General features: G+C 42.5%; 2 protein-coding genes across 5 annotated transcripts; one reads left to right on the forward strand and one right to left on the reverse strand.

Moving 5' to 3' along the window:
- The first annotated feature begins 1,305 nt into the window (after window positions 1-1,305).
- Window positions 1,306-72,459, forward strand: LOC146074626 (chloride anion exchanger-like). Its single transcript, XM_083182950.1, has 20 exons — window positions 1,306-1,436; window positions 18,453-18,592; window positions 19,594-19,704; window positions 28,867-29,003; window positions 29,086-29,250; window positions 32,208-32,360; window positions 35,228-35,310; window positions 38,525-38,672; window positions 43,341-43,454; window positions 47,806-47,883; window positions 49,544-49,639; window positions 50,147-50,253; window positions 51,271-51,340; window positions 53,099-53,191; window positions 53,276-53,371; window positions 55,324-55,560; window positions 64,631-64,685; window positions 65,904-66,049; window positions 67,929-67,997; window positions 69,150-72,459. Exons 1-20 carry the CDS (start codon window positions 1,306-1,308, stop codon window positions 69,171-69,173), a joined length of 2,253 nt encoding a protein of 750 aa, XP_083039076.1. The 3' UTR covers window positions 69,174-72,459.
- A 10,793-nt stretch (window positions 72,460-83,252) lies between these two features.
- Window positions 83,253-101,746, reverse strand: CBLL1 (Cbl proto-oncogene like 1). 4 transcript variants are annotated; one of them, XM_083182957.1, is made up of 7 exons: window positions 101,617-101,746; window positions 92,724-92,891; window positions 90,128-90,225; window positions 88,390-88,473; window positions 86,975-87,048; window positions 86,500-86,541; window positions 83,253-84,687 (listed from the first exon to the last, which is right to left on the reverse strand). In XM_083182957.1, exons 1-7 carry the CDS (start codon window positions 101,627-101,629, stop codon window positions 83,655-83,657), a joined length of 1,512 nt encoding a protein of 503 aa, XP_083039083.1. In that variant the 5' UTR covers window positions 101,630-101,746; the 3' UTR covers window positions 83,253-83,654. The 4 variants fall into 4 exon arrangements, with proteins under 4 accessions (XP_083039083.1, XP_083039082.1, XP_083039081.1 ...); XM_083182956.1 differs by having other exon boundaries at window positions 90,128-90,228; XM_083182955.1 differs by having other exon boundaries at window positions 101,608-101,746.
- Between the last annotated feature and the right edge of the window lie 30,063 nt (window positions 101,747-131,809).

The raw sequence follows: 131,809 nt of genomic DNA on the forward strand, positions 1-131,809 counted from the left end.
GCTAAAATCCCGACAGACGGGCAGCGGCTATTCTCCCTCATGGGGGTCCACGACCCCCATAGAGGGAGAATAGAATAGGTGGAGAGTGCAGCGAGCCCACAAGGGGCTTTGTTGTGCTTGCCTTGCTGTCTGAGTCCCGGCAGTTGGTAATTCGATGTTGTGCTAATGACTGTCGGAATCCCGACTATCGGTGTGTTACACCACACCTGCTAAGAAGATCATGGTATATGTATATCATACTCTTGAAACCTCTGTAGATAGTAGATGGTGAAGGAAAGAAAATGTTTGTACTATTTTATACCCTGCTCTAAAGTGTTCTCATCAGACCATTTAGATAAAGCTAGATGCTTGCACCACATGGTAAAAATTGCAACCAACTGATCTTTAACTATTTATCTACTGTATTTTGCATTGAATTTTACTGAATGTACAAACATCTTGGTTCTGGAGTAAGTCCTTATGTCCATGGTTGCCCTTTGTGGATGTTTTTCCTCTGAAAATGTAGCCAGAAGTCACCTTATTCTCCGTTGCTCAGTACATAATTAAGTTGGACTGTACCCGTTACTTAAACTCCTGCCAATACCCCCAATAATTATCCATACATCTAAGTCATTGAGGACTCATATTGCTTCCATACTAGCAACTACTATGGGTCAATCTAACTGTTTAGCATGTCTGACTATTGTGATGTTTACTTAGAATTATTATTATTATTATTATTATTATTATTATTATTATTATTATTCCCAGAAATGTATTTCTGTTTGGCAAATTATGCCCTCCTACAGTTTTTGGATATCTTTGATAGATTACAAAGTTTCTGTCATATTACCCATACTTTACATGAGCTACAGATTCCAACTCCTGCTGTATAATATGTCTGATAGATTATTTCAGTTAAGTATGTAAGTCTACTTTATGAACCAAAAGAGATGTACCAAATCTCTACGGCAGTGCACCAGGGACTATATTTACAGTATATCCCTGTAACATAAAATGCTGCAGTCTGCCAGGGTTGCGATACTGCTATCCCATATGTGTGCCTGTGCGTGAAGAAGATTCCTGGGGAAACAGATTGGGTTAGACCTAGAAACCATCACTTCTAACTATTTCAGTTTCCAATGGCACTACACCAAAAAAAGGGGATCAGTGTGATATAGAAAAGCTAATAAGTACAGATAATAGTTCTAAAATGAAATAAAGCAGCTTTAATATTTATGTTGTTTCCTCCCATGTTTAGGCTGGATTTCTTGCATCTTTTTGTTGGACACCATTTCCAGACTACTTACTATATAACTGGGAGAAATGTATGAGACAGTGGGCAACCAGTATGTGGTCTCCAGACCTATATACTCAGAAAACCTTTTCTCTGCAGAGAATGAGATAGTGGAAAGACATCACAAAACATTTTTGGATCATCTACGTTTATTTTTTGGGTAAGTTTTTATACAAAGAAAAAAGACTGCTCTGATCAATATAACCAGCAAATGTCAAACCAGCATATCATAAAATAGAATGAAAAGTGGTTTCATTTGCTTTTAAATGTCCATACAATAGATCCTCAATAAATTAACATGTACATACAATGCTCTTATTTAGTATGCATTGCAGTGGTTACCAAAATTTAACCAGGTGCAGGATGAAGGCCTGACAGTCGGGATCCTGACTGTCATTATACCAACATCGCAATCCCGACTGTTCAAATGCCCAACATTCGGAATCACGATCTATGGGCTATTCTCCCTCGTCCGCGTCCTCCATAGAGGGAGAATAGTACCAGTGGCAAGAGCAGCGAGCCATCGAGCCCACAAGGGGCCTCTTTGCACTCGCCCCGCAGTTGGATTCCGATGTTGGTATACTGTCCGTCAGAATCCCAACTGTCAACCATCATACCACACCTGCATTAGCAACAGAGCATACTTACCAACTTTACAGGTCCTCACAACAGGGTGGCGTGGCTCAGGGATATGGGGTGGTCTGAGGGAGTGGAAACTGAATTGCAGCATCACAGCCCTGGCCCCTGCTATACAGAGCCAGCAATACTGACATTGTAGTTCTTGTGTAGTTTCACGGCGCCAGCATGGCGACGTGGTACTTCCGGGTTGGGTACGCTCGCCAAACTATCTAAAATAAAGTAACTTAACTCCATGCCAAGGTGGATAGTTCATACCCCCACTATCCACGTTGGCATGGAGTTGATTTTAGATAGCGTGGCGAGCGTAGCGAGCCACCGAGCCCGCAGCGTGGGCGAGCGAAGTGTGAAACTACACAAGTACCCATTTTTTTGTTAGATTTACGTCTTTGTCAATGGGAGTGTTAATTGGTTAAGCATCTAACATTCCATAATTTATGAGTAATTTGCAAAGGTTGCAAAGGAGGTTTGCAGATCAATACATGTGATCACTTTCTTTAGATCTTGGTTGTTTCTCAGGTCTAGCAAGTAATGTGCAGGACCTAAGACTTTCATCTTGAACTTTAGTCCTAACAGCAGCTTGACATCTGTGATGTTCTGCTCGTGCCTTACATACAGTAGTAACATACTGTATACAATGAAAATAGTCTCTTCTATGTATTTGGGGTAGAGATAATTATTAGATTTTAAACAAAGTCAATTCCACAGCATCTAGTTTGATGTACCAATAACAACATAAACAACAGCTGTTTTAGACCATTTCAATCTTTGTTTAAGAAACAGACTTCTCAGGGGCAAACGCAGGATTTTCAGAAGGGGGTTTCCAGAGCGGTGGAGCAAAGTACGTAGATGACACTTAGGTGACCCAGTATATACCGGTCAGTTAAAGTATTATAGATAGACCAAATGTATATAAATAATAATAATAATAAATATATATATATATATATATATATACATACAATGGCATCAACAGCAGTGTAGACCCCCGGGCATAGCAATGTATTGGGGCCCCTACCGATCCTCCAGCGGTAGGGGTGGGGAAAGCTTTGATGTCCCGCAGGTGGTAGGGGGTATTATATCAACCGCTCAGCATGTAGGGCCACATGGTGGGAGATGGGGTGGGAGAAGGGGGCATTGGGCTGAATGAAGGGGCCCTGATACATAACTTCCAGGGTGATAGAGGATGTGTAATATGCAGAGGAGGGGTGTATAGTGGAGTGGGCTTATTATTCATCATTTTCTGGTGGGAGGACAGCTTGCTTGACTTCAGATATCTCCAGTTCCAGAAATAGATTTCGTAGATTTTAATGGATTTAAAAACTAGAGAATCCCACCTACCAAATGGTATTGGGGACTAGGGGATCAGTGTTCCGGAGGCAGAGCAATCTGCCAATGAGAATATAAAACTACATACCAGGTGTGTGGAGCTGGAGCAGTAACCAGCTGCTTGAAGGCTGAAGACAAGCTTCTAGTGTCCATCAAAGGGGGAGAGTCCCAGCTTTTGGAATATACCCTCAGAAAAACTCTGTCAGACAGAATCTGAAATATCTGACTGGGAAAAGCAATTAACAGGCTTGGATGGGGACCACTCATTTAAAGTCAGATATCTCTGGTTCCCAGTGGCCGATTTTTAAAATTCTTGTACCCATGGAAAGAGGGGAACCTCAGCTTTCAGCCTTTCGCCCTTAGACTCCTGGGGGGTTTCTGGGTTCTCAGAAACCCCCCCTGCGTGTGCTACTGCTTCTCTCTCTTGGAACATGTTTTCATAGTAATTCTTTGGCGGTTCCATGTATATTGCTTTTGTTAATTATCCATTTAACACAGCTGAGTAAAAGTCTAATTGGCATAACAACATGTTGTACAAAACAGATATAGCAATGGCCAAATGCAGTATCCCGTACCTTGCTCCAGGAGAGTTAATCCGTTGTCAACACCAGATTGTTATGTATAGCCTTCTAGTGTCTACAGAAGATCCACTTGCTCTTGAATGTTTTGCAGTGACTTGGTCTCTCCAATACTGTATAGTCTGTGTATTGTGAATGCTTGTCTATAGCTGATTTCCACTCACAGCAGTCATTTCTTGACTTTGCCTTTTTATATTCTGGAGTTCACAGTATGTGATATTTACAAGCTCCTCATAATATCGTTTGGGTGGTTTTACAGTATTTATCTTGCTGAAGTTCTTTTCTGCTGGCATATCAAGTGGCAGATATGTGTTCTGCAAATCCAATTCCAGCTTTGTTTTAAGTGATGATAGTTCTTGAAATAAAATATATCTTGGTATTATAAGGTTTTTCTTTTTTAGTGTATATCCTTTACTATCTTGAAAATATCTAAGCATATTCTATGTTACAAAATTGCTATCCAGCTGATGTCTCTCAATGAACCCAAAGACTGAGATGATTGACTTTTGCTTTTCTTCCTGACCATCCCTCTATCTTTTACAGCAAATGTGAGGGTGTGATTGTTTTCATATACCCCTGTAGATACAGCTCTTGCCCAAAAGCACTTGTCCAGGCTGGCAACTTTCAGTATAGCTCAAGCTTTTATCAGTATGGTATGATTTGCATTCTGCTCTGGTGTGTATGCTATGGCCAGTTGAGGCTCAATGATATGCTTATTTTAATAATATCTTTGTTTAGATATTCTGCTCCACTGTAAGAGCTCAAGATCTGTAGTTTGTGACCAGTTTGATCCCTTGTAGTCTGCAACTTTGCTCATATTTACAATCTTTTCATTGATTAAATAAATGTTTGCAGCTTTAAGTCTATGAATTGCCAATGGTTATATAATGAAACAAATGAATTCTTAATTCAATCAGATCCTAAAATACACATTAAATACAAACTACCTAAGGTTCACAAAATCGTAAACAACCGCAGGGAATACAGATCATCCCAGCTATGAAAAACTGTTTATTTGGCTCAACAACTGTCAGAGTAGGGAAGATAATGATTATATTATAAGCATACAAGTGATAGTGGAGACCAAACGAGCTGATGAGTTCACCATGGGGGGGGTGAGCAAAGGGACAAGAGCAGGGACCAAAGATAGATACTTGGCACACAACAGCAGGTAAAGTAGGAGTGGAGGTAGAAGTGGAATTAGCAGTAGAGACAGAAGGAATGGTTGGCAGGGAAAGAGGTGGACAAAGATAAGTCTTATTTAAACATGTTAAAAGCAGCAGATAAATCCAAAATAAAGAATTGATTATTGGATTTGGCAGTGAGAATGGTATTTATGATTTTAGCAAGAATGGTTTCTGTGTAGTGGAAGGAAAGTAAACCTTTTTGGAGAGGGTCAAAGTTTTAAGAGAAAAGGTGAGATGAAGATAGACAATACTCTCAAGGAGCATGGGAATGAAAGGGAGGAGCTCGTTCTTATCTGGCAATCCTCTTCTGACATCCATAATTGAACTAAACTCTCCCTACCTTCAGCATTAAATATAAGATGTTGCAAGGAGGTAGAGCCATGATGAAGCAAGCTGGCAATGGCCCACTGTGTCCATTCCAGATTGGCTGACCAGCCACAAGTCCCGCTATCATTGGTTGGGCAAGAATATCTGTATATGCAAGCCCACCAATGATGGATGTAGATGTGGATTTGACACCACCAGATCCCACATTAACCTACTCAGAGACTATGGGTGAGATTTAATAGGATGAGAGATTCAGAAAGTTAGAGATTTGGTAAGAAATCTCAAGTTTTTCTAAAGCGGCAATCATTTACACTACAAAATCAACTGGTTTTGCACTGTAAATGATTGCCGCTTTAAAAAAAATTCTTACCAAATCTCTCACTTTCTGAATCTCTCATCCTATTAAATCTTACCCAATGACTCTGTAAACCACAATGGCCTACGCTCCAGGAAAATGCAAAGCTCAAGAAATAATGATTTGAAAACACAGCAAACTCTTTCTAGGCTATAGTTTTCTCATCAAGATCTTCAAATATTTCCTCAGAAGTCTCTGTCTTTTTAAAACTGCCATCTAAACATCACAGAAAGTATAAATGTTTCATTGCATTTACAACCTTTCTAAATATGCTTTTATTACAATATCTTTACAGTAGTCTCTTCCATTATAGTACTTATCAAGAAGTCAGGCCATTAGCCTGGACAGATCTATTTATACAATATGTAACTCCTGAGCCTTACTGTTTGCTCCACATCAAGAATGCTCATTTACGGTGAATGCATTAGATTCTATTGTGTGTGATATTCTGTCTCAGATAACAGGTGTTACTGTTCATCTAAAACATTCTTATTATCTGAAGAAAAAAAAAGCCATTGGAAATTGAAAGAAATTCTAATGTTATTAATAAAGATTTAAGGCATCATTTTGGCTTTAAAAGGAAGGTGCCAAACTTTGTAAAGAGCAAATCTCCTGGACCACATGCTGAGAATCTAGAATTCTTGAAGAATGCAAAAATAATTATCACCAGATGAATGGTTTTCTGTACTTTAAAGAAAAACCTTATTTGAATTCCACTCTTCCACCACACTACTACTACTACTACTACTACTACTACTACTGCTACTGCTACTGCTACTACTACTACTGCGTCTGTTGTAGCTGGTGGCACTCCATTAAATTGCATATTCTTGTTATTTGACAAATGTATGTCAACTTTTCTACAACATGTCTGGTCAGGGCTCATGCTTATCAACAAGGGACATTCAACAACACCTTTGTCATAATTTTGACAAACTATTTGGTCCCCCCTACCTCCTGTGTAGATCATCTTTTCAAGTGGCTTTTCTGTGATTGTAATGCATGTAATCATTTTGGATCAAGTACAGTTAGGGTGACCAACTCATCCCTTTAATCCGGGACACATTTTAATTACACAGGTTCTGTGGCAGTTTAAAACCAGGTGAAATGGAGTCTTGAGGTGTGGCAGTTTAAAACCAGGTGAAAGCCAGCCACAGAACCTGTGTAATTAATATGTGTCCCGGATTAAAGGGATGAGTTGGTCACCCTAAGTACAGTATACTTCCAAATTAATACTTTTGGTGATTATGAGCACATTGAATCTATTTTCAGGTTGTCTACACTCGGTCAATTCCTAGCCTGCTTTGGGGGATCAATTACTGTTGAATTCTTTATCTGCCATCCCATATAATTGGTCAGAGTGGACTCACTAAGATTGAACATTTTCCTACAACTCTTAAAACTGCAAGTGACTTGGTCTTTTGTCCTAAATACATAAATTAGGAGGTCTCAATTCATATCCACAGTCTGACTACAATTCTGTTCCAAGCTACTTATCAAGTTTCAACCATTGGTAAACTTAAACCCTCAATTAGTATTGCCAGCCATACACTAGACCAGTAAGACAATACCAATGGGCGCTTATTGTGTATATAATGAATCAATTGGAACAAATAAAAGACAGCTGAGCACCAGCTGATTGCCTAAGGTTATCATCTAGGGGCCCCTGGATTCCAGCCTATGGAGTAAAATCCATATCCAGCGGAACTGCATTCAGTGATTAGACCAATTGGTCTGCAGTAATTCCAGGGTTTATAGCCCATTTAAGCTATAAATCTTTTTAGCACAATTGTTTTATACTGTAGGTAGCTTATTTCAACTTTGAATAATTGTTGTTTTTGTGTATTGTTATGTGATTTGTTTTAATAAAACTGTCTTTAAATTGTTCCAATTGATTCATTATATATACACCAAGCGCCCAATGGTATTGTCTTTTTAGCTCTATTAATTAGAGGTTGGCACCCCTCTACCGTATAGGCTGCTGGTTTATATTACACACAGCATTTACCTATAGCACCTTAGACATTTTTGCTACTTAATACACTAGATCAGTGTTGGCTAACCTTGACACTCCAGCTGTTGTTAAACTACACATCCCTGCTACAGTTTTACTATTTAGCCATGCTAAAACTGATGCAGGGCATGCTGGTATGTGTAGTTCAACAACAGCTGTGTGTCAAGGTTAGCTAACACTGCACTAGACCAACTTTCATCCAACTAGTTGGTTGGATGGTATAAAAATCTGGTACTGGGTGGGACCAAATGTAATGTAAAATTCAGTAATTTGCTCTCAAAATCTGGAAACTGGCAAAAACTGCATTTAGACAAGGTACTGTAGTTGAATCTGTTTGATTAAAACAAATTTAGGTACTCTTTACCTAGCACGGCACCCATCGCGGGCATTGAATGCACTAAAAAATCGGGTGCGACGCGACCGACGCGATGCCCGCGATTTCCCATAGGGAACAATGTTAAATGTCTCAATTGACCCGATTTTTCTGTTCAATGCCTCAATTGACCCGATTTTTCCATAGGAAACAATGTTAAATGGCCCACAGAGGCCAAATAGGCACCCTAAAGTGTGAAATGGCCCCACAATTGTTAACGCCACCCCATGAGAACCTGTGGTCTAGTGCAGTGGTTCCCAACCTTTTTTCTCTCCCGTACCCCTTGATTAGGCTTTTCATTGATGAGTACCCCTCCTCTCAATTTAAAATATAGACAGTACTTACGAGTGGAGTGGAAGTGAGTGTTATGCGCAGGGTTTCCAATCCTCCCGGAATGGCCGGGAGGAGCCCGAAAATCGGGTCCCCCTCCCGGCCCCCAGGAAAGGTGGGCAACCCTCCCGGATTCCGGCGGACCCCTTCCACCCCTCATGTAACTGGTTGCAAAAGCTTTAAATTGCCGCTATTCGCAGATTTTCTGCGGAAGGGGACAGGGCTAAATAGGCAAATTGCGCGTATTTAGCCCCGCCCCCTCATCGGAGACCCGCATATTGCAGGAGACTGTAAAAGTCGGCAACCCTGGTTATGCGTATCCTTATGCATGTCCTTATATTAAGGAGTAGCGGAGGAGTAGTGTGTGGTCAGGAATCGTTCCCTTCCGTGTCTGGCAGCTGGCTGTGTACTGTCTCTAGGGTCCCCACTAACACCTGTAGGATTAATGACGCTGCTTCTTCCACCCGTGTCAGTGCAGGGCAGATGATCGCTGATGTCTGAGGGCAGCATGTATAACTCCCATTGGATTGCTGGTCGGGCAAAAGCACAAGGAGACACTGATGATGCTGAAAACAGCATCGTAAGTTACACAATATGATTCTTCTTCATGGCAACAGGGCCGGCGCCACCACTAGGCAGCTCTAGGCATTTGCCTAGGGCGCCGGCACCTGGAGGGCGGCAGTTCGCCCCTCACCCCCAGCGAACTGTGTAAAAAAATTGCTGCCCCGGCGTCCCTGCAGTGCTGGGGCGGTCAGGGGTGTCCGTGCCGTAGGGGTACCTGCGGCGCCGTCATGTGTATAAAGCTGGCTGCGGCCGGCGGGGTCCCTGTAGTGAATAGCAAATAACTAGCGCTATGCGCGCGGCGGCGCGGGAAGCGCTAGTTATTTGCTATTCACTAAAGGGACCCCGCCGGCCGCAGCCAGCTTTATACACATGACGGCGCCGCAGGTACCCCTACGGCACGGACACCCCTGACCACCCCAGCACTGCAGGGACGCCGGGGCAGCAAATTTTTTACACAGGTACCACCCCCCCCCCTCCCTCCCCCCGGCACCGGGGCGCCCCCACCCTGACTCGCATGGGGCGCTCCGGTGCCTTGCACCGGCCCTGCATGGCAATGGGTCTTCTTCCTCCATCGAAATACTTTTTCATCTTCCGCCATTGCCAGTATTATTTTCAAGTACCCCCAACTGGTCTGCAGAGTACCCCCAGGGGTACTAGTACCCCAGGTTGGGAACCACTGGTTTAGTGTATGGCCAGCATTAGACTGAACGTCTGCATCAGGATTTGTTGCAGTATATAAATTGAAATAGTAACTTTGTTCTAGATGAATAGCTCATTAATAAAGCTGTACATAGCTCAGATAGTTCAGCCCAGAATAGTCCTTTCCTCATTATTTATGCATTTACATAACTCCCAACATTACCCTCTCCACGAGGGACAAAATGCTCTGTTTCTGGCTTTCCTCTTAATTTATGATTGCCATCACCTGTGGTGACATGCCTTTCTTGTCCATTAACCTGTTTAAAACAGGTGATGGCAATCATTAATTAAGAGGAAAGTCCAGAAACAGAGCATTGTGTCCCTCCTGGAGAGGGTCATGTTGGGAGGTATGCCTTTATTTGTTCATCCTGAAAAGATTCATAATACCTCAATTAATAGCCCATGCTGGCTATTTCTAAATTTCTTACATTGCTCTGACAATTTCCCATTCACCTCCAACTACAAGATCTATGGGATGTACTTTTATAAGAGTATAGCTGCTCTTTGCCATCAATCTGGTTATCCAGTAAGGGTAGATGCCAAAGTCTGTTATCTTTTTAATTATTTCAGCCAAGTTAGGGCAAAAATTTATGTCAATTCCAAATAATTACTGAACACAATCCCTTCATTTTTTCATACGCCAACTATATGTGCTTCCTTGAAATGTCATTTTTAATATAGTATAGTCCCCAATCCTATTATACCATCCCATTATTCCATTCCCTACAGAATCCTCTTCAGACTCCTCACCCCCACATACAAGGCCCTTTCTAACTCCACTGCTACCAACTTCTCCAACCTCATTTCCCTACACAATCCCTCCCGCCCTCTCCAGTCAGTCAATGACCCTCACCTCTCCGCTACCCTGGTCACTGCATACAATGCCTGTATCCAAGATTTTACCCGCACTTCCCCCCATTCACCGGAATGACTCTCTCTGACTTTGCAATGCTTCAAATGTTCACTGAAAACCCACCGGTTATTCAAAGTGTACCCTCCTGCATAACCTAGTACCATGGCTGCTCTCCCTACCTGCTGCCTCATGTCCTGATCATCACTTCTAGCCTTCAGGCCTACTTGCCTGCACCTCATGTCACCTGTCTGTCTACCCCTCCCTCTAGACCAGGGCTGGGCAACACCGACCCTCCAGATGTTGATGAACTACACATCCCAGCATGCCCTGCATCAGTTTCAGCATGGCCACATTGCAAAACTAATGCAAAGCATCCTGGGATGTGTAGTTCATTAACATCTGGAGGGCCGGTGTTGCCCAGCCCTGCTCTAGACTGTAAGCTCCTTGGCCCTTTTCCCTCCTATTTTTGCATCCCTCTTCTTGCATTACAATTACAGCTCTCTTAGTTACCTACCATCTATACCTGCATCCCTTCTCACTTGTGTTCATTAATCTCTACCAATGAAGACCTGCCCCTTGTAACATGCAGACTAGTCATCTTCTTCCCTACATCTCAGCTGTATTGTGTACTATGCATTGTGCTTTTAATTGTTACTTGTGCTCAGTTTTAGTTCTTCAGTTATGTTTAGTTCTGTATACCCTGTCTTGTTCTAATATGTGCATTATGTACGGTGCTGGAAACCTTTATGGTGCTGGATGCCTTTAAATATTTTTTTTAAATAATAATAATCATTTGTGCAGCTAGGTGCCCCGGTGCCCAAAGCAAGGGCATGTTTCGCCCGCCCCCCCCCCCCTCCCTCAATTTGTAGTAGGCGGGGCTCTTGCGCAGCAAAAGGGCAGCGCACCCTAACACTATACCACACACCGTAATGCCCGTTGCACAGTTTAGCAAACTACTGATTACACATATAGCCACAGACATTTGAGTGAGGGTTGAGAGAAAGAGAGGTGGCAGGCCAGAGAGAGTAAGGAGAGAGGAGGGGGCGGGTGGGGGGGAACAGCAGGGGAGAGAGAGGGTGCCTGGGTGGGTGCAAGAACAGGAGAGAGAAAAGAGGATGGAAAGAGAGCGAAAAAGAGGAAAGATGGTGTGGGGGAGAGGTGAGAGAGGGGTGAGGTGACGGCGCAAGAGGGGGGGTGTGATACAGGGTGAGGTGCCAGGGGGCGAATAAGTAAGGTGATGGAAGAAGAGGTGAAAGGGGGTTAGGTGAAAGGGGATGAGGCAACAGGGGAGTGATATAGAGGGTGAGGTGTTTGGATGGGCAAAGGGGTGAGGTGACTGGGGGGGGTGAGGGAACCAAGGGTTTCATGAGAGGAGGTGAGACAACAGGCGGCGATAGAGAGGGTGAGGTGGTGGAGGAGCGGTGATAAGGGGCAAGAGGGAGTGAGATCATTGGGATGAAATGACAGGGGAACACAGTGGCGTAACTAAAACTTTTGCGCCCCCCCGCCGGGACAATTTCACCGCCCCCCCCCCCCCCCCCCCCCCGGGACAATTTTGCAGCTGCCCCCCCCCCGTTAAAGGACCCCCCCGGGAGCTGGCAGGGGGGTCCGTGCGGCGCGGAGGTACCTGTATAAAAGGAGAGCCTGGAGGTCCCTGCGCCGCCTAGTATGATGCTGCCGGGGTCCCTGCGCCTGCGGCGCTGAGTATGATGCTGCCGGGGTCCCTGCAGTGAAGTGGAAATAACGCGCTATCTCCAGCGGAGATAGCGCGTTATTTCCACTTCACTGCAGGGACCCCGGCAGCATCATACTCAGCGCCGCAGGCGCAGGGACCTCCAGGCTCTCCCTTAAACAGGTACCTCCGCGCCGCACAGACCCCCCTGCCAGCTCCCGCTGCACCCACATGCAGTGGGGAGCTGGCGGAGATCCACCAGCGCCCGCAGCCCCCCGGCGCCTCCCCGCCACCGCGGGGGCTGCGGCCTAATTGTTACGCCACTGGGGGAACAGTGTATGGGAGGGTAGGTGAGGCAAGTCTTCTCACCAGCATCTGTGGGTCTCCTGGTCCTCAGCACCAGCCACTGCTCAGCTACTGGTCCGTCCACTGGCTGCTGCTTGCCTCATTATCCCATGCTCCCCAGTGCCAGCCCGCCGCTTGACTGGGGGGGGGGATCCGCTGCTCTGTTTAGGAGGGGGGTTGGGGGGCAGGCAGCACTGCCCGCACTGTGGATGTTCTGCGGCTGCACTCTTAGCAGAGCTGCCCATGCTGCGGCTTCACTGAGTAGAGTCGGGCAGTGAATCCGATGCACTCCTAGGAGGAGGGGCAAACGCAGGATGTTCACTGGGGGGGGGGGTGTTTGTACATGCACATAACTATATATATACACAAATACCCACACACAAACACATACCATAGATACACATAACCTGTACACACGCACACACATAGCATACACACATTATGTACACATCCATACATACCATTCATACACACACACACACACACATCATGTACATACACATACATAACCCACATACACACACAGCATACACACAATGTACACACACATATACGATACATACCTACACACATCATGTACACATACCATCCATTATTTGCACACGCATACCATACCATACATACATACATACACACACACACACACACACATCATGTACACATACATACCATACATACACACATATACCCTCCAACTGTACCGATTTTGCCGGTACAGTACCATTTTTTAACAGTCTGTACCGGCAAAATCATTTTGTACCGAATGTACCGTTTTTTTTTTCAAGTGTCCTCTGCTTTGTGCGGTGCCCGGCTCTCCCCTCCCGTTCCCAAGTGTTCTATGTGTTTTTTTTCAAGTGTCTTCTGCTCTTTGCGGTGCTCGGCTCTCCCCTCCCGTTCCCAAGTGTCCCTTGCGGCGCCGGAGGGCATTGCATGACGTCATGACGTCACTGCCGCACCAGCGCCGTACCCTGCGCACAGTCTGTGAGCTCAGGGGACGGAGAGACAACTGTACTGCCCTGCCTCACTGTTGGCTCGAAAGATCATGTGAGGCAGAGGCAGACTGGCAGGTGCGCGGCGGCCGCCAGCCGGGGCACACATGAGGGGGGATCTGAGGAGTCTGACCCTGGTGACCCGGAGCTCAGCCCAGCTGCCTAACATGTTCAAGCTGCAGCGCACCAACGCCTCCTGAGAGAGATCATCCTCTCCGTGAGTCACTGTCACAAAATCTCATTCCAGTGAGCGTGGTGGGGGTGGGGTATAGCCTGGACATTGTGACTGTGTCTGACTGGTGGATTAGTTTTATAAGTGGGCTGCTGGCATATTAAATCAGTATATTTAATATATTATTTAAAAAATAAGTATATTAAACATATTGATTTAATATGCCAGCAGCTCACCAGCTTCATCAGGTGCTCAGCCAGGGGGCAGGGTCACTGCCATATGCCCCCCAGGGTCACTATGTTATTTCACACTGTCTCTGGCCACAAGAATAATGTGGGGAAAAAACTGCCCATGACACATTTGGAAAGGGGGCGTGACCACGCCCACTTTGCACGTGGCCATGCCCACTTTGCACGTGACCACGCCCCCTTCCTAAGTGTGTACCGATTTCTGCCCCTCAAATGTTGGAGGGTATGGTTACACAGGTAGGAGATGGGCAGGGGAATGTGAAGTAAATGTATAGAGGTACATAGATATGTAAATAGGTGCAGAACCTCTGGATTCAGTAGGGATTCAATAAGTAGAGTTCAGTAGGGATGCATAAGTCACTGATTTATACTCCATAACTAGATAAATATGAGGTAAATAGATAATCTGTACTGTGTATGGGGGTGTATGTGTATATATAATATGTATATATAAAATATATTATTAAATGCACATATAATAATATATTAGCATACCCTCCAACTGTACCGTTTTAGCCAGTACAGTATCGTTTTTTAACGGAATGTACCGGCTAAAAATCAAATGTACCGATGTACCGATTTTCTTTGTCGGTAGAGGCTCCTATGACCCCGCAGGCGATGGCTGCAGGCTGTGATGGATCATGGACGCATATACGCAGGTTCAGTGGGGATAATTGTGTCCCAGTGTGGCTTGTGCGGCGTCCCGGCAGCCAGCGCTCAAGCGCCGTCTGACGTCAGCACGCTTCCTGGGAACCTTTCCCACACGCTGCCTGCGCACCCACCACTGGTAATCTGACTGGCGTCACGGCCGCGGGACTTGGATGAGGGTGCAGTACAATTTTAAAAGTAATGTTCATCCTCAGGACGAGGCGTGGCCACGGATATATGAGGTGTTGCCACACCCCCTCTACATAGTGACACGCCCCTATATTTGTGACCACGCCCCCTGTACCGATTTCCATCTATAAAATGTTGGAGGGTATGCACACACAAACATCATGTACACACACATACCATACATACACACACACACACATCATGTACACACACATACCATACATACACATGCACAATATGTAAACATAGCATACATCCTCCACCCTCAAACAAACATCATGTTTGGGGGGCTCAGGAAACCATCCTGGCCTTGGTTAGATAATTTCACTCACAGCAGCTGCTGGTCCCCTCTCCGGGCTTGCTTGCTCTCTCATACAGCCACGGAGACGGAGGAGAACTGCTTGCCTGGGAGGAACTGTAGCAGGCTGCCTCTGTACACAGCGCCCCCTACCTCCAGCCAGCCCAGCAGCACCCTGTCAATGTCACTCATTGCAAGTAACACAACCGAACAGCCTGCACGGGGCTGTATTCAAAAGAAACTGCAACGATTGATTGGCGGGCAGGGGGGAATTCTAAATTCTCGGACACCCCCTCTGCTTGCGCGAGTGAGGAGGGGGGCAATGTGGCTTCACTGAAGGGTCGGACAGCGCTGCCGCTGCACTCCTAGGACAGGGGGGTGTCGGTCAGCGCTGCCCGCGCTGTGGCTTCAGTGAGTGGGGTCGGGCAGCGCAGGAGGTGGGGAGGGGAGGGAGCAGGGAGCGGGCTGCACGGCTCCGGCGCCATTTGATGTATCTGCGCCCAGAGCCCGTGCTCCACCGGCTCCGCCCTCTCTACGCCTCTGATAATAATAATGATAATAATAATGGTTGCCACCATTCTGGATTCACATTTATGTTGGGGTCATCTGTATATTTGAACCATTGCCATGGGAACAGTTATAAATATTCCTTTTGGGATTTTTCCTGTGGACCGAAATGCCACTGCAAAGCTATTTACAGCCTATGCTTGTGTTATCTGCAGGGCTGGTGCAAGTGCTATCAGCGCCCCAAGTGGGGCGGGAGGGGCGCACCCCGCCGCACACCTACTCCACGTGAGGGGGCGGATGCGCCCCGCCGCTCACCCGCAGCCTCCACCAGGGAGAAGTGTGGCCACTCGATCACCCGCTCCACGGGGGTGGGGGGTGATGCTGCCGCCAACCTGCTCCAGGGGAGGATATAGCCATGGGCTCCACGGGGGGGGGGGGGGCTGTCTGGCCTCCCCAACAGTCTCCCGCTCCATGGGAGGGGGGGTGGATGCGGCCACGGGCGCCGCTCACCCACTCCAAAGGGGGAGATGGGGGTTGGGGATATGTGCGGGCGCTGCTTACCTGGCTCCAGGGGGGTGCAAAGTTGCTCCAAGCTGTCGCCCTCCAGCTGGTTATCTTTCACCCTCTTCATGCTCCAGCAGTTCCTGTTTGGTTGTCCACTTTGAACTTTTCTCATTCATCAGCAAGTCTGGTCCAGTGCATCTGGCTATTTGCTGGTTCAGATCATTTTTCCTTGTCCTTTAACAAGTCAGGTCCAGTCTGTTTATTTGCCGGTTCAGTTCTCAGGATTCTTAGGTCCAGCAAATCTGGTCCAGTCTGACTGGTTCTTTGTCACTCCAATTCTTCTTTGCTGCATCCCCGGTCGGCCTAGTAAGCCCGGCTAGTCAGTGTGCATTTTTCAGCCTCATTGGAACCAGTATTAGAGGACCCAGGCTGGGGGCCATGACCTGCATGTGGGTAGTCCCTGGTAAAGACACCCAGCGTGTTAGATTCAAAATCCTTTTCCTGAGTTTCAACTACTGACACTAGTGTCCATTCACTCCCAGTTAACTACAAACACTACATTAAGCCAACCCTCATCCATGTCTCTCATACCCCTTTCACAGTTGCAAAAATATCCAGGGTTTTTGCACATGAACGCGCATCAACCCGGGATTTAGCTCAGTGTGAAAGGGTCTTGAAAGAAAATCCCGGGATGAACATCCCGGGATTTCTACCCAGGTCCTGACCTGGGTAGATTCCAGAATCGACCCGGGATGCGGTCAGTGTGAATGGTCCTGTACCCGGGATTTAAAAAAGCTGCTGATTGGAGCTTCCTTGGGCTCACAAATGCTGATATCATCTTTCTGAGCCCTGGCGTCCATTTCTAATGACATGCATATGTATTTGCAGGGATTTCCCAGGATCAGTGTGAATGGGGCTGTCCCGGGTCGATCCCAGGTCTGAGTGCAGTGAGAAAGGGTACATTCCCAGGTAGAGTCCCGGGAAGCATCCGGGAACACATTCCCGGGTATGACCCGGCTCATATCCACGAAAACCCTGATCTGTGACATCACCAAAAGTTTAATATAAAAAAAATGTGATTAAATGTTCATGATTCCCAGGAATTATCCCTAAATTTCAGATTCTAGCTATGATTTCTAGAATATACTCAATAATGATCACTACAATCGAATCAGTTGCTATGGACGTCTTTAAATTTCCTTCTTAAATTCTTTAGTACATTCAATTATTTTGCACCTTAATCTCATGAAATATTGAGCAATTGTTCACTTTATCATACAGTATACTGTAGTTTTATCTTTTAGACTTTTGCATAAAGTTACTATTTATTCAGATGTTGAACATGCTAAAAAGAATACATTACCATGTGCAACAAAAATGTCATGGTAGGGGCCACAAAGATTCACCTGTCCAATGCAGCACATTGCTTAGGTGCTCATTGTGATAATTGGGAAGTACCCAAATACTAACACACAATCATTCCTAAAAGGTACAACTGTACATGTCTGTATCCATTTCATTATTTTCACTCTTTTGAATATAATGCAACCTTAAACCAACATTTTACACTGCATTTGCTACACAATTAGTCCAGTGATTATATATTAACAGCTTTGAACTGTACATAGATCGAGGAGTGCATTTCCTGCGTGACTATGATTATTGATTATTTTCCCATACAGTGACGTCTACAATGTAATGTAATAGATATTGTTCCAACTATCTTTGTAGATAATGTTATCCTTAGTGAAACTAAAGGATGACATTCGCCCAATGGAATAGTACAATGGCCCTTATTCTGGTTCACTTGCAAAGACAAATTCCTTCTCAAATGGACAAAACCATATACACTGCAGGGGGAGCAGATGTGACTTGTGCAGATATAATTAGATTTGGGTGGGGTTTTTTCTTCAATGTGATATCTATATTGCAGTTTAAAATTAAACCAGCCTGTATTTACCCTGCACAGAAACAAAATAAGTCACCCAAATCTAACTCTCTCTGCAGTGCACATGGTTCTGTCCATTTTAAAAGGAATTTGCCTTTGCAAATGAACCAGAATAAGGGCCAATATGCATTTGAAGAGTTTTATATGTTTTAATAACTGTACAATGCAACGAAGATTAAGCCTGTGCCTGCAATACTGCAAAAAATCTATACTTTAAGCCTCACAATACTAGTTCTCAATTATTTTCCTCTGTTAGATAGCATTTTGCATTATGGAGAAGGAAAATATTCCTCTTTGTGCAGGAGGTGAGAGAAAGTGATTTATTCGTCTACTTTCATTAGCTGCTATGGTCATTAATAATGGTATCTGCCATATTATAAACTGAAAACTGTCAAATACTATAAATTGCAGGTGCTCCGGAGAGAAGGCCAAAAGAATAGCCTACACGTTCTTCCCCATTGCTTCATGGCTGCCTATGTACCGATTTAAGGAATGGATTTTAAGTGATATTGTGTCTGGGGTCAGCACCGGTTTGATAGCAGTACTACAAGGTAAATATTTGTTGCATGCTAATCTGTACTTAGGGCCTGATTTAGTTTTGTTAGCATACCAAAAAAAAGCAAATACAATAACGGTGCAGAACCATGCCGCACTGCAGATGGGGCAGATGTAACAAATGCAGCTTGATTTGGATTTGGGTGCTTATCTGCTTTGCTACCAAACCTTATTTATGGAATTAAATAGGAACTAGGCCCCTATAATAATTGCTAATCATTCTGATTAGGAATATCATACTTTGATCAAATTTAACAGAGCAAATAATATTAGATTTTATTTTTCCATTGATTCAAAAGTAATGTTTTAAGCGTGAGCTTTGGCGCTTCCATGGGGGTTCAGTTGACTTGGGGCCTAATTCAGACTGGATTGCAAAGACATTTTTTCTGTAATGGACAAATTCATGTTGCAACCTCTGTTGTGTCTTCCTGACAATAGTGTCAATGTTGGACCCTAATTTAAGATCTTGTGAAATTTTAGACCCCAAAAAGTGAAGAGTCCACTATAGACATTACTTTGTGAGCAATCCCAAGTAGAGACAAATCCACTGAATGTCTCCTAAATCCACCACCATCTCCACCATTTTAAGTGGGTTTAACTCCAAGTTGTTACTACTGCACCACAGGGCAAACTGATCCTACAGATGTTTTAGCCATTTAAGTGACAGTGGGGCAAATGTATTAAGCCTGGTAAAGTATTAAAGCGGGGATAAAGTGGAAGGTGATAAGGCACCAGCCAATCAACTCCTAATTGTCATTTTTCAAACACAGCTGATTGGCTGGTGCATTATCACCTTCCACTTTATCATCGCTTTATCACTTTACCAGGCTTAATACATTTGCCTAATTATTTTAGTTTATCATTTATTCAGAACAGTCCATACAATAGTATCCAACTAGTTTCTAGGACAAAACCACCAGGTTCCTCTTACTTTAGACATTTTAGTAAAAGCATCCTCTAAGTGTAATATTTCTTACAGTGTTTTATCATTTCCCAGGTCTAGCGTTTGCCCTCCTTGTGAATGTTTCCCCAGACTATGGACTATACGCAGCATTTTTTCCAGTCATCATCTACTTCTTTTTTGGTACATCTAAGCATATATCAGTTGGTAAGTGCTATTATGTATAGAAATACTTCAGGATTCATTATTTTCTATGTAATGTATTTAAAATTGTAACAGAGGAAATTCCTTTAATGTAACAACCCTACCAAAAATAGGACAACATATAACTAGACAAATATTCCAAAATGTGTTAAATTGAATATGGAAACATTACTGTGAGCATAGGTGTGCGCAGCCCATTTTCTTAGGAGGTGCACCATTGGAGGGGCGTGTCCATCACCGCCTACTGGGCGTGTCCATCACCGCCTATTTGGCATAAATGAAAACTAAATAGAAGGTGACTTATTTATGTATATGCACTCTAGAATGAATCATTCTCCCCTACACATATCAGAAACAGGTACAGTGCGCGCTGCAGGCACGCTGCAAAAATATAAACTGTAATATCCATTACGCATAATGCCACACACTGTAATGGCAATTACACATAATGCCCATCACACATAATACTACACACAGTAATGCCCATCACACAATGCCACACACACACAGTAATGCCCTTTACACATTATGCCAGGGCTTGACAAATTTTTGTAAATTAGGGACAGTGCGCAACGAAGGCATGCCACCAATAATGTACACTGTAATGCCTATTACTCGTCACACAGCCATTACATAGTATACCATATGCTCTAATGCCCAAACACGTTATACCACACACAGTAATGCCCATTGCACATTGCGCCTCACATTGTGATGCCCATTACACCTCACACCATAATGCCAATGACATATTAGGGTACATACTGTAATGCCAATTCCTACTATGGCCCACACTGTAATGCCAATTACCTATTACGCCACACACCGTAATGCCAATTACATATTACGCCCCACACTGAATTGCCTATTACACATTATGCCACACACCAAAATACCCATTACACATTATACCACACGTATATGGTGTATACATTACATATTATACCACACACCATATTGGTCATTACACATTATGTCACACACCATAATGACCATTACATATTATGTTATATAAGTGTGCTTACCTACTTGCTCATTGTTAGGAGTTACATGTTTGATGCCAGGGTTTACATGCTCCTTGCGAGGCGGTTACATACTCCCTTGACACAGGGGGGGGGGGGAGTGTTGCGTGCACATTGCCACAGGTATTACATGCTTGTTGCCCAGGGGGATTACATGCATGTTGCCCACATATAATGCCCCCCTTAATTCTATATACATAATGCCCCCCATAGTGTTGCATTCATAATGCCAACCATAGTGTCACACGCATAATGCCCCTTGTAGAACCACACATATAGTGCTGACCCTTTAGTGCCACACACAATTGCCCAATAGTGCCACATACATACTGCCCCCCATAGTGCCACACACATAATGCCCCTGTAGTGCCACATGCATAATTCCCCTGTAGTGCCACACAGATAATGCTGACCCTTTAGTGCCACACACAGTTCCCCAATAGTGGCACATACATACTGCCCCCCATAGTGCCAAACACATAATGCCTCCATAGTGCCACACACATAATGCCCCTGTAGTGCCACATGCATAATGCCCCTGTAGTGCCACACAGATAATGCTGACCCTTTAGTGCCACACAAAGTTCCCCTGTAGTGGCACACACATAATGCCCCGTATTGCCACACATATAATGCCCCATATTCACACATATAATGGCCCCATAAAGCTATCACAGGAGCTGCCTGGAACTTACCGAGGGAGGGGAGATCTAGCTTCCACTGCCGCAGGGTGTGGGGAACAAGCTACAGCTGCCCAGTGTCTGTCCTGCTGCCCAGTGTCTGTCCTGCTGCCTATAACAGCTGAATGATCAGCATGGCTGGACCCCCCCACCCAGTGGCTGCATAGAGGAGCAGCCACCAAGGAAACAAATTAACACCCCCTCAGTGAGAAGGTGGCTACCGCTGACGGTCGGTGGGGGGGGGAGCTGCCATTGCCGGGCAGGGGAGAGAAAGAGGCGCCGGGCTGGCAGAGCTCCCGCTGATGGAGGGTGGGGGGAAGCTGCCATTGCCGGGTGGCGGGGGGGATGTAGGTGCTGGGCGGAGGAGGGACGACGGAGCTAACGTTGCCAGGTAGAGGGGGAAGGCGCTCATGCTGCTGGTCAGAGGAGGGACATTTGCAGCTGCCGGGCAGAGGGGGTGGCAGGCAGGATCCGGCCAGCGCTCAAGGGAAGGAGGCGGAGGTGGCGTCATTAGGAGGTGCCTGTGCACCTCCGGCCCCCCCTGTGCGCACACCTATGACTGTGAGTAACATTAACAGCATCTAATACAGGGGCAGATTTATTAAGCTCGGTGAAGTGATAAAGGGGGAAATTTACTAAAGGAAATTTGTAAAAAAAAATAGGTGTATTTGTATCCAGAAATACACTTATTTTTGACATTTACTATCCCGATAATACGGCAATTCGTATTCATAATGATGTGCTATGAATACAAATACGAATTGCCGTATTTTCGGGATAGTAAATGTCAAAAATAAGTGTATTTCTGGATACAAATACACCTATTTTTTACAAATTTCCTTTAGTAAATTTCCCCCAAAGTGTCTGGTTTTCATCACCGGCCAGTCAGCTCCTAACTGTGAAGTTACAGGCTTGGCTTGAAAAATGACAGGTAGAAGTTGATTGGCCGGTGATAAAAACCAGACACTGTATCACTTCACCAAGCCTAATAAATCTACCCCATAGTACCTATCATTGATATTTGGAAACAGAAATGGCGATAGTTAATGATACAAGGAAAATAAATAGTCCCAAGGCGCAAAGCCTGAATCCTGCTGCCTCACGTAGGAAAAAGAGGATCACCGTAGTCCTCCAGTAAGGGATATGTGGCAAAGCGAATACCGATTGTGAGAAGGGCGCTGGATTCCTGTTCTTCCACTCAGAGTACCCTCAGAATTAGTCCGTGAGAATAATAAAAGCAAAAAGACGTATATTATAAAATGGTCAAGTTTGCTATGTACATATAATGTGATGGTGGGAAAGCATATATAGTGAATGGATTCCCAGGTGATTCATTCGTACCGTTACACACTCGAAAGTGATACGTGTACCGACATATAAGGGTTTCTTTTAGTTGGGTCACCTCCGTGTATAAGTGCCGGAAAATCAATCAGAGATGTGTACCGTACTCACATGTACACACTTGGTTATCCTCTTATAAAGGTATCTTTATGGTCCAATATGCAAGGGCCAAACACTGAATGGTATTTCCTCCAATCCACCCTGGTGTACAAGAAAAGAGGGGAATAAGGATTGATCTCAATATGAGTGTTTATTTAGGGATAAGTGCACATTAAAAAACAGCCTGTATCATAGTGTTGGCCACCCACCGCTGACCAGGCAGTCCAAGGATACAGGTAGATAATGGCACAATCCCTCTCCACCAACGCGTTTCGACAGTCTAGCTGTCTTTTTCAAGGTAGGAGAGAGACTGTGACCAGTGCAGGTATTTACACCTGTGGCTAATGAACCTGGTTTCCTCCCCCAAACACCCGCCGCCGGGTGTTTGTAAGCTCCTGATGAGAATGGGAGGGGAGCAGCAAATGACCCGCATGTGGAACGCATGCTTCACTTCCGCTACTCGATCGCTCCCACTGCCCAGATTGGATAGAGCGGGGAGGAAGTGAATATGGAGCCCACAGCAAGTGCTGTATCTAATAGGCAAGACGGGCGGGTGGGCATGCGTCATTTCCGCTGCTCGGTCATACCCACTGCCCGGATTTAATAGAGCGGAGAGGAAGTAAATATAAAGCGCACAGCAAGTGCTGTATTTAATAGGCAGGACCGGCGGGCATTTTTTCAATGGGAAGCTAATCTGTGCTGCACCAATAACCCGCATTTCCTGCTGGTGGAACGCATATTAATGCGTCCAATCCAATTAATGTGCAAAAGAGCAGAATTATTGCACATAATAATACTATTATAAATAAGTGAAACTTTAGATAATATAAAAAGCCACATATAGATACCTGAACTGTTACAAAAATACATAAAATACATATGATTAAAAATACATAGATACAAATGTATTAAAAATGTATTAAAAATGGATTAAAATGTACTATAAAAACCACTTCAACTCAAAATTCAGAATTCAAACCATGAGGGGACAGGGTGTTAAGATTGTATATCCATCTCATCTCTTTTTGTGCAATCTTTAGTATTATGTCTCCAATTATCTTTGATCAGCTCAAGGCCCTAAAAATCTACAATTCCATTGGGTGAGCCCTGATGGTGTGTTTTAAAGTGCATAGAAAAGGGGTGATCAACAAACTGTCTTTTAATATTGCGTATGTGTTCAGCCCAACGTATTTTGAGGGTTCTGGTTGTCTTTCCTACGTATCATTTTTGGCATGAACACTTAATGACATATACAGCATATTTTGAATTGCACGTCATAGATTGTTGGATTTTAAAATTCTGATTGTTTAAAAAAGATCCGTAGTTTTTTTGTCAGTGGTACTGCACGACTTGCACATGTGACAGTCCCCACATCTGTAAAAGCCTTTGCTTCTAACTGAACCTCCTATTGCTTTACTGGTGAAAGCACTTGATACCACTCTGTCTTTTATGGTGGGTGCTCTACTGTATATAAAACGAGGTTTGTCTGATAAAAAAGTGTTTAAATCCGGATCTTTTAATAGAAGATTCCAATTTTTTTGGAAGACTCGTTCTATATATTTATGATGGCTGGAATATTGTAAAATGATGGGGACACTAGAATTTGAGGTAGTAGGTTCATTTGGTCCCTTCGGGGCTAGTAGAATGTCCCTTGGAAGTTGTTCTACTTCGTCTAAAGCATCCTCAAATATTCTTTTATTGTAACCTTTACTTAAGAACTTTCTCTTCATAGTGAGACTGCTATTTTCATAAGTGTCTTTTTTAGAGCAGTTTCATTTTAAACAAACAAATTGACTCTTTGGTACACCCGTCAACCACCGTTTAAGGTGATTGCTACTAGGGTCAATATATGTATTAGAGTCCGACGGTTTGATATAAACAGAAGTTTCAAGTTGATTGTCTTCCACATAAATATTTAAATCTAAAAAATTTATGGTGGTTTTACTGATATTAAAAGTCAATTTAATATTCAATGTGTTGGAGTTTAAAAAAGTACAAAAAAGTATTTAAAATCGACTCATCCCCATTCCAAATAAAAAGGACGTCGTCGATATACCTCCACCATTTGACCAGGTTTGCCCCCCATTCATGGCCCTGCCATACCATGAGATCCTCCCAGCGTGCCATGAAGGTATTGGCATAACTGGGGGCAAACCAGGTCCCCATTGCAGTTCCAATTTCTTGATTGTAAAAAGACCCATCAAAATTAAAATAATTATTGTGCAAGATAAAATTAATGCCTTCCAAAATAAAATTTTGGAGGTTGGAATCCATATTTGTGGTGGCAAGGGTATTCTTTACAGCCTCAATACCATCATTGTGATCAATAATGGTATACAATGAGGTAACATCTGCAGTTACCAAAAAACAGTTGTTATCCCATTCGACTTCCTTGATTTTATTCAGGATGTCTTTGGTGTCCTGTAAGTAGGATGTATTATTAATGACCAATGGTTGTAGGTGATGGTCAATAAAATGTGACAGGTTTGACGTTATGGAATTTGTGCCTGCAATTATAGGGCGTCCTGGGGGATTAATGAGGCTTTTATGGATTTTGGGTAATAGGTAAACCACTGGAATTGAAAAGTCCACTTTAATCAAGAATTCTGCAACATCTTTAGTTAAAGTGCCTAATTCTACATATTTGTCAATAAGCAGCTTAAAATTCTTAAAAACTTTCTGGGAAAGGTCCATTTTTAATACATTTGTATCTATGTATTTTATGTATGTTTTGTAACAGTTCAGGTATCTATATGTGGCTTTTTATATTATCTAAAGTTTCACTTATTTATAATAGTATTATTATGTGCAATAATTCTGCTCTTTTGCACATTAATTGGATTGGACGCATTAATATGCGTTCCACCAGCAGGAAATGTGGGTTATTGGTGCAGCACAGATTAGCTTCCCATTGAAAAAATGCCCGCCAGCCTTGCCTATTAAATACAGCACTTGCTGTGCGCTTTATATTTACTTCCTCCCCGCTCTATTAAATCCGGGCAGTGGGTATGACCGAGCAGCGGAAATTACGCATGCCCACCCGCCCGTCTTGCCTATTAGACACAGCACTTGCTGTGGGCTCCATATTCACTTCCTCCCCGCTCTATCCAATCCGGGCAGTGGGAGCGATCGAGTAGCGGAAGTGACGCATGCGTTCCACATGCGGGTCACTTGCCGCTCCCCTCCCATTCTCATCAGGAGCTTACAAACACCCGGCGGCAGAAGTGACGCATGCGTTTCACATGCGTGTCACCGGCCGCTTCCGGGATCGGAGAAGTACATTAACTAAGTACTCTCCGTTTTATTGCTCTGTACCCCTGTCTTAACACAGAAGTGGGGTAAGCTCACTGCATACTACATCCCTATTAGATAGCAATTACCGCTCACTTCCGGTTCCGTCCCCTCCCTGTTTGGGGGAGGAAACCAGGTTCATTAGCCACAGGTATAAATACCTGCACTGGTCACAGTCTCTCTCCTACCTTGAAAAAGACAGCTAGACTGTCGAAACGCGTTGGTGGATAGGGATTGTGCCACTATCAACCTGTATCCTTGGACTGCCTGGTCAGCGGTGGGTGGCCATACACCGCTCCCTCAGGTACAGTTCCTTTGCTTTTTCCAACACTATGATACAGGCTGTTTTTAATGTGCACTTATCCCTAAATAAACACTCATACTGAGATCAATCCTTATTCCCCTCTTTTCTTGTACACCGGGGTGGATTGGAGGAAATACCATTCAGTGTTTGGCCCTTGCATATTGGACCATAAAGATACCTTTATAAGAGGATAACCAAGTGCGTACATGTGAGTACGGTACGCATCTCTGATTGATTTTCCGGCACATATACACGGAGGTGACCCAACTAAAAGAAACCCTTATATATGGGTACACGTATCACTTTCGAGTGAGTAACGGTACGAATGAATCACCTGGGAATCCATTCACTATATATGCTTTCCCACCATCACATTATATGTACATAGCAAACTTGACTGTTTTATAATATATGTCTTTTTGCTTTTATTATTCCCACGGACTAATTCTGAGGGTACTCTGAGTGGAAGAACAGGAATCCAGCGCCCTTCTCACAATCGGTTTTCGCTTTGCCAGAAATGGCGATAGTGTTAGTTGCACCTACTGTAGATAACTGCTCCTGCACAGATTAAAAAAACATATACTTGCCTAGTGTCAAAGTTAGATAGTGGATATCTGGCCACCCAGTGGGCCAGATGCACTAAGCTTCAAAAGTGATAAAATGGAGAGTGATAAACAGCCATCCAATCAGCTCCTGACTGCCATGTCACAGACTGTGTTTGAAAAATGTCAGGCAGGAGATCATTTGTTGGTTGTTTATCCCTCTGCATTTTATCACTTTTGAAGCTTAGTGCATCTGGCCTAGTATCTGCCGCCAAATATGATATCTTGGACTCCAGCGGCGCTGTCTACTCCTGTTGGATTAAGCCAGCAGGTCCCTCTGCACATGAGCCAACGCCTGAGGTCCCAGGAAGCTGCAGGGAGGTCATGGGGCAGAGCTATCACTGGGTGCGGACAAGAGCTAAGCTTCCCTGCTGACTATGCACTGATGTTTAGAATATGCCACCATGGGATGGCGAACCTTAACTCCATGGAGCAGCGGAAAGCTGAGCTGTACATTCCTTTATGAATCGCACTCACCATGCAATCAGACACTGGGGGCCCGCTGAAGAATCAGTAACTTCTCTTCGGTAACCTGCTATGTAAATAATACAATTCATAGAAAAGACTTGTTTTTTGCAAAATATGGCTTTTCTCTGCTTCATGAATAGACCCCCAGAATTAGCAGAACAAATTTAATCCATGGTGGCTTATAGTTCCACATTGTCATTCTCTGATGAGCGGTGCAGTCAGAAACTGCATGTTCATTAGCGTAAGCACAGCAACTGCTGCTGCCTGTATGCCATGCTTCTTTAATGTCGCTGCTGTATGTGAGTGTGCCTGGAGCAGTGCTGAACTGCTGACAGCTGAGCTCAGTGTCAAGTTAGCAAGGCTGGCCAGCACCATCCCAGCACATGGCACACACTGGAGGTCATTCTGCTTGACCAACAAAGCTGTGAAATATGCAGCTTTGAGGGTCATCTAATAAACTACATCCACCCACACGAACACCCCCCCCCCCCTCCGCACACCTAAGTTATGGAGAGGGGGTCCATTTGTTTAGGGGGGTTCCCACTTTCCCAGGACCCCTGCCCACCTGCCCATGCTGACTGGTAAGGGGGAAAATGCTTTAGCCAGGGGGACTTGTATAAAAAGTCTCACACTGCTAGCTGGTTGGCCACGGTTTTGGGAACCAGGACCGGCACTTGAGCCTGGTGCTGGTTTTATAAAATCCAGGGGAATCCTATTTGTTTTGCTCCGTGATTTTATGAAACCAGAACCGGTTCTTTGAGCCGGGGGCTGGTCATGCTCAGGAGGGGGACCCCATGCCATTTTTTCCCCAATTTTAATAATTTATCCAATTTTTTGGACAGAACCATGCACAGAACACACTGGTCTGTGCATGGTTCGGTCAAATTCGCCCATCACAACCTGGCCTGTTTGTGTGGCGATTTTTAGTAAGGTTTCCCGAATTTGCATCCCATTAAATTTGTGATTTTGACAAAACGTGCAAATTCAACCGTTTTTTGACATAATATCGCACAAATCTAAAAATTGGACTCTATTAAATGTCACCCGCTGTGTTTGAAAAATGTCAGGCAGGAGCTTGGTCTCGGTCAAGATCAGGATGGAAGTTTGAGGACAATAAGGGGGAGATTTACTAAGATGTGTATTCTACTTCACATGTGATTTTGCTATGGGCAACCAATCACATCCTGTCTACTATCTTCCAGAGGGTGCTAAATAAATAAGAAGTAGATTCTGATTGGTTGCCCATAGAAACATCACATGTGAAGTAGAATACACATCTTAGTAAATTTCCCCCTAAATTTGGTCTAATTTGGTATTTCACATTCTTGTACTTTAACTATCCAAACTTTATGTTTTAGGTCCATTTCCTGTGTTGAGTTTAATGGTTGGCACAGTTGTGCTGCGTTTGGTTCCTGATAATAATCTAGATCCTGACTTGCTTCAGAAAAGAGTTGTTGTGGCAGCTTCTGTGACAGTGCTTGCTGGAATCTTCCAGGTCAGTGGTGCTGTGACACCTCAATCCACCACTTCTCACCAAAGATATTGACTAAAACTAATGGCTTTACGTTTTCTTTCAGTTGGCTCTAGGACTCTTGCAAATTGGATTTATAGTCATCTATTTGTCTGATTCACTGATAAGTGGTTTTACAACTGCTGCTGCTATTCACGTTTTAATATCACAACTAAAGTTTATATTGGGGTTATCCATTTTCCCATACAGTGGACCTTTGGCTCTGTTTTATGTAAGTATGTTTATGCCTTTACAGTGTTTTTGTGCAGACTGAGGTGCTAATGCTGACAGGCATAACTATATTTGCTTCGCATAAATGTATTATATACAGTATATAGCCCCATGAGTTTCCTTACATTCATATCCACATTTATACTTAGGCCTCCTTATGCTTAGACAGATGACAAGGTGAAGTAAGGAGCTGCCAACACACACTGAGGACAGTCACAGTAAACTCATGGTCGAGTAATTGCAATCTGAGGTATATGGGCACAGAAACAAATATGCCTTTCCGTTTTCATAACAATTGAAATCCCATACACACTAGTTGATATAGTTTATGAACAATATTGTCAATGATGTCACTTGAACTCCTGGTTAATTATATCATTCAATGACATCATCCTGTCCCTGCTCCATTCATGCACTTTTACATATGTTGAATCTTATTCATTATGATAAAATATTCTTTGTGATTACAGTATTTCTTACAAATCTACTGTATATCAATTATTAGTAATATTACTGTATTACTGTAACTGTTAGTAATCTGTGTGACTACAACTTTAGCAAAACCAATGATTTTCCTATAGTAATGTATGTGTGTCTATAGCAAGTATGTATGTATGCACGTGGCAAAGATGGGTCACTTATTATTGTTGTTAGACTCAGAGTGTATACTGCCGTTACATTTATAATATTGACCTTGCCCTCAACTGTTCGTGTGACAATAATTAAAGTTTTGCATATCCTTGTTTCAAGAGGCATACAGTATATGGGATATGGGATCTGTAGCTAGAGGGAACGCTATGGTGTCATAAGGGAAGATTTTGGTGTATCCCAGGGCTGCCAGAATGGCTGGGAGGCTCCCGAAAATCGAGGCCACCCGTAAATGTGGTAAATTAGATTGGCAGGTCCCAAGAACACACACATACTACTGTATGGGGCAGATCAGCTTATCTGTATAATTTTACACAAATTTTATACAAATGTCACTTCAGTGCTGATTGGTTGCCATGGGCAACTTCTCCACTGGCTCACTTTTCCTTCCTTGTCCCTGCTTCATACATCTGGCTCAGGGGCAGATTTATTAAGCTTGGGGAAGTGATAAAGTGTCTGTTTTTTATCACCGGCCAATCAGCTTCTAACTGTGAAGTTACAGGCTTGGTTTGAAAAATGACAGGTAGGAGCTGATTGGCCGGTGATATAAACCAGACACTTTATCACTTCACCGAGCTTAATAAATCTACCCCTGAGAGAAATGACTATTTTGATTTACCGAACATTGGGGCAGATGTATTAAGCCTGGCGAAGAGATAAACTGGAGATAAAAGTGGAAGGAGATAACAAACCAGCCAATCAACTTCCAACTGTCATATTTCAAACACAGTTGATTGGCTGGTGCGTTATCTCCGTCCACTTTATCTCCAGTTTATCTCTTCGCCAGGCTTAATACATCTGCCCCATTATACTTTAATGATAAATATTATGCATAGTGCTGGAACCTCAGACTCTCTTAAAAGTAACACTTACACTTAAAAATAACCAATTAGCCTTTACAACTATCACTGGTGAAAATCACAGTCCTCCAGTATCTGAAGAATGAGCTTACTTTTGGGCTGATAAACACTTTCTATGCTGGTTTCTAATATGTAGCAACAGGCATTCAGTGTACCCCATCACCACCACCATCCCAGCTTATATCACATGCAGACACTGCTCCTACAATACCAGCAGCACAAACGTCTACGGAAAGGAGACACTGAAAAAATTATCTTCTGCTAAAAAAAAATGACACACAGACTCGGCACACTCTGGGCCTCATTCAGAGTTGCACACAGGATGTTGTACAGGTGGAACTTTCACAGTATGCTTGGCCCGTAGCCAGATATATGCAACTACGGAGAATTTAAGAGTTGCTTGCATCTCAAATACATCTCCACTTGTGCAGGTAACTGGACAGCATCTGGGTGTCCGTGCACAAGTTAAATGTTCCGACGGGTGTTGTATAAGCAGAATTGTGGGCTATTCATTATGGATTGGTCATGTTAAGCTGCTGACAGCAGCTTAGCATATGTGATCACTATCAATGCAAACCCAGGAGGAGCTGCATGCTACCTCTTGCCTGCATTTGCTACTGCTAAAACCGCTTCAGCAAGTCTGACCAGTTTGTAGTCACAGGGGGCATTGCGAGGCCAATGACCTGTATAGGCGACATACTCAGTGTCCTCACCTCTGCCCTCTCCCTCCCCACAAAAACCTCTGCTTGTCAATAAGGGGTCACAAGACACATGTGCAGTTTCCCCATAATCAGGAAACTGCGGGTTGTAACGCTTCTGCAATCCAACCTGACTCTTCTCCTATATGTATACAGAGATCAATTTGATTTCAAACAAGTCTCTTGCATAACTCCCAACTGTCACGATTACAGCGGGACAGTCCCGATTTTCGGGTCCTGTCCCGCTGTCCCACCCGCGGCAGGCATTGTCCCGCTGCGGGGGGTGGCAGTTGGGAGACCCCCCAATCTAGTAGAATAGACGCTGTGCGCATGCGCACAGCGTCTATTCTCGTATGAAAATGAGGTCACAGCTAATTAGCATAAGACGCGACCTCATTTGCATATGCGCCGCCCCCTTTTCGGACGCTCGCGCGGCTCCGCCGCGCGAGCGTCCCTATTTCTTCAGGTCAGAAGTTGGGAGGTATGCTCTTGCACGAGATAAAAACTACAACAGCAATTTAAGTTTGTTCACTTTGTTGACTGGACTGTCATATATAATAAGTGATCTCAAAAGTATTTAGAAAAGTAAATATTTGTATGCTAGATAATCTGTTGCTATAATACCAGTATGTCGCACTTTATTACAGTGGTTACTAATGAACTCAGAGCTCAACTCACCAGAGTCTTACACTTGTACTCATTACAATATGGAGATTGTTATTGTTATTTACACTTTTAATTTTGTTTTACAGACGTTGGAAGAAATCTTTGCTGAAATTAAACAGACAAACATTGCTGATCTAGTCACATCCATAATTATAATGGTTGTAGTCTTTGCTGTAAAGGAAATCAATGATCGTTTTAAAGCCAAGATACCTGTACCCATCCCTATTGAAGTTATAATGGTAAATAACTCAATGGCAATTGCTGGCATTTATAAATTCTGACTACATACATATTGGGTGACATTTAATGGGAGGCAAATTAGTTTTTTGGGTGATTTTTAGTAAAAAAAAAACAAAATCTGAATTTGCAAGTTTTTACTGAAATCGGCAAGTTAATGGTATGCAAATTGCTGTAAAAATTTTTACAAAAAAAAACTTTTTGCAACAAATTCACAAAATTCTGAACTGTAGAGTTTTCAATTAGCATCCAGAAGTTTTCCCATTAAAAACTGTACAAAGCGCAAATTTAATAGGAAGCGATTTTGGGAAAATGTTCCTAAAAAATGCGACACACAAACAGACCAGGTTGTGATGGGCAATTTTGACACAACCATGCACAGACCAGTGCCATAGCCAGGGGGGAGACTTTTTTATACAACTCCCCCTGGCCAAAGCATTAACCCCCTGACCAGTCAGCATGGGCAGGAATCCTGGGGAAGTGGGGACCTCCCCAATGAAGGGGCCCCCTTCAAGAATTTACTTGCCCATGCTGAAGCCTGGGGCTGTCCCCGATGCCCCTGGATGGTGGGTATCGGGCTGCTAAATGTGTAAAAATAGAATAAACTATTGTGTATTGTTGTGGAACTACAGGTCCCAGCAAGCCTGCACTGCATGTAGGGACTTGGAGAACCAGAAGTCTCAGCATGCATGGGCATTAAAGGGCCCGATGGGACTTGTAGTTCCACAACAATACAAATAGTGAAATAAAACACAAACACACAATAAAAGTATAACTTTATCACATACATAGCCCATTCATACAGATAATTACATACCTTGACACATAGGTAGGTCTCCTCCGTCTGACCGTCCTGAAGAAAATCCAATGTGGGTACCTGTGGAAGGAAACCATACTTACCAGGGTCCTCCAGTATAGATCACTTCGTGATACGGTTATTTGGTCTACAGCAAGTTGGTCGACAATCGTTAGGTCGACATGATTCTAGGTCAACATGATTCTAGGTCGACATGGTTCTAGGTCGACATGGCTTTATGTCAACAGGTCATTAGGTTGACACAATCATTAGGTCAACACAGTGCTGAGGTCATGGGTTTGATTTCCACCATGGCCCTAACTGTGCAGAGTTTGTATATTCTCCCCGTACTTGCGTGGGTTTCCTCCGGGTACTCCAGTTTCCTCCCACAAAAATATACTGGAACATTATTTGGCTCCTAACAAAATTAACCCTAGAATGAATGATGTGTGTGCATGTACATGTGGTAGGGAATATAGATTGTAAGCTCCACTGGGGCAGGGACTGATGTGAATGTTGAAATATTCTCTGTAAAGCGCTGCGGAATATGTGTGCGCTATATAAGAAATGGTTAATAAATAATAAGCATGAGTGAGCACAGCGTGCTACGTTTCGGTGTCCATGTCGACACAACATGTGCCGACAGTTGGTAATTCATGCCCTACCATCCACTAGGGCGTGGTGGAGGATAAAATAGTGTATCGAGCATAGTGAGGCACCGCGCCCAAAGCTAGGAGACGTGAACAATGTGAACCCACGGACTAAGAGCCTTTTTCTAGTTAATTCGGACGGATGCGTATTTCAGACAGGAACCGACTGTTTTTAGCCCCGCCTACCGTACGGATCGCTCACACTGTCCGATTGAGGTAAAACGCAGAGCAAACGGACCGCGAGTGGATTTTTCATGTGAACACCTCCTCCATCTGTGGGAACCTCCCCCATCCTCCGATGGTCGCAGACCATCGAATGATGGACCGAACGGTCAGGCAGCACCGAGTGCTCCAGACCACTTGGATATTTTTTCGTATGAAAGCAGGGATATGGGCGGGCAGCTGACATCCGGGAATGTCAGCTGTCCGCCCTCCACACGTGCACCACAGCCGGATTACCATACATACGCCAAGCATTTTCATGGGAATGCCCATGAAATGCGGGGTGTACGCATATGGTAATGAGCCTTTTTGGCCGCCTAGCGACTCCTGATTGGAGTCCGCTAAATCACTAGCTTTTTGAACCCGGGGCTGGTTATGCTCGGGGGAGGGGGGGGGGGTTATGCCTTTTTTTCCGACTTTTTCTTTACACAAAATTGCACATGTCCGGAAATTCGTACATTTTCATGACTAAAAATCAGGCTAAAGAATGCAATTTGAAAAATTGTGATAAGGTGGGATTTCGGAACCTTCCTAAATATCGCATCCTATTAAATGTCGCCCATTGGCTATTTATGTCATGCGCACAAAATGCACCTATGTCCAAAAGACAATTGTAAACTGAGGTGTACTATGTTTATAGGGACTATGTTTAGCCCCCACGTATGTACAAGACAATTCCATCAATGCACTTGGGCATGGTGATTTTGCCAGAGCTTAGTATATTTGACTGGGAAGGTTGGGTTGGTCCATGAGCATAATTTGGAATATGTGCTGTATCTTGAAGTGAAATATCAGAAATTATGGAAATAGACAACTTACAGTTAGGTGGTTATTCTGGTTCGCTCACAAAGTCAAATTTCTTCTCAAATGGACAAAACCCTGTGCACTGCAGGGGGGCAGATGTAACATGTGCGGAGAGAATTAGATTTGGGTCAGTTATTTTGTTTCTTTGCAGGGAAAATACTGAATGCTTTCTTTTTACACTGCAATATACAGTAGATCTCACTTTGTAGTAAAAACCCATCCAAATCTAATTCTCTCTGCACATGTTACATCTGCCCCACCTGCAATGCACATGGTTTTATCCATTTGAGAAGGAATTTGCCTTTGTGAGTGAATCAGAATAAGGGCCTTAGTATGTGGTAACTGGCTTGTTTGGGGGAAATGTTTGCTTTTATCTAATTTTTCTTTTACCTTTTAGACAGTAATCGCAACTGGCATATCATATGCATTTAATTTTGCAGTAAGATATAAAGTGGATGTTGTTGGAAAATTATCAAAAGGGTAAGAATACTTTTATATTTTTGTTTGCTTTTATTGAATTTGATTGTTAATTAGTAAGGAGCACAGTCCAAACAAAGGGCTTTATTCTAGTTCACTCTTTCTGACATCCTTCTTAGATGGACAAAACCATGTGCACTGCAGGGGGGCAGATGTAAAATGTGCAGAGAGAATTAGATTTGGGTGGGGTTTTACTTCAAAGTTAGATCTATATTGCAGTGTAAAAATAAAGCAGGCAGTATTTACCCTGCACAGAAACAAAATAACTCGCCCAAATCTAGTTCTCTCTGCACATGTTACATCTGCCCCCCTGCAGTGCACATGGTTTTGTCAGAAAGAGTAAACTAGAATACGGTCCAAAGTATAGTAATAAATGAGAAATATGGAAAACTCTTCTCTCTCACTCTTGCTCTCTCTCTCTTTCTCTCCAAAAAAAAAAATATATATATATATATATATATATATATATATATATATATATATATATCCAAGGAAGGCAGCACTCAGGAGGCAGTAGTAAGTGTAGAAAAACGTCTGTATTAAAATACAAGCTTTCGGGGTGTGACCCCCTTCATCAGGTACAGTCTGTACCTGATGAAGGGGGTCACACCTCAAAAGCTTGTATTTTAATACAGACGTTTTTCTACACTTACTACTGCCTCCTGAGTGCTGCCTTCCTTGGATATATATTTATGTATTTTGTCCGGGCACCGGGGCCTATTATATACTGAGAACAAGTTGAGTGCCGGCTGAGTTGGACTCCTATATATATATATATATATATATTTTTTTTTAATATATATATATATATATATATATATATATACAGGGCTATTTTTCAGCAGGCTCCAGCGGGAACTGAGGCCCTTATTCTAGTTCACTCTTTCTGACTAAATATTTCTTAGATGGAATAGCTATTGGTGTTTGACTGTTATTTCTTTATCTACATTATCGAAATCTTGGGAGTGCCATCCTGCCCGTTTGCTACATTTGTCCTTATTTGGATTGGAAAGGCAACCCAAGTCGCTGCTTGCCCTCATTCCAGAGTGCCGGGACCCATTCTACTATATATATATATATATATATATATATATATATATATATATATATATATATATATATATATATATATATATATATATATATATAGTCGGCGATGCAAACAGGCAGCAGGGTCAGCAAATCCCTTTTTTTGGTACGCCTTGAAAAATGGGGTTTGCTGTCCCCAAAACGTTGGACACTGTTCTTTTTTACAAAAAACTTTGTTTTCAAGTCCGTTGCTTTTCTTTACTAGAAACAGGTTTGAATTGAAACCTTTTGTCTTTTGTTAAATGGGTACTGGTTCTGTTGCCTTCATTTTCTGTAATTGATTTATTATTTTTTTCAGCTCCAATCTCTCTGTAGGTGCCTTTTGACTCCCAAAAATAATCTCTTGCTGGTTTTTGCAGAAACTCTATTGCACATCCTTCTTTGACAATCTTTATTACCCATCTGTCTTAGATTAGTTCTTCCCATAAGCTGGTGAACTGCAACAGACGGGCCCCCACACAAGGGCCACTGTGACTGTCATTGTCTAGAGCCTCTTTTAAATGGTTGTGGAAAGGATTGTGTTGACATTGGAAAGGAGCACCTTTGACTTTAGGGCCTGCCTGGTCTGTAGCTCCTGGCTTCCCTATATTGCTGTCTGGATGAAGACAAGAAAGGGAATTTGCTTCTTTTTTTTTTTAGGCAATGTGAGTGATTTTCCTCCTGTAATCCTATGTATCAGGAGGAAAATCACTCAAATTAGCTTAAAAAAAAATCCTCCTATCCATGGAGTCTTTAAATGAAGCTCCATCTTCAAGTGGTAACGTGTTTCTTGAGGTTACTGCTGCAACAACCCTAGACAGGGAGCACCAGTTCAGCAAAAGGTTATCTTTAACCAGATACATACGGTCAGTTAATAATCAATAACTTCCCTTGCCTTTTGTCCAAGTTGTTTTGAAATCAGATCTTTCTTAGTGGGCGCCCACTGACGAAGTCTTCTGACGAAACTCAGAATGCTCTGCTAATTGTATCTGCACATTGTGGTTGCTGTGAAAAAGATGCTCTGTTTTACAAAGAAATGTTGGTGCACATTATGATGAAGCTTTAATGAAAGATGCATGGAAAAGTATTTGAACTTATGTGTGGAGTGTTACAGTCTTATTATGAGATACATAGATAGATAGATATTCTTATTTGTGCAATATACATGTTTTTGTGACTGAACCAACCACATTCTGTACAGGGGCCTGGAAAAGGGTACATTGGAATGTTTCCTGTTAGATCCACAGATGCTGTTGAAGGGGGTGTGGCCACTTATAACTTTTTAATTTGATTTCTCTGTACTTATATGTTAGTTGGGCGCCCACTAAGCTATTTGCTTACTTTTCAGAGTCCCCTCGCGGGGCTCGCTATGCTCGCCACGCTTCGGGCTCAGTGGCTCGCTGCGCTCGCCAAACTATATAAAATCGACTTCATGCCGACATGGAGAGTGGGGGTATGAGCGTACTAACTATAGTGGGTGCCCAACTAACTTATAAGTACCGATTTCTCTAGTATGACCAACATATAATTGTTGTTATAGGCTTATTATCTAGGAGAGTTCTGTCCAAATGTTCCATGAAAGGAACATATTTATCTAAACATGCATATTTAATATTGTTATATATACAATTCAGACAATTCTGATACAACAGCCATGGGAGGTTTAAGGGAGGCAGGATGGGGGGCATAGTGGCTTTTATTAAATTAATTTGCATACAGGCCACAAATTTTAAAACAAAATAAACACAAAACAAGGCCACATGTCTGGGTCACTGAAGCAGTCCTCTAATAAGCATGCTGAGCATTGTTAAGTGCTGATAATAGAGAAGTGAAGCCAACATCTTCTTGAGTCAAAAGGTGTAATGGTATACCACCCTTTCCAATAACTGATGTGCAAGATACAAAATTGGATTGGTTATCCGTCCAGGAGAAAGAGGAGATTCCTTAAAGAGCATATGCCGTTAGATTTATAGTGATAGTGTAACACACTTCTGTATGATAATAAAAGGCATTGAATTAATATTTTACATATATTTTCCCTTATTTGTACTTTTATGTACATTAAAAGTATATATACAGTACAGTGTAATATCCAGTATACCATCTTTCATAATCCGCAATCCATTTTTTTATGTTTTACTGTACATAGTTTTCAGCCTCCAATAGCACCAAGTATTTCAGTGTTTCAAGATTGCATAGCTGACGGGTTTTCCATTGGAATTGTTGGGTTTGCTGTAGCCTTTTCTGTGGCTAAAGTCTATTCAATCAAACATGACTACGTGATAAATGGAAATCAGGTATGTACAAGACATTGTTTTACTCAAGGGTGATTATGTAACCATTTGCATTTATGTCATAGTTGTTATGATTTCGGGTGTTACCCCACAGCTGTGACTGCTGTTTAGGATGGCCACAGCGAACTCTATGCTGCCTCTGCTGCACTGTCCTAAAGGATGGCTAGTACCTGCAAATGCTAAGGTTTCGCCTTTAATAGCCATTTTTGAAGGAGCAAAATTAAGTCTGCCCCAACTCTGGTGCCACCAGGTCTTAAGATGAGACAAATTACCAGAGATCCTTTAGGAACAATCAAAAGGTAAAACTAACTAACAGGGACCAACTGGAATATAAAACTAACTAATGGCACACTGCTGACAACAGACAAACCAGGGAACAAAACATAGAATTGACCTAGTCACATACCATGGGCAACCTCATCTCAATCATAAGAATAATAACACCACACAGACAGCAATGTAACAAAACACAAAGGCACAGCAAACCACACACAGGAACAGAATAGTACAGAGGACAGGGAAATAACCCTGCTGGGGTTATGGTAAGCAAAAGGCGCAGACCTGTGACAATCCTCTGGTAATCCCAGAAGGAAGGTAGGAATGTTCAGGAGCAAATGAGACCAGAAGCTGCTGCAGGAAATTGGAACAAACAGGAGGGCAAGTGAATAACACCAAGGTGGAACTAGACTGCTGGAAGCAGTGAGAAGAAGCTGGTAACTAGAAGCTGGGAACAAGACACAGGAGCTAAAGCTGAAGTTATAACCGGCGTCAGGCTCTGCGTCTGCGGTAACTATAAAAGAAGCAAGCACCAATAAACACTGCTGCAGAGGCACAGGCCTCCAGAGCACAAATTACTGCAGCTGATACCAAAGATAATGAACTAGTCTTGTGCACAGTGCAATACACACAGGATTTAGTTGCAAAGACACAGACTCACCACCGAAGGCCACTAAAGAGTCCATTACCAGAAACAGAAAGCTCACAGAAACTGACAGGAATAATCAAAGGAGGCTCATAACAATAGTAGATTACAGGTTTGATATTTTTTTTTCCAAGCTTTAAACTACCATTATCACTGCACACAGAATATAATTTCCAATTAATAATATATGAAGGCAACAGCTAATTAAATAATAATTACAGTATTATTAATAACTACTGAATGTGCAGTAAAATACCTGCTTGCAAAAAAAGGTTCAAGATACCACACAGCAAAGAATGTATGTCAAGCGGTGTTTTAGGTAGCTCTGGTTCCACAGTGGATGAGGGAGTATGCCGGCATATGACACATTTTGCCCTAGTGGTGGGCTACCTCAAGATATAGTATCTTGAGAAAGCCCATCACAAGGGCTAAACACGTCATGCGGATTATCAGTCTGCCGGCAGACACACCCCCCCACACCCCCCCATCCAGGGGCGTAACTAGAGCTTTGTGGGTCCCATAGCAAAATCTTGAAAGGGCCCCCCACCCCATGAAAAAAACATAGGCCTCCACATAAAAACAAAAACCATGCTCCGCACTTCAGGTTTACCTCTTTACCACTGCACTGTGGTGCAGTACAAGTTTTCATATGCTGGAGGGGACAAAGAGATGGGAGGAGATAGGTGAAGGGTGATAGGGAGGGTATAGAAAGATGCAGGGTGGTAGGGAGGGGATAGTGGGATGCAGGGCGGTAGGGAGGTGACCACGAGATGCAGGGCGGTAGGGAGGGAATAATTAGATGCTTGGTGGCAGGTACGCTCTTGTAACCAACACCAATGATCACAAATTACATAAACACATACATACATACATACAAGTAGGGTAATTAATTACATAGCAATAAACAAACATTTACTCACCTCAGGCTGCCTGCAGCTGCTCCTCCTGGCTGTCAGGCTATCTCTGGTCGTGCTGGGCTGGCAGGCATATTGTTACCACTTCAGTGACTGCATTGACTGTGTGTCCCGCCTTGGCCATGGTCATCTGAACTGGCTCCCTGACTACAGTAGATTACACTGCCTTTGCTAGCCACCTGGGTACCCCCGCCCGCTCGCACATCAGCAGTCACATGACCTCTCCCACCAGCCGGTATCCGACATCAGCGCCGTGGTCCAGTCCCCCATCAGCTTGCCACTGCGCTGCCTTGCATACGTGTCCCCTGGACACGCACCCAACCCCAGTGCGCTCCCCGGCATAAGCGTCCCCTGGACCCGCCCCCCCCACACAGGCCGCTGACTGACATCAGCGACTGCGACAAGGGACCAACCTCCTCGCACAGGCCACCCAAACCAAAACCCATCTTCTTCAGTGCCTGCCATATGTGCTGTCCCGGACTCCCTGCCAGTTTCTGCCCAGCATCAGCAGTCACACACTGCTCTCCCGCTGGCCTAATATAGTTGTCTAAAAAAAAAAGAAAAAAAACATCTGAATGGTGCAGGGGGTAGCTTGCTGGGCCCGCGGGTCCCTCCCAGCCTCCGGCCCCATAGCAACGGCACCCCCTGCACCCTCTATAGTTATACCACTGCCCCCATCCACGGAGAAACCAGACTTACCTACATCACTATATGGAAAATAATCTGTTGGGTGAGCATCAGCACTATTAAGTGCCCTCCCCTTGCAGGACAATTCCACCTACCTCAGGTATATACTGTAAAGTTAAATGCTTTAAGCATATCTAATACACACAATGCACACACATTTATGTTTATATATATATATATATATATATATATATCTCAATTGACTACCATTTTACCCACTACTTTTTTTGATCATAAATATCTTTTATTTGTAAACAGTGTTCTAAATACAGAAACTGTTATATTTTACTATTACATCTACTATCCATATTGTGAAGACCTATATTCATATTTATATAAACTTCTGACACCATAAATATATCCATCATAAACCAATCATATATTTTTGTGCTTAAGTACTTTAAAAATCAACAACTGATATCAGAGAATATAGTTAACTATATATCAGTGGTTCCCAAACTGTGTGCCGTGGCTCCCTGGGGTGCCTCGGGACACTTGCAGGGGTGCCTCGGGTTAATGGTCCAGGACCAGTTCAAATTATTTATGATCTTTTATTTATGGACAAAACCAGTGCTGGTGGCTGCCAATCATAAAATGTGTGTACAAATAGAAGAAAGTACTGCCCTTTACCAAAGAATCACATATAAAAGCAATCTAAATAATTTTCAACAGGTTTGTTTTTGGCCTAGGGGGTGCCGCGAAAAAAATCTGATACTTTAGGGTGCCAAGACTCAAAAAAGTTTGGGAACCACTGCTATATATATTGAATGTACCATCCTACAAATTATATTCTGCATGCATGCTCTGGAAGATCCCTTTTTTATAACTGTGAGAAGAAATGTTGTGTCCCTCCATTCTAATGCCCCTTTCCCACTGCAGCTAAAAAACGGTAAATTGCCGATTTTCAGCGCAATTTACCGTTTTAAGGCTGCAGTGAGAAAGTGCCAGAGTTGAAATACCATTTAAAGCTAAATGGTATTTCAACCCGTTTTTAAAGCAGAGTCCTACACGTTAAAATAACGTTTAAGAGGCAGTGGGAATGCCTCTTAAAAGTTATTTAGCCTCCAGGCAGTCCCAGTGCCTGATGAGACCTAGTAATTCTCACTTTGTGCATGTGTAATGAGTGCACGTGCATAATAAAGAGCCGCTCATTACATATGCGCATATGTAATGAGCGGCTCATTATTATACACGTGCACTAACTACATATGCGCAAAGTGAGAACTACTAGTTCTCATCAGGCACTGGGACTGCCTGTACCCTGCATGGACCCCAGCTGCCTCCCCACTGCCCTGCATCCCCGCCTGGATCCCCGTGCAGGTAAGTACAAGGGGAGGGGAGGTGGGGGCACAGGGCAGGTACGGGGGGGGGGGGTTTAGGCACTCTTTACACTGGGGGGGGAGGGATTAGGCGCTCTTTACACTGGGGGGGTTAGGCACTCTACATTTTACACGGTTCACTGCAATGGGAATGGTACTTAAATGGTATTTAAAACGGTAATCTGCTGCAGTGGGATTGCTAATACCGTTTTAAATACCATTTAAGATTACCAGTACTTTAAACTGGTCTGCAGTGGGAAAGCAGCATAAGTAATTTTCTTATTATGGTTCTTACAAAAAAACAAAAACGTTTGGATGCCCCTGAATTAGGGTATGTAAAAATAGTGTTAGGGCATGCTGGAACAGTGGAATGTACAATGCCTCAACATCTGAAGGGCCACATGTTCAATACCCCTGATTAAAGAGATCATATAAGAACAAAAAAGGTATTATTATTAATATGAGAATAGTAATTTATTATGTTGTGTATTTTACCTTTTCGCTTTTTTTAATGTTAACCAAACAATAGATTAAAAAACTCTTGGTACAAGAATATAAAAAAATTGTAACAGATAGAAAACATAATTGCAACAATTGTTGCAATTTTATCCTTTTCATCATTATCAATACATTTTATTTATATAGTGCAACAAGCGTTCTCCATCTCGGTACATAGGTAGAATGTACAATCAAATAACATAATACAAGTGTGACCTTGATATTTATATTTTGAATCACTAGTATCATTCTTGTATTATTATTAATAAGGAATCCATGCCCAGATTTCATATTAATGTGTATTATTAAAAAATATTTTGTTGCTTTGCAGGAACTGGTCGCATTTGGATTAAGCAACATATTTGGCGGCTGTTTCAGAGGGTTTGCTGCAAGTACTTCACTTTCCAGATCAGCCGTGCAGGAGAGCACCGGGGGGAAAACTCAGGTGAAGAATCCGTTAATAAACACATTCTAGGCATAGGTTAATGTAGCTGGGTAACAAAATGGTCCTTCTCCTTGCTACAAAGTACTGGCGTGTCTCCCTTTTAGGGTGCAAGATATAGTAATAAGGTGCCGGGGTGCCCTCCTTAGGAGTAGAAATAGTCAGCAGTGTTTCCCCTTTCAAGGAATCAGGCAGCACTCCACAGACTTTTAAAGTGCAATTTTTTGCTTTATATTGTCTCTAGTTATGGGACAATGAAAAGAACAGAATTGCACTTTAAAAGTCCGTGGAGTGCTGCCTGATTCCTTAACACTGTTGACTAACAAAGACAAAGCTTCGATCGATGGGAGGCAGCTGTGTCCTGTGGTTGTGACAGACTGATCACCCTTTTACACTGCTTTGCTTGGTTGCACATGTGATTTTGTACCTGGGTGTGACCTGTTTTGAGACCCCTTTCAGACTAGTGGCCCTACCCAGCTTATTTGCAGGTCGGGACATCACAAAGCACCGACTCTCAAATCCAAGTACCTGCTGTTCCATTGCCGTGAACGGATCCTCTGTCGTAATAACCCTGCTTGCCCATTTACATTGCAGCCCACCCGTTTACACTGTATCGATGAAATGTTGAACCCTCACTACTCAAGTTGAAGTGCCAGGTCACTCAACCCAGGTTATTTTAACAGGGGGCTTTTACACTGCACAACATCCCAAGTTGCTGCATGTTAACGTACAATAACCCAGGTTATGTATGGCAGTGTAATAGGGGTATGATACTTCTAGTCGCAGCTTAGGCTAAAGGATTGTGGGTTCATATTAACATCTCTCCTGCAGTCAGATCGTACACAGCATCAACGCGTTTCGTAAGCCTTACTCAGGAAGACCTTTTTGTTATATACATCCTACATTTCTGAAATGGTCATGGATGTTACATACCTACACACAATTGCACCCAATATATTCTATTACAAATGGATTAATGCTACAAGTATATCTAAAGTGCACAGTGTGCAATGCCAGATGTGAAAAGGTGATACATTCCCTAATAGTGTGTTCCACTGTAATGGAGTTTTAGCTTTACATGTCAGATGGTGAAACGCGCCACCACGACAGTTGTCCCGCAGCTGTGTTTCTTTAAATGTCGAGAAACACTATGAATTTCATACCCTTTCAATATATTCCTAACATGTTCTGGGAGCTTCTCCTTCAAAGTCCGTCCTGTTCTACCTACATATTGCTTGTTACAGCTACATTTCATAAGATAAACTACATAATCCATTTTGAAATGTAGCTGTAATAAGCAATATGTAAAAAGAACGTGCACTTAATATTTTGATAGCATCCTACTTTTGAAAATCTACATTAACACTTCATACTTGTTTTGCTATTTAGTATATGTAAGTGGTATAGGATCCACGGCCCCTTTCTAATATAACTGCGCTTAGTAGTAGTAGTATTAGTACGTTTATTTATAAGGCGCCACAAAGTGTCCGCAGCACCGTGCATAGCAAACAAAAAACAAATTACAATGTAACGTACAGGGTGTGTTGATAAAATACAGCATAAATAGGGTTATAGCTGGTAGAACTAAAATCAGCATCAGTTCTGAAGTAGGTGTGGAATTTGTCGAGGAGACTGAAGATGAAGTAGAGGAAGGGAAGAACCAGGCAGGAGCACTGGTGAGGTAAAGAGGTAGGGTGAGTACGTGTGGAAGGAGAGCCCTACTCTTAACAGACTAAAAGGAGGTGGGTGGACGAACGAAAAACAATAGGATAAGTAGGAAAGGATGGAGGGGTAGCGTAGGCAGGATAGGAGGAGCAAAAGAGGTTAGGAGGAGGAGGGATAGGCTAATCGAAAGAAGTGGGTTTTGAGGGCGCGCTTGAAGGAGGTAAGGGAATCAGAAAGCCTGATGGGCGGCTAGAGGTTGTTCCAGTGCAGGGGGGCAGCATGAGAGAAGTCTTGGACATGGGAGTGGGAGGAGGTGATTAGGTGAGAGGTCAGTCGGCGGTCGGCGGTGGAGCGAAGAGCACGGGAGGGAGTGTGGATAGAGATCAGTGAAGAGAGGTAAGGAGCGGTGGAGGAGGAGAGAGCCTTGTAGGTGGTGGTGGTGAAGAGTTTAAAGAGAACTCGGAAAGGAATGGGGAGCCAGTGAAGAGATAGACAGAGGGGGGAGGTGGAGGTAGAGCGGCGGGAGAGGAAGATGAGCCTAGCAGCAGCGTTAAGAATGGATTGGAGAGGGACGAGGCGGGCGAGAGGTAGCCCAGAGAGAAGGATGTTGCAGTAGTCAAGGCGGGAGATGACAAGAGAGTGAATGAGAATTTTGGTCGCGTCAGTGGAGACGGACGGTGTTGGTGTACCCAAGTATTGGACTAAGTAGCAGAATTCTTTCTAAGCCCAGGTGACCGATATCGCCGTTTATACCATTCTGGAGATAGTTGTGTTGGGGGACTCCAGTATATGTCTATGCGCAAAACCATTGTCTGCTAGTTTTTATATATGAATTATGGACCAAGAGAGGAAGATTGCCCAAGAGTGCCTGGCTGCCTAAAGCAATATACATAATAAATTTTATGGACTGTTTGGCCAATAAAGCGATCTAAGAAATGTCTTTAAAGTCTTATTTACACACATACTTGTAAGTGTAATATACTGATTGATGTAACATTGTTAAAAGTGTACAGATAAATCATTGCCGGACAAGATTAACACTTGGATAGTGTAATAAAAATTAATATTTAGTATGTAAGCAAGTGACAGCTCTGTAATGAAGCCAGCGTGCATGAATAAAACAATGGCCCTAATTCTGGTTGGCTCGGTAAGCTGAGAACATTGCAGGTTACCAAGCGCCTGAGACGCTGCGCTCTGCCTGGCAGAATACCCACCCCCGCCGCCAATTACCCTCGGTACCATGCAAGGGGAGGTGTACGAAAACGCATCCCCTCACATGCCTCCGCTAGCATGATAAATCATTCCGTGGTCACCAACCATCAAATGATTTCTCCTGCCTTCGCAAATAAAAGTCAGTGGAGACTGACTTTTATTTACGAGTGCTAGTGTGACGTCAGACACCCAGCCCAGCAGGCATCGGCCCACCCATGTACCCATGGGAATGACCATAAAACGATGGGCATTCCCATGGACGATCCCCGTTTTTGCTCCCGACCCTCCCTCTGCGCAACGAACAGGCAACAGTGTAACTTGCCGAAGCCATTCATTACCGGGATCTGCACATGCACAAATATGCACTTGCACATGAGCAAACCCCCAAACATCGGAACGGGGACGAATTTGCCCCGTTACGAGTGATCTTGAATTAGGCCCAGTGTGTTCAGTACCCAACTTCCACTTGCTCGAAGGGGGAATTCAATTGTGAGTGATTCTTGGCTGGTGCAGTTGGAATGGTGTGCAAATGCTTGTAATGGAGGCACATCTCAACCACAGCATTGCTCATTTGACTTCATACTTCCAATGGTGTGCAATAAAGTAAGAGATGTTGCACCCGGTTAAGGGGGGTATTCAATACTGGGTCCTGACTGTCCATACGTTACGACAGTCAGGATCCTGGCCCATTTTCGGCCCGCTCACCAGTTTATTGGCAGGCGGAATTCAATGGAGATCATCAAAAAGGGGACGTGTCTGTGAAAACGGCCGTGAATTGTTGAGATCTGTCCGTGATCTCAACAATCCACGGTCGTTTTTGTCAAAATGGACGTGACTGCTTTTAAAGTTAGGTCTGTTCTGATGAGCTGCCTCTTCAATGCTGTTGGGAAAGCACTGAATAGGCGCCCGCCGCTATTTCCAGTGTCGAAAAAAGCGGCAGGGATTGAATACCCCCCTAAATCTCCCGCATACAAAATGTTTGGGTCCAGTAGTATTTTGGATATCAGATGTTTCTGTAATTTGGAATATTTGGAAACCCAATTATAAACACAGAAAGCATTTATCTTTCATATAAACCTTATATATAAAGCCTGAAACTAATGGTAAACCAAAAATGTAATAATTTTGTGCATTAAACAAAGTTTATGTACATTGAACCATCAAAAAGCAAAGATGTCACTAAGCCAGTTACATTCAAAAGATTATGTATTTTGGAATTATCCTCCCTGTCGTGAACCTGGTTGGGGGTTGAGGATAAGGGACCCAAATTATACATTTGCACCTGGGCTCACTACCCACAAGTTTTGCCACTGTCCCATGTTACATGTGTATAGATAAGCTGAATGGAAGAGAACTGGGAGATATGATTCTCATAGTATTGTATCTTTGTAGTCTGGTTTAAGATTTTTCAAGATTCTTTGTACTAAAATAAATACTATTTACTAGCTACGGTCTTGCATCCTTTATGTATTGACAGGTGGCCGGCCTCCTATCAGCTATTATTGTCATGATTGTCACTTTGGCTATTGGATTCCTCCTTGAACCGTTGCAAAAGGTAAAATCATAAGTCCTCAAATATTAATCTCACCAGAAAATTATTTGTATGTTATATTATCATTAATGTTTTTTCTGTATTTCGTTATCAACTATTAATATTTACCAACAACAATGTTTAACAAAATCACATTTCTGTTTGGAGGGCATCATATAAAAAGGTGATCAACCTGTATGTATGCTTAGGCACAAAATGTATTATAGATACAGTAACTGCCTGTCTAATCATAGAGCTTGTAGAGGCGTTGCCTGACAGTGTACAGCATTGGCTAGCCCTTGGTGTGTGATAGGGAAATGATACAGGTTTTCCACACACACCATGTACACCTTTATTACATCCATCCATACAGGGGCGCCGACTTACGTTTTTGCCAGTGGGTGGGACTCAAGGGGTGTAGCCCTGCAATGGGCTCCACACAGATCCCCCAGGAGGAACCCAATCAGGGCTATGTTCCAGGGGATTTCCCCACTGGATTGGATCTTGCCGTCTCCAATCAGCTGGATAAACCCCTGGAGCTTAGCCCTGATTGGCTTTTGGAGCCCGGCGCTGGTTTAAAAATTTGGGGATTCTCTGTTTTTTTGTCCCCCATAATTTTGGAACCAGGACCAGTCTAAGAACCCAGTGCTGGATTCTTAAATACGGTGGATGCCCCCAAAAAATGTCCCCGTATTTGGAGAACCTATTAGGGTACATTTGCGATTTTGATGTTTTCTATGAGAAAACATCAGGATGCGATTTGTAATGTGCAATTTTTTAGACATGTCAAAACGTGCAATGTTTACCACAAAAGGCACCCTATTACATGTGCGATTTCTGAAGTTTTTTGCCAAAAAATCACACGTCAGAAAATTGCCCCAAGTGCTTTTCATAAATTAGAAAAAACTTTTCCAAAAGACATGCATCTTTATTGTTCTTCTTGCGTATATATTTTTTAATCTAAATTAATATTTTTTTTACACTAAGCACTCAGAACGGTATATTTGCTAATAATCGCTTTTTGGTTTTTGGTCAGTTTTCCATCAATTTACTGTAATTGACCAAAACTGTCCATTACCTAAAGCAAGACTGACCAAATCAGTCCATTTAAATAATTGCAAATTCATATTCCTTATATTTAAAAACAAACAGCAAAACATTTGCTTAAAATATAATAGAAGTTGTATCGATAAAAATAGTGACAATAAAATATTTGTCAACTGTGTGTCTCATATTTCTTCTTATTTTTTGGTTCATGTCTGGTGTGTAGTTGGGATGGAATAATTATATCCTTATATTATTATAGTTTGACAACAAATATTATAGACAGTTATCATCTCTAGTTGCTACTGATCTGTACAATCATTTTATTTGGACGGGTTTGCCATTGTTACTGACATTATATTTACCGTCAGTTTTGACCTTTTGAAAGATCGAAAGGTATTCATTAAGAGCTGCAAAAAAACACTGACATAAATTCTGGGTTTCAAGTGAAGCTGATACCCGATGGATAATTGATCGACATTTTTAGACACAAAAATAAAGGCAGTGTCCATCGTTGGTGGTCCATTTTGATTTAGAACCGAAACCAACCTTTATTAAATTGATCCTCTAGGTTCTATAGCATATTTGTTTCTTGTGTGGGTTTTACGTGTATTATTATTGTTATTATTTCTTATTTCAGTCAGTGCTTGCAGCCTTGGTCGTTATAAATCTAAAGGGAATGTTGATGCAGTTTAATGAAATTCCTAATTTGTTCCGGAAGGATAAATATGATTGTGTAAGTAGTACACTTGCTTCTTGTTGTCAGTTTATTTACACACCATAATAATAGTGCAATGTCCAATGACCAGGGCTAATAATTAATTAAAATTGATGTATTAGCTTGAAATTTGACTTCTGCCAAAATGGAAAAAAAATGTAGTTTAGACAATGAAAGATACAGCTTGTTTGCACAGTGTGATTGCCAGTCTGGGTCCAAAGTGTTACAGTAACTGTAGTAATAAAATGGCAGTCCATAGAGTTTCTATCTCTCTAAATTACTGGAACTAATTTAGATAATGGTATCTAGTACTGTAACATTGCTGCCAATGGAATAACAGAGCGAGAGAGTGTGAGCGAGATAGAGAGAGAGAATGAGCGAGATAGAGAGAGAGAGAGAGGGTGAGAGAGAGTGGTATGATAAAATGTATTCAGTGTAGTTTGAATAAAGTGAGAATTATATCTCTGTGTACACTTATGTGAATGAGCTCTAAATGACTAATCATTGATCCTCTATGTTTCACAGTTAGTATGGGTGGTGAGCTTTATTGCTGCTGTGTTACTTGGGCTAGACCTTGGACTGGCAGCAGGAGTCGGATTTGAGCTGCTTACTGTTGTGTTCCGGGCACAGTTGTAAGTACAGTAGAGTTCACTTTTGAATATAAAATATATGTCGCTATATTTCATTATGATAGTTTGGTTGCTATAATGTAAATGCATGTATTTATTTATTTTTTTATTTACAACTGTCTATGGGGGTGTGCTGGTGTCTGGGCCTAATTCAGCTTCGGTTGTTTTTTTTTTTGTTTTTTTTCTTGCGAAAAACTAGCCAAATATTCAACTGCTCGCACTAGGCAGTGTGGGCTGTCCTGCCTCTCACCAGGTCCCTCCCCACAATTCAAATCGCAAATTTGCAAATTGCATCACTATACATGCACATTTGTCTGAAAATCGAAAATAACAGCTTGCAGTCTAGCAGCCAATCAGGAGAAGCCACAGTGTTGATTGGCTGCTGGTCTGCCAGCTGCAGTTGACTTATGATCAGCACTGAATTTGCAATGCTGATGCTCACTCTCTATGACTGTTGCCAGGCCCCTTGATGATGACCCTGTATGCAAAATACTTTGTTGATTCCAGCATTATTATATCATACAAAGAACATTATTAAATTATACTCTTGAATAATAGGGTTCTGCATCACCTGGCCATATTTGATAGTGTTTGCCTCTAAATAAAACTTTTGTAAATAATTTGTGACTATTAATGGTTGCTATTGTGGATCACCTTCTCTGTGACCACCTCATGTCAGTAAATTGCATGCGTTCGTGGGGGAGCAGCATGCAAAACTCATGACTGAGAATTAACTGACTCAAGTGTGATCTGTATCAATCATTAGAATAGCCCATCCGTCTATCCAGTGAAGAGACATCATCTGCTTCACCTGGAGGTTCAGCCTCCTCTCCAGTACCTTCCTACCCCCCCCCCCTTCTCAACTGAGATTTGGCTGCCTAGGGATCTCCACATGGTTTCATCTGGCACTGATAATCTGCCAATGCAAATTTGTTCTGTTAATTATTACCACTACATATATTGCAACCCTTCAGCTGTGCTTTCAAATTCATTTATTTAGTTATTTATATATCTTTTCAGTCCAAAATGCTCCCAGGTGGCAAGTGTTGGAGGAAATGATATTTACAGGAACAGAAAAGACTATAGAAATGTATGGTACAGTATACAGTATTATGTAATTTACAACAATGAGTAAATTGTGCTACTTATTTGTGTTTCATAGAGTATCACTGTCATATCTGATCTAATGGATTCTGAGTAGTTAATGTATCAGGACACTAGCAGTACTTTCCACTGGGCGCAGCTGTCTTTGTGCCAATTGCTCACATTTACATTACTTTCATTAGTATCATGCAAATAATAATATACAACAGTATTAACAGTGCTATTAGATAGGTCATACTATCCATGGTATTTTGCATGACCAGTAATATATTGGTAACATACCCCAGCTGGGTAAGTCATCAGCAATGAGCAGCAGCACAGAGTTATAGCACTCCGATAAGGAACAGTACTAATAGTAATGTAACTATGGATGGGCACTGGGCACAGGTACTAATAGTAATAAATATTTACTATGCCTATCATTAATAATACATGATGGGTATTAGCACTAAGGGTAATGTAACTACTGAGCAGCAGCAGCACTAATAATAATGACTAGTCCTTCTGTATGTCCATCAGCAGCAATGCCACTATTAAAAGGCTGCATGATTAGAAAAATGCTTTACACCATGGGTGTAGCTATAGTGGGTACAATGGGTGCTATTTGTATGGGACCCAGAGAATTAGGGGGGCCTGGATCCAGGTTATAAAGTTGCATACTGTACCAATTTCCCAGAGATGCCTGCTAAGCAATTTGGTCTGATCAATTGTTTACCCTGAGATAAGATATTACATTTTTAGTGAGAGGGGTGTGTAGCAGGGGCATAACTCCCAGAGGCAATGGAGGTTCCAGCCACTGGGCTCCAAGCCCTGAAGGGACACCTGCATGTACAGCAGCACCTGTGTGGTTCACAGCAGGATCCAAGTGTGACCACTGCTATTGCAATGGAGCTCAGCAGCGTACCTGTAGTTAAGTGGCTCTACTATATCTCAGGAACCCTGCTAAAATCTGCAATAGAGGACAGGATGGCTCCTGTCTGGTACCACTGGGGCACTTTAATGTGGTAGAAATGAAAATGTAGGCACTATAGTGTGGCATAATATGAACTGTGGCACTGTAACATGGCATGATTTGAACCATAGGGCACTCTAATGCTTACAATATGAACAGTGGGCACTGCAATGTGGCATAAAATTAGTCAGAGACACCACGGGGTAATTAACAAAGATAGGAGTTCTATTCAAGATGGGGTGTTTCCCATAGCAACCAATCAGATTCTGCTTCTTATTTATTTAGCACCTTCTAGAAGATAATAGACAGAATCTGATTGGTTTCTATGGACTATCTTCAATAGATCTCCCATCTTCATAAATTTACCTCTATGTCATAATGTGAATTGGGCATACTATGTGGCATAATGTGTACTGGTAGTCTTACTATGTGACATCATGTAAACTAGGGCATAATTGTGATTCATAAAATAAACTAGGGCACTACTATGGTTCTAGAAAATAACTTGGGCACTGTTATGGGGCAAAAAATGTATAACTGTTGTGGACAGGAGTCTCTCAGTAAGCATTGGGACAGATGCCCCTTCAATATGTTGCTATGGGCCCCGCAAAGATCTGGTTGTACCCCAGCTGCATACTATACATGTTATCAAAAAGCAACAACATATGCACAATCCAATGTGCTTTACCGCATACTGATATCAGAATAGAGTCTGTTGTTTCCTCTTTACGCCAGTGCTGGTCATAGATGAAGCTGTGTATCTCACTGAATTCTCCTGCTTGTCTTTTGCAGATTTATGAGCATCAAGGTATCAAGATTTTCAGATGTCCTTCACCAATATTTTTTGCCAACATTGATTTTTTTAGGGATAAAATTGTTGCTGCTGTAAGTTATGGTATCTATCTATATTTATTTATACTACCTGGAATAAAAAGTTTGTAATTTTATATATATATTTATCTATTGCAGGCAGGGTTTAGCCCATTGAGGGTGCTACGAAAGCGCAACAAGGCTTTAAGAAAAATAAAAAAGCTCTTGAGTAAAGGGGAACTTCAACTTACACCGGTCAGTATTACACATATTAGTGAACAAACATCCTAGTGTACAAGGTCTTATTCAGAGAAGAGGTTATAACCAAAAAGCAGAGAAAAGACATGTAGCAGTAACAATAATATACCTGACTACAGAGCTGAGAGAAGGTGACAGATAAGTCCTAGAAATATTAAGCTCAAGAGAGTGCAGACATCTTCTGCGGGTATATGGGCTGTTATCTGCAGGGAAAAGATGACAGCATTCTTTCTTTCTACATACTACCAACTGAAGCGCTGCTTCATAACGCCCCCTAGTAGTGCTGCCGAATAATGTAGTGTCATTGCTTAATGTCTCTTTTAGTGCTGACTCACGCCTGTAGTGCTAGGCCAGCCTCATTTTCCACCACTGACACTGACAGGAGAGCAGAGTACAGAGCCCAGGCTTCCCCCATTACTCTAGCGACTCTCGACTCACACCTTACCATGACGTACCCCCTTACTTTCACATCTGCAAAAGAGTCTTAAGTCTGTTTATGAAATATTCTAGAGTGGGAGCCTTTTGCACTGTGTGGAGAAGAGTGTTTTAGAGCTGTATAAGCTTGATCCCCTAGATGAATTCAGGGATATTCTAGGTACTGCTTAAAGTCCATCATCTACAGATGCGGTAATTGAGCAAGGCAGTAATGAAACAGAAGCTGCACCAGGTACCTTGGGTCGTGGTTATGTAGGGCTCTGAAAGTCAGTAAGCCAATCTTGTAAAAGATTCTCCATCTTAAAGGTGGCATAAAGCTCCAATAACCAATATTTTAGCAGAGAATTTGGTACTTGTTTCCTAGAACGGCCACAATCGTGAGTGATCGTGGCTCTTAATTAAGGGACACGATCCTCACGATGTGGCCGATTTTTTACAATTTTTTCACTTTGATTGACAGAAATCGGGTCAATCGGTCGGTCGCGACCAATTAAAATCGGCCGCGATGCGACCGACCGATTGACCCGATTTTTCCATAGACTTCAATGTTAAAAAATCTTTTAACATTGAAATCGGTCGGTCTTGTGCCATTATAATGGCACAAGATGAGATGGACTTGATTAAGTCCATCTCACATAGGGAAAAATGATAAAAAAGGTGAAATGGGCCAATATGACCCATTTCACATTTTTTATGTGCCCGCCATGACCCCACGATAGACGTGAACCCGAAGCGTGGCGAGCGCAGCGAGCCCGCGAGGGGCGGCGGTGCGCGTCCTCCGACCTTTTCATTCCCCTACTATCCACTAGGGCGTGGAGTGAGAATATAATAGTGTGGCGAGCGCAGCGAGCCACCGAGCCCGAAGCGTGGCGAGCGCAGCGAGCCCCGCGAGGGGACGCGTATACCTGTGAAGTTAGACGCGTCCCCTCGCGGGGCTCGCTGCGCTCGCCACGCTTCGGGCTCGGTGGCTCGCTGCGCTCGCCACACTATTATATTCTCACTCCACGCCCTAGTGGATAGTAGGGGAATGAAAAGGTCGGAGGACGCGCACCGCCGCCCCTCGCGGGCTCGCTGCGCTCGCCACGCTTCGGGTTCACGTCTATCGTGGGGTCTAGCACACTTATTAACATTTGGGGGGGCAATTTAAACAAATCTGGTGTAAAAAAAAAAAAAATCGGGTGAAAAATCGGCAGATCGGATCGGTCGCATCGTATGCGACCAAATCGCATGCGATGCGATCGATCCGATTTTTTATCTTACGACCACAACGATCTAAATCGTTGTGGCCGTTCTAGGAAACAAGTACCGAGAATTTTTTTTAATGTAAGTGCATGGTGGATAAACAAACCCTCTTGTGTTCCAGTATTATCAGTTGTTATTGTTAACTAGTACAGGAGGTAAAATTGCATAACAATACACTGTACACTACTGTTTTTTTAGAAAACAACAATGTACCCAGAAAGCAGTCTGGTATTAGTACTGTATTTCACTTGATAACAATAGATATATTGCAGAAAGGCATGATTTGTACATCGTATACCCCCGATGAGTCTGATTATGAAGAACTGGACAATAACAGGATTGAAGAGCTGGACCAACCATTAAACATGGCTGACCTGCCTATTGCCATAGACTGGAATGCGGATCTACCTAATAATATTGTAGTTCCAAAAATAGATCTCCACAGTTTAATCATCGATTTCGGAGCAGTGTCTTTCTTAGATATGTCTGGAATGAAAGGCCTAAAAGCGGTATGTAATATTAAGTATAATGACAATGTGTGTATATTTTTTATACACATAAATATATGTACGGGGATGTAAGGATAAATGTCTTTGTCTCCTCGATGTGATGGCCCCTTAGGTACCCGTGAGAAATGAAACTTAAACTCCACACGAAACACACAGTAGTAGGTTAAGATTCATTCTGCTTTATTAGGGGTAACAGCTTCTTAAAAAGACATGATACATGGGTGTGGACAAATGTGTGTTACTTTGTTATTGGCTCGTTTAACAGTTGCTGGGCAGATTAAACAGGGGGCATACAAGATATTACACACAAAGAAATGAGTAGCAAGGGGGGGATTCTATTATAAGGGCATTTATGCGCGAGCACGCTGCATACCGAAACCAAGCAAAAGGGGGAAGTAGAAACTCCGTATAGAGAGATAAGGCACACACTAGGCTTCCAATGACCTTGCAACGTAACCATAGTAACGACAGTCTACGTGCCAGTTTTCATATGTTACATGGATTCCTAATTTTAACCCTTCAATCCCCTCTTAGAATCATGAATTTAGATGATATGATTCTTCTTATTAAACTCCTTATTTCTGTGCTTTAGCAAGATATTGCTTGTAGCCTTCAGGGGAATTTGCGTGTGCAGGGGCAATAGATTCATACATAAGGGTGTTCTCAATACCTTTGGTAGCAAGCTTCCTACAACATGGTATAATACAAAAAATAACAATACAGATAATTGTAAGAATAATCAATATATGGATTGCTAATTGAACAAGGGCCTGCTTCCAATTTTCAAACCATCCAAACCATTGGCTCCATGGGTTATCGATGCTTGAATTCTTCTTCAATTCTATTGATAAATTCTCCAGTTTTTTAATAGCTAGAGTAACTTTACCATTGGGGCCTGTGTTGTCAGGGATATATGTACAACATCCTTCAACTTTTCCTATATAAACACAAGCTCCTCCTTTCTCTGCTAATATCATATCTAGAGCCATACGATTTTGAAATGTCATTTGTGATGTGGCTTCTAATTGTTCTGCAATGCCTTTTAAATCATCTTTTGTATCATTTACAAATCTCTGCTGGTTGTAGTAAATGTAATTAATCCAAGCAACATTCTTGCTTGCTGTGATTGTGGGTATGATGGATTCAAAGCCGGCCGCAACTTGGTCTCTGGCCTTGAATTCATCTGGGACCCCTCTTGGGACACCAATTGCATCAATATATACATGTGGATCAAAACTCGCTAAAGGTGTTCCTCTTTTCTTTAGTAATGTCAACATTGGGCCTAAAGGGTGGTATTACTTCAATAAATATCAATGAGAAGATGGAAATCCATATCTGGTGCTTCATTCTCTTCAGTGGGTTCCGCTGCTTCCCTCAGTTGGAGGTCAAGGCTGTCTGCCTCCGTTAGTACCTCGTCCTGTAGGGGGTCAGCGTTGTCTACTCCCGTTAGTACCCCTTCCTCGATCTGTTCTCTATCCGGGACGTTACTCGGGACTTTCTTCACTCTGGATGCGTGTATCCACGTCGGGCCTTCTTCAGTTAGGACAGCCGTCCTGGTTACTGCTACGATCTCTGTCTCTGGACCGTGGGTGAAATCTCCTGGACCTTTGTTCCTAGGGAGTACCTTCACAACGACCTTGTCTCCGACCTGGAAAGGGTGTCTTGGTTCCTGTGGATTAGAAGGATTTTTACAAATAACACCATGTTCAATTTCACTAAGTCTGGTGATGAGGGACCTAACATACTCTTCTCTAATTTGTTCTAGGTCTCCCTCCTGGACTATCATTGGTTTCTTAGCCCAGGGTGTGGGGAAAAGTCTTCCTATTAGTATTTCAAAAGGTGAATAACCCAGAGTCTGTTGGGGGGTCATTCTAATTTCTGCTAGGACTATGGGGAGGGTTTGTTTCCATTTATTAAATGTTCCTCCTGTTGCTTTCCTAAGTTTGTCCTTTAAAGTCCTATTCATCCTTTCCACAATTCCTGAACTTTGGGGATGATAAGGAATGTGAAATTTCCAATCTATTTGCAGTGCTTTCACTAAAGCTTGTGTGATTTTTGCTGTCAAGGCAGTGCCTTTGTCGCTATCTATTTGGAGCGGGCATCCCCATCTAGGGATGAATTCTTGTGTTAGTATGCGTGCAACTGTTTTTGCATCTTCTGCTTTTGTGGGAAATGCCTCTGGCCATCTGGAAAACATATCTACTATGACTAGGGCATACTCCTGTTTTGTACCTTTGTTAGGTTTGTGTGTAAAATCAATTTGCAAATGTGTGAAAGGAGTAGTTGGGTACTCCAGGTGTTGATGCTTTGCTTTCATTGGATTGTTGGGATTGTTGCGTAGACAAATAATGCATCTACTTACATATTGGTCTACCAAATTCTTCGCATCTGTGATGTAAAAATCTTTGTTTAAAAGCATAGCTGTGGTGTTTTTGCTATGGTGTCCTACCCCATGGTAGTGAGCAATGAACAATGGGGCGCTTGATTGTGGTATGCATGGTCTCCCCTCTTTGCAGATCAATCCTGTTATAGGATTTTTCTGCAATATTGGAAATAACCAGTCATCCAAGTCTTTTTGTGATGCTGAGCTTTGTAGTTCAGTGATCAGGTTTATCTTTCTACATTTGGCAAGCTCTTGTGAGCGCTATGAGTTCTGCAGCTTGTGCTGATTGATATGGGATGGGTCTCGCTTCTAAAATGTCATTTGGGAGGCGTACCACTGCGTAGCCTGCCTGATATGTCGAGTCATTGGGTCTACTACAAGAACCATCCACAAATACATGGTCAGAACCTGGTATTGGTACAGGGGAAATGTTAAGTCTAGGGGAGGTCTCTGACTCTATTGATGCAGAACAGTCATGATCGTCAGGAATGTCATCCTGGGGGCCCTTTAGTCCTAAAAGTGCATTTAGAGTGGGTGCGGGGCCTGAGGATGCGTTTGCATACTTAATGGTGAGTGAGGGGCTTCCTAACAGCAGTACCTCATATCCACTAAGACGCTGGGCTGACATGTTGTGTGTGTAGCCCTTTAAGAATTGTCATGACATCATGGGTTGGGTGAAGGACAGTTGGGTGGCCTAGGGTGAGTGTGGTTGCCATCTCAGCTACCATTGCACAGGCCGCCAGTGCCCGAAGACAGGCAGGCATACCTTGGACCGACACCGGCATCACTTTGGAAAAGAATGCCACGGGGCGCAGCTTACCTCCATGTTCTTGTGTCAGCACACCCGCCATGGTTTTACATTTTGTCCCTTGCATATAAATGAAATGGTTGTACATAGTTTGGGAGGGTCAATGCCGGACTTTTCATCAACATACATTTAAGGCTTTCATATGCATTTAACATTTCTTGTGACCATTGTATCTGTTTAGGTTTGTCATTGAGTGTGGCTGTCTCAAAATGTTATCATAGTAGGAACAGTCAGAAATCCACTGTCTGCAATAATAGTGTTTGGGCGGACCAGACCCAGTACAGACTGAATGCGTTGTGGACTGACTTTCCTTTCTCCCTTTTTCAAGACAAAACCTAAATAATCAACATTCTTTTTGCACCATTGCATTTTTGTTTTTTTTGACACTTTGTGCCCACATTCACAGAGCCAGTTTAACAGTGATATACCATCCTCTCGGCATGCCTCCTTTGTTGAACTACAGATAAGCAGATCATCTGCATACTGTAGCAGGACTAAACCATAGGGGGGGTGCCAGGGGGTTAATGTGGCTTGGAGCACGATGCTGTACACAACAGGGGAGTCAATATACTCCTGTGGCAGTCTGCATCATGTTAACTGCTGGCCTCAAAAGAAAATGCAAATAACAGTTGTGTCTGGGTGTCCACAGGTATGCTAAAAAATGCATTTTTTTTAATCGGTTACTGAGAAATAGGCGGCATCTACAGGGATGGCTGAGATGAGTGAGTTTACATCGGGTACAATGGGTGCAATGGGAACAATTAATTGGTTTATTGCTCTGAGGTCCTGTTGACCATATCTGAGGATTTACAGTGTCTAATTCTGTGTTTGAGTCAGAACTGTCAGTCATGAGCAAGTGTGGTGATGAAACATCAATTCCTTTTCCTGCTTCTGATGGACTGATTGTGATTTCTAGCACAGAGAGAAGATCTCTGCCTAGCAAATTGATTGGGCAGTCAGGTATTACAGTAAATTCATGTTTTCCCATGTCATGGCCCTTTAAGGTCTGTCCCTGCCAGTCAATCTGAATTCTGGGGTTGTCTCTAGGTCTGGGTTGGCTGGGCTGCATGGGGTTACTGACCTGTCGGGGTTTGTTTGAAGGGAACGGACAGTCTCTAGCCCAATGGCTATCCCTTTCACAGTTATAGCAGCTTGTCTGCCTGTTGGGTGGGGGTCCCGCAGGAGCCCTCTGAGGTAGTCTGTCTCTAGGAGGACGGAATGGTTTATTCTGTCTCCTAGGATTGTTTTGATTTTGGAAGCGTGTGAACGGAGTATGTGATGGTGTGACAGTGTTTCTTTTAACTTCAAAACAACCTGCTGCTTCCTTTTCATACAAATGTTTTTCAAAATCCTTCACTGTATCAGAGGTCCAAGTTGAAACACTCTGCTTCACAGCGAGGATATATATATCGGCAGCAGATTATTAATGAAAGTAGAAACAAGTAAATTATCATTATGCAGAAGCGGCAGACCTGCTTCCTCGGTCCAGCACTTCTTGAATCTCTTCCAGAAATTTGTCACTGTTTCTGACACTTTCTGTTTACACTTACAGCTATGGGGAGAGATGAGCGTGCTTTAAACACTTCATTCATATGTGCAGCAAGTTGATCCCACATAGCATCTATGCCTTCTTGGGTAAAGCTGCGTCCTTTGCATGCTTTCTTTAAATATGTTATGCATCCTATTGGTGTTATCATTGGTTTTGGGACAATTTTTAATTATCCTATCCATCCCGCTAAATTGTCTACCCAAGGGTTAATAAAATAGTAATTTGTGGGGGAGACACGGGCAACATATTCTTTACATGTCTCTCCTGGTAAAAGCGGGGAATATTCTGTTTCTTTACTCTAATGTGATCCCATAATATAACAGACCGTCAGTCAATATAGTCACAATAATATCTGTCACAAGTCAAGTCGCAAATCTACTTAGAATCACTTTAAACAACAATGACATTCAGTAGCCAAATCAATTTGCAAATCTACTTAGAATCACTTTAAACAACAATGACATTCAGTAGCCAAATCAATTTGCAAATCTACTTAGAATCGCTCTAAACAACAATGACATTCAGTGGCCGTACACTTACCACCCGTTCACTGAGTATCCTTAATACAAAATATACAGTACAATTGTATATAAGACAGACAGAACACTTCAGCGTACGTGCACTTACCACCCGTCTACTGAGTGTTTAAACAAATACACAGTTGCAACATTAACAGACAAACATGTACATACATAAATTTAGGCGATCAAATCGAGGAGGCTTTCTCTATGAACCCCTGGTTCAATTGCGGTATCCCTGATACCTGTTTAATCAACTACGTAATCTCAAGTCCCGGACTTGAATTACCTTTACGTGGACCCCTGGTCCTTGGTATCCCTGATACCTGTTTTATGACGTGGACCCCTGGTCCTTGGTATCCCTGATACCTGTTTTATGGCGTCATAAATTTCCTTACATACAATTACGTAATATTAAGTCCCGGACTTAAATATTACCTTGTCACGTGTTCCCGAAACACGGAGTGAGTTCAGATCCAGTAGATGGTCGCAATCCCTTAGCGGAAAAGACAGACAAGTAATTCTCTATCTTACAGATCAGGGGACGATCGTCTGGACCCCGGACTGGCCCCCAAATTGTAAGGATAAATGTCTTTGTCTCCTCGATGTGATGGCCCCTTAGGTACCCGTGAGAAATGAAACTTAAACTCCACACGAAACACACAGTAGTAGGTTAAGATTCATTCTGCTTTATTAGGGGGTTAACAGCTTCTTAAAAAGACATGATACATGGGTGTGGACAAATGTGTGTTACTTTGTTATTGGCTCGTTTAACAGTTGCTGGGCAGATTAAACAGGGGGCATACAAGATATTACACACAAAGAAATGAGTAGCAAGGGGGGGTTTCTATTATAAGGGCATTTATGCGCGAGCACGCTGCATACCGAAACCAAGCAAAAGGGGGAAATAGAAACTCCGTATAGAGAGATAAGGCACACACTAGGCTTCCAATGACCTTGCAACGTAACCATAGTAACGACAGTCTACGTGCCAGTTTTCATATGTTACATGGATTCCTAATTTAACCCTTCAGGGGATTACATGGTAAATAGGAAAAAAATACACTAGTTATTGGCCCCATAATATTTAATTAAAAAAATGTACTGGGAATTACTATTTCATAAGAGTATATACTCCCATATGGTAGTGTTCAGCCCTCTACTATATACTTAAAGCTGCAATAAATGGAACATTTAAGATGCAAGTTACAGGTTGAGTATCCCTTATCCAAAATGCTCGGGACCAGGGGAATTTTGGATAACGGATTATTCCGTATTTCGGAATATTTTAATATTTCAATGATGTATTTTGAAGTATCTTGCATTTATGCTGTATAAACACATAATATACACACAAATATATTTTATTACCACATAAAATACACACAAATATATTTTAATTGTTCAAAAAACAAGGTTTCAAAACGTGAAACAAAATGTGTGTACTATCTCAGCACTGAATTTGAATGCCAAGCAATCATTGTCTTGTACATATATAGTGGCAGTTACATATCATGTCCTCAGTAGTGCTGTTACAAATGTCCCCAGTGAGTTTTTAGCAAAAAAAATTTTTTTTTTCACTTTCTGGAATGTCCGTATTTCGGAATAATTCGGATAACGGATATTCGGATACGGGATACTCGACCTGTACTGACAAAGACATTATATATAATTTTGGAAAGCTTTAATGTGAGAAGCATTTTTGCTCTGTAGCTTTCATGGGGTTAAACCAGTGGTTCCCAAACCTTGAGGAATCCCAGCACCATAGCGTGTCAGCATTTTTTTTATTTATAAAATTTGAAACAAATACTTAATTAAGTAAATTGCTCCTAACCTTAGGGTCAGCTATGTGGTTATGATTGTCAGCCAAAAGCACTGGTTTTACCTATCACTTTAACCATAAATAATGTGATCTGTCAGGGACCCTACCCCTACAAGACAGCCCTGTGAGAGTCTTGCAGACCCCCCGTGTGTCTAGACACACAGGGGTGTATTTAGTAAGATGGGAGTTCTATTGAAGATTGAATGTTGCTACGGGCAACCAGTCAGATTCTATCATCTTCTAGAAGGTGCTAAAAAGCAAAATCCCATCTTCAATAGAACCCCATCTTAGTAAATAAACCCCACAGTTTGGGAACCACTGGGGTAAACTATGGGCCTAATTCAGCTTTGTTAGCAAAGCAAAAAAGCAACACAACTGGGAAAACCATGTTGCACTGCACGTGGGGTGTGAATTATTAGGTCGATCACTATTGGTCGACAGGCAGTAGGTCAACACATGAAAAAGGTCAACATGGTTTAGATCATCATTGACAAAATATGGACACGAGCAAGGATCGACATGGAAATGGTTGACACAGAAAAAATGTGACCTATTGACTGCCGACCCAGACATTGTCGACCCATCGAATGGTTACCCTGAAGGTGGAGCTGATGTAAGATGTGCAGAGAGAGTTAGCTTTGGGTGGGGTGTGTTCACATTAAAATCTAAATTGCATTGTAAAAATAAAGCAGCCAGTATTTACCCTGCACAGAAACAAAATAACTCACCCAAATCTAAATATATCAGCCACACCTGCATATTTTAATAAATTTTAAGGAGCTATATGATAAATATACATTACATTCTGCATATCGTGCATCAACATTTATGTGAGAAATTCAATTAGAAGTAATATACTGTACAATTAGTATATTTATACCTCAGGGCTATTCAATTAGCATCTACCAGCAGCACTTATTAGGGATTCTGAATGGAAACAAACAAAAACCTTGATAACCAGCGTGTTGACGTCAGTTAACAATTAATGTTGATGTTATGTTAACAAGGATCTCAGATGAAAAAGGGTGTGCAATGGAATAGCCATGAGCGATAAGGCATGAGACTACCGCCCTTTTCCATCTGCTGTAATATACAGCAGGTAATTTAATTTCCCCTGAACTCTGAATCAGTGCATTTGTGTGGTAGGCTGAAATGTTGGATACCTACAACTTATTTTAAATAAGTGTCAATTTGATATTGAAATAAAAAAAAAATGCTGCTGAGTTTGTCACTTTTCTTGTCACCATATGTATTTTTTATTTTCCTTTTTTTGCTTAAATGTTATACTGGCCATTATAGCATTGTAGTAAATATATCTCACGGTTATAATGTATACCTTGTCATTCTTAAACAAACAAAATACAGTATAAAAATGAAATGTAAGTACAGTTCTGGGCCCCACACTATAAAAAGGACATCATAGAATTAGAAAAAGTCCAAAGGCGAGCAACAAAACTTATTAGGGGAATGGAGAATTTAAGCTTTTTGGGACTATTTACATTAGAAAAGAGACGTTTAAGGGGGGACATGCTCAACATGTACAAGTATATCAAGGGCCAATATAAGGAACTGTCACACACCCTATTTTCTACTAGAAAGGAATCTAGGACGCGAGGGCATGAGTATAGATTAGATGAAAAAAGATTTCATTCAGCTAGTAGAAAGAATTTCTTTACGGTCAGAACAGTCAAACTCTGGAACTCTCTTCCCAGAGAGGTGGTAACGGCTGGCTCATTAAATGCGTTCAAGGCAAAGTTGGACAAACATTTACTGGAGAAAAACATCCATGGGTACAAATAAGAAATATAATTTGTCTGTAAAATACCAGAACCTACCAAATCAGCAATGTATATCTATACCAGGTTGAACTAGATGGACGCAAGTCTTTTTTCAGCCTTACCTACTATGTAACTATGTAACTACTGTTTGTTTATTTGTAAATTAGAAGGATTCATTGTTTTAACTTTTTTTTATATATATTTATTTTTAGATTATGAAAGAATTTATTAAAGTTGATGTTGATGTATACATTGCCGGAATAGACAGTAAGTGCCAATACTCTACAAAACTTTTAATTGAGGTTTTATGGCTTAAGAAATGAGTTAAGGATACACTATAACAGATTAGAGGTGGATAGTGACCCTTATTCAGATCTGATTGCAGTACAAATTTGTTCTCAAAGTGGACAAAACCATGTGAACTACAGGTGGGGCAGATGTAAAATGGGTAGAGAGAGTTACATTTGGGTGGGGTGTGTTGAAACTGAAATCTAAATTGCAGTGTAAAAATAATGCAGCCAGTATTTACCCTGCTCAGAAACAAACTAACTCACACAAATCTAACTCTCTATCTGCACATGTTACATGTTACATCTGCTCCACCTGCAGTGCACATGGGCCCTTATTCAAATCTGATCGCAGTACAAATTTGTTTGGAAAATGGGCAAAACCATGTGCACTGAAGGTGGGGCAGATGTAACGTGTGCAGAGAGAGTTAGATTTGGGTGAGTGTTTTGTTCCTGTGCAGGGTAAATACTGGCATTATTTTTACACTGCAATTTAGATTTCAGTTTCAACACACCCCACCCAAATGTAACTCTCTCTGCACATGTTACATCTGCCCCACCTGCAGTGCACATGGTTTTGGTCATTTTCCAAACACATTTGTACTACAATCAGATCTGAATAAGGGCCATGGTTTTGCCCATTTTGACAACACATTTTAACTGCGATCAGATCTGAATAAGGGCCAGTATGTGATGCTGAGAAGTATGTTAGTGAAATCCACACATATCTATTCCTTATACAGGTTGAGTATCCATCATCCAAATAATTCCGAAAACCATACATTTCAGAAAGTTTTTTTTTTTGCTAAAAGCACTACTGGGGACATCTGTAACAGCACTAGTATAGTGTGAGTGGGGTGCAGGGTTGTGGCAGTAGTAAAGTGTGAGTGGGGTGCTGGGTCATGGCAGTACAGTACAGGTCTCGGGGCAAGTATAGTGTGAGTCGGGTGCACTCATAATAACCTGTAATGTTTACCTTATATATGAAATACTGTATAATCTTTTTTTACACATTTCTTATTTGAATTTATATAACATGTATAAAATGTGAGCGACGCTGGGAGTTTTAGCTGGTATTTTGCAAATCTCTCACAGAAGAATCCAGATGTATATAAATGAAGGAATACAACTTTATGTTCTCTAATTCGACACTAACTGATATACATTTTAATTCAAAGTTTCTGTTTACACTTTACAGATAATGTTTTGGATAAACTTAACAGATGTGGATTCTTTGATGATGACGTTACAACCGCAGCGATTTTCCTGACCATCCATGATGCTGTGTTATATATACTTGAAAAGAAGAATTTGGATAGTCTAGCTAAATTAAAAGAAGCACAGGTAATCTTCTGCACTTTCATTGCTAATGTGATTCAGTGCCAAGTAATCTGTATGTGTGGTTCTGTAGTCAAAGCATTGTGGGGCAGTAACTACAGTGGCTGTGTGAGTATACTCCTAAATGAAGGACAAGTTCTGCTCAAGATGCCAAATTGTACCAAGCTTAAATAAGAAGCATTTTAAGTGGCTTTTTTTGCTATACCATAGGCAACAAGGTTATTTCTATACTGATAAATGGCCTGCTTTTTCCATCAGATCTGAGCTGGGGATATTGGGTCAGTCAATTAGCAGTGAGGTACAGAGCATTTCTAGATGCACTTTGTCCATTGTAAATAAAACCATTCTATAAGATACACAGGGTATATATGGAATAGGCATACATTCATGCTTGGGATAGGTATATTGATAGCCTTACAAAGAAATAAGGATGAAATATGGTTTGAGGTAACATGTTTAAAAAAGGGGCAGACTAGATGGGCCAAGTGGTTCTTATCTGCTGTCAAATTCTATGTTTCTATGTTTCTACAAGGGTGGCTCTGTCATCAAGGGGATGGACTTCTCACGTTATGATTACACTTTTACATAATGTTGCTGCTATGTTATACAGCTCCTAAAGTATCACCTGAGAGCTCAGCGTAGCACTTGGCCAGAATAGGCACATGCATGAGTGTACTCTGGCTGCAATCTCCACATGAAATCTAAATATGTAAGCGCTTCAGCGAGTTTAATGGATAACGGCAGATTAGATACCAGGCAGAAGGTGAAATAGGAGGATGCTTTAAATTAGAGACAACAAAACCAGAAAACAGAATAAAATTGAAAATGTGGGTAAGAAAATTGACCATGTCAGTAGCTAAAGGCTTGTGTAGATGAGAAGGAAAAAGGATGGAGTCAATTGATGGGTGGTAAAGTTCACTGTCAGCCACCGGCTGGGAGAGAGGATTGTATAGGTGAACAGTTTGCATTTCAATACAAGACAAGACAATAGTGGCGGTACTGAAACACTAGGTAGAAAATTCCACATGCATAAATCCCCATCCCCTTATAGTAATGGTAACCTAAAAAGTGAAAGTTGATTTCTTGCAGTTCCTAGTGACAGATCTGACAGCCTTATAATCCCTTTAGGGGGCTATTCAATCACCGGTGACCATCTCCTGAGGGGGAGATGGCCGCCGGGCCCTACTCAATGCTGTCTTCCCTAACAGCATTGAACAGGGGAGCTCTGCAGAACGAGCCCGGCATCACAAGCTGTCGGGCTCGTTCTGCCGAGAACGGCCGGGAAGTGACAAGCTGTCAGCTGCAGCTTGCCTCTTCCCGGCCGCAAATCGCGGCCACGCCTCCTTCTCGTCCCGCTGCAGGCAGGACATTGAATCCCACTTGCGTGTTCTCAGTTGAGCAGACCGAGAACGGGACAGGGTCAGGGCTGTCGAGCAAGCAGTGACCCCCAGATTGAATACCCCCCTTAATATCAGCGGAAAGATGGTAGTAAGAACGAGTGAAGAGAAGGTCAATAAAATGACTTTCTGTGTGAGTGCTAGTGTTATTCCTGTGGGATATTATAAATGGTCGTCCATAGTACAAAGCAAGAAATCCAATATTCAGAGGTCATTAGCAGGACATCTAAAAATGAAATAGCAAATACCCAGATTCTGTCATTACTTTCCAGGATGCAATAGATGGGCAACCTCACCTCTTTTCATTTTTAAAAGTTTTAGTAAATGTACCCCTTAGTGTCAGCAATAATGAAACCAGAGAAACATGACCAACCAAGGGTCATCATTGCTCAAGCAATACAGCAGTGAGTGCAGTTTTCTCTAGCGCTAGTGTATTAGTAAACATAACGATGTAAGTGTAAGATTAATGTCACTCCTTTTTATTTTAGGAGCAAGTGAAAGAGACAAAGTTTGATGGAAACATAGATACAAATTTGAGCATCAAAGGCAATACATATGTGAGTTTTAACATTTGTTATATGTGGATTTATTCTTTAGTTAGAAAAATTGCATACACTTATGTATTATTGCTAGTTTATCCATCTATGGTCCATTTGTTACAGCAAAATAAAAACTTAGAACATACCCTTGTGTCAGCAGTGTATATACTACATGTGCCTAACTACCTGAATCCTATCCCAAAATGTACATGCAAAGGTGTAACTAGACATTCGTAGGCCCCATAGCAAAAGTTTGTAAGGAACCCCTATTTAGCACCTGATGGTATATATAATATAACAATAATATGTATATAGCACATACAACTTAGACTGTAAATATGGGCCCCCTTCAGCTCTCGCCCCATAGTAGCTGCACCCCTTGCACCTATGGAAGTTATGCCCTTGTGTAAATGGCTGTCTATGGAGCAGGTAGCGCACCTTTTTATGTGCATTACCAAGTAACCAGTTAGAAAGAGACTAGACATTACAAATGAGCAGTGATAACAGCCTGTATATTTTTAATGGCAGAAAAGAATATGTAGTACCGTAAGGCGCTCAGGTGTACACAAAGAAACAATTAATAAAATAACACATTATTGTAACAGTTACAGTGGCCAACCCCCGACCGTAGTGGCTGTTGGTGTACATTACACATAACAAACAATCCCTAGCGCTCTGGACACATTTCTTAATATTTTTATTGCCACCTGAATTTGTCTGAAAACCCATCATCGATCAGCACTTTTTATATGAAATGAGTCACTTTTTTCTCATTTTTTAAAATTAAAAACTCACTGTTCATTACATGGATGATCATATAAGAATAATGCAAAAATCATTTTTTGTTATAAGGTGAGTCACAGCTTACTAGGGATTGTAATATCATAAGCCAAGAGCTACCGCACTGCTCATGGAAGATGGGCACCACAAGGTCACAATTGCCACAATATAATTTGCCAGGTAACACATGCTAACAAGAAGCAAGTAGCAACCTACAGAAACCAATCACCAATTAGCTTTCACCTGTAGTAACAATAACAGTGCTGTACTTATGTATGTTTGCTCTTTGTGAGTATAGAAAGAGTGACTTCTGTATATAATAAATATTGTGGACTTAGAATACCATTATTTGAACGTAGATAGTTATTGTTCTTTATTTCTCTTTTACAGGCGATCAGTGGGTCTCGGCTGTAACCACCTGAGCAAGTTATATGAAGATATGCTTGGAGTATTTTACATTGGAATGCTTTGCATGAATGGCAGATACAATACACTTTGGATATTAATAGTTTGTCTGAAAACACTCAGATTGGATTTTGTAAATGATATCAGGGGATGAGCTAATGAGCATTATTAACAGGTCATTATAATGTATTTTTTATCTGAGATTAGGTATTTCATAAATTCCTCACTGTGTAGAAGACTAGCTATGAAGTGTATGTGTCTATGATGTAAGGCTGTATTCCTGTTTCCTGACTACAGGAAGGAAAGTACATTCATAAAACACACCTCCTTTTTTGGTACACCTACTGTATAGGCTTGATTCATAGGTGGATCAGCTGCTCCTGCTCTAGCATCTGTTACCACAGCCACAGTGCTAGTTTCCGCCATCCCTTCAGTCCCAGTGTGCGCCAGAATGTGCAAGTTTCGAGACTACTACTTCCACTGCCTATGCACGGTGTTATGTCACCTGAGGCGCAGTCTCTTGCACAACATCGACACTTTCGACAGCCTTACGTGCCTCCGTCTGAACATGGCCTGTGAGGCCAGGCCACTTCTTAGTCACCATGCAGAAACACAGATTGTATACCAGAATACCAAGAGCACCTTACACAACAGCACATTTATGTGCACACCTGGAGTAATAAATACCATAGCGGTTTTGAAAATAATTTGCACAAGCACAGAAGCAAATAATCACTTGGTTATGTTGGCAATGCGTGCAGTTAACATGCTCCTCTGAATCAGACCCATTTTGTGCACAAATATACACTACACCAATCTGTCCTACCTGAGCTGAGTTGGAAAGAATATTAGATTGTATTTGCTTATTTACAACATTTCCACACCAAACAATCAGTAGGACAAGGTAAAGAAAGTGGTTATCTCTAATGACTGACTGGACAGGTATAAAACTATTTAATTCAATCTTTTAAACTGAGAAATAATACCTTGAAATGATGGATATTTGGCAACAATAGGTGTATGTGATACAGGATGTATATATCATTTTGCAGTTCTACATTTTAAAAACAATTCATAAGGTGGCCAGTATATCTGTCAGATTATGTTAATATCTGTGAATGCTTATCACAGTGCACGCCTCATTCTGTGGGCTGAACCAGTCAATAATTATGAAGAGGCACTACAGTATATGCATTCACAGGATGCAGTCAATTTATAGACAGTCAAAATACCAGCAATCCAAATACCCACCACTACTGACCGACGGTCAAAATACTGACTCGTTTAAAAATGCCAACGTTCACTATGGCGAAAGTCAATGTTTAAAAAGTCAACTGATCTAAAAGTCGACCGACTTACTTCACCATCCAGGTGGGCATAGAGTTGGGGCAGCATGGACTATGTAATGGTTAGCATTACAGCCTCACAGTGCTGAGGTCATAGGTTCGATTCCCACCATGGCACTAACTGTGTGTACTCCGATTTCCTCCTACATTCCAAAAATATACTGGTAGGTTCATTGGCTTTCAACAAAATTAACCCAAGAGTGACTGTGTGTGTGTGTGTGTGTGTGTGTGTGTGTGTGTGTGTATGTACATGTTATAGGGAATACAGACTGAAAGCTACCCTGGGGCAGGGACTGATGTGAATGTTCAAATATCCTCTGTGAAGAGCTACGGGATGTGTGCGCTATATAAGAAACTGTTATTATTAATAATAATAATAATAGTGTGCTGAGAGTGCCCGAAGCATGGGGAGTGCAGTGACCCATACGAGGTGATGCAGTACACATATGCAGTCTCCATGTCGACACAGATACCAAGAAAATTATTACAAAAATCATGTTGACTTTTCAACCTGTCGACATTTTAAATGTCACCACTTTAGTGTCCTAATGAAAGTTGGCATTTTGAACATTTCTGTATTTTGACCGTCAGCCAATGGAGGTCAGTATTTTGACTGTCGGGGAATCATACTGAACCTGCATTCACTAGGAACAACTGTCTGTATCATGTCTCAGTGTTGTCACCCATTCCTACATGACTTGCATTTCAATCAAAAATGGTATAGTTAACAACATGGTCTCAACTATATGTAAGCAACAGGCACATTCCATATAACTACTTATTTATAGCTAGCATGGCTAATGTTTTGCCCAGGCAAGGAAATATTTATAAAAATAGTTTGTTAGTTTGGAGTAAATATACATTAAACAGAAAATTAAACATCTGTGTTAACTCAAGGTCAAAACGATGCCATAGGCCTCCAATACTGTATCCTATGATAGTCCAAGCCCTGCATCAGCATTCAGTCAATTTTTGCTTTTATCTTCTCCTTCTCCACACCTCCTCTACACATAAGTATGCCTCAAGATCCTGTTCCCAGTCCTCTCTTCTTCATGTACACATTTTCTCTTAAGAATCTAAACAGCTCATTTGCCCTTAACTTCAACTATATGCTGATTACACTCAAATCTACCTCCAGTCCCCAGTTTATCCCCTCCATCCTCTCTTGTACCTCTCTTTTTTTTTTCAGCTAAAGGTTTTGTGCATGGCGGTGGGATAGGGCTGAAGCTTTGCCTATCTGCCAATGTGACACCGATTAATGGTGCTGAGCATTGGGAGCTGAGGCACACTGACTGAACAAGTGTGCAGTGCATTACTGGGAGTTGACTAAGTCCCATGAGACTTTGCATAGGAGGCTGAGAGGTTTGTGCTGAGCTCTGCTTGGTAGAGCTCATCATATGCTACCCATGGAGGACAGCAGCAGCAGCAGCCTCATGGGAGGGTTTTTAATTAGAGGCAGCTCTGAGCCTGTCAGGGCTCCTACAGAGTAAGGTACAGAGGGACACAGGCTTTTCATGTGGTATTTTTTATATATTTATGTTTATATTAATCCCCCCTCTTGCAGTTACAGATTGACCAAGTTTATATTGCCTTTACTCTGTGTTTTGACAGTGTAATATTCTCCCATGTAGTTTGCGGCCAGTAATGACAAGTGGGAGGGGGCCCCCTTGTCTAAAGTGACCCAAGGCCCCCAGAAGGCTTAATACGGCCCTGCTTGTATCCCCAACTGTCTGTCTGCCATCTCCACCTGAATGTTCCAGCACTTCTTGAAGTTTAATGTGGCCAAGACCAAACTTACTGTTTTCCCCATTCCATGATCATCATTTGCCTCCCACTTTTGCAACCTGCTTCACTAGCTTTAAACCACTCCACCATTTCTTACATGTCTAACCTCATCTCTGTCCACATTAAGAGGGATATTCAATCGCCGTCGAGCATCTCCCCCACGGGCCTATTCAATGCTGTCTTCCCCGACAGCATTGAACAGGGTTTCCTGGCAGAACGAGCCCGACATCTCTAGCTGTCGGGCTCGTTCTGCCGAGAACAGCCGGGAAGTGACGAGCTGCCGGCTGCATCTCGTCACTTCCCGGCCGCAACTCGCGGCCACGCCCCCTTCTCGTCCCGCTGCAGGCGGGACATTGAATCCCGCCTGCATGTTCTCGGTCGAGCTGACCGAGAACGGGACTGGGTCACGGCAGGCGAGCAAGCTCGTCTGCCGTGACCCGAAGATTGAATACCCCCCTTACTCTGCTACCCATCTTACCAGCACCTCTACTCAACTCTGGTCTTGTATGCTCGCCTCCAAGGTGTTGCCATCCCCTGGAACTCACTCCCTTACCTAGTATAACTCTCTACCAGCTTTCCAGGTTTTAAAATGCCCCTTAAAATATCTCTTTTTTTTTTAAGTGGACCTTCTGCCCTCCACATAACGCAAAACGATCTCCATCAACTTGCCAATATGTGTCTTTCCTATTCTTTCCCCAACTGTTCATCCCTTTTTAATATGTAATTTCTTACAGGCATGGCCCTCCTCTTTCTTGTTCTTCCCTGTCATGTGTGCTCCACTCCTTTGTCTCCTTTTCAGTTACTCTAATTCTGTCCGCAGGGTTTGGTATGTGGCCCCGGCAGTCAGTATTCCAACAGTCGTTTCTCTGACATCGGAATCCCTACTGTCAGTAGTCAGACAGAGGGGCAAGTGCATCAGAGCCCCTTACAGGCTCAGTTACTCACCACAGGTTCTATTATCTCTCTATGGAGACCGTGTACCCTCCACCATGGAAAATAGCCACTATCACTCTGGATCCCAACTGTCAGCATTTAGCAGTCGGGATTCCAATGTCGAAGAAATAACCATCGGAATTCCGACTGTCAGAGCATTATCGGCACTGGTCTGTGTACCCTTACTCTCCGTGTAGAATTAACTCTACTTCTACTTAACTCTACTTCTACTAACGTAACTTCTACTCTTTGCTCTGTCATCTGTTCTACCTATTCTGTATTATATTAATGAATGTTTAGTACTTTTGCTATGTACTTACACAATGCTGTGCTGTTCTGTATAATACTTCTCCTCTAATACCGCTACTGTGAAATGTTTTCCATTTACCCTTTACGGCGCTGCATACATGTTGGAGAACCTAATAAAAGAAAATAGTAAGAATAATGTATGCTAAAGTGCTTTTAAATATAGTACAATGTAATCTCCTTAGCTAACATTCAACTGCGTTATGTGCTGCTAAAAATATAAGGCGACTTATTTAATACATTATTGCAAGTAGAATAAATTTGATACAATAACATATTTAATTAATTCTAACTATACTAGCTTGCTAAACCCAGAGATCGTTTTTATTTGTTTAAAAGGTATATTTTAACTATATTCTGTATGCCAAAGATTTATAGTATAATGAAAGCTAATTTTTATTTTGATCTGTAAATAGGTTAATCTGTTTAACTTTACCCATGCAAGATATTAAGTGTTCACATATAATAACTTTATATTTTCTGTGTTAGATTACCTAATTAAACATTTTTATATGGCCATTTGTCATGGAACTGCTTGTACTGAAATTTTCAGGCTCATGCACATGGGGCAATTTTGCCTAGCCTACATGCTGAATGAAGTAGGCTAGGGACACCGCCCTTGTGCTTCCCGGTGGCTAGATTGCCCATACACACTTAGCAATGTGTGTATGGGTGATCTGCATTAACCAGTGTTCTGCTTAGCACAGGCAAGCGATTTGACTAGATCTTGAGTACATGTAGTCCAGATCTGAATCAGTGATGGTGATATAGGACCGGGCATCACCATCGCTATGGGGCATACACACATAGGGATCCATGCTTAATTTCTAAGCGATCTAGACAGATTGCTTAGAAAATGTAATAATAGCCCCATGTGTATTCCCCTTTCTTGTATATATTTGTAGAGAGAGATACAAGTAGACATTTTATTTGAATTGTAAATGTATAATAGTCATGTATTGATAAGGATGTGATAATTAATAAAACAGCATTTACTAATAAACAACATCATATAAAAAGGTGTACCCAAAATAAATAATGGCAATTAAATTATTTTGTTTTGTTTTTTTTGTTGTACATGGGACTTTAATACTACTGCAAATGCTATTATAATATAATTAATAACCTAAATACATGTGTGATATGGTAAACAAAGCTTCTTACTCTTATCATGATGTATGGGCTTTCCACTGCAGGAAAAAGGTAGCACTAAATGAGCTCAAAACAAGTATCATGGTTCATATGAATAATGAGATGGCCATTGACACAAACCTTACAGAAAGTTATGATCTTGCCTATGATCTTGATCAATCAATAATGCCTAAATGTTCCACATTCACCACATGATTTTGTAAAGAAGCACGGCCTTGGGAGGACCCATTTGGTTAAGGATAATGGCGCAGATTTATTATACTCTGTGAAGCGATAAAGGGGCTGGTATTTTATCACAGGCCAATCACACCCATCTGTCATGTTACAGGTTGGATTTGAAAAATGACAGTTAGGAGATGATTGGCCAAAGATAAAGAAACAGCCACATTATCACTTCCCCAAGCTTAATAGATCTGCTCCTTAGTTCAACCTCAGTAGACAAAACAGTGGAAAGGTGCAAGCAACAACATAATTAATGGCGTTGTAGCCAGTGCATTACACTGGTGCCCATTGAAATGAAAGGGCCAGCAGCTGGTGGCATTATATGAGTCCTAAGAAGCAATACATGAACCCAAAACAGCCTATGCTATTCCCTCCAATGGCAATGCAATGACTTGATGTCCAAGCTCATGCAGATGCATGCCAGTCTAGCCTCAAGACAGTGAACTTGATCGAGGTGGAAAGTAGAGCTCCTGTCTTCTTCCACTGCCTGAGATCTGTTGAAAAGTGGCTGAGAGTCAGGACTGGAGGGAAGGTCAGAATCATACATAAACCTACTGAGGAGCCATGAATGTATATTTTTTTTACCCATTTTATTCCTGTGGGATCTATGAATGCCCATTGTTGTTGTTTTTTTTTTGTTTCTTGTGTGGCGTGCGTGTGTGTGTTTTTGGAATAACAAGGGAATAACAAGAATATCAATCTTACAAATATATGACTCACCTGTAATCTTCTGACAATTAAAAGACCAGTAAACAAAATCTCAGTCCTGCTGTCTAACTCCTTTATGTGTATCATATCATCCTGCTAATTATCACTTTTACATATTGCTTCTAAATCTTCTCGACAAGTATAAACCTTGATTTCTGATTATTTTTGTATGATAAGGGTATTCTCTGTCAGCTAACTTACCTCCTTAGGGTGAACTGTGAAATAGACTTCCATCACCTTGAGTCACAATATTGCTTTGGTTTCCTACATTGAACCCAAAACTCACTAATGTGAATCAATAGAAAGGAGAGACACTAACATAGAAGAAACATACCCTCTTGACCCCACATTCAATATTCTTTTCTTTTTTAACATGAGTTTAGGAATCCAATACTTGTACCCTGATTAAGCTTATATGGAATTTCAGTATCTTTCCTATGCTCAAGAGTGTTTACAATCACAGATTAATCAATGAAAACATTGTTCAACACCAAAAGTACATTCCTAGAAAAGATAAAGGTCATTAACAAGAGTATAAAAAGAAAAATATGTTATTTGGTGTAAATGTATATGGTGTGAGATGGATAAGTGTAAAGGATGACTTTGCAATATCAAAATGCGTTTCTGTGGCCAAGCACAAACCTGGGAACAACCCACAAATTCACCTTGAATCTAATTTTTCATAACCTAGAAAGTAATCCCCTGATCCACTTGGCATTTGCCATGCTGCTAGATGGATCTCCTCATGTATATTAATACGCAGAGCCATTGAAAAAATCTGGCACATTTGCAGACAAAATACATACATTGTGAAGGGCCACATTTGTATTTTAGAAAATAATCTCATTGACTGTCAAAATAACAAGCAGTAAATAGGTGCCATCTGTTTTATGGAATGACCTAACATTAGTTGTTATATTGGGACTGATTCTGAGTTGTTAACAAAGCAAAAAAACAACGCAAGTAACATTGTATCTGGGACAAACCATGTTGCAATGCAAGGGGTGAAAACACTCTTTCATACAGGGTAAAGATTTGCTCTTTTTTTGCATTACTTCGAACAAAGAATCAGCCTCATTATGCACTTCGGTACTTGTGTATTATAGCGGCGCCCCCAATATACATCCCGCAATGTTTTTATCGCATCGCATGCCATGCGACGCGATTTTTGCCCCCTATGCGATGAAACATTGTATAAGCACCCAAAAGGGTGCTTTTAAGCACCCAAATGGGGGCTTACAATGTTAAATGCACCCCCACGCCACCCCCCCACTATAAACCCGAAGCGTGGCAAGCGCAGCGAGCCTGTGAGGGGCGGCGGTAGGCGTCCTCCGACCTTTTCATACCCCCACTATCCACGTCGGCGTGGAGTTGAGAATAGAAAGTGTGGCGAGCGCAGCGAGCCCGAAGCGTGGTGAGCCCCGCAAGGGGACGCGGACACCTGTGAAGCCCGCGAGGGGACGCCGATACCTGTGAAGGTATCCGCTGCGCTCGCCACGCTTCGGGCTTGGTGGCTCGCTGCGCTCGCCACACTTTCTATTCTCAACTCCACGCCGACGTGGATAGTGGGGGTATGAAAAGGTCGGAGGACGCGTACCGCTGCGCTCGCCACGCTTCGGGTTCACGTTTATAGTGGGGGGGTGCATCTAACATTGTAAGCACCCATTAGGGTGCTTATACAATTTTTAATCGCATCGCATTGTATGCCATACACAATGTCATACAATTTTAAAATTGTATGACATTGTACAATATCGCATGCCTTATGGTATGCGATGCGATGGGCGCCGCTATAATACACAAGTACCTGCACTTCACATGCTTTTAAAACTGCCACAGACACAGTGCCTTCATAATTATTGTGCTGACAGAAGTTTATGAGGGCAGCTCTTATACGGGGTTTCGATTTTACAAGTGAAGGCTGGTACTAACAGATTGGCCACTGTATAAAATGGATTATTGGGGGAGTACGGAAGATAAAAGTCCAGACCCAGTATGGGACAGGGCTAAGGGCTTTATTCTAGTTCACTCTTTCTGACAAAATCCTTCTTAGATGGACAACACCATGTGCACTGCAGGTGGGGCAGATGTTACTTGTGCAGAGAGAATTAGATTTGGGTGGGGTTTTACTTCAAAGTGAGATCTATATTGCAGTGTAAAAATAAAGCAGTCAGTATTTACCCTGCAGAGAAACAAAATAACTCACCCAAATCTAATTCTCTCTGCACATTTGACATCTGCCCCCCTGCAGTGCACATGGTTTTGTCCATCTAAGAAGGATTTTGTCAGAAAGAGTGAACTAGAATAAGGACCTAAATGACACTATACAGTCAGTGCCAGCAGCATCACCATAGATTTGGCAATGTTGACATCTGTAATCAAAGTGGATGGTCTCCCAGAACCTGCTTCATGTCAGATACTCACATGGACCCTCTTTGAGATGCTTCCACCACCAAAATCCTGCAACATGGCTACTTGTTTTGACACTATGGGAGAAATTTACTAAGACGGGAGTTCTATTTCACATGAGATGTTGCAACCAATCAGATACTATCTATTATCTAGAAGGTGCTATATTAAAAAAAAATAAGTTGATTCTGATTGGTTGCCCATAACAACATCCCTTGTGAAATAGAACTCTCAACTTAGTATGTATACTTTGACAGGGGATGCAAGCTTACAGTGTATTAACCAATTTATTAACCAAACATTGTTTAATATGGTGAACGTAGGGACTCTGATTTTACTTACAGCGTGGTCACACACTACTTTGCACACCAAATCTAGGAATGCTACATACAGTAGAGCAATGCCCTTTGTTTATTTCATTCATTTTTTAATAATTCTTTTTGCAATCACATCTTCTCAAGCTCCCCTGTGGAAACTTATTTATGCAACCTACATATATTATGGGGAGGGCATCCAGACTGTAAACCATAGCTACTTATAATGGGATATGCAGGTGCACCATACAGCAATTAGTTATAATAAAAACATTATGCAGCATATACAAGGCATAATGTTATGCAAGTGTTGGCATAAAATTGGTTAAGATTATGAGCCTGGGTAGACAAGGTCTAGGCCGCAACCTTGAAATGGCTGACATACCATAGGTTGGCAATGATAGAAGGGCAACACAAGCTTAACGTCAACATGGCCATGGTCGCCATGCTTTTTTGTGTAGACTGACTTTGTTCATACTTTACTATCCAGGTAGGAATAGATTAAGAATATAATAGTGTGCCGAGCGCAGCAAGGCACTATGCACGAATCATGGCGAACGCAGAGAACCATGCAAAAACCATGTCAACCATGCCCACAGCAACCTTAAGCTTGTGTTAATGTTGACCATTTCAAGGTGTCCGCATAGTCACCATCAACCATTAGTGGTTGACCTAGACATTATCTCTCTTCTACAGTAATCTGCTTTATGACAGTCTCACATTTTAAGAGCCAGTGTGCAGGTGAGCTTTACACTATTTAGCATCCCTTAAGTGTAACTCTGGTCACACAGCAGTTGCCATCATTATGAATGAGTGATAGATTAGGAATTTGCCTAGATTAGGGCTGCATGTTTAAATGTATTGATCAAAATATTAACCAAACCCCATGGTTTAATACGGCAAGTATAGAGCATCTTTGGTTATAAAACTTGAATGTTAAGTCCATTAGTATATTTGGAACTGCAATTTTGGATTAAATATGGAAACAGGCGACAGTATAAATATACACAACATATTTGTTGTTAAGGCCCATACACACTAGGAGATTTTCATTTCAAAAGACTTTAACAAAATCTCTGTGTTGCTGGGTGGCGTACACACACAGTGATGATGAAAAACCATCCATCATCGCTAGATGTGCTGGTAAAACCAGCCGACGGCCCACCTCACTAATGACGTTTCGAGATTGTACATCATCGCTAGTCGGCCATCACTGGGGCATACACACTAGGTGACTTTCAAATGAAAATCGCCTAGTGTGTCTGGGCCTTCAGAGATTTTCTAAGAATTAATGTGATACATTTTCATTCCTTCATAGATTACGCTTTCTTAGAGTAGGCCTCATTGACTTTCTCCACTGCAAAACTGTTACACTAAAGCGGCACTTGAACTATCATTAAATGCACAATAAAAAGGTACACACATAGGTAGATGCAGTTTACAAACATAAAATTATTTAAGTTGGTGCAACATAAGATAACACAAATGCCTCAGCACAAATAGGCTTCTGTTGCCAAACTCTTCCCACCATAAACCAAATTAAAACTTTGTGCCAAAGAGTGTCATAGGAGAGCTTTGACTGGTCCCCGGGAGCATGAAGCCCATTGGCAGGATGCTGGCATTCATTAGTGTTCATTCTAGCACCCACCATCTTTGAAAACCTATGCAATTCCTCTTCCCTGCCTGGGGTGTCGCTGTCTACTGTAGTGCTTCTAGCACAGTGTGGTCTGTATGTCAGCACTGATCTGCAAACCAGACTTGTGCTAGAAACACCACAGAAGACAATGACACCCCAGGCAGGGAACAGGAACTGCATGGGTTTTCAAAGATGGTGGATGATAGAATGAACACTAGTTCACTATACTGACATTGGCATCCAAACTACAGGCAGGATATCAGATCAAGAATCCAGAGTCAGGCAATGGGGTGGAAGGTAGGGGGATTTAGGTTTAGGCAGCAGTTTAAGGGGGGGGGGGGGGATACGATTATGTTGCAGCTAGGCCAAGTATACTTACCTGAGCTCTGCCGGTCATTCCTATATGTATCTCCCAATGGCTAGTAGCAGCAAATGCATCTGCCAAACCCACTGCAACTCTAGTCAAAATTTCTGCTGCAGACACGTTAGAGCTTTGTGCTTTCCATAGACAGAAGCAGTGTTTGCTAGACCTGACTAAGGAGTTGTTTGGCCATGAACACCCCACTCTGCTGGGCTGATCAAATTCTTTCCAAAACATTGCTCAGAGACAATGATTGTAAATCATTTCACACCTTGAAGTAGTTCCTAATTGGCATTAGTTACAGGCACCAAGGAATCTGCAGTTGCAGACACTTATCCTGTAGATTTCCACCCATATCTTACCAGCCACCCTTAAAAATGTGCGATTGAAGCTACCCCATATGCCCTTAGACCAGTGGTAGCCAACCTTAGCCCTCGAGAGCTACCAACAGTTCACATTTTCCAGACAACCTAGCTGCTGCACAGCTGCACTCATTAATCACTGACACATTTTAAAAGATCCACAGATGGAGCTAATTATCTCACTTGTGATTCTGTGAGGAGACCTGCAAAACATGCACTGTTGGCAGCTCTCGAGGACTAGGGTTGGCTATCCCAGCCTAAGAGTGTGTACACACGGTTCGATGTACGATTCGATGTTTTGTCCGATTTTTACTTTTCCCTTTTTTTTTTTTTTTCTCTACTCCTTAAGATATGCCTTAAGATATGCTTAAGATTTTGACTTTTTACCATACAATTTGCTATGCGATTTCCTATTTGATTTACTATGCGATTTCCTATGTGCATTAAGATTTGCTTAAGATTTTCACTAAGCGATTTTGACTTAACAACAGGATGACTGACAGGGCCCTGGAAATCGTATAGCACATCGCATCTTAAGCATATCGCAAGGCACATACGATGCATGCGATATGCTTGCGATTTGTGCTAGATAGAGTGTGCACTCTATCTCCCCTCCGATCTCTCCTTAAACGGGAGCGCGCATCGGGCTAGGAAGCCCTTACAATGCATACAATCAGTATGCGATATGTATGCGATATGGCTTCCGATGTTGACGATATCGTCAACATCGGAAGCCATATCGAACCGTGTGTACACACTATTAGACCCACAGGAAGACTCAGGAAGGTAATTGTTTTCAGGTGAGATTTGACATGTATGGGTGATGGTGTTAAAGGTTATGTAAAAGGGTATACAGTCATTATAGTCTAATAGTCAATAGAACTCATATCTTAGTAAATAAACCCCTAAAAATACAAGGAGCAAATGTAAGTATCTGCAAAGAAGGGAGTTAGATGTGGGCAATCAAAATGCAACCTATGGGGAACAGATATGGCGTTTTGGTAAGATCTTGTGTTTGGGACATCCACTTGCCAGTTAGGTATCATGTTATCAGACAGGTTTGAATTTTATTTTGTGATGCTTCTTCCCCCCATACCATGGAAAACGTAATTACCACCATCAGAAATAAGCTCAGGGCTAGTGAACATGGATAAAATGTAAAATGCTATGTTTGTAGTTTGGCCTTTTGTAATACAGCTATATCATTCCCTATCACTCCCTTCAGAACTCAAGAAATTAGTCAAAGCTTCAAAACATCAAATTTACTTGCACAAAATCTGAAGCTTTGAAGGTTTGGGACAGACAAAATAAAAGATAAAATGCAGATAATTAAAGTCAGATATTCAATTATAAGTCAGATAAAAATAAAAAAGTTACTATAATATAGGTTGAGAGAAACTGGTATTACATTATAAAATCGAGGGTACTTGTGTCCTAGCATCAGGGTGTTCGTGTCAGAAAAATTGCGTCGGTCGCATCGCATGCGACCAAATCGCATGCGATGTGACCGACGCGATTTTTACATTCAATCAAATGTGAATAGGGTCCCTGGGACCCTATTTTACATTGGATTCAATGTAAAATATTCCCCAGACCCCCAATTTTACCCCCTCAACGGCGCCACCCCACGTTTGACGCCAACCCGAAGCGTGGCGAGCCCGCGAGGGGCGGCGGTGCGCGTCCTCCGACCTTTTCATACCCCTACTATCCACGTCGGCGTGGAGTTGAGAATATAAAGTGTGGCGAGCACTGCGAGCCACCGAGCCCCGCGAGGGGACGCATATAACTTCACAGGTATACGCGTCCGGTCGCCACGCTTCGGGCTCGGTGGCTCGCTGCGCTCGCCACACTTTATATTCTCAACTCCACGCCGACGTGGATAGTAGGGGTATGAAAAGGTCGGAGGACGCGCACCGCCGCCCCTCGCGGGCTCGCTGCGCTTGCCACTCTTCGGGTTGGCGTCAATCGTGGGGTGACGACGGGGCCATATACAATGTGAAATGGGTCATATTGGCCCATTTCACATTGTTTCCTATGTGAGATGGACTTAATCAAGTCCATCTCATCTTGTGCCATTATAATGGCACAAGACCGACGCGATGCTCCTGATTTCAATGTTAAAAAATATTTTAACATTGAAGCCTATGGCAAAATCGCGGGCAATGTTAATGGCCGCGACCGACGCGATGCTCCCGATTTTGCCTTTGACGGTAAAATGGACCTGATTTCAAAGGAAATCGGGTCCATCGCGGGCATCGTGTACCTTAACTTTAAGGTACACGATTCCCGCGATTGTGGCCGTTCTAGGAAACAAGTACCAATTCGAAAAACCAAAAAGGTACTTGCTAAACGTATCCTTAAAAATGCAGATGGTTATTTATATGTGATCTGTTCTTTCATTTAAACAAAAGATATAAAAGATAATTCCCAATTGAAAGTGAAATAACTAAACTGAGATCTACTTATTTACATTTCCTCACATAGAAATAACGCTATCTAAGGCAGTGTAATCCTAACCATTAAAATGTACAAAAAAAAGCCTTTTCACAGCATATAAGAAAAATGATTCTAGGTAACAGTATTTATTTAACCACTGGTAAAAATACCAGACTACAGTATAACACAACTGTACATCTAAATATACATTCATTTTGAACAGTTTCATAAAAGCATCACAACTGATACCTAAAGATGTGCTGTAACACAAAGCATAAATCGAAGAAGCAAAGAGTAAAGGGCATTTAATGGTTAGTGCGTTGTACTGAAACCCAAAAAATCACTTTGCTTTATGTACGCATAATGTCATGATTAAGAATGTTTTGGTTAAAGAAGATCAATGCATGAGTAAAACAAAATGTATGCACAAGAACCCAAATAGATTTACAAAGTCAGTCTATACATATTAATGTAATTTTCAAATTATGTAAAAATAATTCCAACAGTCAATACACACAGATCATTGGTAATATGGCCTGTATCGAGCCTGATCAGGGTGGTGTGGTCCAGGAATAGGGGCTTGGGTGGGAGGACCCTGCATGCGTGGAGGTGGTGGTGGCCCTCTTGGTGCAGGCCATATGCTTGGGCTCATTCCCCCAGGTTGAGTAAAAGGTGGGCTGAGAGTTCCTTGCTCTTCATTAAACTGTGGTAAAGAGTTGGGATTGTAATGATGTGGAGGGGGGGCATTAACAGGTGGCCCACCATGTTGTGGTGGTGGAGGTCCTGGAGGAGGATGATTCATATATGGTGGCATCTGAGCAATTATATGTCCAGGAGGAGGTGTAATTGGTGGTGGAGCACTTGTCATAGGCGGTGGGGGTCCTTGACTGTACACCATGTGTGGTGTACCACCTGCTTGAGGGGGGTGCTGCATAGGATGACTTATCGGGGGTGGTGGTGGAGGGGGTGGTGCATAATGTTGCTGTGGAGGCATAATATGGTGAGGATGGGTTACAACTGGTTGACCAGGATACTCGGGATGATGGAGAGATGGACCAGGTGCCTGCGAAGTTTCTCTAGCCCCAGAATTTGAATCATCTTGAATAGGTACGGTAATTAAATTGCTGTGTTTTCTAGTATTAATTCGGAAAGCATCTTGACTAACAGGGCGTGGAGGTGGTGGTGCCATAGAAATTTCTGCAGGAGATGCCCGCATATCTTCATGTTGTTGATTAAAATGCTCATGAGGCACATGCTGAATTGGGGGAGGGGGCATCAGTATGTGCTGCTTTGGAGGCATGTGACTCAAATGGTGCTTATCTGGAGGCATTATAAAACGATCACCCATATCTGAAGGGGGTGGGGCCATAGGAGGATGGATGGGTTCAGGTGGAGGACGACTGGTTGGCTTTGAAGCTCTCATATGCCGATGATTGATATGAGCCTGCAAGTCTCTCTGCGATAAATATGTTCTCTTGCATCCCTGAACAATGCTGCACATAAAGAGAGATCCACGTGCACACTGCTCTATTCGCTGGACAGGATCATTGCAACTGGAAAAAATAAAATAAAATCATACATTTGCTTAATAGTTTAAAAATGTACAATCCTCTATTGGCTGAGCTGAATGCCTTTTACAGACTTTGATGCAACTACTGATTCACAAACCATTAAAAAAAAAAAGATATCCAATCTTGTAATTACGAAGATAATTAATGCAACAAAACAGCAGCTAGTATCTGTTCTCAGCTTATTAACTGGCGACATCTATGAAAGTTTTTAAAACTGTACATATAATGGATAAAGCGTAAAGGCAATAACCCACTTGAAGTGTTCACTTTCATTTACAATTTAATATTAAAAGCACATTTTCAAATTATTTCCCATTGGTTAAATTACTTTGTTTTCAAAATACAATAAAACCACTATTGTGCAGAATAATGATATAAAGGAACTGTAGAATCAGTGATGTGAAATGAAATTCTAGAACCTTTCCTGAACACATTTTTTAAATAAAGACAAACTGGCCTCTATATTCTTTATACAAACTATTTTATATCAAATCCCCCCCCCCCCAATAAAAATTAAAGGCATGCTAATGTAAACTATGCGCATAGCAGTTTCAGAAACATTTGCCAATTGCAGTGATTCAATGTATGAAAGTTACTGATTCAGCAATACTGTATGTGCACAAACACAACCAAAAAAACACTAAACAGAGCAGAGCATTTAGTACTTGATTCTAATTTACGCTATTCCACATAAGTCACATGTAACACGTGAGCAAGCTTTTACAAACGTTTTATTAAATTATAAAACTCCATAATTTCGGCAAAATATTGTTAAATCCCTCAAAAACACGTATAAATGGTATTGGACGTGTCCACATTGTCTTTAAAAAAAAAAACACTGCTACAGAAGCAGAATTTTCATTAAAAGAGTATTTACTAGACCATAGATAGTTATTATGATTAAAAAAAAAAAAATCTTGCCATTATCGCTTTTTAGGAAGTTTTGCTATTTGGTAGCAGGAACGGTGAGTGCGTCTCTAGATGTGACAGAGGAGCCTGCACCCCTAATGTATTATGGTACCATGAGTGCATACGGTATCATTATATTTATAGAAATGAGTGTACTTAATAGAAGAAAACAAGTGCTATTAGTTGTTCTTCGCACTTCTCTTATTGCAGGTATAATATTGCTACAGTATGTGTGGAAAGATACTAGTCTGCTTCTAAGTTTGTTTGTCTGCAGCAATGACTTGCAGCTAGCAAATATAGTACATTTCCAACATAAAGCTAGTGATTATGTTATTTATATAAAAGTGGTGCCTGAATTACAGTAAAAGGAAAAAATAACCTATAAACCTGCACCAGTTTTTATACTTTTTTATGGTTTCCTGTTTCTGTACAAGCTTATTTTGCTTTATTAACTTACATTTTACACAAACTAATTCAAAATATTGCTTTGATGAAAGCTTCTTATTGCAGAAAATGAATGCAAAAGACTTGGCTATGCTTAAAGTGAAGCAATACAAGAAGGGAGTTTAAATCAGAACAGATTAAAATATCCATTGTGGCCACTCACTGAAGCTGCCGATACAAAGAGCAAACTGCACAATGTATTGCATGTTTTTTTCTTTATGCACTAGTAAGATATTTGGAGGATAACTCCAGAATATACAGTTTCCGCTTTGCACTGTGGTGTGTATCAGCATATCTATAGCCCACAACATGACAACTGCTGCTCTGAACATGCTACTCTTATAAAACACAGTTTTTACCAACATGAATAAAGCATTCCACCACCACAACCACAAACCCTGTGTAGTGATGCAAGAAAATCACTATTCTGGCAGAACCTACCTCACACGTTTATAGGTGTCAGTACTTTCTTCAACAAGTGTTCTTTTGGGAAGGGGAAAGAGAGACATTATACCACAAAAGAAAAATAAAATAACAATATTCACATTTTTAGGATCCACTGTGTAAGTGGCAATTTAAAACCAATAATTGCTGGGTACAACATCAAACATGGTAGAACAAAATCACATAAACCATGTGATGTCTCTATAGGAGATTTGAGAAATATGATCTAAAAAAGGTGAAATTTACTTTCAGAAGTTAGAAAAATTATACAGATTTGTCAATAATTAGTCAAACAAAAAGGGGGCGTTCAATATTGAATGTGTGACTGAAAATTACTGTTGACTCTAAATAATTTATTCTTGCAAATTAAAGTTATCAATGTAAAGGAGGGAAATGTATTTAGCATATGTAATAGTTCTAAAATACCAAATAAACTAAATGCATTGGGGCTGAAGTACTTAGTGAAACTCACCCTGGGCAAAGCTTATCTGCCTTTTTCTCATGTAAGAGAGCACAGTCGTAACAGAATACATGCTTGCAAGGAATCTGGAACACAGAAGGACAAATACAAGTAGAACATACATAACCTCGTAGTTAAGTCAACAGCTTCTTAAGCCCCGTACACACGGGGGAGATATATTGCTCAGCAATATATTACTGAGCAATATATTGCTCAGTGTCCCCTCAGCCGGTGGGGCCGCAGAGGTAATCAGCTGGTCGCAGGAGCAAGTTCACGTGATCAGCGATTAAAATGGGGCTGAAAATTGGAGCACGCACCCGGCGATTTATTGCCGTGGCACACTCCCATCACTGGCAATATGGTCGCCAGCGACCATATTCCCAGCGATTTCAGCCTCTATCGCCCCCGTGTGTACACAGCATTAGACAGTGAAATGTATCTGCAAATGGCACATAGTGGTTACAAAATTAAACTGTGCAAATAAATCAGTTACCAAAATGCCAAATACAATGAAGCAATATTAAAAGCTGCATATTTCTTTAATTGCAGCCTAAAATTGCACAGAACGCTAAATTCCAAATGCTTACAAATTGAAATTGCTGCAATTTCCAAAGAAGATTAAAAGTAAACTAGTGTCTAGACAAATGGCAAAACCAGAAATAAAATTAGCGTGAAATAGAACTTGAACGTATTTTAGGTTGACCTTCAATGTTTGGGCTTTGCAGTGTTACCTTCTGGTTCTGATTACGTAGATCTAGGGGCTTAGAAAGAAAAAGAAAAAAGCAGCTCTTCTAAACTGCCATGTCTCTAAGTAAAGTAAAGATTTATAACGAAATTAACATTAAGTAGAAGCTGCATTATGAATATAGCCCCAAGTATTGAATTTAGGCTGTAAATGTAAGCTACCTCTCCCCGCATAGTATCAATATTTCTGCTTACATGCAAAAGAAATATTGTGCCGTCCTGGATTATTCCGTACCATAGCAGCGCTAATATACAGTCCAGAATTATAATGTACAAATAAAAGATAGAACTGACTGAATGCCCTAATTATAATACCTTGTTCTTGGTTTAATAGTACCTGTATTAAATGCATAGTCCCAGACTGGAAGGCACAGGAAATAATAATAAGTAGATAGTCTAGAGGTAAGCAATATTGTCTCATATTATAGTCTCTTATTTCAACTATGTCCATAAACACAACATATCCCATTTATTAATATTAATGCAAGAAGACATTTCTTTATACATCTTCCTGATCAATAATGACAATTATATGTTCCATGTTTATTTTGCTGATCACAGATTGGTTGCTGACTTATTTCCATGCTGCATATAATCATTCCAATAACCATGTAAAAAGATTTTAAAAGCAAGAAATCTGAAAAAGTAAATTAAAAAAAAATAAACAAACACCAATTACTTACCATACGTCCATATATCTTAATGGGCAAGCCACATTTGTCACAGAAATGAACAGGCGTATCATCTTTTTCTCCAATAAGGTTGAGCTGTGAAAAAATGCACATTGACAGGTCTTCACCATATCACAACAACACAGAGGTAACGCAATCTTTCATAATGTCATTGTGCTTAAAAAGCAAAATCACAGAACTTCATAATTTTAAAAAGGAAAGGGTGTATGGTTTCCTTTATTTTTTAATAAATACACTACTTATCCTGGTCACAAAGACAAGCATATACACTTACACATACTGCTTTATATGCAAGTGGTATTGATCAAAATTCTCTTGGGGGGGGGGGGATTCAATTGGGCATGAGGTTGTGTGAGTAAAGAAAGACACTAAAGAGAAAAAAGTGTCCTAATGTATAGGTGCACCAAGAGAAATGCAAAATTTAACTTTTATTAATTGATTTTTAAGAACTGCAAAAATATTAAAAACATACATTGAAAAACAATGGTGGGATGCACACAATTAAAACAAAAGTGGCAGGCACATTTTGCACTATAGTGTGTCTGATAATAAATCGTGCGGGTGCCCTATAAGGATAGTGTGTTGCAAGATCCAACAGTAAGGACACTGCAATAACGTCAGTCTTTCTATGAGACTGAAAATGGGTCACGTAACCTCTCTGAGCTGTCTTAAGAAACATGCAAGTGATATATAACACGTCTAACTTTTTCATAAATATTCCCTCAATGGGGTGTGTACATATACAGTGTTTGCCTCGGTGAGTCCAATCAGCCAGGGTGTTCCACTGCAGGTCTGCGCATGGGAACCACAGCCCTGGGTGGGTGCTCACAAATGGTGTGTGGTCACCTACGCAAAATTATAGAGCATGGTGCCATGTAGTTGAAAGTGTATTATCCATGCACAATAAGACTCTCCACTAGCCTCCAAACTTTCGAGTGTTCCATGAAAACTCACCTCTTCAGGCAAGCCTATCATATTTAAATTCTACATGCATAACCCTTTGAGGCACTTATGTATTATATAGCTTCCCTTATGGACTTGTAACTTGGTGGGATTGCTATGCTATTACTGATGCCTGTCCTTGTGTTTCCCTTCTATATCCCTATAGATTGTAAGCTTGCAGCAGGGCCCTCTAACCTCCAAGTCTGTCTGTCGTTACCCAGTTTGTTTTATCACTGTCTACCATTGTAAAGCGCAACGGAATCTGCTGCGCTATATAAGAAACTGTAAATAAATAAATATCACAGAGGCATAGCTTGTAGTGAAGCCTAAGCCCTTACAAGGGCTGCTGAGACATCACACTGGTCGGACACATAATCAAAATGCATTATATGAAAAACAACAAAAGTGCAAAAATCTGCCTGCACACCGCTAGCACACGCTTCGCAGATTTGCTTCTTCAGGGCCCTGATCATACACTAGGCTGCCAGTGACGGTAAGTTAACCGCAGTGGCAGTGCATCTTCCTAGCAGACAGCGTTCCTGTATAGTGTCAGTGGCCCTGCCAGAAAGACCAAAAGAATGTGGAAGCGGGGGAGCCTGTCTCCAAAAGATCCGGTAAGCTCCAAAGTGTATACTGTATTTGAGGCTTTTTTTCATTCTTTTTTATGACAGCAACGCTAACCACTGTATTTCCCAATAGTGCTAGAACATATAACAAAGGAACAATTATAATCATAAACATAGATTTTTAAGGTGCATAGTACAAAATTTATGCTATCATAAAGTACCTTAAAATCCCAAAACTGAAGTGCCGGAAATCTTCGCTGATTGCCAAACACATCATTTCCTTTATTATCATACCTTTCTTCTTCATTATAATCAAAGCCTTCTTGAAAGAAAAAAAAAAATTATAACTGTTTTTAAATATCATATCAGTAAAGGTAAATCCAATACACACTGTGCAAATCTCCCTGCGCATCAGATTAAAAAAAAAAACTCCCATCCTCGAACCGATTATCCCATCAGTGTACCCCATTATACACTGAACTTTTTTTTAGCTCAGTGCGTACATATTTTTATGTTATCAGGACATAGAGAATCTTAATTGTTAAACAGCTCAGAAGGCATGTCCTCCAGATCAGATGCATCAGTTGTTTTAAGCCATTTATCGGCCAACGCTTCTGCATACATGACTATCAGGGCCGCCAACAGGGGGGAGTCTGTGGGTACTTCTGTCCTGGGCCCCACCCCTCAGACAGAGAAGGTGGGCCCGGGCTGCTCCAGCGTGAACTGCCTTCCTGCTAAAACAGCAGATCCTCGGCAGCTGCATAGCACTTCACTGTGTCCCGATCACGGCTGTGGCTAGCAGTGATTTGACAGTCCCGGGCCCCAACATTTCTGATGGCAGCCCTGATGACTATATAATTATTGCCCCGACATTTGTATACGTGTGTACATAGCTTTACACCTCACAAACATCACATGATTAGATATGATATATTTTGGCAGGAATCTTATTGGAATCAAAGAAATTCTGCCCCCTCCCTTTGAGAAGTCTATTTGGTACTTGTGAGTTATCCGGGCGTCCGATTTTGTACTTACGATTTGCATGCGATTTGCATGCGATATCGCATACGATATCGGATCCGATTTGCGATTTACATGCGATTTACATGCGATTTAGCATGCGATTTGCATCAGATTTGCTATTCATTTCATTACCCCACTATCCCCAAAGTGTGTCTATCAACGTGAACCCGAAGCGTGGCGAGCGCAGCGAGCCCGCGAGGGGCGGCGGTACGCGTCCTCCGACCTTTTCATGCCCTACTATCCACTAGGGCGTGGAGTGAGAATAGAATAGTGTGGCGAGCGCAGCGAGCCACCGAGCCCGAAGCGTGGCGAGCCCCGCGAGGGGACGCGGACACCTGTGAAGCCCGCAAGGGCACGCGGATACCTGTGAAGGTGTCCGCGTGCGCTCGCCACGCTTCGGGCTCGGTGGCTCGCTGCGCTCGCCACACTATTCTATTCTCACTCCACGCCCTAGTGGATAGTAGGGCATGAAAAGGTCGGAGGACGCGTACCGCCGCCCCTCGCGGGCTCGCTGCGCTCGCCACGCTTCGGGTTCACGTTGATAGACACACTTTGGGGATAGTGGGGTAATGAAATGAATAGCAAATCGGTACTTGTGAGGCTCCCGATTTTGTACTTACGATTTGCATGCGATATCGCATGCGATATCGCATACGATATCGCATACGATATCGGATCCAAAATCGGACGCCCAGATAACTCACAAGTACCGTCTATTTTAATAACACTATGGCCCTTATTCAGATCTGATTGCAGTACAAATTTGTTTGGAAAATGGGAAAAACCATGTGCACTGCATGTGGGGCAGATGTAACATGTGCAGAGTGTTAAATTTGGGTGGGGTGTGTTGAAACTGAAATCTAAATTGCAGTGTAAAAATAATGCCACCAGTAATTACCCTGCACAGAAACTAAATGACTCACACAAATATAACACTCTGCACATGTTACATCTGCCCCACCTGCAGTGCACATGGTTTTGCCCATTTTCCAAACACATTTGTACTGCGATCAGATCTGAATAAAGGCCTATGGTTGCATGAAGATGCTAGAGAATAAAAACACAGATGTCTATAGGTACATATTAGTATACGTATGAGACAAAGTATGTTTTGTCAAATAAATCTCCTAGGTCCGTGGTTCTCAAACTGCCTTGCATTGGTGGCAAAAGACCAATTCATATTATGTTTTGATCAATCTTACAGGCATAACCAATGCTTGTCAAGAATATGCTAACCAACAGAACTTAATCCAGTCCATCACTATATAATTTAACCTGAGGATGATATATAAAACAGAATTTACTTACTTTTATATTTTTCTATAAATTTCTTAGTTGAAAACTTTTGGCCTAAGGGGTGCCTTGAAAAAGTTATGATACGCTAGAGCACATGTCTTCAACCTGTGGCCCTCCAGATGTTGTGGAACTACATGTTCCAGCATGCCCTGACAGTTTTGGCATGCTCTTATAGGACAATGCATGTTGGAACATGTAGTTTCACAACATCTGGAGGGCCACAGGTTGAAGACCCATGCGCTAGAGCATGGATCCTCAAACTGCGGCCCTCCAGATGTTGTGAAACTACAAATCCCAGCATGCCTTGCCACAGTTTTGCTATAAGGGAGTGTTAAAACTGTGGCAAGGCATGCTGGGATTTGTAGTTTCATAACATCTGGAGGGCCGCAGTTTGAGGACACATGCGCTAGAGCGCTGCAATTCAAAAAAGTTTGGGAACCACTTTTTTCAGGTTATACAATTTTTGTGCCTACAGTACTAATGCAGAATACATTATACCTTGTTCAGCTTGCGGAGGCTTTGCAGGTATTCTGTTCATATTTCTTGCGGGCCGAGGCGAGAGTTTACTTTTGTTTGGGTGTTTTGATATGAGCTTAATTGGAATTCTTCGTCGGACATCCAAGCCACTCAGGGATCCCATACTGTTTGTCCCTTGTAAATCATTGTCTAAAGTAAAATTGAAATAGAATATAATTGGTAATCAAGTATATTGATGTATTTGCCTTTTAAATTCACTTTTTAAAATTATATGGACATCTAAGTGGTAGATCAGCCATGTATTACAAAGATGTCCATTTGTTTTTGAAAGACTAGTAGGCCTGTGTGTCATGTTACCATGTTCCTTTGTAGCTTTCAGCATTATTCAATAATCTTTGAAACATCACAACTATCGAACAAAATAGAGAATCTTCACCACTCTCCTTATCCACATTTCCGACCATCAAATTCACTATGCAAACGTTATTAAACCTCGGCACTGTGTAATACTTTGGCCTTAACATTTCTTTCCAGCACAATATAGGGTTGTATATTGTATGGGGCATATTTAAAAATAATTGTAGAATAAAAATGTAACTAAAAACGATCCAATTTATAAAGGTATAGGTATATATAGAAAAATTGCCTGTGTTTTAAGAAGCGATCTACGTCCAGTCTCCTGTAATACCAACCCATTATTTAAATAATTATTTTTTTATTAATACCCCATACACATGGAGCGACAGGATGTTTTTTTCATAGTGACACTGTATTGCTCAGCACACAGTACTGTACCAGCAAAGTGTGCAGAGAGTTCTTTCACTGCCCATGTTCTCAACAGAGATGACACAGGCGATGGCTAGATATTTCAAGCATGCTTGAAATATCGAGACCGACGATGGCGTCATGTGGGGCAAGGCACAGCTATCGCTATGGGGCATACACACACAATAAGATCTAGTCAGATCACTTAAGGGGCCTACACACAAGATGACATTGCTGAGTGATCTGTGCAATGTAGGTCTCTCAGCAAGCTCACACAGCAGACAGCGCAGCACAGCGATGTGTGCTGAGCGATCTGTCAGGGTGTTATCCGATGAGAAAACTGTCCCTGATCGGCGATCTCACTAGATTTATCCTGCATGCAAAATATTAATCGCTGGGCAATAGCACCGCACAGGAACACGCATAGCTATGGACCCTACACACGGAGTGATGTAGGCTCATTTTCTAATCAGTCAGATTGCTTAGAAAAAATGCCCTGTAATCACCCTGTATGTAGGCCCTATTAAAAATGGGGCTTAAATCGCCCCATGTGTGTGCCCCATAACACAAAGCTCTCTTGTGCAAATATCTCAGTGTGTATGGGAGATCTAGACTGTGGCAATCTCCCACACTAAAATCCTCAGAACACATCTCTTGCTCAAATCTTAGCAAGGACATCTACAAAACTGTTTAAGAAACTATAGTGAACATCCGTATTTTCTAATATATGAAGTGTGATGAAACATCGGAAGCAAACTTTATTTTTTGTGTGTGAAACCTGTGTGTTTTACCCACCGAAGACCTGGAAAGCCAGTGCTCATCAGAATCAATGATAAGCCACAACTCATGCTGGCTTATTCAGTGCTAAAAGGACAGCTACAATTGTTTTTTGCACAGGCTATGGAAAGCTTGATACTAGGTGTGCCAATATAATTTAAGCTGGCCATACACTCCCCCTCAGAGTAGTCTCCCGCAATCCCTTCTTGAGCCGCCCAGGAGCTTCCTTTTGCATATGGTAGATCGCATGCAATCCCAACCGTGCCTTTCTGGCTTGGCTGCTATCCTGCAGATTGCTTCTGCTCACACATACCAGCTCTTGTGAGATGCGCACAGGACGGTGCATCACATCTGCTGTAAAATACATGCAATTTGGATGCCTTTTATGCGATTGACTGCTGCAATCGCATAAAGAGTAGCCAAAATTAATGTATAGGCCTAGTGCAGAGGTTCCCAAATGCGGTCCTCAAGGCACCCCACCAGTCCAGGTTATCCATGCTTGGCCTGTGGCCAAACATGGATATACTTAATACCTGGACCATTGGGGTGCCTTGAGGACCACGTTTGGGAACCTATGGCCTAGTGCAGTGGTAGCCAACACCAGTCCTCGAGAGCTACCAACAGTTCACATTTTCCAGACAAACTAGCTGCTGCACAGGTGCACTCATTACTCACTGACGCATTTTAACAGATCCACAGGTGGAGCCAATTACTTCACATTAAACGTTGGTAGCTCTCGAGGACTGGAGTTGGCTACCCCAGGCCTAGTGTATGGGCACCTTTAGAACCAGCTCATAATGCATACAGATTTACACTGCCATTGCAGGAGCAGAATACTCCAATAACCCTGACATTTCTTTAGTATTAGGTTGGTGGTACTCCCCTACTTTTTGTACGGGCGTTCTTGATATGTGTTAATACAAAGTATGTAAAACTTTACTTTTAAGAATTATTAATAGAAGTGTTTTACCATGGTACAATATAACAGATTTTCACAAATAAAATCATGACAAAATAGTAGGGGATACCACAAAAAGATTTTCCTACTTAATTATTTTCTTTCCCAGACACTAACACTATTGTGTAACAATATTATATTATTAACCCCTTCCCGACATTGGACGTACATTTACGTCATGGTCGGGAAGTACTTCCCGACACATGGCATAAATGTACGTCATGGGTTAAAACTGTCACCGCGTCTATAGACGCGGTGACAGTTTGGAGATGTCTGCTGTCCCTGACAGCAGACATCCCCCCTCGCCGCCCGGGGGGGGCAGGGATGCCCCCGCCGGTCGGCGATCGCTGTGATTGGCTGTTCAAATGTGAACAGCCAATCACAGCTATTTCTGTGTTACCGGCGGCTATGCCGCTCGGTAACATAGAAAACGGTGGTGATCGGTACAGCACCGATCACCACCGATCCGCGGACACCCCCTCCCTCCCACCCGGCAGCACCCGGCAGCACTATGTGCTTACCCGGCACCCGGCAGCCGCTCTCCTCCCTCTGGTATGCGCCGCAGCGCTGCCTCCCCCCTCCCTCCCTCCCCCCGCCAGCAGCAGCAGCACTAGGGACTGTAAAAATGTAAAAAAATGAAATGAAATGATTATATATATATATATATATATATATATATATATATATATATATATATATATATATATATGTGTGTGTGTATGTGTGTATATACACACACATATATATATATATATATATATATGTGTGTATATACACATATATATACACACATATATATATATATATATATGTGTGTATATACACATATATATACACACATATATATATATATATATATGTGTGTATATACACATATATATATATATATATGTGTGTGTATATACACACATATATATATATATATATATGTGTGTATATACATATATATATATATATATATATATATACAGATAGATATTCCCGACCGAAGACGTATATATACGTCATGGTCGGGAGGTACTTCCCGACCGAAGACGTATATATACGTCATGGTTTTAAACTGTCACCGCGTCCATAGACGCGGTGACAGTTTGGAGATGTCTGCTGTCCCTGAGCCCCGGTCGGCGATCGCTGCGATTGGCTGTTCAAATGTGAACAGCCAATTGCAGCGTTTTCTGTGTTACCGGCGGCTAAGCCGCTCGGTAACACAGTGATCGGTGGTGATCGGTGCTGTTAAGTACAGCACCGATCACCACCGATCGCCAGCCCCCCCATCCCACCCGGCAGCCCCCCCTCCCTCCCACCCACCCGGCTGCCGCAGCGCCAGCACCCCTCCCAACCCCCCACCAGCCGCAGCGCCAGCCCCCCTCCCAAAGCTGTGGACCAAAATGGGGTCACTTGTGGGGGGGTTCCACTGTATTGGTGCTTCGGGGGTCTTGCTAATGCGACATAGCACCCACCATTCATTCCACCACCAAAAATCACTCCTTCCCTTCTGAGTCCTGCCATGCACCCAACTGGTATTTTTTGGTCACATGTGAGGCATTGCCGTACTCGGGAGAAATTGGGGCACAGATTTTGGGGTGCTTTGTATCCTTCATTCCTTGTGAAAATGAAAAATTTTGAGCCAGAACTGCATTTTTCTGTAAAAAATTACATTTTTTTACACAAAAATGCAGATCTGGCTCAAAATTTTTCATTTTCACAAGGAATGAAGGATACAAAGCACCCCAAAATCTGTGCCCCAATTTCTCCCGAGTACGGCAATGCCTCACATGTGACCAAAAAATACCAGTTGGGTGCATGGCAGGACTCAGAAGGGAAGGAGTGATTTTTGGATTTTGCAGCACAGATTCTGGTTGAATGACCCCTGAAGCACCTATACAGTGGAACCCCCCCACAAGGGACCCCATTTTGCAAACTAAACCCTTCAGGGAATTCATCAGGGGGTATAGTGTACATTTCAAACCCCCAGGGGTTTCACCAACTTTGATACAACTGGGCAGTGAAAATGAAAAATTACATTTTTTTACACAAAAATGCAGTTCTGGCTCCAAATTTTTCATTTTCATAAGGTACGAAGGAGAAAAAGCACCCCAAAATCTGTGCCCCAATTTCTCCCGAGTACGGCAATGCCTCACATGTGACCAAAAAATACCATTTGGGTGCATGGCAGGACTCAGCAGGGAAGGAGCGATATTTGGATTTTGCAGCACAGATTCTGGTGGAATGAATGGTGGGTGCTATGTCGCATTAGCAAGACCCCCGAAGCACCAATACAGTGGAACCCCCCCACAAGTCACCCCATTTTGCAAACTACACCCCTCAGGGAATTCATCTAGGGGTATAGCGTACATTTAAAACCCCCAGGGGTTTCACCAATTTTGATACAACTGGGCTGTGCAAATGAAAAATTACATTTTTTACACAAAAATGCAGATCTGGCTCAAAATTTTTCATTTTCACAAGGAATGAAGGAGACAAAGCACCCCAAAATCTGTGCCCCAATTTCTCCCGAGTACGGCAATGCCTCACATGTGACCAAAAAATACCAGTTGGGTGCATGGCAGGACTCAGAAGGGAAGGAGTGATTTTTGGATTTTGCAGCACAGATTCTGGTTGAATGACCCCTGAAGCACCTATACAGTGGAACCCCCCCACAAGTGACCCCATTTTGCAAACTACACCCTTCAGGGAATTCATCAGGGGGTATAGTGTACATTTCAAACCCCCAGGGGTTTAACCAATTTTGATACAACTGAGCTGTGAAAATGAAAAATTAATTTTTTTCATTTTCACAGCCCAGTTGTATCAAAATTGGTGAAACCCCTGGGGGTTTGAAATGTACACTATACCCCTAGATGAATTCCCTGAGGGGTGTAGTTTGCAAAATGGGGTCACTTGTGGGGGGGTTCCTAACTTTTAGCATCTTATGGTGCCTAGAAACCTACATGGTGCCTAAAAAATAATCTCATAAAAAGGAGGCTCCAAAATCAAGTAGGTGCTCCTTCTATTATGAAGCCTGTGGTTTGGTCACCGTGCACACTAGGGCCACATATAGGATATTTATGAAAACAAAAGAATTGGGGGAATCAATTTTTAGTCACATTTCTCTAGTAAAATCTACTGTATTCGTTAGAAAAATGTATTAAAATTGAAACTCTGCAAAAAAAAAGAAATTTTGAAATTTCACCTACACTTTGTTTTAATTCCTGTGAAACAGCTAAAGGGTTAACAAACTTCCAAAATGCTGTTTTGAATACTGTGAGGGGTGCAGTTTTTGAAATGGCATCATTTATGGGGGTGTCTCACATACAAGTCCCTCAAAGTCACATCAGAACTGAACTGGTCCCTAAAAAAATCAGTGTTTGAAATTTTCTTGAAAATTTGAGAATTTGCTATTCATATTGTAAGCCTCCTAGTGTCCCAAAAAATTAAAAGGAAGTTGAAATAATGATGTCAACATAAAGTAGACATATGGTCTATGTTAGTTATTCACTATTTTGAGTGGTAAGATTATTTGTCTCACAAGCAGAAAATTTAACATTTTGCAAATCGCAAAATTTTCCATTTTTTTCCGACATTTTGGTATTTTTCACAAAAAAACACAGACTGTATCGACGAAAATTTACCACTAACTTGAAGTACAATGTGTCACGAGAAAACAATCTCAAAATCACTGGGATAAGTAAAAGCAAAAAAAAGTTATCCCCACTTAAGTGAGACATGTCAGATTTGAAAAAAAGGGCTCTGTCAGGAACGCAAAAACTGGCTCTGTCAGGAAGGGGTTAATATTATGGGACTCCTCCTTGACAAGATAACAGATAAAACATTTATTATGTTATACCCCTTCCAGGGTTCGCAAATACTCGCTATAGCGAGTATTTTACCCACTTTTGAGCACCAGGGACTCATTTTTTATGAATGTCTGGGTCCCCTGGGACTCGCTCCGCCCATTTCGGCGTGCACGCCGTGTTAATATGTGTGACAAGGGCGGAGGGATCCGTTTCCCCCTCAGTTGTGATGCGACTGTGGAGAAGATACAGCGTGATGGCCGCTTCACACATCTGCTGGGCGCAAAAATGAAAGGGTCCCTGTCACCGCAGAGTCATAGACAGCAGTGCACGGAAGCTGGCTCCTGCACTGCGCCTCAACAGACGGCTGGAGCCAACACCAGAAGCAGCTGCTCAGCAGGGGAACAGAGCTGCAGCTGGTGTGAGGACGGAGCACGAGGAACTGAAAACAGCATTGGGGGCCAGAACCAGGGAGGTGTGACAGTGAGGACGGAGCAGACCCGGGCAGGAAGTAGAGGTCAGAGGGGTGCGTGGTCCATTTAGCAGGCTGCTTGGCTGTGTCATGTAAGGGGATTTATTGCTAGCAGGACTCGGGCTGCAGACTTCCCTCCTCCTCTCCTACATCGTGGTGCTGCTCTCTTGTGTGTCACTGTCCCCTCCTCCAGGCTCTGAGTGCTGGCTGTTATTGTCCCACTTGTCCCCTCCTCCCCTCACTGCACGGCTGGCAGAGAGGCTGCAGCTCAACGATTACCTCTTAACAGGCAGAGCTGCCTGTAGGAGAGGAGCCTATACACTCCTGCTGCTGGGATTTCACTCACCCTATCCCTCCTGTTCCTGCTGCCATTACTTTTAATTTTGCTCTAGAAACAATAGACAGGGGCAGAATCCTGATTGCTGCAGCACAGGTGTCCCTATTCCGACATTATGCCTTTTTCTAGTATATGTGTATCTTGCTTTATGTGAGTGGGCAAATTGCCAATTGATTACCCCCAACAGACAATAGCCACAATTTTGGGGTGCCCAAATCTATGTTTGCTTACCAAAAAAAATAGGCTCAGGCTGGCCCTTGGCTCAGGGTATATGCCATATGGAGGAGGCTTCTGTATGTGCCATGCTGGGGATGTGGAGAGGAGGCTTTATTCTGTTGGGACCCAGAAAAGGTCAAGTAGGACCCCGATTTTTGTAAGTGAGGGGTCCCAGGGACCCATCATTTTGGGGGTTTTCGCGATCACTGCCCTTCACTGAAACACCGTGGTGATTTTCCAGGGCAGTTGAAAGAGGAAAAAAAAAAATCTGTTTTTAGTGTGTCAGGGGTGAATTTATGAAGCTTGGAGAAGTGTTATCTATCCCCATAAAGAACGTTATGAGCAAGGTGATAATGGTTCAGCCAATCAGCTCTTACCTGTCAATTTACATATTGTAGCTGATTGGCTGAACCATTATCACCTTGCTCATAACGTTCTTTATGGGGATAGAGAACACTTCTCAAAGCTTCATAAATTCACCCCTCATTGAGGTGCATGTCAACCACAAGTCATAGCAATTTGAATTGGTGGGATCTCCTACTTTTTTGTCATTATCTTATTTTAAAACTTTATTATGTTAAAACTTTTTTTAATTAAAACTTTTACTGATTCTGTATTTAACACATACCAAGAGTGCCACCACGAAAAACCTCCTTTTTTGGTTTCTACTATATTTGCTAAAATGATAGCCCCAAGCAAAGCATTTACACACGATCATTAATTGGATACCCCCCAAAAGTGTTTGTACATACAGTAGCTTGCCCTTGTTTTTATTATGTTCCACTAAAGGTACAGTGTATATTTATTTAAAAACAAGTAACTGAAGAAAAAAGAATTTTACAGAAATGTAAAATTGTAGCAGATTGCTAATGAGTATAAAGTTACACTGATGAGATTCCAGTAAACAAACAGAATAAATAATAAAGCTAGACCGCTGATGCATCTTTCCATCATCATTTTGCTCCAGACCCAGTTAATCAAAGATCCTTGTGAAATACTGACACACATAGCTCTCACATAATGTATTATTTATGAAATAAGCACGTATGGACCAGCATGCAACAGATTCCCTGACACGGTCGCACACTGTCACTAGTTGTGATGACAATCAGGGAACTTGCAAAAAGGGATAAAAAGAAAAAAAAAGGACGAAGTTGAAACATGGTATCACCCTGACACACACACCCCAATACCAGGTCAATGATTTTGGACTGCGTGGTCTGGGACAGCAAGCCCACAATGACAGGGACTTATCCCATTCCTGTAGGTGACTCATTGTTTTAGTTGTGGGGTAATGTTGTGGAACTAAGGACTTGTGTCCGCCCGTGCTCCGTATAGGAGTGATGCAGGTAGCAGACAGAGGAGGGCCGGGCTCCCGGGGCCGCTGTGAGGTTAGGGCGCAATGATCAGGCTGAGCAGTAACAGGAGAGACCGGCGTCCTATCACAGGGCCTCAGTCGGGGCTCTGCATTCAAGTGCGCAACAGGCACTATAAACGACTAGCTATAATGCCGCCATCTTGTAGCGGGTGTTCGGCCAGTGTAAATGTGGGGAGAGGGGCGGGATGAGCGGTGTAGGTATACTAACCGCACTCACCGCTGTGATCCATGGTGCAGCCAGGGCGGAAGTCTCCGAACGCTTCAAGGAAGGGAAATTAGCGAGGCCGCCGCTCGGATATGAGCATGCGCAGTCCCATGCCAGGCTAATGCGCATGCTCGGTAGGAGCGTGTTTGGCGCAATAAAATGACGTCAGGAAAAGCGCCTTTACGAAGAATGCGTCGCGGGAGCGCGAGAAAGGGGGCGTGTTCTGAATAATGGTGGTTACCGTTGCACTGTCTGACTTGTAGTAATGTTGATGATCCCGTGCTAGAGAGACATGTGCTACCGGCGCGGTAACATCGATGGTTGTGACCTGCAGATGGTCAACCTCACCCGTATTACTTACTGCGCAGCCCACCAGTTACAGGCACTGAAAAATACTGACAACATTCCAAACAGCAACGTTACAACTAATGATGGTTTATGGCCAGCCCTACCCTGCGCTTGCCTTGAGAGACTTCCCTCACAAAGGGCCAGATGTACTAAGCTTGAAAAGTGATAAAATGGAGAGTGATAATCAGCTCCTAAATGCCATGTCACAGGCTGTGTTTGAAAAATGACAGATAGTAGCTGATTGGTTGGTGGTTTATCACTCTCCATTTTATCAAGGGTTAGTACATATCGCCCTAACCGAGAAAACCATTCAGACCTAGTTGCTGTTGTGTATGTTTGCAATCCTTTTGATTATGAAACAACTGCACGCGTGAGCGAGGCCGAACCAACAACTATCAATGATGAATCTATTCGCAATCACCCCGTATTTTGACTGACATGAAGCTGGTTCTTGGGGATGGTAACCAGCCGTTTTCTGGGAGTGTCAGAAAAAACCCAGCTGTGCCCAGGCACTTTAAGGGCTATTTCACACGCTCCGGACAGCGAAATCCCGCACGGCACAAACTGTAGTAAAAAATGGACACAATTGTATCCATTCACACGAGACGGCCACGGCCCTGTTGCAGCCGGTTCCCACCACTGGAAACAACTGTGTGCGGCACGGCTTCCTGGCCATGGGGAATTTCGCCGTCTGGCAGGAGCCGGAGCGTGTGAAATAGCCCTATGGGAGGGTGTGCCACATCAGCTCTTGCCTTGATCACCCTGTCTGAGTTATGTAAGGGTTAGACTGGAGAAATCATTAGATGGTAAGTTGTGAATGGATTTACAGATCAGCGATCCATTCGCAAGTCATTCGTAGATGTGCAGATGTGTGTTTTCACTGTACATATGTATTTCAATGTGTTTGGGCAGCCAATATCTTATCGCAGTCCACTGCAAATTTGCGCAACAACGATCAAGTCTGAATCAGAGCCAATGTTTGGGAAACTCCCAATGAACTCCCAGATAAGCATTCTCTAATATACCACCTACTTCCTAATTGACCACTTAACTTGCTAAAAACTTTCCAAAAATATCTTCAATAAAAAAAAATTCTTAAGCAAATTATGTACAGTATGAAACATTTTTATTGCACTTCTTGCCGGATTTCACAGTTCTGTAAGAAAATCAGCCAGCAGCAGTGGTTGTTCCTGAGGATCACCCCCCAATCACTGCTGGCTGAGAGGGCAGAGGCCGAGACTGCTGAAGTGCATTCAGCCCAGGTGGGCAATTACACTTCACAGTAGCCCCCATCAGATGCAACCGTGTCAGGGAAAGCCCTGCCTGGCATGGTCAAATGAGATAAAGCCACACAAGGCAAGTGATGGAATAGGGCAAATGGGTGATGACTTAAGTTTCAGGGAACTGTTTAATTGTAAAATCACTTCTGTGCATTCTTATGCTGGCCATACACTAGACTAGACCAACTTTCATCCAACCAGTTAGTTTGATTAAATAAAAAAATGGTGCTGAATGGGAACAAATGTAATTTATAATTCAGTAATTTGCTCCCACAGGGCCAGATGCACTAAGCTTCAAAAATTTATGAAGTGAAGAGTGATAAACCACCGAAATCTCATGTTACAGGCTGGGTTTGAAAAATGACAGGAGCTGATTGGCTGATGACAGATGAGCCCCGCCAGCCAGTTTGCAACCATCATGTTCCCTCCTATGCACAGGACAACAAGGAGCAGGATCTCTTTTATCCCTCAGTCACCTCCTCTAGTCGGTCCCCCCCAACCTGCGGCCCTCGGATCCCCGAGGAGCCCTCAAAATACCTCCTGCTGCAGCAGCCAGGCACCTGTGCCGACTCTGACAGTGTAGTCCCTCACAGTCCTTCTGTCCTCTCCGCATTGCTTCTCATTTTTGTCAGCCCACGCACGCGCAGTGAGCACTCTCCGGGTCATTTGTTATGTCACCCCAAAATCTTTTTATTTTATTTGGATCACAATTATGTTTAGATTTAAAATTAGCCGACAGGGTATGTGTCTCTAGAACCCTTTGTATGTTATAAACACGTTCAGCTAATCTAATTTTCATACGTCTTGTCATTTTCCCAACATAGATGAGACCTCAATTGCACTCTAATCCATAAATGATATTTTGAGAGTTGCACGTAATGAAGTCTTAAATGGAGTATGTTATATCATTAAATGAAAATTAATTGATTTTACTCACTTCTTTTGCACATCGACCGATCTTACAGGCCCCACATCTATAAAAAACCTTTACTCCTGATGCTGTTCCTTATTTGAGGGTCAATAGCACTTCTTACAATATTATCTTTTATGGAGGGTGCTCTTCTATAGATAAAATAAGATTTGGAGGGTAATTCGCTCCCAATGGTAGGGTCTTCTTTCAATATTTTCCAATATTTATTAAAAAAATATACTCAAACTTTATTATCTATTGTTATCGCTTGGTGTGACCCATTTTGTGTGTTACCGTGCGAGGGTGTACATGGACTCCCTTTCAGATCAAGAGGTCATGGGGATGTTTTGGGTGGATCGCACAAACCTTTTGAACTTATATGAGCAGTTGAGAAATTATCTGGAGCCTTTAGGGCACGGGTGGGGAACCTTTTTTGTGCCAAGGGCCGTTTGTATGGGGAAAAAAATCCTTCGAGGACCATATGGAAAAATGTCTCTTACAAATTGTCCTGCTGCAGCCATCCCACACTCCGACGGCTGCCGTTGAATAGGACTGACAGTCTCTGGCTGCTGCTGATTAAGAGGAATCTTGCGAGAACTACCGACCTCTCGCAAGAATTCCCCTGTACTTGACTCCCAGCAAAGCCGCCAAGCGGGTGGGTGGGCCACTCAGACCGGCTACGGGGGCCGGGCCTGAGGTTCCCCACCCCTGCTTTAGGGGCTGTAAAAATTAATGTGTGCCCTCCACTTTTTTTGACAAAGGTTTCGCTAATTCTTTCTCAAAGCATTTTACTTAGGTGTTATATGCCTTGAAGAAGCTGTGGCGCACATATATCATATTTCTACCTTCTGAGTCCGAGTGGCAAGACCTGAAGGTGGCATTCTGTCAGCTTTCAGCATTCCCTAATGTGCTGCTGGGAGCCATAGACTGCAGCGACATTGGGATTCAGGCACCACACATGAGGGGGTTTGTCTTTGTCAATAGATGTGGGCATCACTCCCTCAACGTGCAGATGGTTTGTGACGCTAACATGAAAATTCTAATACTGCTATCACATTGCTAAGGGACTTTGAAATGGTTCAGTTCTGGCATGACCCTGCATTTTGGGATGTTCACATCCCCTCAGTGAACCAGCATTCACTGACGTCATCCGGGGGTGCGTCAGGAAGTTGGCGCGTCATCGGGGGAGGAAGCAGCGCTTAGAGCTGGCGCTGCTCCAAGCACTGCCTCCTCCATAGCGTGAATGGGAAATGCGTCGCTCACCCCGTTTAACACATATGCCTATATCCTGCGTCACTCTGGCCTTTGGGGCCGCTTCCAGGAGTGCACCATGCCTGAGGGCTGACTACTTGGTAAGTACATTTTCACTTTATATTCATGTGTTTGCCTCTATCTATAGTCTAAGCAGAACATGTTTAAATGTAAAAACTGCCCAAAACACCAGTATACTGGTGTGCTTATGTAGTGAGTATTGCTTTAAATTATGTACATGTCAGTTATATTTCAAATGGCATGTTGCTAAGGGCAACCAATGTGAATAGTCACCTTTTCAAATAGAATATTACACCAGATATAAAACATTATGCTTGCTTAGCCTCTAGCAACATTCCATGTGAAACTGTTGCTAGTCTTTTTGAGCTACAAACGTGTAGCTGCATTCATCTTGCCATCAATTTTGACCAAGTTTCCAGTGCCTTTGTAGCTCACACATTCCCAAAACATCCAGTGGCTTAAGTTCATCCCAGTTGCCCGGAGGCAAGACACATGTTGGTGCCCCCCCCCCCCCCCCCAATACCTGATGGATAATTATATATATATATATATATATATATTCTTGATAAAGCGCACGACATATATATATATATATATATATATATATATATACACACACACACACACATATACACACACACACATATACATACACACACAGTGGTCGAAGTGGAAATTTTAAAGTGGGGATATGGAAAAATAGAAATGTCCTCTTGCGCACAATGTAGGTGTGTATGCACTCCAGAAAAGGGGGCATGGCCACACAAAAGGGGAGTGGTCATGTAAAGGGGGTATGTCCTTAAGTGTAATGTACCACACCATATACACACTGAATGATGCATAATACCCATGGAATGAGCCAACATTCACATTATGCCACACAGTATGAACCAAAATTACCATAATGCCACATGGAATGAGCCAAAATGTACATTATGTCACACGGTATGAGCCAAAATTCACATAATGCCACACGTTATGAGCCAAAATTTACATTATGCTGCATGGTATGAGCCAAAATTCACCACAGGGACAGTGGCAGAACAGACACAGGGAGAGTGACAATATGCCTACCAGACTTGATGGGGATGGGGCTCCAGTGGCGATGGTGATGAGAGCAGGGTGTGGGCATCCAGCGGGCTCCACCAGCGGCATGTATGAGAGCCAGGCGGTGGGGATGAGAGCAGGTTGAAAGCAACCGGCGGGCACAGTGGCGGCTGTGCGGGCACCAGTATGGGGACCAGCGGCAGCAAACCATGTGGACCACAGAGTCCTGTAAGAGCATCAGCTGGCCACTGCCCCCACCTCCTGTAGCACAATGCTGCCTCTGCGCAGTTCAATTCAAAAAGTGGGCCACTGCACACCTGAATGGGTGGTCTGTTGCAGCCCTGGCCCACCCACCAGTTTTCCATGTTCCCTGCACTTCATGCTACCCTGTATCCTCATGTCATGCAGCATTACTGCTTCCTGTGTCACATTATAGATATACAGTATATATATATATATATATATACATACACACACACACAATGGAATAGACATATATATATATATATATATATATATATATATATATATATATATATATATGTCTGTGGATTACACAGACATAGAGCCATGTGACCTCCCAAAGGTTGGTGTCTTACTTACACTGCCCCCCTGATGGTCACTCATCTCCTGCCCGACTCCTTGCTGTTTCTGCTGGCCTCACACCACACGCCGGCTGCGGCGTTTCTCACTCGGCTTCCGGATCCCAGCTCCTCGCACTGCCGCGGCAGCATCATCCTCACTCGGTACTCTGCACTGGCTGCGCAGCCTCCCGCCCGGCCCGCCCAACTCGTCACTGTTGGCTGGCTCCCTGAGATCAGTGAGTACGGCGTCAGCCAAGCAGACAGCGACAGAGGGGGGTGCACGTTACAATGCTGCATACAAAATACCGCCGCTGTGGCACCAGGCTCTAAATGCAGGAATGGCTGTGAGCGGAATATCAGGAGGCAATGGAGCCAGTGCCCCCTGTAAGGCTGGCGCCCGGCGGCAGATGACTCCATTGCCTCCGGGAGTTCCGCCACTGAAAACATCAGTGATCCACCTCCGTGTTTCACAGTAGGAATGGTTTACCTTTCATCATAAGCCTTATTGACACCTCTCCAAGTGTAACGTTTATAGTTGTGGCCAAAAGTTACATTTTGGTCTCATCACTCCAAATGACTTTGTTCTAGAAGTTTTGAGGCTTGTCTCTGTGCTGTTTGGAGTATTGTAAGCGGTATGCTTTGTGGCATTTGCTAGTAATGACTTTCTTCTGGCGACTTGACCATGCAGCCCATTTTTCTTCAATGCCTCCTTATTGTGCATCTTGAAACAACTAGATCACTTTTTTTCAGAGTCCTGTATTTCAGCTGAAGTTATTTGTGGATTTTTCTTTGAATCCCTAACAATTTGCCTGGCAGTTGTGACTGAAATTTTTGTTGTTCTATCTGACCGTGATTTGGTTTCCACAGAATCCCTCATTTTCAACTTCTTAACACTGCTGATTGGCATTCTCAATTGCTTGGATATCTTTTTATATCCCTTTCCTGTTTTATACAGTTCAACTACCTTTTCCAGCAGATCCTTTGACAATTCCTTTGCTTTCCCCATGACTCAGAATCCAGACACGTCAGTGCAGCACTGGATGAAAGATGCAAGGGTCTTTCAGGAGACCAGAAACTCACTGACCTTTTATACACACTGGTTACAAGCAAACAGATCACAGATGAGTGGTAGGTGTTCAGAAAAGTAGATAGATCAATGGCAAGGAATATCCAATTCAGTAAAGCTGATAAATGTGGAATGTCCAAATATTATGCTCTGGTGTTGGTTGGTATCTGAGTCCAAATGTAATTAGCTCAACGCGTTTCCCCAGATAAAATAAGCTTCCGGCTTTCTCATTAGCAAGTGAATACTGAATGTAGGGAGGTTGTATATATACCACTCTCTTAATTAGTAACATATTACACCTGGATAAATCTCTAATCTCATCATAAGAACCATCTTAAAAAATTAAACCAAATCACTATATATATATATAGAAGGAGGCAGTCATAAGACACATATAAGATCAGTTTTTAAGAATTTAATAGTTCAAAAGTGAAAAAACATGAACACAGTATTAAACACATATCTGTTGAATAATTTGTTCATTAGTAAGGGGCAATTCCTGGGCTGGCCACATGACCCAAGGGAGCGTCCAGCTGAAAGAATTATAAAGACAGCTTTTATCCTGATAATAACACAATCAGGCCGCCTAATGATTAAGGTCACTTACTCAGATCTTTGGTGTTGTCTGTCAATTCCATCAGGAACCAGGCAGAGACATATTACCGTCATCCCGACTCTGCTGGCGTCCATGGTGCTGCTAGGCAGCAAACTCCGGTCACATGTATTGTCATGTAACGCTGGGATGAAGTCATCTCACCAGGATAGTTTACAATGAGCCGCCCTGACGTTATTCCTCCAGTCATGTGACCAGTCACATGATCTCGGAAGAGGGGAGGAATTACAGAGATTATCTTCTCATTTAGATGTGTATCCAGTTGCTAGGCAACCTCTGTTCATACTATTTGTATCTGATATCCTATTATGAATATGTGTCTGTTTCATCATCGTGTCCATCAAATTTGTGGACAGGGGGCCTAACATCTCTAGAGAAACTGATAGCTGACATCAACAACAGACAGTCCCCCATCAAGGTTACTGTACATCATCCATTAACAGTAATGCCATAAACTATCTGGACGTGTGGGTGTATAGTGAAGCAGGTAAGCTCAATACAGCAGTTTACTGTAAACCGACTGACAGAAATACACTCTTGAAGGCATCCAGTCACCACCCCAGGGCCCTCAAGAGAGGTTTAGCCAAGTACCAATTCCTGAGAAGCGCCAGAATCACCAGTGACTACATCAAACTGGAACCAGAACTTGACAGGGTGATTCAGAGATTCATTGATCACGGGTTTGATAACAAGCTGTTACAAGCACAAAAGCTAGAAGTAATGAACACCCTTAGAGATCAACTACTTACATCCAGGACACGATCTGACCACGAGGTCATTCCCTGGACCAGTAACTACACCATGTCCAGTCCGGTCATCCCCAGGGCTACTCGCGCCTTATGGCCGATAATGGCCACGGATCCGAAACTCCAGTGCTTCAAGAATAAATGACCGATGCCATGTTACACAAGGGGCAGGAGTGTGAGAGACTCCGTTGTCCATACAGACACCAACGACTTCAAGAAACCCGCTGAACTCTCTCGTCAGAATTCTAGCACCTTCACCCTCCAGAGAGCCCCTGGGTGCTATAAGTGTCTCCATTGTACTACGTGCAGCTCGATGGTAACAGGATCAGTCTTCAAGAACCCCAGAGGTACCAAACAATATCGCATCAAACAGGCTTTTGTTATGTGGGGAAGACCATCAGGACACTTAGGGAGTGAATGGCGCTACACTGATCGGTGATACAATCAACCATCCCAAAAAAAATCCACAGGGAAAGTATCGGACCAGCCTGTGGCCAGGTATTTTGCCAAAGCACATCACTCGTTAAGTGATCTCAAACAGCAGGTAATTGGCAATGTTCCACTAAACCGTAGAAGAGGAGACAGAGCTGGTAACTTACTAAAACTGGAAGCCAGATGGATATTCCACCTCCAATCCATCCATCCACAAGGCCTCAATAAAAGAATGCCATGGAGCATCTTGTGACAAGTATCCCGACAAGTGACCATGCGACAGCCCCCCCCCCCTCCAAGTGGGGTACCGGGTTGCTAGACCAATATGACGAGGCAACATGTTGAACATAAGTTTGAATCACTCCAATAACAGAGAAATGAGGACTAATCCCTGATACAGACTGTCCCAAATAGAAAACAAACTGAGGGAAAAGTGCTCAATGTAATATAGCAACAAAAAAGGCCAACAAAATTCTCGCATGTATTAAAAGGGGCATAGAGACTAGGGACTCAAGCGTAATTATGCCTCTGTACAAATCATTGGTTAGACCGCACCTCGAATACGCAGTGCAGTTCTAGGCCCCACACTATAAAAAGGACATCATAGAATTAGAAAAATTACAAAGAAGAGCAGCAAAGCTTATTAGGGGAATGGAGAATGTAAGCTATGAGGAAAGATTAAACAATTTGGGACTATTTACACTAGAGAAAAGATGTTTAAGGGGGGATATGCTCAACATATATAAATATATTAGGGGCCAATATAAGGAACTGTCAAACATCCTTTTTTCTGTTAGAAAGAAATCTAGGATGCGAGGGCACGAGTTAAGATTAGAAGAAAAAAATATTTTGTTCATCTAGAACAGTGGTTCCCAAACTTTTTTCTCTCCCGTACCCCTTGATTAGGCTTTTCATTGAGGAGTACCCCCTCCTCTCAATTTAAAATATAGACAGTACAAGTGGAGTGGAAGTGAGTGGTATGTGTGGTATGCGTATCGTTAAGCATGTGCTTATATTAAGGAGTATCGGACAGGAATCGTGCCCTTCCGTGTCTGGCCGCTGGTTGTGTATTGTCTCCAGGGTTCCCACTTACACCTGTAGGATTAATGCCGCTGCTTCTTCCACCCGTGTCAGTGCAGGGCAGATGATTGCTGATGTCTGAGGGCAACACAGGTAGCTCCCATTGGATTGCTGGTCAGGCAAAAGCACAATGAGAAGCTGAGGACACTGAAGACAGAACCATAAGTGACACAACATAGTTCTTCTCCATAGCAATGGGTCTTCTTCTTCTGCCATCAAAAGGCTTTTGTTCATCTTCTGCCATTACCAATATTATTTTTAAGTACCCCCAACTGGTCTGCAGAGTACCCCCAGAGGTACTAGTACCCCAGGTTGGGAACCACTGATCTAGAAGAAAAAATTTCTTTACAGTCAGAGCAGTCAAACTTTGGAACTCTCTTCCTGGAGAAGTGGTTTCGGCAGACACTATAAATACGTTTAAAATAAGGTTGGATAAACATTTATTGGTTAAAAACATCCATGGGTACGAATAAGTAACATAATGGGGGAAATTTACTAAAGGAAATTTGTAAAAAAAATAGGTGTATTTGTATCCAGAAATACACTTATTTTTGACATTTACTATCCCGAAAATACGGCAATTCGTATTCGTATTGATAGCACATCAATACGAATACGAATTGCCATATTTTCGGGATAGTAAATGTCAAAAATAAGTGTATTTCTGGATACAAATACACCTATTTTTTTTTTACAAATTTCCTTTAGTAAATTTCCCCCATAATCTGTCTTTAAAATATCAGAACATAATATACAACAAGGGATAAGCTACTATAAACATAGGTTGAACTAGATGGATGCAAGTCTTTATTCAGCCTCACTTAATATTTAACTATGTAACTATGGGCCTTATTCTGATCGGTGCAGCCGGATCTGAATATGCGGCCAGGACCGTGCGTGCGAAACCCCGCCTTCCATACGGATCGCCAACTCCGTCCGTATGCGGTAAGAAGCTGGCCGAACGGACCGCACGTGTATTTTTCATGGAATACGCCTCCTCCATGTCAGGGAACCTCCCCCATCATTCGATGGTCGCAGAACATCGAATACAGGACCGAGTGGTCCACCAGCTCCCGCAACCTCAGACCACACGGACATTTTTCCGTGCAAAAGCAGGGATCTGGGCGGGCAGCTGACATCCGGCAATGTCATATGTCCGCCCCCTACACGTGCATCACGGCCGCATTACCATACGTACGCCCAGCGTTTTCATGGGAACGCCCATGAAACGCGGGGCGTATGCATATGGTAATGTGCTCAAACAGCCCTTCACACACCTCTCCACCCCCTGTTCGTAGTGTACACATTTCATGCGGAATGTTGCCGTGCGTCTGCCTCGCACATGTGCAGAGACGCCTCTGCACATGCGCAGACACAAAACATCGGCGGCACGAACGCACGCGGATATTACCGCACCAACCAGAATAAGGGCCTATGTTTCACACACCACTCTTCCGTTAACTGCTACCTCTAATTATAATCCAAGTATTCTTCTTATTAAACCCCATTGCTCTAGGTTAGTGCAGTGCCACACATCACTCCTAAGTTTGTAAACACATCACACTGCACTGGCAGTAGTGTATACTGCTACATTGTGGAGAAGTAACCAGTTTATAGGGGGCGCTGGATTCTTGTTGACCCAATGTGGTAGCTGTCCAATGGCTCATACAGATTTATGAGGAAAAACAAAAATGACAAAAAGGACAGCAATCAATAAGGGGTCTGTGTATGGATAATAGACACAAGGTTTGAGGGGCGCAATAGAAAAGACTCCCAAGGGGATATCGTACCATCACTCACACGAAACAGTGCGTGTACATCCACATCAGGGTATATTTGGGTTTTTCAGAAAGAACACCTCCGTGTATGGGAATGGGTTTGAAACAGGTGCGTACCGTACTCACATATGTACAAGTGATGGTACTCCTATCAAGGTATCTTTGGGTCCCAGTTGGTTAGTGGGATTTTCAATGATTACCTCCAATGTTCTCGGTATAGCATGAAAGAAAACAGGTTCTCTCTCAGTATAGATATATTTTTGACAGCAAATGTTATTGGACAGTGGTCAATGAGGGGTCTGTATACAGATAGTGGACAGAAGGTTTAATAGAAAGAACTCCCAAGGGAATATCGTACCCTCACTCACACGAAACAATGCGTGTACATCCACATCAAGGTATCTTTGGTTTCAACAGAACACCTCCTTGCATGGGAATAGATTTGCAACAGGTGTGTACCGTACTCACATGTACACTAGTGATGGTACTCCTATCAAGGTATCTTTGGGTCCCAGTTGGTTGGTGGGATCTTCAATGATTACCTCCAATGTACCCGGTATAGCATAAAGGGAGACAAGGTTCTGAAAGGCAATGTATGGCCATCCACTGTCAGCCAGGTAGTCCCCAGATGGTACAGATAGTGTAGATGCACAGCTCCTCTCCACCAACGCGTTTCGACAGATTCCCTGTCTTTTTCAAGGCTGGAGAGGAGATGTGCTGAGTAGTGGTATTTATACCAGTGGTTCAATCTTCCTGGTAACTCCCACAATGGGGAGGGGATACAGCCCGGAAGTTTCTCATGTTGCTGGGGAATTCATATTTAGATAAGCCCCCATCCTTAGCCTAATAAATGTAGGCATATCGCTTTTCCTAATAAGTTGAACTATATAATTTACAACAAATTAATTTGAGCATAACCTCGTTTTTTTGGCTCATAAAACATATTCGGAAACAGCTAGTGACACGCACATGGATCGCATACGTCACGTCCGTTTATATTACAGGCCAATCAGTAAGGGTCCCTCTCACCGGATGTGCGTGTCCGGTATTTTGGAGCACGTATAATTGACTTCCCCAATCACTACATTCCCTCACATATGAGACATAGCAGAGCGGCGGGTGACACGCACGCTCACGGCAGACGTCACTTCCGCCGCTCGTGCGTGTAGTACTAGCTTACTCTGGATGATAGGGCTCCCGGAAGTGAACATTTGGAACGCAAATGGAGCGCATCCAACACTTCCTTAATAGCTAAAATGCGGGGACTTAGTAAATGATCGAGGTTACGACCCAACACCTTATATTATGGTTACTGTTGGGAGCTCAAATAAAGTGCATCATTACTGTAGTTAGAGAAACAGCAAATATGAATATAAAATGCTTGACTGTGGTGTATTATTCCTATAGTAGTGCAAATGAGCAGTTGTAAATAATATTGAATAAATATAGGGGATACAGTATGTAACAAAAAGCAAACCACTTATAAATACCAATACTTTTACAAAAATATACATATAAAAGAACAATAAAATATAATAAAAGTAGATATACATTTAAAATGATTAAAAAACCTATAAAAACCATTTTAGTTTGAAGTCAGAGTTAAGACCATGGGGTGAAAGGGTGTTTATGTCATAAATCCACCTCATTTCTTTTTTAGCTAGTTGGAGGTCTTTATTATTGTGCCTCCAATTATCCCTAACCTGCTCTAAACCCCAGAAGCCCACAATACCATTGGGTGAAATCTGATGGTGGGTTTTAAAGTGCATCGAGAATGGATGGTCCATATGTGCCCTTTTTATGTTACGGATATGCTCCAACCATCTTATCTTAAGGGTCCTTGTAGTTTTCCCTATATAAACCTTATTACATGAGCACATAATGGCATAGATGGCATACTTTGAGTTGCAGGTTAAAAACTCAAGGGAGCAATTATTAGCCCCGAAGGAATCAAGTGACTCAGGGAACACTAATCTTAATATGCCGATGATTCTACAATATTCGGGTCACCACAAATATGTGGAACAGATTTTCCAGAGGAATTGGAACCTTCTTTTAAAAGATCCTGCCTTAACCACTATCTTGCCACCGAGACCACGGTTTATATATCGCAGAGCCCCGACAGTCAAAGACAAAGTTGTATCAAGTGCTTTTATAAGTAAACCTATAGGGGGCCAAATCAGAAGTCAAGGCTTCCATAGATGCGGCGACTGCTCTATGTGTAAAGCCTGCAATACTACTGAAAAGAAAACCACGGATCTCATTTTAAATAATCAGAATTTTAAGATCAAACAGTTTTTAACCTGCAACTCAAAGTATGCCATCTATGCCATTATGTGCTCATGGAATAAGGTTTATATAGGGAAAACTACAAGGACCCTTAAGATAAGATGGTCGGAGCATATCCGTAACATAAAAAGGGCACATATGGGCCATCCATTCTCGATGCACTTTAAAACCCACCATCAGAGTTTACCCAATGGTATTGTGGGATTCTGGGGTTTAGAGCAGGTTAGGGATAATTGGAGGCACAATAATAAAGACATCCAACTAGCTAAAAAAGAAATGAGGTGGATTTATGACATAAACAACCTTTCACCCCATGGTCTTAACTCTGACTTCGAACTAAAATGTTTTTTATAGTTTTTTTAATCATTTTAAATGTATATCTACTTTTATTATATTTTATTGTTCTTTTATATGTATATTTTTGTAAAAGTATTGGTATTTATAAGTGGTTTGCTTTTTGTTACATATCCCCTATATTTATTCAATATTATTTACAACTGCTCATTTGCACTACTATAGGAATAATACACTACAGTCAAGCATTTTATATTCATATTTGCTGTTTCTCTAACTACAGTAATAATGCACTTTATTTGAGCTCCCAACAGTAACCATAATATAAGGTGTTGGGTCGTAACCTTGATCATTTACTAAGTCACCCGCATTTTAGCTATTAAGGAAGTGTTGGATGCGCTCCATTTGCGTTCCAAATGTTCACTTCCGGGAGCCCTATTATCCAGAGTAAGCTAGTACTACACGCACGAGCGGCGGAAGTGACGTCTGCCGCGAGCGTGCGTGTCACCCGCCGCTCTGCTATGTCTCATTTGTGAGGGAATGTAGTGATTGGGGAAGTCAATTATACGTGCTCCAAAATACCGGACACGCACATCCGGTGACAGGGACCCTTACTGATTGGCCTGTAATATAAACGGACGTGACGTATGCGCTCCATGTGCGTGTCACTAGCCGTTTCCGAATATGTTTTATGAGCCAAAAAAATGAGGTTATGCTCATATTAATTTGTTGTAAATTATATAGTTCAGCTTATTAGGAAAAGCAATATGCCTACATTTATTAGGCTAAGGATGGGGGCTTATCTAAATATGAATTCCCCAGCAACATGAGAAACTTCCGGGCTGTATCCCCTCCCCATTGTGGGAGTTACCAGGAAGATTGAACCACTGGTATAAATACCACTACTCAGCACATCTCCTCTCCAGCCTTGAAAAAGACAGGGAATCTGTCGAAACGCGTTGGTGGAGAGGAGCTGTGCATCTACACTATCTGTACCATCTGGGGACTACCTGGCTGACAGTGGATGGCCATACATTGCCTTTCAGAACCTTGTCTCCCTTTATGCTATACCGGGTACATTGGAGGTAATCATTGAAGATCCCACCAACCAACTGGGACCCAAAAATACCTTGATAGGAGTACCATCACTAGTGTACATGTGAGTACGGTACGCACCTGTTGCAAATCTATTCCCATGCACGGAGGTGTTCTGTTGAAACCAAAGATACCTTGATGTGGATGTACACGCATTGTTTCGTGTGAGTGAGGGTACGATATTCCCTTGGGAGTTCTTTCTATTAAACCTTCTGTCCACTATCTGTATACAGACCCCTCATTGATCACTGTCCAATAACATTTGCTGTCAAAAATATATCTATACTGAGAGAGAACCTGTTTTCTTTCATGCTATACCGAGAACATTGGAGGTAATCATTGAAAATCCCACTAACCAACTGGGACCCAAAGATACCTTGATAGGAGTACCATCACTTGTACATATTTGAGTACGGTACGCACCTGTTTCAAACCCATTCCCATACACGGAGGTGTTCTTTCTGAAAAACCCAAAGATACCCTGATGTGGATGTACACGCACTGTTTTGTGTGAGTGAGGGTACGATATCCCCTTGGGAGTCTTTTCTATTGCGCCCCTCAAACCTTCTGTCTATTATCTATACACAGACCCCTTATTGATTGCTGTCCTTTTTGTTTTTCCTCATAAATCTGTATGAGCCATTGGACAGCTACCACATTGGGTCAACAAGAATCCAGCGCCCCCTATACACTGGTTACTTCTCCACATTTCGACTACTAGAGGTCTCCGGTGATCCTCTTCTTCCAGTGTAAGGCTGCAGGATTCAGGCTTAGCGCCTTGGGACTGATTCACTTCTTGTTGTATTGTTTATACTGATACATTGGGTGGTAGCATAGCAACAGGGTGAAGCTTTCTTTCTTCATGACGTCACGTCCGGTAGGGGATACCAGAAGCGCTAGCTCTGGCTCCCGGAACAGACGCCACCTCGGTGACGGGTACTCTGCATCTTCTACGCTACTTAAGGTAGGAGTCTTACATTTGTTATTTGTTCTGCACCTTGACAAAGAAAGCTGCGTACCCCCAAAACGTTGGTTTCATCTTTTTTTGCACCCAGCCATGGGAATAAACTTTTTTTTTTGCACTTGTAAGTGCCACTGTTTTACCATATATATATATATATATATATATATATATATATATATATACATACATACACCACATCAAAACATGAAAAGCCTGTGTTTGTCCCTCTGTACATTACTCTGTTGGAGACCTTACAGGCTCAGCGCTGCCTCTGATTAAAAACCCTCCCATGAAGAGGCCACTGCTGCTGCTGTCTTCCATGGGCCTGAGAAGCATGTGATGAGCTCCATCAATCAGAGCTCAGCACAAGCTTCTCAGCCTCTGACCTCTTGTGCAATGTCTCATGGGTCAACTCCCAGTAATGCACTGCACACTTGTGCAGTCAGTGTGCCTTGGCTCCTAACGCTCAGCACCATTAATCATTGGCAGATAGGTGAAGCTGCTATCATGTAGTGTTCTAGGCTGGTTACTAATACAATTCAGTGAGCTTGGAGAAACCATGGATTGTTACTTACTCAGTATTACCCCTCCTTTCCATGCAGCTGAATGGTATTACTAAGCTAATTGAGCACCTGCCACTATCTATATGTATGTTGTGAGAGGCAGAAAAGAGCCTGCATTAAGAGGACTTGACTCCACTGGTTCTGAGGAAGCCGCCAAGGGTAACCAAAGGCGGGGAAACGCGTCAACCATGAGACTTTTTTTGGACTGCACCATCCGGTTTTATATATCTTATCTAAACAATAAAAAATACAGAAAAGTCCCAAGGCGCTATAAAGTTCTTGCAGCCTCAATCCCGAAAAAGGACCACTCAATAATCCTTGCTTGCAAGATATTCCGGAAAAGATAGGGAATTGATGGCGCTTGACTGGTGTGTCCAATGATGTGATGACCTCAGGGTGGGAAACAATAAATAAGAAGACGTGTATAAGTGACACAAAAAGGCAAAATGGTAAGTGGGGTATAGGGAATCCCAGCGACAAATATCGTACCGAGACTCACACTGAAGTGATGTGCTTGAAGTGCATAAAGGTATCTTTAGGGGTACACCGACTGTGCTATGAACAGTTGCTCTGGCATGCGTACCATACTCACTGGTTAAAATGAGGGAATAAAGTGTGTAAAGGTATCTTTTCAAACTTTCAATCCAAATGCATAATATCGGTCACCAACCATTCAATCGGGGTGGCACAAATGATGGCGCACCGTACTCACTGCGAATGCAGGCAATATATACGCATATAAAGGTATCTTTCATGGAGACAGTCCCCCAGGAATCCACTCTCAATATTTCCCAAATGGTTAAGCCGGAAAACAAAAGGGAAGGTGCCAGTCTCAGTGTAAAAGTTTAATAAAAATGGCCTGTAGAGTGACCAATTGCCCAATAGCCACAGTACAGATAAAATAAACAAAGTAACAAAAACTCACTTGTCATCCTGGATCCACCTATACTAATAATCAAGGACATTCTATGTTAAATGTTGTATGTCTGTGTCTAGTGCTATTTGCACCGTCTAATTATATTTTAATATTATAGTTGTTTTATGCTATCACTGGCCAGTGTATAATATTTAATAGATTAACATAATTAAAGTTTATATATGTCTAGCGCAGTTATCTTTCTTCTTTTTGGTTCTACATAATATAAAAGGGTTAAGCCGCCCTTTCTAAACTGCAGCTGGAATTTTTACTTATATTCTTGGAACCAAGCGCCTTACTCAGTTTTTTTTCTTTGCATTAAGAGGAGATGCAGGTCCTGATATGCCATATGGAGTATTATGGAGTTGTTCCAAGGTAGGTAGTTCTTAGTTAAGATATATTTAAGTAAGGAGCCAGTATCGTGTGGCTCCTTGGTGTCTAATCGTAGACCCAATTTAGGGTAATGGTAGTGTGGGGTGCGCTGCCCCTGGACTGGTTGGCTCTAGTGTGGCACACATTTACATTCTATTAACACTTAGACCTTTCTTTTTTACTAACACTATTTCTTTAATATTTGAATTACATTTTATTATTATTTATTTATATTTCGCTCTCACTTTCTATATTTAGCTTCGGCTTCCTTTCACTAATCTCTATTAACACTTTAGTATCTTCACTGGTGTACTACTCTGGGCTTTCTAGCTGATGCTGTTTTTTTTGGGGTGCCGCACCCTACACCTAGATATAGCGCTAGGGACCCCCAATATACAGAGAAGCCTTGACGATGGCTTGAGGGCATACACATAATTTGCTGAAATATATGTAGCCAATATCTCTGAATTCTATTATCATGTAGTGTTCTAGTCTGGTTACTAATACCATTTAGTGAGCTGGGAGAAACCATGGATTGTTACTTACTTAGTATTTCCCCTCCTTTCTATGCACCTGAATGTTATTACTAAGCCAATTAAGCACCTGCCACTATATGCATATTATCATTTCCAAGAATGCTGCTTTATACCTTTTTATTCTGTTTTTGATTCAAAAAGGGTTGAGTATCCATTTAACCCCTTCCCGACATTTGACGTACATTTAAGTCATGGTCGGGAAGCACTTCCCGACACATGGCGTAAATGTACGTCATGGATTTAAACTGTCACCGCGTCTATAGACGCGGTGACAGTTTCAACATGTCTGCTGTCCCTGACAGCAGACATGTCCGTGCATGCCCAGGGGGGGCTGCGATGCCGCCCCCCGTCGGCGATCGCTGTGATTGGCTGTTCAGTGTGAACAGCCATTCACAGCGTTTTCCTGTGTCACCGGCGAATAACGTTCGCCGGTGACACGGGATCGGAGGTGATTGGTGCTGTAAAGTACAGCACCAATCACCGCGGGGTGTAAGGGTGACACTGGTGTCACCCCACCTCACCCCGCCCGCCCCCAAAGGCCGTGATTGGTCCGTCGGACCGACGGACCAATCACAGCCATGGAGGGGGGTTTAAACTAACGGTGACTGCACTGCAGACGCCATTCCGGTCTGGAATAGCGTGCAGTGCGGTCACCGTGCCCACCTGCCGCCATATACTGACCAGAACCTTGCTCCATACTTACCTGATCACTGCTTCATCACTGCTTGATCTGTGCTTGTAGTGTGCTGGATGCTTCCTGGATCCTGTTGCTACTTGTGCCTTCCTGTGCTGTGAAATTGTGCTGCTGCAGTGTAATAGCTAGATAGAGAGATAGATAGAGAGAGATAGAGAGAGATAGAGAGAGATAGAGAGAGATACTGTGCTGTGAAATTGTGCTGCTGCAGTGTAATAGCTAGATAGAGAGATAGATAGAGAGAGATAGAGAGAGATAGAGAGAGATACTGTGCTGTGAAATTGTGCTGCTGCAGTGTAATAGCTAGATAGAGAGATAGATAGAGATAGATAGAGAGAGATAGAGAGAGAGAGATAGATAGAGAGGCCTAGTGACAGAGTGCTATATTTTGTGCTGCTGCAGTGTGATAGTTATAGAGAGATAGAGAGAGATAGAGAGAGAGAGATAGAGAGAGATAGTGACAGATTGTGCTATATATTTTTTATATAACTGACTGCTGCCCCCTCCTTTTGTGCTGATCAGTATAAATTAACTGATCAGCAACTTTTTGGGGGCGCAGGTTTTTTTTTATATATAGATATACCTGTCAGTGCTGCTGCTGCAGTGTCATAGAGTGATAGATAGTGAGAGATAGAGAGATAGAGAGAGATAGTGACAGATAGTGACAGAGAGTGATAGAGAGTGCTAAATTTTGTGTCTGCTGCCCCCGCCTTTTGTGCTGATCACTATATCTGAGGTGATCAGCAACTTTTTTGGGGGTACAGAGGTTTTTTTTTTTTTATATATACCTGTCAGTTGCACCAAAGGTTGTGCACCTGCTGCCCCTCACTGGTAATCAGTGTCGCATCACTGATCACCTTTTTTTTTTTTGTGGGTGCTGTGTGGTCTTTTTTTAATTTTTTTTTTACACACACTGTGATTTTGTGGGTGTCCTGTGGCCACTGTGCGCTGATCAGTGACGTACATCACTGATCAGCTTTTTCGGCACAGGGTTGATCTATTTTTTTTTTTTTTGATCAAATTCCTGTTGCCTTTGAGCGCTGTTCAGTGACAGACGTTACTGACCAACATCTGTGCTCAATTTTTGGCGCAGGACCTTTTTTTTTTTTAACCCCTTCAATTTTTTTTTTTTAACCCCTTCAATTTTTTTTTTTTTTTAACCCCTTCAATTTTCTTTTTTGGTATAAAGTATTTTTTTTTTTCTGCACTACATACACATTACACACTACATTCCCCCCAGGTTGAAATAAAGTTTGTACCCCCCCCTACACTATACACGTGTTGAAACATTTCACTACCAGTAACACAAAAATAAAAATGGCATCCCAAATGTCCTCCCAAATGTCCTCCCAGTCATCCAGGAGAATGTATTCAGTGGAGGAGGCATATGCCATGCTTGCTTCTGACTCTGACACAGCCAGTGATGCAAGCGGGGAATTTGAAGGATTCGTCTTAAGCTCCTCTTCCTCCTCTGGTGATGAGGGACCCCCTCAAAGACGCCCCCGTAGAGCAGCTGAGACCCCCCCCCCAATAATTGATCTCGTATGGACCCCACCACCAGACAATTTTGAGCCCCAGGTTCCTGAGTTTTTGGCCATGCCAGGAATCCAATTTGATTCCACAGGTCTCAGAGAAATTGACTTTTTCAAATTATTTTTCTCTGATGATTTTATAAATTTAATGGTGGACCAAACTAATTTATATGCCCAGCAGTTTATTGCTCAAAACCCCACGTCATCATTTGCTAGGTGGACCCCTGTAGATGCAGTAGAGATGATGACGTTTTGGGGTCTGGTGTTTCATATGGGCATAGTAAAAAAGCCAGAAATTAGGCAATATTGGAGTACAGATGTTCTGTACAGTACTCCATTTTACCGTATGGCCATGACCCGGACTCGATTTGAGACAATTCTTAAATTTATACATTACACCGATAATGCACAGTGCCCGCCCAGAGATGATCCCACCTTTGACCGGCTATTCAAAGTCAGGCCGGTCATTGATCATTTCAGTGCCAAATTTGAAGAGGTGTACATCCCTGAAAAATTTATTTGTATCGACGAGTCCCTTATACATTTTAAAGGAAGGGTTAAATTCCGCCAGTACCTTCCCAGTAAGAGGGCAAGGTATGGCATAAAAATGTATAAACTGTGTGAAAGCACCTCAGGGTACACCCACAGGTTTAGGGTTTATGAAGGGAAGGATTCAAGAATTGAACCGCCAGAATGCCCCCCCTCCCTCGTAGGTGTTAGTGGGAAAATTGTCTGGGATTTAGTGCACCGCTTCCTGGATAAAGGTTATCACCTCTATGTGGATAACTTTTACACTAGCATCCCCCTGTTTAAGGCCCTTGGTTCAAGAGGTACAGCAGCTTGCGGTACTGTGCGCAAGAACCAAAGAGGCCTCCCAAAAACGCACATTGCCCAAGTAATGAGAAGGGGTGAAAGCAGGGGAATATGCAACGAAAATATGTTGTTGGTCAAATATAAGGACAAGAGGGATGTCCTTATACTGACAACAATTCACGGAGACAGTACCACCTCCGTCCCTGTACGAGGTACCAGTACCCACACCTCAAAACCTAATTGTATCCTGGATTACAATAGGTACATGGGCGGAGTGGATCTTTCAGATCAGGTACTGAAGCCGTACAGTGCCCTGCGGAAAACAAAAATCTGGTACAAGAAGGTGGCCGTGTATATCATCCAGATGGCACTGTATAACGCTTACGTGCTATTCCGTTCTACCGGCCAGAGGGGGACATTTATGCACTTTCAAGAGGAAGTCATAAAGGGCCTAATATTTGGGAACCAGCAGGCAGAGGGCCCCAGTACTTCTAGTACTGGCCCCCGTATTGTACCAGGGCAGCATTTTCCTGATGAAATCCCCTCCACTGGAAAAAAGGGCAGGACACAAAAAAGGTGCAAAGTTTGCTATAAATAGGGAATAAGAAAGCAAACTATTTTCCAGTGTGACACTTGCCCCGACAAACCCGGCCTATGTATAAAGGAGTGTTTTAAAATATACCACACATCTATGGAATATTAGGTTCATAATTTCACCGTGCTTCGGGGGTCTTGCTAATGCCACATAGCACCCACCATTCATTCCACCAGAATCTGAGCCGCAAAATCCAAAAATCACTCCTTCCCTTCTGAGTCCTGCCATGCACCCAACTGGTATTTTTTGGTCACATGTGAGGCATTGCCGTACTCGGGAGAAATTGGGGCACAGATTTTGGGGTGCTTTTTCTCCTTCATTCCTTGTGAAAATGAAAAATTTTGAGCCAGAACTGCATTTTTGTGTAAAAAAATGTAATTTTTCATTTTCACTGCCCACTTGTATCAAAATTGGTGAAACCCCTGGGGGTTTGAAATGTACACTATACCCCTAGATGAATTCCCTGAGGGGTGTAGTTTGCAAAATGGGGTCACTTGTGGGGGGGTTCCACTGTATTGGTGCTTTGGGGGTCTTGCTAATGCGACATAGCACCCACCATCATTCCACCAGAATTTGTGCTGCAAACTCCAAATATCACTCCTTCCCTTCTGAGTCCTGCCACTTTTTGGTCACACATGAGGCATTGCGGTACTCGGGAGAAATTGGGGCACAGATTTTGGGGTGCTTTGTCTCCTTCATTCCTTCTGAAAATGAAAAATTTTGAGCCAGAACTGCATTTTTGTGTAAAAAAATGTAATTTTTCATTTTCACTGCCCACTTGTATCAAAATTGGTGAAACCCCTGGGGGTTTGAAATGTACACTATACCCCTAGATGAATTCCCTGAGGGGTGTACTTCGCAAAATGGGGTGACTTGTGGGGGGGTTCCACTGTATTGGTGCAACATAGCACCCACCATTCATTCCACCAAAATCTGTGCTGCAAAATCCAAAAATCACTCCTTCCCTTCTGAGTCCTGCCATGCACCCAACTGGTATTTTTTGTTCACACGTGAGGCATTGCCGTACTCTGGAGAAATTGGGGCACAGATTTTGGGGTGCTTTTTCTCCTTCATACCTTCTGAAAATGAAAAATTTTGAGCCAGAACTGCATTTTTTTGTAAAAAAATGTAATTTTTCATGTTCACTGCCCACTTGTATCAAAATTGGTGAAACCCCTGGGGGTTTGAAATGTACACTATACCCCTAGATGAATTCCCTGAGGGGTGTAGTTTGCAAAATGGGGTCACTTGTGGGGGGGTTCCACTGTCTTGGTGCTTGGGGGCAGTGGCGTAACTACCATGGGTGCAGGGGGTGCAGCTGCTATGGGGCCCGAGCTGTTTCCAGGGCCCGCAGCTCCCCCTACACCCACTGAAGTCTGCCAAAGCTCACCACTTATGCCTCTCCCTGCCGAACAATGTGGTCAGCAGCAGAGCCTGCTCCTCCCGGCCCCCGAAAGCAGCCGCTGCGGAGGATGTAGCAGCACTGCAGCAGCGTACTACCCCGGGCCCGTCCCCCACAGTCTTCATTAGCTGCCTGTATTGTAACTATATCGGGCACCATCTAAGAAGCAATTCGCGGCCATTTAGGGGGCGGAGCTTAATGCCGGGAAGGCCCCGCCCCCATCAGAAACCTCTGGCTGACTGCTCAGGAGTAAGGTAATTCATTCTCTCTCTCCTCCCTCTATTTCTTCCTTTACAGTATGTCTTTGCACCTTTACATTCACTCAATTCAACTATATATATATATATATATATATATATATATATATATATATTAATATATATATATATATATATAATCTGGACATACTTTAGCACCTTGAGTTGTTTATCTGTGTTTAGGATGGGGTGGCTTCATGTGAGTGAACTTTCCCCACAAGTAATCAGGGAAAGCAGGGTTTGCTGACAAATTACTGCTACCTCATTGTGTGTGTGACTGCGTTTGTGTATGAGACACTCAGAAAACACCTCCCAGCTGTGTCTAACAGTGTGTAACCCCTTCCCTTTTGCGTGACACCCTGTGGTTCCCCCTGACACTGTACACCCCCTACACTTGTGTGTATGACACAGTATAACCCCCTGCTCACTGTATGTTACAGTATACACCCCCTACCCCTGTGTGTGTGACACCCTATAACCCCCTCCTCACTGTATGTGACAGTATACACCCCCTACCCCTGTGTGTGTGTGTGTGTATGTGTGTGACATCATGTACCCTCCTATCCCTGTGTGTTTGTGATGCCTTGTACCCCCCATCAACCTGTGCGTGTCACCCTATACCCGCACTATGTACCTCCGCTACCTGTTGAAGGGGGCCCCCTTCAAAATTTTGCTATGGGGCCCACCAAGTCCTAGTTACGCCCCTGCTTGGGGGGTCTTGCTAATGCGACATAGCACCCACCAAAATTCCACCAGAATCTGAGCTGCAAAATCCAAAAATCACTCCTTCCCTTCTGAGTCCTGCCATGCACCCAACTGGTATTTTTTGGTCACATGTGAGGCATTGCCGTACTCGGGAGAAATTGGGGCACAGATTTTGGGGTGCTTTTTCTCCTTCATACCTTCTGAAAATGAAAAATTTTGAGCCAGAACTGCATTTTTGTGTAAAAAAATGTAATTTTTCATGTTCACTGCCCACTTGTATCAAAATTGGTGAAACCCCTGGGGGTTTGAAATGTACACTATACCCCTAGATGAATTCCCTGAGGGGTGTAGTTTGCAAAATGGGGTCACTTGTGGGGGGGTTCCACTGTATTGGTGCTTTGGGGGTCTTGCTAATGCGACATAGCACCCACCAAAATTCCACCAGAATCTGAGCTGCAAAATCCAAAAATCACTCCTTCCCTTCTGAGTCCTGCCATGCACCCAACTGGTATTTTTTGGTCACATGTGAGGCATTGCCGTACTCGGGAGAAATTGGGGCACAGATTTTGGGGTGCTTTTTCTCCTTCATACCTTCTGAAAATGAAAAATTTTGAGCCAGAACTGCATTTTTGTGTAAAAAAATGTAATTTTTCATGTTCACTGCCCACTTGTATCAAAATTGGTGAAACCCCTGGGTGTTTGAAATGTACACTATACCCCTAGATGAATTCCCTGAGGGGTGTAGTTTGCAAAATGGGGTCACTTGTGGGGGGGTTCCACTGTATTGGTGCTTTGGGGGTCTTGCTAATGCGACATAGCACCCACCAAAATTCCACCAGAATCTGAGCTGCAAAATCCAAAAATCACTCCTTCCCTTCTGAGTCCTGCCATGCACCCAACTGGTATTTTTTGGTCACATGTGAGGCATTGCCGTACTCGGGAGAAATTGGGGCACAGATTTTGGGGTGCTTTTTCTCCTTCATACCTTCTGAAAATGAAAAATTTTGAGCCAGAACTGCATTTTTGTGTAAAAAAATGTAATTTTTCATGTTCACTGCCCACTTGTATCAAAATTGGTGAAACCCCTGGGGGTTTGAAATGTACACTATACCCCTAGATGAATTCCCTGAGGGGTGTAGTTTGCAAAATGGGGTCACTTGTGGGGGGGTTCCACTGTATTGGTGCTTTGGGGGTCTTGCTAATGCGACATAGCACCCACCAAAATTCCACCAGAATCTGAGCTGCAAAATCCAAAAATCACTCCTTCCCTTCTGAGTCCTGCCATGCACCCAACTGGTATTTTTTGGTCACACATGAGGCATTGCCGTACTCGGGAGAAATTGGGGCACAGATTTTGGTGTGCTTTTTCTCCTTCATACCTTCTGAAAATGAAAAATTTTGAGCCAGAACTGCATTTTTGTGTAAAAAAATGTAATTTTTCATTTTCACTGCCCACTTGTATCAAAATTGGTGAAACCCCTGGGGGTTTGAAATGTACACTATACCCCTAGATGAATTCCCTGAGGGGTGTACTTTGCAAAATGGGGTGACTTGTGGGGGGGTTCCACTGTATTGGTGCAACATAGCACCCACCATTCATTCCACCAAAATCTGTGCTGCAAAATCCAAAAATCACTCCTTCCCTTCTGAGTCCTGCCATGCACCCAACTGGTATTTTTTGGTCACACATGAGGCATTGCCGTACTCGGGAGAAATTGGGGCACAGATTTTGGGGTGCTTTTTCTCCTTCATACCTTCTGAAAATGAAAAATTTTGAGCCAGAACTGCATTTTTGTGTAAAAAAATGTAATTTTTCATTTTCACTGCCCACTTGTATCAAAATTGGTGAAACCCCTGGGGGTTTGAAATGTACACTATACCCCTAGATGAATTCCCTGAGGGGTGTAGTTTGCAAAATGGGGTCACTTGTGGGGGGGTTCCACTGTATTGGTGCTTTGGGGGTCTTGCTAATGCGACATAGCACCCACCAAAATTCCACCAGAATCTGAGCTGCAAAATCCAAAAATCACTCCTTCCCTTCTGAGTCCTGCCATGCACCCAACTGGTATTTTTTGTTCACATGTGAGGCATTGCCGTACTCGGGAGAAAGTGGGGCACAGATTTTGGGGTGCTTTTTCTCCTTCATACCTTCTGAAAATGAAAAATTTTGAGCCAGAACTGCATTTTTGTGTAAAAAAATGTAATTTTTCATTTTCACTGCCCACTTGTATCAAAATTGGTGAAACCCCTGGGGGTTTGAAATGTACACTATACCCCTAGATGAATTCCCTGAGGGGTGTACTTTGCAAAATGGGGTGACTTGTGGGGGGGTTCCACTGTATTGGTGCAACATAGCACCCACCATTCATTCCACCAAAATCTGTGCTGCAAAATCCAAAAATCACTCCTTCCCTTCTGAGTCCTGCCATGCACCCAACTGGTATTTTTTGTTCACATGTGAGGCATTGTCGTACTCGGGAGAAATTGGGGCACAGATTTTGGGGTGCTTTTTCTCCTTCATACCTTCTGAAAATGAAAAATTTTGAGCCAGAACTGCATTTTTGTGTAAAAAAATGTAATTTTTCATTTTCACTGCCCACTTGTATCAAAATTGGTGAAACCCCTGGGGGTTTGAAATGTACACTATACCCCTAGATGAATTCCCTGAGGGGTGTAGTTTGCAAAATGGGGTCACTTGTGGGGGGGGTTCCACTGTATTGGTGCTTGGGGGGTCTTGCTAATGCGACATAGCACCCACCAAAATTCCACCAGAATCTGAGCTGCAAAATCCAAAAATCACTCCTTCCCTTCTGAGTCCTGCCATGCACCCAACTGGTATTTTTTGGTCACATGTGAGGCATTGCGGTACTCGGGAGAAATTGGGGCACAGATTTTGGGGTGCTTTGTCTCCTTCATTCCTTGTGAAAATGAAAAATTTTGAGCCAGAACTGCATTTTTGTGTAAAAAATGTAATTTTTCATTTTCACTGCCCAGTTGTACCACAATTGGTGAAACCCCTGGGGGTTTGAAATGTACACTATACCCCTAGATGAATTCCCTGAGGGGTGTAGTTTGCAAAATGGGGTAACTTGTGGGGGGGTTCCTAAATTTTAGCATCTTATGGTGCCTAGAAACCTACATGGTGCCTAAAAAATAATCTCATAAAAAGGAGGCTCCAAAATCAAGTAGGTGCTCCTTCTATTATGAAGCCTGTGGTTTGGTCAACGTGCACACTAGGGCCACATATAGGATATTTTTGAAAACAAAAGAATTGGGGGAATCAATTTTTAGTCACATTTCTCTAGTAAAATGTACTGTGTTCCTTAGAAAAATGTATTAAAATTGCAAATCTGCAAAAAAAATGAAATTTTGAAATTTTACCTACACTTTGTTTTAATTCCTGTGAAACACCTAAAGGGTTAACAAACTTCCAAAATGCTGTTTTGAATACTGTGAGGGGTGCAGTTTTTGAAATGGCATCATTTATGGGGGTGTCTCACATACAAGTCCCTCAAAGTCATATCAGAACTGAACTGGTCCCTAAAAAAATCAGTGTTTGAAATTTTCTTGAAAATTTGAGAATTTGCTATTCATATTGTAAGCCTCCTAGTGTCCAAAAAAATTAAAAGGAAGTTGAAATAATGATGGAAACATAAAGTAGACATATGGTCTATGTTAGTTATTAACTATTTTGAGTGGTATGATTATTTGTCTCACAAGCAGAAAATTTAACATTCTGCAAATCGCTAAATTTTCCATTTTTTCACGACATTTTGGTATTTTTCACAAAAAAACACAGACTGTATCGACCCAAATTTACCACTAATTTGAAGTACAATGTGTCACGAAAAAACAATCTCAAAATCACTGGGATAAGTAAAAGCAAAAAAAAGTTATCCCCACTTAAGTGAGACATGTCAGATTTGAAAAAAATGGCTCTGTCAGGAACGCAAAAACTAGCTCTGTCAGGAAGGGGTTAAAACAACAGCATATTGGACGTGATTAGTGGATCAGCACTCAGTCACTTGACGGTAAAGTGGAGGATCCATCCCAGGTTTTAGAGCAGAAGCAGGGAAACTGATGTGATCAGGGTTGGGCTGATTAGCAGCACCTGTGCTTCCCTGATATAAGTGTTTCCAGGGCAGGAGGTCATTGCTCCTGATGGTGGAAGAGCTACCCAGGTGAGAGACATGGGGTGTGGGCTACGGTAAGGACCACTGGAACATACTGAGGAGTTTGTACTATGCTGTGACATCTGTTTTCTGAAATGCTGTAACCATCATTGCCTATGCTGTTTACCTGGTATGCTGTTTACCTGCTACAAAATAAAGCCCAAGACTTCATCTTATCCAGTGTATGTGATTCCTTGTCCCATTTGGCACCCAAGCAGGGATACAACTCAGCTGGAATCTACCACATAGCAGAGAACCTTGGGTAAGACCGCTACCTGCGTTTAAAAAAGTTTTTCTTATTTGGTTACACACTGTGCAGCTGGCCTGGGAGCCAGGAAAGGCTTTTATTGGAGTCTTTAGGTAACTGGTCAGACTGTTCAACCTCCCGAGTTTGTGCCTGTAGTGAAATAACAGGGCAAAAGGGGGTTGTGTGGAAGGCAGCCAGCCTTAAAGGGACACCGTACCATAAAAAAAAATATGTTTGCCTTTTGTATTAAGTGGCCAGCAAAGAAAGCAGGTGTCGGCTTAGTCTGTTTTGTGAGCCTGGCACATTATATTAAGCCTCCTATATTTGCCCTTAAAGTGAAAATGCAGGGTAATATGGAGGAATTACTAAAAAGGTCCCAAGCTGAAAAGCAGCAGCACCTGGCTAAAAAAACGGCAAACCCAGATACAAGGCCAACAAGCTCAAATTCAGATGTTGCATGAGGCGCAGAAAGTTAAGATTAAAGAGCAGCAGCTGTAGCATGAAGAGCTAAAGGAGATGAGGAAAGGTGGGCAGGAGAGGCTACCAAAGCTCACTCCAATTGGCGACATAGAGGCATTACTTTGCACATTTGAGAGCATGGCCACACTTTTGGGATGGCCTGCAGAGGAATGGTATGACAGGCAGGCTCCCTGTTTAACAAGGAATGCACAGAGAGACTGTGTGGATATGTCTGTGGCTAACTCGTGCTCCTACATTGGCCTGAAGAAGGTTATATTTGACATGATTGGAGTGACAGGCCCCACAAAGCTCAAGAATTCCATAGCTGGCCAAACTAGCCTAGCTGGCTAGGGCCTGGTTGCAGCCAGATGAAAACTCTGCAGTGAAAATTGTGGAGATAGTCACACTGGACCAGGCTATGAGAGTGCTAGACAGCTTGGTGCAGGAGTGGGCCCTGGATTTTAGTGCGGAAAAAGCGGCTTGGCCAATGGTCAACATGGCTGCTGCAGGTGTATCCCAAGCAGAGTCCACCCTGCTCCAGATGCTGGTACAGTTGGAAGATCTGGGCACTGGTGGACAAGGTCCTGCCTCCTGTCATGGTGTTGTGTATCCATGTTGAGGAGTGAGGAGTGTCAGTGTGGAGTTGATTTTATAAAGTGTGGCAGGTGCAGCAAGCCACCGAGCCCGAATCGTGGCAAGGGGACACGGAATACATGTAAAGTAATCCGCATCCACTCCCAACGCTTTATAAAATCAACTCCACGTCGACGTGGATAGTGGGGGTATGAACAGGTCGGGGGGTCATGTAACGCATCCCCTTGCGGGGCACGCTGCTTTTGCCAGGCTCCGGGCTGGCGTGGATAGTAGAGGTTTCAAAAGTAGGCATTTGCCAGTATGTAACATGGAGCACTCACATTAGCTTCCCTTATTGTGCATGATACGCTCTTGCACCCGCAACCCCCCCCCCCCCTTTGTGCATGAGACACACTTGCTACCGAACCCCCTAACCCCGCCTCCCTGATGCGGACATGGGTAGGGTTGCTGTACCCTGCCGCAATAATTACTGGAAGAAGATGGAGCACCCCTCTGCCCGCATGATCCCCTCTCCGCCAGCGTCCGCCAGTGCAGGGGATCTGACGGTTAC

Source organism: Crinia signifera, chromosome 4, assembly GCF_055691185.1.
Source record: "Crinia signifera chromosome 4, ASM5569118v1, whole genome shotgun sequence".
Lineage (NCBI taxonomy): Eukaryota > Metazoa > Chordata > Amphibia > Anura > Myobatrachidae > Crinia > Crinia signifera.

Bases quoted from the DNA above. Each gene is read 5' to 3' on its own strand.
- LOC146074626 (XM_083182950.1), top strand. From the start codon at position 1,306: ATGTATGAGACAGTGGGCAACCAGTATGTGGTCTCCAGACCTATATAC. The intron at 19,705-28,866 runs GTAAGTGCTATT...TTTATGTTTTAG, and splicing joins ATCTAAGCATATATCAGTTG to GTCCATTTCCTGTGTTGAGT. The intron at 51,341-53,098 runs GTATGGTACAGT...TGTCTTTTGCAG, and splicing joins ACAGAAAAGACTATAGAAAT to ATTTATGAGCATCAAGGTAT.
- CBLL1 (XM_083182954.1), bottom strand. From the start codon at position 101,629: ATGGATCACAGCGGTGAGTGCG. The intron at 90,229-92,723 runs GTATAATGTATT...TTTTCTTTCAAG, and splicing joins GCCTCCGCAAGCTGAACAAG to AAGGCTTTGATTATAATGAA. The intron at 84,688-86,499 runs GTAGGTTCTGCC...TATTTTTTCCAG, and splicing joins GACACCTATAAACGTGTGAG to TTGCAATGATCCTGTCCAGC.